Source organism: Medicago sativa, chromosome 6 (genome assembly GCF_051527215.1).
Source record: "Medicago sativa cultivar Bolivia chromosome 6, Bolivia_mono, whole genome shotgun sequence".
In the NCBI taxonomy this organism is placed as follows: Eukaryota; Viridiplantae; Streptophyta; class Magnoliopsida; order Fabales; family Fabaceae; genus Medicago; species Medicago sativa.
Window position 1 is genome coordinate 29,650,600 of NC_140754.1, and position 144,179 is coordinate 29,794,778.

General features: G+C 33.7%; 7 protein-coding genes, 2 long non-coding RNA genes and 1 pseudogene across 20 annotated transcripts; 4 read left to right on the forward strand and 6 right to left on the reverse strand.

Moving 5' to 3' along the window:
* Window positions 1–17,374: 17,374 nt before the first annotated feature.
* LOC146914409 (uncharacterized) lies at window positions 17,375–20,760 on the reverse strand (annotated as a pseudogene). Its single transcript, XR_015014165.1, has one exon. The product of XR_015014165.1 is annotated as an uncharacterized LOC146914409 (transcript).
* A 12,288-nt stretch (window positions 20,761–33,048) lies between these two features.
* Window positions 33,049–40,343, reverse strand: LOC146914410 (uncharacterized). 4 transcript variants are annotated; one of them, XM_085717262.1, is made up of 9 exons: window positions 39,934–40,343; window positions 38,696–38,828; window positions 38,475–38,570; window positions 37,444–37,824; window positions 36,675–37,310; window positions 35,498–36,262; window positions 34,643–35,395; window positions 33,921–34,364; window positions 33,049–33,560 (listed from the first exon to the last, which is right to left on the reverse strand). In XM_085717262.1, exons 1-9 carry the CDS (start codon window positions 40,045–40,047, stop codon window positions 33,385–33,387), a joined length of 3,498 nt encoding a protein of 1,165 aa, XP_085573388.1. In that variant the 5' UTR covers window positions 40,048–40,343; the 3' UTR covers window positions 33,049–33,384. The 4 variants fall into 4 exon arrangements, with proteins under 4 accessions (XP_085573388.1, XP_085573386.1, XP_085573385.1 ...); XM_085717260.1 differs by having other exon boundaries at window positions 34,544–35,395; XM_085717259.1 differs by having other exon boundaries at window positions 34,544–35,395; window positions 35,498–36,271.
* Window positions 40,344–42,459: 2,116 nt separating this feature from the next.
* LOC146914411 (uncharacterized) lies at window positions 42,460–45,944 on the forward strand. Its single transcript, XM_085717264.1, has 2 exons — window positions 42,460–45,073; window positions 45,317–45,944. The coding sequence occupies exons 1-2, from the start codon at window positions 42,801–42,803 to the stop codon at window positions 45,666–45,668; spliced, it is 2,625 nt and encodes an 874-aa protein (XP_085573390.1). The 5' UTR covers window positions 42,460–42,800; the 3' UTR covers window positions 45,669–45,944.
* A 1,420-nt stretch (window positions 45,945–47,364) lies between these two features.
* LOC146914412 (uncharacterized) lies at window positions 47,365–49,111 on the reverse strand. Its single transcript, XM_085717265.1, has 3 exons — window positions 48,499–49,111; window positions 47,977–48,411; window positions 47,365–47,888 (listed from the first exon to the last, which is right to left on the reverse strand). Exons 1-3 carry the CDS (start codon window positions 48,586–48,588, stop codon window positions 47,646–47,648), a joined length of 768 nt encoding a protein of 255 aa, XP_085573391.1. The 5' UTR covers window positions 48,589–49,111; the 3' UTR covers window positions 47,365–47,645.
* Window positions 49,112–58,941: 9,830 nt separating this feature from the next.
* LOC146914413 (uncharacterized) lies at window positions 58,942–74,396 on the reverse strand. The gene is made up of 28 exons (XM_085721062.1): window positions 74,101–74,396; window positions 72,936–73,053; window positions 72,717–72,839; window positions 72,126–72,365; window positions 71,888–72,001; window positions 71,214–71,534; window positions 70,532–70,654; window positions 70,055–70,291; window positions 69,694–69,837; window positions 69,046–69,444; window positions 68,724–68,921; window positions 68,511–68,603; window positions 67,932–68,360; window positions 66,831–67,817; window positions 66,381–66,731; window positions 66,170–66,256; window positions 65,505–65,666; window positions 65,218–65,304; window positions 65,058–65,102; window positions 64,843–64,935; window positions 64,169–64,522; window positions 63,226–64,071; window positions 62,170–62,778; window positions 61,493–61,900; window positions 60,666–61,031; window positions 60,380–60,541; window positions 59,704–59,889; window positions 58,942–59,244 (listed from the first exon to the last, which is right to left on the reverse strand). The coding sequence occupies exons 1-28, from the start codon at window positions 74,212–74,214 to the stop codon at window positions 59,069–59,071; spliced, it is 7,572 nt and encodes a 2,523-aa protein (XP_085577188.1). The 5' UTR covers window positions 74,215–74,396; the 3' UTR covers window positions 58,942–59,068.
* Window positions 74,397–78,368: 3,972 nt separating this feature from the next.
* LOC146914414 (uncharacterized) lies at window positions 78,369–82,421 on the reverse strand. 6 transcript variants are annotated; one of them, XR_015014173.1, is made up of 6 exons: window positions 81,659–82,421; window positions 81,145–81,263; window positions 80,802–80,974; window positions 80,228–80,374; window positions 79,295–79,381; window positions 78,369–78,652 (listed from the first exon to the last, which is right to left on the reverse strand). It is a non-coding gene; the product is annotated as an uncharacterized LOC146914414 (long non-coding RNA). The 6 variants fall into 6 exon arrangements; XR_015014170.1 differs by having other exon boundaries at window positions 80,228–80,355; window positions 81,145–81,349; XR_015014169.1 differs by having other exon boundaries at window positions 80,228–80,370; window positions 81,145–81,349.
* An 835-nt stretch (window positions 82,422–83,256) lies between these two features.
* LOC146914415 (chlorophyll a-b binding protein of LHCII type I, chloroplastic) lies at window positions 83,257–84,257 on the forward strand. The gene has a single exon (XM_085717269.1). It carries the CDS (start codon window positions 83,434–83,436, stop codon window positions 84,127–84,129), a length of 696 nt encoding a protein of 231 aa, XP_085573395.1. The 5' UTR covers window positions 83,257–83,433; the 3' UTR covers window positions 84,130–84,257.
* Window positions 84,258–85,617: 1,360 nt separating this feature from the next.
* Window positions 85,618–89,370, forward strand: LOC146914416 (ATP sulfurylase 2-like). Of its 3 annotated transcripts, none has more exons than XM_085717267.1 (4): window positions 85,618–86,060; window positions 87,240–87,645; window positions 88,107–88,367; window positions 88,792–89,370. In XM_085717267.1, exons 2-4 carry the CDS (start codon window positions 87,517–87,519, stop codon window positions 89,239–89,241), a joined length of 840 nt encoding a protein of 279 aa, XP_085573393.1. In that variant the 5' UTR covers window positions 85,618–86,060; window positions 87,240–87,516; the 3' UTR covers window positions 89,242–89,370. The 3 variants fall into 3 exon arrangements, with proteins under 3 accessions (XP_085573393.1, XP_085573394.1, XP_085573392.1); XM_085717268.1 differs by lacking the exon at window positions 85,618–86,060 and adding an exon at window positions 86,110–86,652; XM_085717266.1 differs by lacking the exon at window positions 85,618–86,060 and having other exon boundaries at window positions 87,058–87,645.
* Window positions 89,371–105,430: 16,060 nt separating this feature from the next.
* LOC146914417 (uncharacterized) lies at window positions 105,431–106,785 on the forward strand. The gene is made up of 3 exons (XR_015013317.1): window positions 105,431–105,551; window positions 105,641–105,722; window positions 106,638–106,785. It is a non-coding gene; the product is annotated as an uncharacterized LOC146914417 (long non-coding RNA).
* A 12,372-nt stretch (window positions 106,786–119,157) lies between these two features.
* On the reverse strand, window positions 119,158–119,595 carry LOC146914418 (uncharacterized). Its single transcript, XM_085721063.1, has one exon. The coding sequence runs from the start codon at window positions 119,593–119,595 to the stop codon at window positions 119,158–119,160; it is 438 nt and encodes a 145-aa protein (XP_085577189.1).
* Window positions 119,596–144,179: the final 24,584 nt, after the last annotated feature.

The window sequence follows — 144,179 nt, forward strand, 5'->3', positions numbered from 1 at the left end:
TACAAAGATTCCAACTTTGCCCACATCGATGCCGCGGTTGGTTCCTTTGCTACTTCTCTCAAAACTTTATCTCCGAGGCACAAGACAATGGCACTCCTGGCCTTGTCCACCATCTCGGTCTTCTCCGCTCGTGTCATGGTGACCGGTAACGAACCTTCACCCTTCAAAGCTTTCTCACACTTTTGCTGTATCAACACCGCTTCCATCTTTACCTTCCATAACCCAAAATCGTTATCTCCGGTAAACTTCTCAATATCCCACTTCGAACCCATGGTACTTGATTATCCTTTGACCTTTGCCCCACGGTGGGCGTCAATTGTTGCGAATTCGATGAGAAAACACACCAATAACAAACTTGATGTGTGGAGCAAGGGATAATTAAGCAACCAATATCAAAGTGAATTGCAATTAAACAAGCAAAAGTAGAAAAACAGCGAGAGAAAAGCAGAGAGAACACAAAAGAATCTGTTTACCCAGTTCGGTCCAAATTGACCTAGTCTGGGGGAGAGAGCAGCCCTCCGTTCCACTATATGATGAGTAACGTTACAAAAGAGATTTCAATGGGTTACAAGAATAAGTCTCCCGCCTAATTCTACCCAAATCCCAGCCTCTTCCCGTAACCAAGAGACTCAATCCTAATAGTGTTTCCCAAGGTGAATCAACCTTCAAACCCTAGTTTGTTGCCAAGAGACAAACTCTATACAAACCCTTGTTTGATTTCTAAACCCTTGTTTCAGCCCCCTCTATCTCTCTAAATAGTCTGATACAAGGCCTATATTTATAGTAAAAGAAACTCCCATAAAATTGTAACAAATCTGGCCCAAAAATACGTTTCTGAAAAATAACAGCACGCGAAATCGGCCACCGATTTTCCAAATCGGCCACCGATTTGTACTTTCAGCAAACATCAATTTTGGCCTCCAAACTCCAATTTTGAGTCACTTTCACAACATGGTTAGATGAGAGCGTGAGAGATGGCGGTGATGGTGGTTAGATATGAGAGTGACAGTGGTAATGGTGGTGAGATTTCGAGGTTGAGGACGGCGGTGGGTTGGGTCGGTGGTGGTGGCTGGTGAGGGAGAAGTAAGAGAGAGAAGAGAGGGTGAGAAAGTTGCAGACTATGTTGGACAAAATTGTCCCCTCATGAACAAAATTGCCCTATTATAATTAAGTAAAAATATCATAGAGATCGTAGAATAGGGATATGTCACGTAAGGGTGTCTGTGTATCACTACTCTTTGCAATTTATGTTAGATTTGTAATTGAAACAACATTTTGTTACTTTTAGTTACAATTTATAAGTTTTTGTGGCTTTTTCCTTCTTTTTTTGTCAAGTAGTCTAATGGCTCAACACATATATTATAAGCATGAAGAAGTAGAGAATCTGAGGTTTAAATCCCGACTCTTGCATTCATTGTTCATGAAACTACCAATTGACCTGCATTCACATGGCGGCTTTTTCCTTTTCAATTGGGACATTGTAAAGGAAAATAAACATGAGAATAATTTTTTCTTTACTACAATAAAACTATTGGATTTACTTGTACCATAAAAAAATATAGAACTATTGGATTTACAAGTCAAAATCACGTGAAGAAGAAACATTATCCCATATAATAGAAGTAGCATTATCCCCACTTTTTAGACATTTCCAGGAAGCTAAAGATGCTTCTCTAAGAAGTGGTTGTTTTGCATCCCCAACTAACAATCCATTAAACTTGGTCAATACATATAGTGATAGTGGACATGTAACAACTTGGTCAATATATAGTGATAGTGGACATGTAACAACTTGGTCAATATGTTTTCTTTGTTTAGGCGAACTTGGTCAATATTTCACTAAATAAACATTTCAAAGTACTCCTTGTTTGGGATATGTATGTATTGCCACATGATGTAGCTTAGTGGTTTGAGATTCACCTGATTGAGGTGAATAAGTAGGATATTCATGGCTCAAACCCTAATCTCTGTATATATTAAGTAATGTCCCTACCATTTGAACTAAACTCACGAGGATAACAAATATTTATTTTATGTTCGTCGAAAAAGTTGGATAGTGTTGAAGAAGAAAAAAAACTCACGAAGTAACTTAGAAGCACTACATGTTTTTCATCTACACTCTTTAGAAACTTGACATTATATATATTATTATATAGACACACACAAAAATGCTACTACAACTCTAAAGTTGGTGTACACAAATTATTTGTTTCATGGCTATTATCCCAAGCAAGAAGGTTGGAAAAATGTCTTACTTATTTTTGTTAGTTTCATTTCTGGCAGTTATCACTCTCACCATGGTAGTGAATATTACTGGTACTGATCCCAGAAAGGAATTGAGATCCATGGTTATTTATGAAGGTCGTCATAAAGAAATTGAGATCCCAGAAATACCACACATACTGCCTCGAAAGATAATCCGGCCGCCTCCAATGACCTAAGATGCTTATTTTTTATTTTTTTGTATTTCTATAGTTTGGTTGTTGTTTTTTTTTTCTTGGGAGCTTTTCTTTTTATTTTGGTGGTCCTGAGTAGTGTTAGTATCCAGCTTTTATATATATATATATATATATATATATATATATATATATATAAAAAAAAGAGGCCAAATTACACCGATGTAATGTTATAACAATGTTACACCGTTCAATATCATTTTACTTAATACTTATTTTTTAAATTTAACTGTTGGATTGTAACTTTATAGCATATAAATCATCCAATTAAAGTTTACACAAATCTAAAATTATTTGATATGTTATTGAAAATACACCAAGATTAACGGTATTCAATAAAAACGTGTAAACCATTAAGCTTTTAAAAATTCGTGTAATTGACGCATATTCTTCAAATGTTATTTGCCTTTTTGACAAGTACAATGTTGGACAGCAGAGGCTTATGAAATGAATTTTGCCCCTAGTAAGCCTTATATTATCCTTTGTGTGGCCTTTGTCTTTAATTGTGATTGCCTACGATGATGTTGCACTACCCAAGGAGCTAACGGATTGAAGGAAAGCTGATAAAATGAAATGCTTAGATGCATGTCGGGCGTTTGCAAAGGAGGCCATGTAAATATATCAATGTTTCCCCTTCATAGCATAGATTAGCTAGAAATTTGCTACGGAATAACTACTGAATCAACAGTATCATGGATTGGGAGATGTAACACCCTAAACCCAATCATGCAAAATAAATAATTATTTTGGAAAGAGTTTAAATGCTACATTTTCGATTAATTCAAACATGCATAACTATGCTTTCAAAAGTTCGCAGCGAAAAATCATCATACAAATTTATCTTAACAACATAAACAATTCTCAATAACCATGCCATAGCTCTTATAATTAAACACCAAAATAAAATTTCAAATCTCAAAATATAAATGAGCAACAAGTCTCAAAATATATAACAAATAACATAAGTTCGACATCCTAATCAGAGACCTAAAACTAGACACCGAGAATAAGAAAAGGAGGTAGCTCCAAAGCTAGTCCTCAAGCAAACGATCATTGAGAGTTAGTTTACATTCCACAAATAATATATAATCAAATAATAAGCATTCAAGGATATAACGTATAACATGCATACATACTCATGTTCCTGGAATACTTACTCCACATGAATATCATCATACCTCTTTCATAGCATATCAAGCATATTCATTCTTTTTCCCTAAAAAAAAAAAAGCATATTCATTCTTTAATCAAAACCATCATCAAAAGCTTATCGCCTTACCAACATCAATCAGTACAAGAATTTCGCACCACATTCTTTATTTAGCTTAATCATCAACTACACCAACTTCATCATAAGAAAATATAAGCATACATGCAATTTCATTCATTTTACATAAAGCACATATTCCACCTAATGCATATAATTCATCTAATTCACATTAATCAAATAGATCACATAAACTCTTGAATAATCAACTCAACAAATACAATTCATCATTCCAAAAATATAGGCAAGGGAATTATCGTCACCAAATAAATCACCAAAATAAATAACAACATCATCATGTACACAACTCCACATACATTCACATTATTCACCAATTACATAAATCACCAAGTGACATAATTCACCAAATCACTGTTGCAGAATTAGGAATCAAATTTGGCTATAAATAATAATCATCGTATAAATAGAAACATCAATTAAATATTAAAGAGAATAAACAAGACGGATAACAATTAAACTTATCTTTCTTGAAATTGCGGTGATTTGACGTCGGTAACATTGATGTAAATAAACAAGAAACTATGAACGACGATGACCTGCAGAATTGTAAACCGTTAAATAACCTGAGGCGTGACGAAGTCTGTAACACCTCGTTTTCCCAACGTAAAAAATTTCATAATTAAAAATCAGAGTATTTCACTTTAAACGGAATTCTACACTTCTTAAAAATTCATAAACTGAATGAATAACAATTTATTCTTCAAAATCATTTAACATAAGTAATTCAAAACTTCGCAGCGGAAATTAATTCAACAATAAAAATAATCTTTGGCACGCAGGCCTCAACATAAAAATCTCATAAGTCTTGTTCAACATTAATTCATAAAAATCCATAAGTAATACGTAAGGAATAGAAATAGAAGACATAATCCCATCCCGTTACGTATCAGAGCACCTAAGACACACTTGTGAGGAGTCCACTCACGACCGTAACTAATCCTGGTTACCTGCAAGTTACCCATACGAAGAGCAACATTTTCAAGCAGAGGGGTGAGATTTCTCAAACAATAATATTAAGCATATAAATCACATAAAGTACATTCAACAACTTAAACATCTTATAATTCATTAACCATATCTAACAACTTAAACTTCCTTAACTAGTGTCATTATCTTCTTATATTGGTCTTAAAACTATCTTAATACTAATCATAAACATCTTCATATATTATCAATTACTAATCTTAACATCATCATATAACATCAAATAATAGTCTCCAACAATCATCACATAGCATCAATATTAATCACAAACGTCACCACATTTCATCAATCATTATTTATAAGCATCAACACCTAATATCAAATATAATCATAAGAATCATCATGTAATTTCACATAAGTATTATTATCAAAACATAGCATTACCGAAAACAACTTTATAATCAAATTCGTAATCAACTTCATATATCAACATAATTATAACTCACGTACATCTTATCATAAATCATTCGTCTTCATTCATCATAGCACTTCATTAATAACTTATCAACTTGGCATCTTAACAACTTGACATCTCAACATCTTAACAACTTCGACTCGACTATGCAACTTCTACTTCTCAAAACATCTTAAATCATCTTAGACATCTTCATTATGCATGTGGTACCACTAGGGCATTAAGCCCTCTTCTCTAAGGTCATAAAGGACCTGTCGGGCATTAAGCCCCCATCTCTAAGGTCATAAAGGACCTGTCAGGCATTGAGCCCCCATCTCTAAGGTCATAAAGGACCTGTCGGGCATTGAGCCCCCATCTCTGACTATGCAACGACACAACTCTAATGCAACGACATAACTTTCGTACAACTTAGACAACTTCATGAACATCTATGGCATCCTAACATCTTGACATCTTGACAACATAACATCTTAACAACTTGATGACTTCATAACGACTCGACGACTTAACAACTCTTATCATCTTAACGTCTAAACATCTTAACATCTTAGCATCTTGACAACATATGGATCACATAAATAATTCATGTCATATCATAATATAACAATATCAAATGATAATAAACAACATCTTAAAACATCATATTCATCAATCATAAACAACTTCATATAACATCGTATTTAAACATCGACAATAATTCATTATGTATCTTTGTAAAAACATAATAAATTATCCACAATATATTTTCATGTCAAACTAAAGGTACTCGAAAGATATCACAAATATCAACAACTTTCATGTTTACAACAAAGATCAATTCAAAACAGAAACATATGAACAAAACACAAAAACATGAAACAGAGAATGTTGTCACCGTACAATTTTGCTAAGACCTCCTTGTAGTATTTTCATCATAACTCAAAGACGAAACATTATTTTCACGTCAAACCAAAGCCACTAAAAAGCTAACAAAATTATATAAAACTTTCATGCTTATGCCTAAGACCAATTCTGTACCGATCAATACCAGTTTTCATTTTAAATTCGGAAAAGTTGTGTTGAAAGTCCATAAAAATTCACTGTGACCTACGTGCAGTAATTTGACCATAACTCAAGTTCTATATATCTTTTTGACGTGAGACCAACGACATTAGAAAGCTAACATCCATACCTACAACTTTTGTGTTTACACCTAAGACCAATTCTGCACCGATCAATACCAGTTTTAATATCAAAATTCGGGCAGAATGCAGATTTTCTTCAAGTTTCACCTAATCTCATGGTGCTAACCTCAAAACTACTTCTAATAATCATCCTATGAATTACCTAAGGTCTGTACACAATTTCTACATCAATTCAACAAGTTTTCATCATCTAATCATCAAATCTCTCTCAAAACCCTAATTCTCAAATTCTCACAAACTCTCCCCAACTTGTTAGATGTAATCTAATGATTTAACAACTTAATATTAATGCAAGATAGTCTCACCCTCACCTTAGATTAATTCCTGAATCAGCAGCAGCGTTCTTCTTTCCTAAGGTATTCTCCTCTTCTCTTGACTTTTCTCTTCTCTTCTCTTCTTTCTTGTTCTCCTCTTTTCCAAAAAGCGGTTTAAGGTAAACTCTTTCCAACCTAAGTTTCTCTATTTATAATACTAAAATATTCTTCCCAAATCTATTTAGGCCCAACAACTTATTCTTCTTTCTATTCTAACCTCCAAATCCACTCACACTAATAATCCTCATATTCTAATAAATAATATTTCTCTACTAAATATATAATAATACACCAAATAACAAATATATATCTATAACAATTAACAAATATATTATGCTAGTAAATACCAACAAATAACATAACAAAATATCACTCAACAAAATATATTAACTAAATTATAAAAAGACATCTAATCTCAACAAATCATATATCCCTCATATACATCATATAAATATATAAATATATCCTAAAACTAATTAAAATAATTAAATAAAAAGGAGGGCGTTACAAAGTCACTGTCCTTAAGGATTTATCCGTCTCATAAGTGAATATCCTCACAGGATACAACAGGTTCTTCTCTGACATGAATCATGTCTGAGGTGACAGAACAGCTTGAATTTGATAATCACAGAAAATGTTACCCAGAAACTCAATAATTGTGAAGAGAGAAAAACACTATTTTTGGGAGGAGAGAAAAATGATTTTAAAGGGGGTTGAAAGGATAGGAGTATGAATAATACGTGATCTAACATGATTCATATAACAAGGCACAAGGTAGCTATCCTTTTTATTTTATTTTTAGAGAAAAATTATGCATGACCAAAATTATTATTGCCACATTCAAGAGGCATAAAGTAAAAGCAGTTACAAAATTTTGGAATTAAAACATAGGTGTATAAGACCAAGTCAAACATTATAATTAATAATATGATAACAATTTTCTATTAAAATATTTTTCTATATTTCTCAATTACAAAAATATGGAACACAAAATATTTGAAACTTTTGAAATATAATCAAAATTTACAACAATCCCCCACATATTTCAAAAGTTAAACTAAACAGGTTAAAAAGAGTTTTCCTGGGTATACATCGTAGATGTAATGCATCGGAACAGTGTAGCAAGCTATGGAACCCGTCCTAGACTAATGAGACTTAACACACAGTGAATTGGTTTAGCAAGCTATGGAACCCAAGACATTTGTTGTATGCAAGAGGTCTCACAATCACATTACACCCCCACAATTCTCGTTGTTACGCGGTTGTGCGCTAATAGGCCGTGCGCGTGCCTGGTATTCATGAGTGCTCTAGAGACCCGCCACGGTCTCATGCAAGCGGCCCCACTTGACACTCATGTAGGTGATTCCATCTAGTGTATGCTACAACCATACACCACCCATAAGGGCTTGTGGTAATCATTAAAAGCTTTTAAAGCTTACCCATCAATTTTATATTATTTAGCACATCTCATCCATTATCATACACTATAGGAAAGAGACAACGTTATTTTAGTGCTAACAGAACTAACAAGTAACTTGTTTTTACCCATTGAACCTTTTTCATGGGATCTCCAATCACAAAGGTTGGGTTCTCATTACTTGTCGTATTCGAGTGGCAAAGTCTCATTTCCCTAAATTTCTTCCCAAGGGGTTTTATATACGGATCCGCTTAATTCACAAATATTGACTAAGACGTCTCTAAGTCAATTAACCTCATATTTCATCAAGGTAATAAAAATAAACTTGGATCACACAATAAATTTACATTTAGATTTATTATACAGGTCTACTTGCAAATGCTTCCATGCGACAACGCCCAATATTGGGTAAATATAAATCCTTGTGTGAATTTTATTCAAGTCTACTTGAATTATTTTTCAAGTGACAACACCCCCACATTGTGAAAAATAAATCCACACATAGATAAATCAAACATCATTGCATTATTTTAATACAATGGATAATCCACAATGTCACCAATATTTTAAGGTGTATCTCAATATATATCTCATGAGTTTATCAAGTGCCACAAAATATTCAGGTCTACTTAGATTATTTCTAAGCGTCAACATCTTTATTGCATTTGTTTCACTCATGCATATCATATATGTATTTCCACTACCAATAATATAATTTAATGATATTTCACAATAAAATAATAATTCTCAAAACATACAAGTTAAGAGCCACAATACATGAAGCTAAAAGGAGTTTGGCAGCACAAAGTCGTTTTAATACTCTTACACAATAACAGTACTGCAGCAAATGCAAAACCAATCGATAAAGCATGCTTAAAATGATATATCCACACAAAGTTATTTCTAAAAAGCATCTCACATTCAACAATAAGCATTTTTCTTAAACAATAATTCATCAAATAGAACATCAAAAGATAACATGCTTTATAGTAGTCCTTAATCACAAAGTTGAAGATACAAAACATACAGAAACATGTAATATCATGAGGACAAACTAAAAACAAAACAACTCCACATAAAACCCCCACATTTTAAGAGTGTAGAAGTTTACTTATTGACCAAAGAACAACCGTTTGTCATTTAAAGAGTAAATAACACAACCAAAATCATATGATGAAACGAGTTTTAGATGTACATAGCTTTATATTCAAAATAAGTTAGCCAAGCATATTTAATAATGAGAAATTGGATGAAATGAAATTGATAGAACCTCACGTGAACTATACAATTTTGGGAAATTCATTTTCCAGCTCTTTGTAAAATCATGTTCCACATAGTACATACATGGATTAAGTAAAATACTAAATACTACTCCCTCCGTTTCAAAATGAGTGTCGTTTTAGGTGTTTACACACATATTAAGAAATGCAATGATTAAAAGAAAGAGAATGATTATTTTACCAAATTATCCTTATTAACTATTGGTTAGTTTTAAAAATAATACTTTGGAAGTAGTGTGTAGAGTATTAATTGGAGGGTACAATTGAAAAGAAAAAGTTATTATTGCATTGGAAACTGAAAGCGACACTCATTTTGAAACAAATTTTTTTGGCTAAAGCGACACTCATTTTGAAACAGAGGGAGTAAATCAAATAAAGTATCAATTTTCAACATGATTAAAAATATCATGAAAAATCAAATAGTCAAGCCTCGCAGCAAACTCATCATCAAAATAAAGCTCAATAATAAGTTTGTAAATTTATAAATAAAGCATAGCATCAAATTTCAATATATCAAGAGTACAATATTTAACTCAGAATAGTCAACTCAAAATCAAGGAAGACAAGGAGACTTACATGGCCCCTTTAGAACTTGGATGATTTTTATATACTATTGGCACTTGCAGTGGCCTCGTACCATCATTTCCTTCGCTGAAGGAACAATAGGACACAGTTCTTTTTCATCCACATTGATCAAACTTTGCCTAGAATGGACCATGTCCATCCAAGAAACGACATCTGCCACCAATCACTACCCGGACACCATAATCGAATCTCACACCATTTAATTTTATGTGCTTTGATCAAAAACTACCGTGGTGGTGGATCTGAGAATTAGGGCACAAACATATTTCATTAGAAAAGATAAATCCTTAAGATTGTTGCAGAATTAGGAATAAAATTTGGCTATAAATAATAAGCATCGTATAAATAGAAACATCAATTAAATATTAAAGAGAATAAACAAGAGGGATAACAATTAAACTTATCTTTCTTGAAATTGCGGTGATTTGACGTCGGTAACATTGAAGTAAATAAACAAGAAACTATGAATGGCGATGACCTGCAGAATTGTAAACCGTTAAATAACTTGAGGCGTGACAAAGTCACTGTCCTTAAGGATTTATCCGCCTCATAAGCGAATATCCTCCCAGGATACAACAGGTTCTTCTCTGACATGAATCATGTCAGAGGTGACAGAAGAACTTGAATTTGATAATCACAGGAAATTTTACCCAGAAACTCAATAATTGTGAAGAGAGAAAAACACTATTTTTGGGAGGAGAGAAAAATGATTTTAAAGGGGGTTGAAAGGATAGGAGTATGAATAATACGTGATCTAACATGATTCATATAACAAGGCACAAGGTAGCTGTCCTTTTTGTTTTATTTTTAGAGAAAAATTATGCATGACCAAAATTACTATTGCTACATTCAAGAGGCATAAAGTAAAACAGTTACAAAATTTTGGAATTAAAACATAGGTATAAGACCAAGTCAAACATTATAATTAATAATATGATAACAATTTTCTATTAAAATATTTTTCTATATTTCTCAATTACAAAACTATGGAATACAAAATATTTGAAACTTTTGAAATATAATCAAAACTTACAACAATTACAACTTCATATAATTCACCAAATGACCAAATTCATATAAATCATCATATTTCACCAATGCACATAATCACCAATTCACATAGTCAAGTATGACACAATTCACCAATCTCAGATGCATGCAAGTTCTAGACACTTCTAGATGCATGTGGTACCAACATTGGATTCCAGAGATAATTTTACCGTATTGAATCTACACACGTAAGAGTACACATCCACTTACGTATTTCACCAAAGCAATGCAAACGTACACCTCCATTTACATTCTTCATAAGACTCAACATGACTCAACATGACTATGAATGCATGAACTTCAAGCAAAGACTCGACAATGCACGAATCATGAAACTTTATTTTACAAATTTCACTATGATATAGAATATTCACCAAAGCAATGTAAAAGTACACCTCCATTTACATTCTTCATAAATTCACCACCATTTGCATTATCAAGTATTTACCTCCACACAATCATTAAGTTATAATTCAACAAGAGTCATCATAAAATCATCAAGTTAAAATCACTAAAGGAATCATCATCATAATCATCATCAACAATTACCACCTCAAAGAAACGATAATGTTTCACAATCACATTTGCATAAAAGACGGACAATTAACCACATCATGACATACATAATATTAAACACCCAACCACAATTGATTAATTCTTATTCTATCCTATTATTAGGAATACAAAGTCATTTGTAAGTTACCATAACTTATCCCGTCGTTTTACCAAAGTTCGTTTCATTTTGGAAAATTACCTATTTCGCAAGTAATTCACCAAAATAAAGTATTCATGCTCAAATTCATCAATAAATCATTTTCATATATCACATAACATCACAGTAGTTTATACATATCCACATCATAGCTCAATTTTGGTTATTTCCAAAAATTCACTAAGTTCGTCTCATTTTCTCATTTTTCAAAAAGAAATTCATTTTTGAAGTAAGATCAAGTCCTAAGCTCACATAGTCCTTAAATAATCATACTAAGCTCGCTGTTACAGAAAACAAATCATAATCCCATCATTTTATTTGAGAAAAACAATTTTCTGAAAATTCTACATTCTTGACCATTTTCAACCAAATTTCACAAAAATCATTTTAATCCAATCCAATTGATGTTCCAGTAGGTTTTTAAGTGAAAACAACAATCAATCACGTCAAAAGAATCATTTAGGGATGTATGGAAACGGCCCCAACTGCCCGGGAAGCCAGAAATCATGGGTTCTATCGTGGGAAACTCGCCAAAGCAAATTAGCTCGCCAGGAACAGAGGACCCAAATTATTGGGTTCCTCTCGGGGAACTCATACAAAATTTTCACAAAAACTCCGATTTTGATCCCCATTGACCCAAAATCGTTACTCAAACTTTGTTATTAGTTAACATACATAAAAAGACAATCGAAACAGTTACAAACATGAATTCACAACATCGTTTCATCACAAATTCAACATCAAACTCATTTTTCTTCAAAAACTCATATTTTCACAATTTCATCCCAACTTCTCAAACAACACCAACAATTCAAACCAAACAACATACAAACATATATAATCATACATCAAGTGAATTTAGATATGTATGAACAATAATCACTTTCAAATTCATGGTTTACACTTAATTAAGCAAAAATCACCAAAACAACTTATTTCAAACATCAACTATGAACTTGAACATATAAACACCTCAATTCTATAAAATTTAACATACGCATAATTACAAATCAATTAAGAGCACAAAAATCAACATCAAAAATCATAAAAATCATAATTTGCACAAAAGCACTTATGACCCATAAGTAGAAAAATGAGATTATAGCTTATTAGATGAAATAGAACTATCCCCCTTACCTCAAACCTTCAAAATTTTCTAACTATGACTTCAATCTCTTCTTCTAACTCCCAATCTCTATCATTCCTCTTCTTCAAGTTCTTCCTCTTCTATTCATCTCTCTACATTCTCTCTAGCCTCTATAACTTTGTTATGAGATTGAAATATTTCTAATCCTAATTTTCCTTCATGAGTTAAGTTTATATATACCACTTTCCAATGGGTTTGGTTTCTAATACTCACAATGGGCCTAAAACTCTTACTAATACTCACTAACTAGCTAAAATATCGAATAATTATCATCTCCAAATAATTACCTCAACTCGCTAGTAACTTAGTAAGAATAAGTATTCTCACTAAAGCACTAAAAATAACCTTTGCAATAAAATTACTAATTTACCCTTACTCATCAAATCACCAAAATACCCTTAACTACTTATTTATTATTATATACTTATTTATTGAATTTCATCCAACTTAACTACTCCACTAACTACAATTAATAAGGGTATATTAGTAAATGATATTAATTTTACCATTGAAATAAACACAATTAATCAGTTTCTTAATAATCGTGCATAAACAACTATATTTTAGAGACGGACGGAGTACGTTCTTTCCACCCTTCAACGACAGTGAGAGGAGGCGGACGACGGAAGATGATGCCTAAAAATTGTTGATGATGGTGGCGGGTTGAATTGTTATTGCATGGAGGAAGAGATGACGAAATAGAAACTCTTTTGTATAATCTTTCTCAATTATTCAACTTTATAGTTTTGTTTCTTTTTAATATGTGCCACTTGTCACAGTTTGATTGGACAATGTTACATAACTTTGGCATCACTATGGTATTGAAGTGCGGTCCAACATTTTGTTAATTTGAGTTACAAATTCTAAAAGTTTTTGTGACTTTTTTTTTTAATTGGGACGTTCTAATATAAAGGTGGCTAAATTGGTCTAATGGTCCCTCAACTAGTTTTCAGTTTTCATTTTGGTCTCATAACTCTTAAAATCAACATTTTGGTTCTTCAATTTTTGCTCTGTTATTCAAAAAGGTGCTGACTGTTAACTTTAACTGTAAATGTATAAAGTGGAACACAAACTGTGTTGGTCCACCATAGATCATATTAATTTTTTAATTTAAGCTGTTTTATCTGTTTTTTATCATCAAGTTTTTTAAATACCCTTATTATCCACTAGTTCTTAGGAGTTTCTTCCTCCTCTTTACAATGTGCAACTATTACTCGTGCTTTTGAAGAGCTTGAGGATATACAACTATATATTCTGTTGGCCTCACCAGGCTTACACTATCACTCGTGCTTTTGAAGAGCTTGAGGATATACAACTATGTATTCTGTTAGCCTCACCAGGCTTACACTATCACTTGTGCTTTTGAAGAGCTTGAGGATATACAATCAACTGTGTATTTTCTTAGCCTCACCAGGCTTACACCACAGATATTATTAGCTTCGGCAAGGTTACACTATCACTCAAGTTTTTACAGGCTTGAGGATATACAATCAAAATGAGATTTGATGTTTGGATCTAATTACAACTTTCAAGCTACTAAGAGAATGAGAGATTGTAGTTTTTAATACTTTTAAGAAGATGATCCAAAAATATGATTGAGAACTAAAGAGTATTTGATATTGAGATTGATTGATGAATTTTTCACTTGTATGTAGGCTTGTGATTGTTTGTAAAATTCATGTTTTCTTTGTTGAGAGAAAGCTTCTATTTATAGCCAACCTTCATCCTTCAATATCTTGCATCTGTTTTTTCTTGTATAGACACCCTTATTGTTGATAGGAATTGCAAAATTGCCATTTTCTCATTCTTTTGTATGTTGAGCTTGAGCTTGTCAACCTCTACCTCAACTTTAACACTAAGAGCTTGAGCGTGTCGTTTCAAAAACTACATGATCAACAGTGAAAAGTATATGAACATTAAAAAGGTCTTTTCTCTTTACCACTTTTTTCTTACTTGTTCTCCAAGATGCATCGTTATCATTGTCCTTGCATTGCTTTGTCTCCAAGACATTTTTATTTAATTATATTTGCATACTTGGTCAACAAGTCATGTTGCTTTATGCTTTTTTGCTTGTTTGCTCATCAAGACTTCAAATTAGGGCATTGTCAGCAATCCTTATATCTAGCAAATGTTTAGCACATGATTGAAAGAAAATCTTTGTACATTTTCCCTTGAATTTGCGCATGCCTTACTTTGTGATGCTTTTTGGATTAAATCAATAACTATCCTTTCTTGATTAAAAATGAATTATCATCATATTATTCTTGAAAGCTTGAGCATAATCATCCAAGGATACATGGCTTTAACATATTGTGAGATTTGGACTTTTCCTATCCTTAATAAAATCCACTCAAGAGCACAAATTAAATAACCAAATAAAATTATAATCTTAATTTTAACACAAGAGTTTGTTTATCATTTAAAAACAATTTTAAAGGGATTTTTGATCCAACAATTACATTGTTAACTGAGTAGTAATATCCATGACCAACCTTGCATCAACCCTGATTATCTGTATTTTCATGATGTTGGCTCTCGAAGAGGATAGCTTTATAGAGGATAAAAAAGATCCGCTTACACTAGGTAATGTTCTTATAATTTTGATATAAGACTTATTATGATTCAATATATAAAACTCTTCTTGCAAATTAAATAGGTATTTGTTATCATTTTACATGACATGTTTAACTAGATCAGATGAAGAAGATTGCTTTTCTTGTTATTTTGAAGAAGTCGAGTTCAACCAATCACTAGAGTGACAAACAGTAGATATGCAATGGTGGTCAGAATATGTATTACCTCCCCACCCCCTAGATGATTGGACCAATAATTCTACAGAAAAGCCATGCAAGATTTATTGTCTTTTTTGTTTTATTATATATAGATTTTAGTGTTTTTCAAGTGGAAAATTCGTATGTTTTTAATATGCGTAATGTTTAAATTAATGTATGTACATTGAGTCGATTTAAACATGTAAGTTGTTCATGAGTTATGATAACTTTGTTGTTAACTACTACTTAATTTCCTAATGTTGATTGTGTAGGTCTTTATTGTGCTTCCTTGTTTGTGTAGATTTAGGTTTATTCTCCGCTCCATCTAAAGCCTAATGAATCAAACACAAGGATTAAACAAAACATAAGTACAAAATCAATTACAAATATTAACAAATTCAGTACAAAATCAAAGCAAAGATGCATAAAGAAAATCAATATTGCATAGTGGAGATGTAGGTATTGGTGCTGAAACCACAGCTTATAGTGTATAGTGGAGATGTCATGTCATCTTTAACATCATTAACTCATAGTCCACTGTCATCGGTTCATGGTTTAGACTCATTATTATTTTGAGGTAATCACTTCTCATTATGCCTAAACATACTTCCTTAAGCTCATTATTGTTTCAATGATGTCTATAGTTCACTGAAGGAATTGTTCTGAAATTTCATGAAAAACGCAACATGACCCAGGTACAGTATTTCGATCATAACTCAAGTTGTAGATGTCCAAATGGGGTCAAATCAAAGGAAAATTAAAGCTAACATCCATATCAACAACTTTCGCGAGGATACCTAAACCCAATTCAGAACAGAAATGGGTGGAAAAGTTGGTTTTCCTAAGCCTGGGAAAGGTGCACGACCGTGCTCCCTGGGAGCACGCCCCCAAAACAACAAATTAGAAGAAAATAGGCAGAAAGCTGAGCACGGGTCGTGCTCCCAAGTGCACAACCCTGCATGGGTGTCAGACATTTGAAATTGTAGTTTTGTTGTGATCTAGCTTAAGGGGGTCTTCCTGAACCCCGATTTTGACCTAAAACTCATTAAACTCGTCCCTAATCATCACCCTAAAGTTACCCTATCATTTTAACACCAATTTACACTCTATCTAACTGTTACACTCTTAATTTCCTCGTGATCAAATTCTCATATTAATTAACCTAACGTTAGCTCCCTCAATTTTAATCTTTTAACAACAACAAGAAACATCATCAACATTATTTCATCACCGTTATTCATCATGAATCATATGGTATCAACATCAACACATCATACAACAATATTCAACCCTAAATTCTAAATAGGATACCCTAAGATGAAAAGATTCTCCTCCTTGCCTTGAATCCTCTTGAAATATGGCTTTTGGCTATCTTCTCCGCATCTAGGGTTATCTTCTTCTCCTCTCTTCTTTTCTCCGGTTTCTACATTCACTAAAAAGTGTTCTTTATGATCCTAACTTTCTATGGCTTCTAAGAAAAATTTACATTATTGATGACTAGGAAATTTTATTGGCATAGCAAAGGAAATTTTAAAACTACATTTCACATTGAAGTGAAGTAAATATTGTACAATCAAAATAAACTTTATAAAGATGGAGATTCAATATGTGACTATATAAAGTATCATAAGAGCATTGAAACAACTTCCATCAATACAATCATGTTTCATTAATCAACAGGGTTTCCTATACATACTCCGGTTTCTACATTCACTAAAAAGTGTTCTTTATGATCCTAACTTTCTATGGCTTCTAAGAAAAATTTACATTATTGATGACTAGGAAATTTTATTGGCATAGCAAAGGAAATTTTAAAACTACATTTCACATTGAAGTGAAGTAAATATTGTACAATCAAAATAAACTTTATAAAGATGGAGATTCAATATGTGACTATATAAAGTATCATAAGAGCATTGAAACAACTTCCATCAATACAATCATGTTTCATTAATCAACAGGGTTTCCTATACATATTTTCTTTAACCTTGCTAACCCTATTCCAAATGTCACATTTATTTTTTGCACAACATCATCAATGTATTTAAAATAAGCACGCCTCCAACCCTTTTTCCACAACAAAACTCCAGTAAAAAGCCAAAATCCTGTAGCAAATCCAAATGCTACCACAAAGTAAAACCACAATTTCTCAACCCTATCATGTTTACCATCATCATCGTCTCCACTTTCAACTCTATCATCAACATGACATTGATTTGACAATGGTGCACCACAAAGGTATTTGTTGCCAACATAAATAGATGGATCATTAAGTGTTAAAAACTGGTTTCCTTGTGGAATTGGTCCTGAAAGATTGTTGTAGGACAAGTTTAGGTGACTTAGAAAAGTTAAACTGGACATGGTGTATGGAATTGACCCTGAAAGTTGACCGTGAGAGAAGTCCAAAGATTCGAGTGACTTCATGTCCCCTATAGTTATTGGAATTTTACCAGACAGATGATTGTGTGACAGATTTAGGCCTTGTAAATATGTAAGAAGAGTTATTCCTCTAGGAATAGGTCCACTCAAATTATTGTTTGAAAAATCCACATTGGCCACCAGTTTCAGATTTCTTGTATAATGATCTTCTCTTCCTTTAATGATCTCGCTGACATCTTGTTCATACCATTCAAAATACCTCTCATCTTCGGAAGCTATAGAAACTGGCGGTTTCTTTCCTTGAATCATTCCTGTAAGGTTCCCAATGCAGCGAGGGATTGAGCCCATTAACATGTTGTTGGAAAGGTCTAAGATTTGCAAAGCAGAGAGTTTGCAAAGTTGTGATGGAATGTTACCTTGGAACTTATTTTGTCTTAACCTGAGAATTTGCATTACTGAGAAAATGTCGCCTATCCAAGAAGGTATAGTTCCTGACATTTGATTCTCTCCAATATCTAAGATTAACAATTGCTTTAAATTCCTCAAGAGTGATGGGAACTCCCCATGAAGACTGTTATTATTCAAATGCAACCATACCAGAGTGGAAAGGTGACCAAACAAGCTCGGAATAACTCCAGATAATTTGTTGGATGATAGGTTTATATCATTCAATCTTTGAGTTAAATTCCAACAATCAGGAATGCTGCCAACTAATTTGTTGCCCGAAAGGTCAAGAGTGTACAAAGAGTTTATTTTGCACAATGAATTTGGAATGGAATCATTTATGAGGTTGTTTCCAAGAAGCAGGTGAGATAGATTGGGCAATTTGTGAGCAATATTTTGGGGAAGTGACCCAGTGATATGGTTATTGGTGAGATTCACATAGGCTAGTAACTTGGGAAATTTTATTTCAGAAAACATGCCTTCCAAATTGTTGAGGGACAAGTCTAAATAGCGCAGGTTCAAAAGTCGACCAAAACTATATGGAAATTTCCCTTGCAAATTATTTTTACTAAGATATAGGGTTTGCAAATTTGAAAGTTGACCAATATTTTGTGGGATTGTACCATTCAGAGAGTTTTTTGACACATCAAAGTTTTCTAGACTAACTAGTTTCACAATAGTCACAGGAATAACACCATAAAAATGATTAGAAGAAATAATCAAGGTATTTAGATTGACAAATTTTCCAATACAATTAGGAAGAGACCCAGTCAAATAAATTATTATTGTTCAGAATCAAATATTTTAGATTGACAAGTGTTGTTATACTACAAGGAAGACCCCCAAACAAGTTGTTATTGGAGATATCCAAGGATATTAGATTTCTCAGTTTTCCCAGAGAGTTTGGAATAGATCCATTCAAGTGATTGTTAGCAAGGATTAAATATTCCAAGTATGTCAATTTTCCCAAAAATTTTGGAATAGGACCATGGAAAAAACTTGAATGAAGTGTGAGGATTACCAGATTTTCAAGTTGCCGCAACCATGTTGGCAGTTGATCATTGAAATTGTTGTTGGTCAAATCCAATTCCTCTAAATCATATCCAATACATCCAGATTGCAAATTACCGACGAGTGCATCTCCTTGAAGTCTATTTCCAGAAAAATCTAGTGACAAAAGATGACACATATTTCCTATAATTGTTGTTAGAGAACCCTCAATATGATTTACATGATTCCATGATAGATTTAGGTACAAAAGACCCTCTAACCCTCCTAACCACAACGGAACAGATTCAAAGGTGTTTTGGGAAAGGTCAAGCCACGTCAAAGAAGTCAAATTTCGAAGTGGTGATGGAAGTGAGCCTTTGAGAGCATTGCTTCCAAGATCAAGATAACCAAGTTTTGCACAATTACCTAACCAAAATGGAACTAAAGTGATACTGTTGTTAGAAATGTCAATAGATTCAATTGAAGTACTTATGTTCCCAAAAGCATTCAGATCTGAACCATCAAGTTGATTATTTGCAAGATTGAGTGACTCGATACTAGAAAAATTTGTGTAACTACCAAGTTGATGATCATCACTATGCATTTTGGTTAAGCTGCAGTTGATCATTTCTATTTCTAACAAAGAAGGATTCATGTTAAGTATCATGAATAAATTTTGTACTTTGCCGAGAAAAACATCGCTCAGGTAAAGGTTTTGAAGCAATGAAAGTTTTGAAACCCAATAGATGTCATCAGAGTGTAAATAAGAATTGAAACTGAGATCAAGAAAGGACAATTTTGTGAGGTTTTCAAGGTTGTTTGGGATCATGCCACCCAAATGTGAATCAGAGATCAAAAGGAATTCTAACTGATTCATAAAATGGATAAACCTTGGTATTGGACTTGAATTGAAATTGTTTCCACTAAGGTCTAAATAACTAAGATATATAAAATATGAAAGAGAAGGATGGATTTCTTGAGCTTCAAGCTTATTTTTGGAAAAGGAACAGTTTAGTTGATAATTTCCTCCTCTTTGTGGGTAGCATGGATTCCTAAGGTCAATTTTGACAACATGTCCTGTAATGTTGCTGCAACTTATACCTTTCCATTGGCAACAATGATTTCCTTCCCAAGAGGAAAGTCTAAATGATGGATCATTAAAGCTTTCTTTGAGTGCTACAAGAGCTTGCCTCTCTTGTTCCATGCAACCAAATGATGAATGGCCACTGGAACATAATAACATCACATATGCACTCAAAAAGGAAAAAATATTAGCAAAATAATTTTTTTGGTTTTTGCCCATATTTGAGGGAAGTGAGAGAGAAGCAAAGCTACAAGTGTGGGTGGGTACAATGGTGACTCCACAAACGCAACTTAAATGGGCATCTCAGGTTACTTATTTTCCATGTTAGTGGTTTTTTATTATTATTATCTTTTTGGAATTTGACATGGTAGTGTTTTCCAAGAAACCACTTTAGCTTTTGACTTGTTGTATATGAACATTGAACCTCATCGGTGGGGGTGGTAGAACCAATTACAAAGCTGAGGTTACACAACTTATATGAACTATTTTTTCATTTTATCCTTTCATGTTTTATTAATTACACGTTCCTATTCACAGGCTTTGCCTATAACATTTAAGGATACTTTTAGCAGCCTACATCATTTAAATAAAAGTGTCTTGATGTGATACTTAAGTCATGAGGTTCTTCCATTTAATGGAGTAGTCTTTTTGGGTTTGATTCTCCTCATGAGCTTAAGTCCTAACAATTGTTGCTTTTATTGAGAGGTGGACCACGGAAAGGGCTACCTATAGGCTGGATTAAGGGGCTCCACCGAATACTGATAGTTGAGTCACACCGTTAAAAAAGAAAGAGTTGCCATCGGGTGAGTGATGGTAGAGTGAAAGTCGTCGTGGACTGATGGTAGAGTGAAAGTCATCGTGAGTTAAGTCACCTTTGGTTGCAGCGTGAGTTAACTCATGCTGAGTTCCAGTATGCAGACTGAACAACATTAAATGTTTCAAACCAAAACATTAATGATCAGTAATCACTACACTCATAATTGATCAAAATTATACTAATTCAACAACATAACTCACTCATAATACTCATCATAACATAATCACTCATAATTGATCCAAATTACACAAATTCGTCATTACATACACAATCGACAATACATTAAATTTCATTAAAAGTGCAACATTACGGGTTTTTTCCTACATATTATACTATTATATGTCAATACATATTACACTTCAATGGAGCAGACACAAAGATGTAACATATTATTTTCAACCATCAACCTAACATGTAATCTACATCGCCATCGTCATGGATAACTTTTGGAAAATAAACGGTCTTCCAACTGTCGGTGGGAGTTAAAAAAAAAAAAAACCTTAATTGTCCTCTTGAAGGCGGCGTATCGGACGTGAGCTTCAACTTCAACTTGTGCCTCTTCAGGCATGTTTCACTTCACAAAATTTTATGGAATAAAAAGTACAAGAATAAAACCAAATTAAAGATAAAATAAAGAGTTGAATAATTGGAGACAAATATTTTAATAAAATGCATTTAATACTGAAAAGAAGCTCTGGATACTAAGAACATAATCTGAAGAAAGGTCTATGAAAAGTCAAAGCTCTGATATGAAGTTGCAAGAAGGCAAGCATATTTTGCATGAAGTCAAAGCTCTGGGAGACTCTGACCAGTTTTGTCTTCTTACAATGGAACAACGCTTTCAGACTCTGATAGTATTGTTTGTCTTCTTTTGACCGCATACAGAAACAAACTAAATTTTTCAAAGGCCAATAGAATGCAACAGATCATTCATAAAGAAGCGAAGGATCCCTCTTGTACCATATTCAACAAAATTATCCATTAGATGCAAAGCTTTCAATTATGATCAAAGCTTCTCCAGGAAGATTAACGTGTTGACACCTCTTCAAACAAAGGTTCTATACTCTTATTCTATTTAAGGACTCTGAACGTTTGAAGAATTAAGGTACTTCACGAAATATTACAAGTGACAAAACTCTGATATATAGTGCATAAACTCGATTTGTGAGGTGAACCTAGATAACTGCTTGTGTTGTTCTCTTCTTTCTTCTCTGGTTGTCATCTCATGTTATGTTCTGTTTTCAACTTTAAGAGAAGATTTTTAGAAAAAGGCAATACAATTCACACCACCACCCCTGTATTTTTCTCACCTTCAGTTTGAGATGAGGAGGACGACAATGGTGAGATCTGAGGTTGGGACGGTGGTGATGTGGGGAAACGAGAGAGTGAGAGATAGCGATAATAGTGGGTAGATCTAAGAGCGGCGGTGGTAGTGGTGGTGAGGTTTCGAGGTTGAGGACGGCGAGTGCCAGTGGTGGGTGGGGTTGGTGGTGGAGGGTGGTAAGGGAGAAGAAAAAGAGAGAAGAGATGGTGTGAAAGTTGCAGATTGTGTTGGACCAAATTGCCCCTTATTACAAAATTACCCTATTATAATAAATAAAAAATGTCACATAGAAGCTGTACCATGGGGATTTGGCTCTTAAGAGCTTTTTTTTTAGCAAAATTGGCCTATTATAACTCTTTGCAGTTTATGTTAGAGTTGTAGTTGAAACAACATTTTGTTACTTTTCGTTACAAACTTTATGGTTTTTTTCTTCTTTCTTTTTTTGTCAAGTTGTTTGATGGCTCGACTCATATGTTATAAGCGTGGAAAAGTGAAGAATTTAGGGTTTGAATCCTAACCCCTGCATTCCATTGTTTATGGAGTTGCATTCACATAATGGTTTTTTTCCTTTTCAATGGGACATTGTAAAGGAAATTAAACATGAGAATTTTTTATTTTTTTTACTAAAATAAAACTATTGGATTTACTAGTACCATAAAAAATAAAGAACTATTTGATTTAAAAATCAAAATCAGGTAAAGAAGAAACATCATCCCATATAATAGAAGTAGCATTATCTATAGTCGCCCAACTTTTTAAAGATGCTTCTCTAAGTGGTTGTTTTGCATCCCCAACTAACAACCCATTAAACTTGGTCAATGTTTTATAATACATATATAGGATTGTGGACATGTAACAACTTGGTGAATAGTATTTCTTTGTTTAGGCGAACTTGGTCAATATTTCTGTAATACTTCTGGTTAATAAACATTGCAAACGTTTAGTATCCTCTTCACTAAATCTAGCATTGAGCTGTTGTAATTATAGAAGTTCAGCATTTTTAAAAAAATTATTAGGATAGGTTGGTGTAACTATAGCCACATCATGCCTTAACGCGGTTCCGCTCAAGCCCATGAAAAAAAGTCTAACAAAGATTTATTTTATTTTTTAATCAAATAGTCCGGTGGGTTAGAGATTCATCATTTTAAGGTAAATAAATAACTTAACTCGATTCCAGTGTATATTATGTAATGTCTCTGTTATTTGAATTAAACTTATAACAAAGATTTATTTTATGTTAGTCAAACAAGTCGGAAAGTGTTGAAGAAGAAAAAAATGCACGAAGCAACTTAAAAGCACTACATGTTTTTCTTCTACACTCTTTAGAAGAAAGATGTCATTATATATATTATATAGATATACACACAAATATACAACTACAACTCTAAAGTTGGAAAAATGTCTTACTTATTTGTGCTAGTTTCATTTCTGGCAATTATCACTCTCACGGTTGCAGCGAATGTCACTGACCCTTATCAGTCTCATTCCCGTTCTTATGATTTTCCTATACCAATTAAAATCCCAGGAATACCACACATACTGCCTCGAAAGATATTCCGACCACCTCCAATGTCCTAAGACGTAAGAATTAGTAACGCCAAGATTTTACACAAATCTTAATTATGATTTTCTCAGGACCCTTTTGTCCTTTTGTAGTTTGGTTGTTACGTTGTTTCTTTTATCGGGAGCTTTGTTTTTTTATTTTGGTGGAGATGATGATCAGCGGTTGCTATTACTGGACTTCTTTCTTTGGTGGTGGTCGGGGTTTAAACACCAGACCTTGCATATTTTATGCATTGTTCCTACCAACTGAATTAAGCACGATGACCACTGGGCTTCTTTCTATATGAGCACTCTTTTCTCTCTTTCATATAAATATAGAATATTTATTTAGAAATTTGTTATAAAATATTATTAAGATCAAAATAAAGTTATTGTGCTCTCAATAAAGAATTATTGTGCAGTTTTATGTAAAACTTATTAAATTTTGTCAAAAAAAAATGTAAAACTTATTAAATCAATAAACTTGTTTTATCAAATCTGTTTTCTCGTGTATGTTTTAGTAATAAGGAAAATGCTAACTCCAAATAATTATATAGATTTGATCAACAAAAAATAATAACCAAAAAAAGATGTGCAAATCTATCAAGGTCATCAAAGGATATGTACAGTTAAATATGAACAATTCTTCAGGAATTTCTATCTTTCTCTCATCATTTTCATTTGTATGTCGTCATCATCGTCTCCAACTGAAAGTAACCATTTGCAAAAAAAAAAAAAAAAAATCATGAAATAAGCCTCATCTTGAGAAATAAGCCTCGACACAATACAGTCTGCCAAAAGAATGGATGAATTGATTGTAGAAAGAGTCCTGCTAACCGGTGCCCTCAGGGCACTGGTTAAGCATACCATAAAAGGGAATTATTACCATAGAAGGAAACTGCTTTTAACTTTGAACCACTGTTCCGTGTCATCCGGTTTTAAAACTCTCTTTGGGGTATGTTCATTTGGTTACTTTAAAAATGTTCTCTACATTTTGTGTGGATTCGATCTTGTGTTTGAGTGATACCATCCGTTTGCGTGGTTGTTTGATCTTAATTTAGGCCAACTTTAACTTTGACTGGACTGACTAATATTAGACTATTTGGATTAAAATATCCTATATTGCTTGTTGCTATTTATGCAATGAGTTATTCGTGAGTCAACTTGTTGGGGTGTTGATAGTGATGTTCATTCGCCAGTCTTCAAGATGTTCTCATTCGTCAATCTTCAAAAGTTTTTTATTTTCACTTTTGATCCTTCATATGATATCTTTGAAGTAGCAATAAACGTCGCAAGAAAGGGCGGGCTTTTGAATTGTGACCCTTTTAAAAATTATTCCTGAAACTTAAACAAGTATATATGCTCAAGAAAGTTTTTGGTTAGTGTTAATTAAGTGATAATAAAATACTTGTATAATTTAGTAAATATTAGGACCAGAGAACTCTGGATAATATACTTAAAATAAAATAAATAAAAGGACCATAAAGTTCTGGAATATATAACTGAAATAAATAAAGCAGTAAAGGACCAAAGAATTCTGGATATATAGCTGAAATAAATAAAGCAGTAAAGGACCAGAAAACTCTGGATATATAACTGAAATAAATAAAGCGATAAAGGACCAGAGAGCTCTGGAAATATTAAGAATAAAAAGTTAATAAATAAATAGGACCATAAAGTTCTGGATAATTATTAAGGATTAGTTTAGTTATTAATTTTAGTTAAGTGACCAGAGCACTCTGGAAAATTAATATAATTAGTTATACGTGAAATTGTGTGTGATGTGTTAAACAAAAATTAAGAGATGAGAAAAGATAGAGAACACAAGAGATTTATCCTGGTTCACCAAAACCGGCTACTTCCAGTCCCCACACTACGTGTGAGATTATCCACTATAGTATCCTACTATCAGAAACTTCTGAATAGCACTATAAGTTGTTGATCACACCAGATCAGTCTGTTTCAGTCTGTATTATTATCCTCGGCAGGCTTCTTGATCACTCAAGAAAGGTTGAACACAACCCTATCTCAAACTATTAAGCCCAATAGACTTGAGACCTAGTTACACTTTTGTATGGTGGTGGGTGTTGGTAAAATCTGGAATAAAAGAGATTTTAAATGGTATCTCAACTTGGAGATTTCAAAACAATATCTCAAAGAGATATTTTAAATAATATCCCAACTTGGAGATATTTTAAATACAAAATTATAGAGATATCTTAAATACAAGAGATGAAAGATATTGAAGTTTGTTTTGTTGTAATTGTTGAAGAGCTTTATGAATATTTCTTTGAATATTCACGTGAGAGAGAGATTGGTTTCTTTGTGTTGTAAGCTCTTGAGAATTGCCTTGCTATGTTGTTGTATTTATAGAGGCTGAAATCTTGAAGCTCACTTGAAATGTACCTGAACATACAGCTATGCTTGTACGTTAAAAAACAACCCATGTGCTCTTGCTTTTATTGCTTGAGGCGCAAGTTTTGCAAAAAATGTGTTATTCCAAGTGAAGCATGTTCTGAAAAACATTATCTTCTTTCCGAGCCTTTTGAGACAACCCACGTGAGGTTGTAATACAGCCTGTGTTTAGTTGTATATGGATGTGATAGAATGACATCATCCTTATCCATTTGTAGTTTCACCATAATGTTCTCAAGAACATTCTTTCTTTTGTAAAACAATTTTTTCTTCTTTCTTTAAGGCATGTGCTTTTCCAATTCCTTTTTAAATGCAAAGGCCTTTATGTAATCATATGATATTCTTTCCATTTATGTCAAAAGTTCAAAGTATATTCTTTTGGTGAGACATAGAGAATATTTTGCTTCTTGAATTTGTTCCAAAAAGTCTAAATATGTCCTTTTGCTTATTTGCTTTGATAAGGACGTTTTTAACTTGTCTTGTGAGCAAAGAACCTTCTTCTTATATTAAGAACATTCTCATGAAGTAGATAACAAGTTAAAAAAACAAGTATAAAATGTTTGTAATCTTTAAAACATCAAATAAGGATTTTGTCCTCAACAATCTTGATTTGTCGATTTACATGATTTCTCACTACAAAACACTCAAAACACCTATGGAGTTGCATGATTTAGGATAAAAGTGAATTACAACGACTCGAATGAAAACAATGCAAAAAGTTACTCAAAACCAATTACAACTACACTAAAAACATAGCTAAAAACATCATATGTTATTCCATCATCAGCAGCCGCAGGGGCAGGGGTCGTCATGCTGGTGAGGAGAAGGTGGAGGTTGAACCCTAGGAGGAGTCACAACCGTATGCGTGTTAGGGGTGGTAGGGGTGTTCGGTACTCCCAATAGGTGTTTGTTGTTGATACCATTCAAAATACTCCCTCCGCCCCAAAATTTAAGCAAAATATGGTCAACAAAAGTTAATGTATTTAGTTCAAAATTTGTATCAAATACATCAACTTATGTTGACTCAATTTTGCTTATATTTTAGGACGGAGGAAGTATCTAAGGTTTTGATGATAATAAAGTATGAAAGAACAGTTAGCTACTCTAATTTGTGTTCAAGTGTGAAGGATCATATAATAAAATTCTAACCTTGAAGTCAACTTTTTGGTTTTGAAATACCAAGATCTGAACACAAAGAAATGCATTTGGTACACAAAAGAAGCTCTGAAGACTAAAAATTTACTCTAAAGAAAGGTCAATGAAAAGTCAAAGCTCTTATATGAAGTTTCATGAAGCCAAGCATATTTTGATGGAAGCACATTCTGATGACACGTCGGCAATCAATATTCTGCGAGACTCTTGGCTTTTTTGTCTTCTTATGATGGAACAACGCTTTTAGACTATGATAGTATTGTTTGTCTTCTTCTAACAACATACAGAAACAAAGTTTTTCAAAGGTCGGGAGAATGCAGTTGATCATTCATAAAGAAGCAAAGGGCCCCTCTAGTACCATTCAACGGAATTATCCATTAAAGGCAAAGCTATCAATTCTGATCAAAACTTCTCAAGGAAGATTAACGCGTTGGCACCTCTTAAAACAAAGGTACTATTCTCTTATTCTATTTAAGAACTCTGAACGTTTAAAGAATTAAAGAACTTCACGAAATTTTACAAGTGACAAAAATCTGATTTATAGCGCACAAACACTTAGAAAAATTCTTATAAATTTTCAATCTTGGAATTTCTTAAGTGTCAGAAGTCAATTAATCTTTAAGTTAATTTATCACTCTATGAGTATAAAAGTGTTAACACAATTGAATTTATTTGTAGACTCTAACTATAGAAAAGAAAACTTAGACTAGACTGTCTAAGTAAATGTAAACTTGTGTGATTATAATGAAAATCTCTTCGAAATACAAGGGGATTAGACTAACCTCGGTTTGTGGAGTGAACCTAGATAATTGTTTGTGTTGTTCTTTTCTTTCTTCCCATACTACGTTTTGTTTTCTACCTTAAGAAAAGATTTTCAGAAAAAGGCAACACAATCCCCCCCCCCCCCCCCCCCCCCCCCCCCCCCCCCCCCCCCGTTTTTCTCACCTTCATTTTGAGGTGAAGGCGACGACAACAGTGGTGAGGTCTGAGGTTGGGACAGTGGTGGTGCGGCCAAACGAGAGTGCGAGAGATGACGATGTGATGGTCGTTAGATCTAAGAGCAGCAATGGTAGTGGTGGTGAGATATCGAGGTTGAGGACGGCTAATGATGAGAATTTTTTTTTTTTTTGCTAAAATAAAACTATTGGATTTACTAGTACAATAAAAAATAAAGAACTATTGGATTTACCAATCAAAATCACGTGAAGAAAACTTTTTAGACATTTCCAGGAAGCTAAAGATGGTGGTTGTTTTGCATCCCCAACTAACAATCCATTAAACTTGGTCAATAGGGACAGTGGACATGTAACAACTTGGTCAATGTTTTTTCTTTGTTTAGGCAAACTTGGTCAATATCTCTGTATATGAACATTTCAAAGTACTTCTTGTTAATAAACATTGTAAAAATTTAGTATCCCCTTCACAATCTGAACATTTATTATGTAATTATAAAACATTTACATAGGGTTTCCGAGGTTCAAACTTTGACCTTTATATATTTATGTATTGTCTCTACCATCTGAATTAAGCTCACGGAAAAACAAAGATTTATTTTATGTTAGTCAAAAAAGTCAAAAACGGTTGAAGAAGAAAAAAATGCACGAAGAAACTTAAAGCACTACATGTTTTTCTTCTACACTCTTTAGAAAGTTAACATTATATATATTATAATATAGACACGCACAAAAATACAACTACAACTCTAAAGTTGGTGTACACAAATTATTTGTTTCATGGCGCTTATCAAAAGCAAGAAGGTTGGAAAAATGTCTTACTTATTTGTGTTAGTTTCATTTCTGGCAGTTATCACTCTCACCATGGCAGTGAATATTACTAAAGGTCAATTTGGGCCTGAAGTTCCAATTAACGTCCCAGGAATACCTCACATACAGCCTCGAAAGAATCGAAAGCCGTTCAGGCCGCCTCCAGAGTTGTAAGATGTAGGATCCGGCAGCTTACTGTCGGATTTAATAAACCTTTTTTAAGGATGAATCTAATAAAATTTATTTAAAGGTTTAGAATTATTGAAAATAAAAGTTTAACGTATATTCTTGTCCCACTCAATCCATGCTCATTTCCTTTTTCGCAGTAAAATACAACTTAGCACTAGTTAACTTGGACATCAAGTTAACTCAGGTTACTGGTTTCTATATCAGTTTGATGCACAATTGTTATGGTGTATAGGCATTAGACTAGTTCAGCTTTATAGAAGTTAGTTATGAGTTAGTTAAGCTTCTAACTTTTATATATAGCAACTTTGTAACAAACTTGAAGCATGAATAACAATAATTCTTTTTTCTCTTAGTTTTCTCTCTATCTTCTCTATAGCTTCTGCGTTTTTCTCTGGTTTTCATCATGAAGATGAAGAACTCTATGAAAGTTTTCACATATTGCTTCTCGTCTTCCTTATTTACTCGTTTGTTATCTGCCCCGAATACTTGCAGACAATTCTAATCTATCCGGAAACAAAATTAGGATGACACGATCTCTAGTCTTTTACAGATGAAGATCCAGTATGTTGGAGGCAGAGCTTCGGTGTGGCGGAGGTTGCTCGTTGGTGGAGGGGAAGGAACCTTGGGCGTGTAATTTATCTAAGTATATGAAAAGATGTGAAAAATTTATCGCACATGGGGCGTGGCTTGAAATCACACTTTTATAGCTGAGTTCGGTGTAACTGGTTCCATGAAATCCGACAGTGGATACAAGAGTTTCTTAGAGATTGCTCCGATGTTCAAGATCTTATCAGACGGTGACCATGTGAAGTATGGTGCACATGTGACCTCCTGTACGACATGGTGCACTTGTTAGGCCGGTATTATGGGCTGAAATCCAGTCTGAAACAAATTATATGACAATTTTGTAACTTCCCATTTTCAGAATTAATTGATTGAACTTTCCATTGAATGCAAAATAAAGGAAATGATAGGTAAGCAATGAACCCACCCTAATGACAAATAAAGGAAATATAGGACATACAAAGTTACCAAAAATGGTTAAAGCAGTCAGCTTGCTCTAAGAGTGCTAATCCGAACTCACGCTTGGCCGTGTTTGATGTCTCATCAGTTATCACCTCTGACCATGATAGTGACAGTCTTCCGAGTACCTATCGTTGAATCGAGATGAATGATATCGGTACGTGTCTTCCGCTAGAATCTCATCCCTGGAGAAAAATGCCTCTCGAGGTTTGAATAATAAAGAGAACTTCTCCCACTACTCCGCTCTGCCATTGAATGCTGATGTTTCTTACACTCAGCCAACTTGAACATCACATCTCAAATGTTATAGCAAAATAAAGAAGAATAAAAAACCTAGTAAGGAATCAATTCCTGACATAGCTTTCAGCGATGGGACAAACAATATATTATCAATGAGGTTCTTTGTCATATGAAAAGCTAGGATTTGTCAAAAGTCATTTTGTTGAAAATCATCTCTTCAACATTGTAAATTTGGATCGAGTCTGACACACCGCAAATACAAGAGAAATGAAGAACAAACAATCAAGAAAAATTATCATTGGGGCCTAATTGTTCATGAATGCAAAGCCATCAATGCGGCACTTGAAACATTAAATTGATGTAAAACAACGGAAACAATGAAAAGAAAAACCGAGACAAGTGAGATTTATAAAAGTCATAATCTTGGTTTCAAGTCTCAAAAAAATGAGACTTGAATTGAATAGTTGGAGCTTAGCTCTCAACCATTGAATATCTATTCACAACAATACAAAATTGATTCTCTTGTTTTATATAATAAGACTATTGCAATCCTAATTTATGTATATACATAATCAAATAAACACATAAAAGGAAAGATGAAAATCTCAACATTATGTTGACTACTTATAACCACTTATTAAATCAACGATTTCGATAATCTTATTAACTAATCATTTGAAGGTTGTATAGAAGCTTATTGTTGTTGACTGTGAGCTCTATGTAATCACAAAGATTCATTAATCAGAGACTGTTGCGTCGTATTCAACAACTGCGGCACCACGCCAAGATTCAGTATGCATTTCTTTCGATTCTGCATGCTTCTTCAGATCCCTGCAAAATCGACACAAATATTCAGGAATAAGTATTTATGTATAGTCTAGCCAAACAATAATTTAGAAAGGTGAATATCTAAATTCTCTCAAACTCATATAGTAACCCCCCTGCAGCATGGTATTCTACATTCCGAGTCTTTGCGATTCCTGGTGTGAGCAGTTGGTATAAACCATATCTTTTTACAATGCTACGCGCCCCTATTTACTCAAATTTTATATCTACTGTCATGAGAGAACATCTTCTTGATTTGAGAACAGTTTGGATAAGAGCACGGTTCAGTATTAGTTGCGCAACATTGAGAAGCATGCTTCAAACCATCCAGCGGTTTCCACATCTGTGAGTAAGTCAGCAAGTATGATCAACAATCTAGAAGTCGCATTCTTCACCATTGCCTTCTCAACCTGCCTCAGTGAATATTTCGGAATCTTCTAATCATTTTCCTGGCATGCGGTCTTGTGTAGACCTTGAATATATAATGCAATATCAACGACAGCAGTTGGATTTTCAAAAGAACACCACTATAAGACATGATGTTAATGAGGTTCCTTAAAGGCTTAGAAACTGGTCAGATATTGGAGGAGGCCTTGAAAGTTGTGATGGAAAACAACAGCTTAAATGAAATTGTCATTGGTTTGAAATCTAGGATGCATACTCTCGACATTGATCTTGTTCCTCTGATGAATAGGATATACAAAGCAGAACCGAATTCGACCATGAGATTAGATTAAATTTCAATAATGGATACTCTCAACAACAATGCTATCCCTACAAATGGAGAAGATATACAAGACAACTGAATTCTGGACAAATGCCAAAATGTAAGTCAATGAGCTAACAGATGATCAAGAGAAGCTAACAAGGTCCTCAATTACAACAGTTAGTGATAAATATTAGGATTTATGATTTGAATTCCGAGACTAAAATGATTCCTTTAAAAGGCTTAGAAGCTAGTCAGATATCAGAGGAGCAACATCTTGAAAGCCATGGTGTCATAGACAGCAGCAAATCAAGGGAAATTGACATTGTCGAATTCCAATATGCATGCTCGCTTAAGCAAGGTTCCATTCCTATCGATGTAAAGAACAAACAAATCGACATAATTGGATTCAACCAGGAGGGGACAGATGCTAAAAAGAAAGTCAGTGAGGCAAAAGCTGATCAAGAGAAGCAAACAAAACCCTCAAATACAATAGTTGATGTTGTTTCCTTGATTGATTGGATGGTAGATGAGCTTTCTAATACAAATATATTCTGCTGCATTCAGTAATTTCACTTTCTCATAATAAATGTCAATATCAATATATAAGTGTGCAGTCAAATATTTGTGTCAATGTTTCATACCAAAATATAACTTTAGTATGCATTACAACTCAACAATATTGTACATTTCACATGCAGAATGTGAAAATCTCAGTCTTACAATAAAAGGAGCTAAGCAATAAGCATTAAAAAGAACTTACACCTAACACCAAGTGTCATCATAAATCATAAAGTTCCAATAGTAAAAAGCATGACCATCAAATAATAGTAACATGATCAATCACCAAATTATAAACAGTAACCAACACTACATATACTGAAAGATTCAATTCTGCTTAAGATCTTGAAGAGGTTGCCTCTTAGCAAATTTATTCCTAGACATCACTGATCCAACTTCATCCTTCTTGTCAAATTTAATGTTCTCTTTATGTATCAATGGTGTAGCCTTTGATGGTGAGTCCAACTTCTTTTGATAAGCATCTTCATATCCAGAAGCAGTTTCTATAAATCAAGGTTTACAAAAATGTCAATTAATTCATATTCCTATATCGAAACAGTCGTTTTTATAAAAAGGTCTGCAACTGCAATATGAACTGCAGTCGCTTACTTCCATGTGTCTGGTTTTCATTATAACTTCAACTAATAAACATAAAAGAAGTTTTCCCATATTTTCCACATAGTTTTCGTTTACAATCTTTGAAAACAGATTTAACACATTTTCAGATATTTTTCAAAATGTCAAAACATTATTTTTAAAAATGCATTCTTCATATCTTGTAGACGAGGCAATAAAATTTCAACCACGGCAGCGACTTAAAACATATATTGAACGCATTTCCTTGCTCAAAATTTATACTTTACCTGAAGCAAAAAGTTGTTTAAGTCTGAAATTGCTCAACTCCATTTCATTAGTTTGAGGCACAGTTGGGACAAGCTCAACTTGCACTTCCTCGTCTGAATTTGCATCATTCCTTTTTCTTTTTCGGCTTACAGTATCAGGTTGAATTTGTTCTTCTGCTCCAACTCCACCAATACCATCATGAACATCAGAGTTCTCAAAAAAGTTCATACCTTCTCCCTGATTGTTTTCCTTCTCCATCGTGTCAATTTGCATGCTTTCATTCATGTTGCAAGTAGTTTCCATAACAACATCTCCAAGTGTATTTGGATCAAAACATGGTTCAACCGCAAAGCCTTTATTAGTTGAAGCTTCAAAGTCATTAGCGGAAAATCCAATGCACTCCTCAGGATCTGCAACCATACATGCCTTTTCTGATGATCTCAGCATCTCTTCTTCACAGGCATCTGCATTGGAAGATAAAGGATTAACAAAGAATGCAATATTTTGCTTCAAAAAAAACAAAGAATGCAATAAAATATTATATCATGGAAACTTATTTATATAAGCTATAAATAACAATATATATATATATATATATATATATATATATATATATATATATATAAACAAAACTGCATAATACCTAATGCTGCCATGGGATAAGTACTACTAGGAATCAATTCACCAGTTGTTACAAATAGATCGTGTGTACCATCTGAATATTGAACACTTGATGAATTACCTTCATATGAAATTTTTTGCATAGATTCATTGTTCTTCACATCAATATTCTTAGCAGCAATGGATTCATCAGGAAAACAAAAGGCATCAACTCCAGATTCACTTTTTCCAGATCCACAACGCATAATTTTATCATTAGACTTTTGAACTTCTCCATCAAAATATGAACTGAAATCCCCTAAAGAATCATGTAGAAGATTAAAATCATTTATGACTGACTCTGGAGAGCTTTTGATGCCACTTGAATTTAGAGCTTCATCTTTACACTTTGCAGTTTCACAGTCATCTTCAAGAAGGTTGAATTCTACTTCCGCCAACTTTTTACCAAATTCTTCGGATAATTTAACACTTGGTGCATGACTCTCATATGGAAGATTTTCCAAAGAAACATTGGTTTTTGCATCAGTATCCTTGGCAGCAATGGATTTATCATGAGAGAACAAAATATCAATTCCAAATCCACAATTTCCGAGATTGAAGTTTCCACTGTGCATAACATTATCATCAGATTTTTGAACTTGTCCTCCAACCAAAGGTGAACTCGATTCCACCGGAGAAACATATAAAAGGTCAGCATTGTTTACATTCGATCCATGAGGGCTATCGATGCTACCTTGGTTTATAGCTTCATTGCTACCGTTGCCAGTTTCAGAAACATCTTCAACAAGATCAAATTTATCATCCACGTCCGCCACTTCTTCCTCCATCAAATCAGTAGCAAGTGCTTCTGAAACAACCTTTACACCGCTTGTATCTGCATTTTTAGGAGCAGTGCGTAAACAATTTGAAAATGTTAAAAATATAACTAATATGTACATTATGACCATAAATTATTTGGCAAAACAAATAAATTTACCTGTGGCAGCCATTTTGTGAACAGCAAGATCATTAGTCTCAACTTCACGTAATGGATCAATTGGCGGAAACTTAACTGATGAATCTGCACAACTAGACGAATCAACTGCATCTAGAATATCTTCAACAGTCAAACTGGTGTTCTCATCAATATTTTTCGCACCGGTTGATGCATCAAGGCAGACTGTAGCAGCTTCCGAAAGAACACAATTATTATCATCCAATTTGTGAAGCTGTTCAACCAAACAGCCACTCGATTCCTTTGGAGAAACATGAGGGCTATTTATGCCACAATTGTTAACGGCTTCATCGCTACTGTTGCCACTTCCACAAACATCTTGAAGATCTATTTCATTATCCCTGTTTGCAACTTGTCCCTCTGTCAAATCATTACCCAATTCTTCTGAAACAGACTGGGTAAGATCGTCATCGTCGTTCATGTCAACTGCACTAGGTTCTGCATTCCAACCTTCACCCGGATCAATGTTCTCTTTATTGGCATTGATCTGCAAACTTTCTTCCGAATCACTTGCTGGTGTCCCTGGATTACTTAACATAGTGGGAGAAACATCCATCATTTTCTCTTGACCATGATCATCTTGCTCCTGATTAACACCAATTTGTATGTTTTCCTCCACATCAAAAACTTCAATATCTCTTGGTGTCATTGAATTACTTAGAAGTTTGGTAGACGAACCAATCAATTTCTCTGATGCGGGGGTTATACTCATCTTTTGTGAAGATTCAAAGTTCACTCCGCTTGTATCTGCATTGCCTGAAATATTAAGGTTAGAGGGATTGATTATAAACTCATTCCTATTATGCCTAAATGCAAGATGATTGTTAATAATAAAACAATTTCACAAATTTATACACTGATAATAATAAAAATACAACGATTTCACAAATTAATGATGATTCAAAAATAACAAATCATTCAAGTGCTCTGATTAAGTAGTTAACTATTTCACATTACACACAGCTAATTAAAACTTCCAACACCAACAAAATGAAATGCAGGGTGATTATGTGATGCAGCAATATAGTAGTTCCATCAAACTCCAAATTTAATGATAATTAAATGAAAAATTGACATTTTTTTAAATCATCTTATATGGGACCTGTCATATTCAATTTACTCTTCACACATAAATATTTGGGGAAACAAATCAATATACCTGTGACATCCAATTCATGAACATCGAGATTACTCGTCTCTACTACATTAGGATCAGTAGGCAGAACTTGAACTGGTGTCCCATCTGAATTTTCAACACTAGATGAATGAACCTCATCTAGAGTGTCTTGAACAGCCACATCAGCGTTCTCATCGGTATTTTCCACACATGTCGATGCATCAAGGCACATTGCAGCAGGTTCGTCCATAGCACCATTATTATCATCCAAATTTTGAACTTGTTCAACCGAACGGCCACTGGATTCCTTGGAAGAAACATCTAAAGAATTCACATTCTCCATGACTGATCCTTGATGGATATTGATCTGATCTAGTTTTTCATCTTCAACTTGTTTAGTTCCACTAGAATCTACATGAACATCAGTTTTATCACTCAGTATGTCAGCTTCTCCCTCAACCATATTTTCATCTTCGCTTGGTGCTGCATGATGCACATCCAGATTGTCTTTATTTTTCTCATCATTGTCACTTATTTGCAATGTTTCCTCCACATACAAGGATCCAATATCATATCCTTCGGGTGGTGATTTCAACTTAGACTCTTCTAGACCTTGACTCATCTTTCGTGAAGACGCTGACTTCACTTCACGGGCATCAGCATTTTCATCAGCGGTGCCTAAAATATAAATGTTTGAGATATTATAAATTAATTAATAAACTAATTACAACAAAATTAACTGTGGCACTTGCCTATATCAAAGTGTACAAGATAACAAACTTTTCGTGAAATTAGAAAAACTTTACTATACCTGAATCAACCTTGTGATCGGACATGATGTCACTTAGTGGAGTAGTTACAATTTGATCTGGTTCCTCATCTAGTTTTTCTGCTTCATCTCCAACTTTTTCAGTTTCACTCATATCTTCATCAACATCAATCTGTTCACTCAACACCTCATGCGCTACATCCACCATATTTGCATCTACATTTGATGATGCAGGTTGCAATTTCTGATTAGCTTCGTTTTTCTCCTTATTGACACTCATTTGCATACTTTCATGTACATTAACGGATCCAATGTCATCTTCTTCAGATGGTGAGTTCAACTTAGACTCCTCTCGACCATGACTCATCTTTTGCGAAGATGCTGACTTCACTTCACAAGCGTCTTCATTCACAACAGCAGACCCTAAAATGTAAAGGATTGAGATAGCTATTATAAATTAACTCCAATAAAATCAACTACACCACTTGTCTATATCAAAATAATGGAGATAACAAGTAACATGATGTGTGGAAAAAAAAATGTTCAAAAAAATCAAGGATTAGAGGAATAAGTATTTTGCAGAATAATTAACATTCACCACATCAAGAAATGATCTAAAAAGTTGATGCGGTGGTATATTAACATTCGACAGACGCAAAATATTAACAATATATAGTACTTATATACTAGGAGAAAGATTAGTACAAACACCAAAAGATGTTAGAACAACAATCGAGAATAAAATTGAAAATCGAACATTGTACACCAAAAATTATAATTGCCTTTATAAATACAGACTGTAGATTGCTACAATTGAGTATGGCTCAATCAAGGTACAGCTAAGGGGTATTGTTGTAATCTAAATCATAGTACTGCATATATATTGTAACACTGAAACCCTAATTTCAATCAAGAAATATATGGAACTTTAGTTGCTCTATAGGTAGGCACCATTGGCCGACTTGCATAAACAAAGATCGTGGGTCAGTCTTGCGATTTTCATTTCTTTTATTCTTTTGTTACTAATTGTTGTTCTAACACGAAATTTGAGTAAAATTTAAAGAGTTCTATACCTGAATCAATCTTGTGATCAGACTTGACTTCACTTAACTGATCTTGTTCATCACTCAAGTTGGTCTTCTCGTTCGAATCATTCCCAGCAACAGTATCTATAGCGATAAAAGTTTGATTATTTTGAAACTAATAGTCTTATAAACCCAAAAAATAGATACAAAACTAACATAGAAATTCATGAAATAGAAATGGTATTGTTCTAACAACAGCTTTGATATACCTAAAGCTTCCATTTGAACATCATCAGCACCACTGTCTGAGTCCAAGTCTATAACTTCAACATTTAATTTGTCTTTACCGGCGCCTTCATCGGCTTGTAACTGGGGTGGTGCAGGATTTTGATTTTCTTTTCCCTGTATGCATAATTAAACAGAATCAACAACTAAAAGACATAATTCAATGTAATCACGTCACGTCATACACCGGGACAGAGGACAGAGATACAGACACAGGAAACAACACTGACACAGACACGTCAACATCAATAAAATTTTGAGAATATTACATAACTCAATGTAATCACAAGCGTCTTTGTCATGTGTCATGTTGGTGTCGGACATGATGTGTCGGACACAGGGACATGTTTTCAATTAGAAGTGTCGGTGCAATAGAGAACTAAATAAACAAGTAATTCAAGAATAAAGAGTATTTTAGTCCCCAGGAAACAATGTGACAACTAATTTATTCTCTTAAAAGAAAAAAAATCTGCAAAAATTCTCAAAATTACCAACTGAGAACACGTGCCATTATAAAAAAACAAATTTAAACAGCTTAAATAGTCCACAATAGTTTAATAAGCCCCTGATTTAGAAATAGTTCAAAATAGTCTAATAAGTCCAAATATGAGGGATTAAATTAAGTTTCACATATTCTTGGAGGGATAAGGTCCTGTTTGTCTCATACAATAAAAAAAAATGTATTTTTTATATAAAAAAATAAAAAAAAAGTTGATTTTTTCATTTTATAATTTGAAGTTTTTTTTATTGATTTCTTAAAGAAAGAAAAACTATTTTAGATTTTTCTTTTCTTTTCAAATTCTCATTTTCAAATTCTCATTTTAGATTCTTTTTTCAAATTCTCATTTTTAAATTATAAAAGAAACCAAAAACAAACAGATCTAGACTTAAAAAGTGATTATCTTAAAAATAAAAAAAAATAAAAAAGATTAGATTTTTAAACAAAAATGGTGATTATTTATAACACAAAACAGTGAAGAAAAACAACGTGATTATAACATTCATAACAAACATGTTCTAAGAAGAAAAAACACTATTTTAACAAACCCTATAAATCAAAACAACTAAACAACAAAGAAAAATTAAAACTTGACAAAAGGGTCAACGAAAAATATATTTTTTATCAAACCCGAAAATTCTATTCACAAAAAAAAAAACTAATAAATAAATGAAAAATTATGAAAAAAAAAGTATAAAAAATAAAATAAAATAAAATAAAAACCTGATAAATCAGAGAAAGTTGTTTGGCCATTTCTATGTTCTTCAAATTCGCAGGAATCCCATGTTTCTTGCAATAACTCTGAAGTTTCTTTCTCTTCATAGCAAAAAAATCCATCTTTTTTTTTCTCTCTGTTTCGTTCCAAACACCAACAACAACAACTACAAATATTTCTGTGTTTCAAATTCGTGGGAACAAGAAGGAATGTTTTTGTCAGAGAATTCGTGGGAAAAAGTTAAGAAGTTTTTGAAGAAGATTTTGAATTGTAAGGTTTGTGGATTTGGTTTTGTTTTGAAATTTGAAACGGTTCTGTTTCCCGCTGTTATATGTTAAATGTGAACAGGAATATTCCTTCTCTTTCTTTTGTTTCAGAGATTAACTTTCTAATCTATACACCGACGGTATAGTATGCCACTTTAATACATCTCCCTACGTATTTACGGATTTGGAGTAAAAGTCAAATACTCCCTCAGTCTTTAGATAAATGATATTTGTACAACCACTTTATTACAACTTTTTGACAACTTTCTCTCTTATACTCACATGATATTTTTATTCCCTCTCTTCCTTTTTCTCTCTCTATTGTTTTGGATCAATGAGAAGAGAGAAAATGAAAGTTGTCATCAAAGTTGTCACAAATGGTCGTACATATATCACTACTCCAGTCTTTATATCTAAACCCGGTTGCTTCTTTCACATTTCTTAAGAAAAGTTAATAGTTTTAATTAGGGGTATGTTTAGGAAAAAATAATAAATGCATCTAGTAATTTGAAAAGGGGTTTACATTAGGGACAAAAATAAAATCAAATGGGTGCTTAGATATAGGGACGGAGGGAGTGCATGTATTAGGTTCAAATTTCTTATTCTTCGTTTATTCACCTTAAAATGAATGAATAAATTCCATTCCTAGTTATAAAACACGAATAACTAGACGATCAGATTTGGAACCAATGAAATGGACGGGCCGGTCTAGAAAGAGGGTTTAAAATGCTATATTTAGAAGCACATTTAGATTTTAGATGTGAAAAAAGAAATGAGTAAATGAGTTGTTTTCTGAACTTTAAAAGGACACGTAGCGAGCAAAACATGATGGGAAAAAGCAATTTTCAAATGATGGGAAAGAGCAATTTTCAAATGTCACAAATGACTTGTCGAACTTGCCACCACACATTTATGGTATGTTTGATTCATAAGAGAAGTTGTGAAGAGAGAAATAGATAAGAGAGAGAGTGTGAAGAGAGAAAGATGTGAGAAATAAAGTAGATTTGATGGAGTGTTTGATATAGAAGAAATATGAAAGAAATAGAGAAGAGCGAAGTTTTGATAATATCGAAAAGTACAAAAACACCCTTGAGATAAAAAATCTCATAAACATCATTCATTCATGAATTGATGGAGTAATTGTAAATCTTTTGTTTCCTTCTTCTCTCATTTAATTCATTCATGAATTGATGACAATAATGAGGTGCATCGAGAGACTAGGAATTGCATGGCCATACATTAAGCATTTGTCAAATTATACAATTATTTTTTACAACTTTTGTGATAATTTTTTTATATTCACATTATTATTTTTCTCACTCTATTGTTTTGGTTTTTGTATCATTATCTAATTTTCTTTGTAATTTATGATTATCACAAAAATAGTTGTTCAAATAACGAATCTCTTTGTCAAAACATTTTAAGCATTTTTTTATTCTTTTAACTTTCAGTTTCTAACTTTATTTTAAGCATTTGCTAGTGCAGTAACTTTTTTTATTGAAAGGTTAGTACAGTAACTTAAAACTAAAAAAAATATAACATTCTTTGGAGTAATTAATTAAAAAATTTAGTATTATACAATATTATATTTTTGTCAAAACGAAATAACAAAAGTCGTTGAAAACTCACACATAAGTGGAGGAGGCGAAATTCGAACCCCGATCAAAACAATTTCAATATTTTTGTCAATTAAGTTAGAACTTAATTGTGTCTTAATATTTCACTTAAAAATTTATTTTTGTGTTTTCTAATTGAAGGGTTATTTTACATTAATTTTCCATTTTTGAAAATTATGTTAAAATGTTATTCAACTGTGAAGTTAAATAAAAATGTTTTCCATTTTTGAAAATTATGTTAAAATATTATTCAACTGTGAAGTTAAATAAAAATGTGTAGTGGTTTTATATAGGATTTTTGTTTCAACAGCCACATTGTCATTGTCGTCAATCGTTGTCACTTCACTATGATCAGCTTGGTAGATGAACCAATCACTATCTCTGAAACTGGACTTACATTCACCTTTTGTGAATATTCAAACTTCACTCGACTTGTATCTGCATTTAGCAGTGCCTGAAATATAAAGGTTAGAGATATTATAAACTCATTCCTAGAAAACCAAGGCTGAAAAAAATTACAACATTATAGCATGTAACATTCAATCAAAAACCAATTATATCAATATACCTGAAGCTTCCGTTTGAACATCATCAACGTGCTCCTTATTAACACCAATCTGCATGCTGTTATGATTTAAAGTAGCATGTGAGGATATACACTTGCCATACTATAATTGGTTGAGGCAAATTGACATGTGGCGAATATCAATGAGGTTTGGATTGTGCATAAATAGGGAAATGATGGTTGGTAATAGGTATGAAGAAAAATGATGAAAGTCTCTCATCTCTCCCTTTGTACTCTCTAGTAGAGTAATTTCTTCTATCTTTTCCTTTCTCCTTTATGTACTAAGAACATCAATTTTATTTGAGTTCTAATCTATCAATTTTACATTTGAATTAATAATCAATTCCAATTATCCATTTTATTTCACTCTCAATTTTGAGAACCATTACATTGGTGCTTTCATTATCGATCTCATAACCTCTCAATCTATGGAGCTATTAGTGTTTGATGGAAATTATGATGCCTATTTTTGGGTGCTTTGTGTTGACAAATACTGCAAGGTGCGAGGCATAACAGAGAAAGAGAAAATGGTGCTTGTTGCAACAGCAATGAGTGGCAGCGCTCTCAAATGGTGGTGTTGGTGGTCTCCTCGTCATCCTGGGGTGAGTTGGAACACGTTCACAATTGCACTTTTATGGCGTTTTAAGCCTGAAGATCGATGCATCTTGCCGATAGTCGACGAGAACGAAGAGGAACCGGATCAAGAACTATCGCCATTGATGGAGCTCGATAGCAGTTTCCAAAAGTCGTTGAACGAGGTTCTTGAGGTTTGGAACACATTTCTTTTATCCGATGAACAGATTGAAGTTCCTCAAGTGCTTGTGCCGGATTTAACGGTGGCAACAGTAATTCCGTCGAGTGATTTCAATGGTGGAATTGTTGCATTACCAGATTCAACAACAACAAAGCTTATCAACACACCAGATTTGTTGGGTTGTAGCGAGGTTGTTATTCAAAGCAACTTTGAACAAGCACCACCCCTGATATTCAATTTGGAGAGTCTCAACCTTCATGATATGGTTGAGAAAAGCAATATTCTAGAATCGTTGAATGCTACTTCGGATGAAATCGGTGTGGCGGATACGAGAGATACGATGATGGATGACGATCTAATTGGTATACCTCTTCTCGGTGATGCGGCTCACTCTTTCACGGCGGAGGCGTCCCTCGGACACACCTATCCATATGATCCGGGACCAACCGACTCACCACCACTAACCACCGTAAGCTATCTCCCTTACTCTTTCCAATTTGAACGTGAGGGATTAACAATTGATCCTCAATTTATTACCATTTGGCTGAAAAATTCAACTCAAGATGCAAGAGGCTTTACTCATGAATTTCATCCCCAAAATTTTGTGTGTCCTATTGTTATTCCCATAGTTAAGGCTGGTGTATTTGCTGGGTATGGAACATGGGATTCAAATGACCACACCACCAACATTGGGTCCTTAAGTGATTCCCACTATCTGTTTGATAAAATGCCCCTCACAGCCAAATTCTCTTATGATAATCTTAAAAGCTTGTTATGTAGGATTAAAATTCATGCATCTTTTGTACATGATGAGATTTCCAGGTCTAGTGCAATGGGGTGTATCATGTTTCTCTTGAATGAAAAATTGGGTGTGGTTACCTTTGATTGTCAGCTAATGGAATTAAGAATGATGTGGCTCATAATCATTGATGTTGCCTCAACTTACGGTGACCTTGTGCTTAGACAGTTTGTTGATGAGTGTAATTGGTTGTTGGGGCGTAGATCCAGGCAGTCTGTGTATTTACATTTTGCTGATGTTGAAACTTTTGTCCCGAATTTTCTTGGTTGGTTCATTGTTTCAGGATCAGATCAAACTCATGGTTACAACTTTTGTACCCCAATGTTGTTGGCTAGTATATTAACTACTTGTAACACTCACCTATTCAGCCACCATGTGTTAGAGGCAGCCACCAATTGTTTCATAAGATGCTGCAAACTTATATGTATCAGCAGAGACATAATAATTGTAAGTTTTTTGGGGGATGGATCTCTTATGGTTGTGCAAAAGTTGAAATGTGTGAATGTGGAAGGTATAATGAAGGTCATTTCTCAAGCTAAGGTCTTACCAACTGTGCCAATCAATAACATTAACAGGGCTCCAACTTATGTTCCTTCCATTTATGGTTGGATAGTGTTCAACTTCTCTAAGAATAGGCTCATGGAATGGGATATTGTCTTAATCTTGCCCATATTCAAGTTATTTAAGGTTATCACTCTACTTGGGTTGTTATGTGATGGTGTGGTGCTAAATCACTTTGACTGGATTAGACAAATTGAAGATATTGAAGTTGAGTTTGAATGGGGAAGCATTTTCGTGCATATTGGTATGGGATCACTAACTAAGACAATACTACTTGATTTTGGATTGTCTCTTGGTGATGCTTTCCACAAAGACCAGCAGGTATCAAAACCTGTGATCTTTAAACGATTTGCTTTTATATGGAAGTATCCTGTTGTAACTTGGCTACCACGGGGGCTTGAAATGTCAATCAAACCATGTGGCACTCTTGGAAGAAGCTTATGCACATCTTTAAATCTTGTTTGTCATACTATATGCAATTTTATCATGTCACATGTGCCTATTATCATTTACTTCGACATCAGAAAGGAGTGTGTAGGAAGCATTTGCTATGATTTTTCAAACAGGGTAAAATCCATGAAACAAAGGTTTGTTCAGGGTACTCTAGAGTTTGGGGATATTGAATTGGTATCTTGTAGCTCTACTCTTTATCAATATTTTGCGAGAAAATTTGAAGTTGACATGCATGTCATCCTCCAGGATGGTATTTACTTGCTTGTTTATGATGGGGTCTTGCCACAACTTACTCCATTGACAAGACATTTAATAGAAGTATTTAGCATGTTTGAAATTTGTTCATGGGCATTAATTGATTCTGCAATTCATAGCAGCAACATAGGATTAAGGATGCTATCAGGAAACTCAATGCTTGAGATAATAGTCGAGAGCATCAACAACACAGTGAGAAATGAATTAGAGACCACTTTTGCAGTAGCAATGATTTACTTGAAGCTTCATTGTGCTTCCCTTCTTCCCACATTAGTGGATATGCTATTTAATACAAGGATTCTTCGTGCAACATGTTATTTTCCTTGTATGAAATGCTTCTTACACTTTAAACAATGGGATCCAGGTGGCTATACAACCAAGTTTGACACACCAAGAGGTCATCAAAATTCAAATATTGTTTTAACTTCAACCTTGAGGACAAGGTTGATTTTAATGGGGGGAGTAATGTTATGATTTAAAGTAGCATGTGAGGATATACACTTGCCATACTCTAATTGGTTGAGGCAAATTGACATGTGGCGAATATCAATGAGGTTTGGATTGTGCATAAATAGGGAAATGATGGTTAGTAATAGGTATGAAGAAAAATGATGAAAGTCTCTCCTCTCTCCCTTTGGTACTCTCTAGTAGAGTAATTTCTTCTATCTTTTCCTTTCTCCTTTATGTACTAAGAACATCAATTTTATTTGAGTTCTAATCTATCAATTTTACATTTGAATTAATAATCAATTCCAATTATCCATTTTATTTCACTCTCAATTTTGAGAACCATTACACATGCTTCCATCCACATCACAAAATCTAATATTTCTTGGTGTTACTGAATTAACTAGAACGCCGATGACCCGTGCGCCGCACGGGTCTTATAAGCTAAAAATTATAATATATAATTTCAATAATAACATTAAAACGGTACACCAAAAGAGTCGAATGTATGGATAATATTGTGTAACTAATACGAAAGTTTTGAGATAGTGAAAACAACATTGATTACAACGGAATCATACCCTTACATTTCGAAAAACTTCTTCATAGATAACATTAGACGTCTCATCCGTAAATTCACCTTCGTCGTTAGTTATTAGTATCTTTAGTCCTTCTCTAGACGTAACTCTGAAAACAACGACATAAAAAGTGAATTTTTGCTTATACTTGTGACCGGAGGGTGTATATAGCAGTGTGAAAAAACAAATAATAATCAACACTAAGTTATTTCCCAATACACGATGTGCATTAATAGTTGGTCACCAATAACCAAAAAAACTAAAAGGAGCTTGGCATAACAGTCGTTCAATGAATCCATGAGAATGTTTAAAGTCTTTTTTTTTTTTTTTTTTGACACAGAAATGTTTAAAGTCATATAAAAGGCCTTGGAAACTAAACGACCGTTTCAACAAAAATACATTGAAATAATATATTTCATTGTAAAATGAATATAAGCAAACGTAATTAAATATGCTCAATACGTCAATCACAATCCCCTAATAATTAGCCTTGTTTTTTTGAACCTAATCCTCTAATAATTAGCTAGCAGTTGAAATCATCCCCGGATGTTTAGATTACAGATAACCAGCTTCCTTATTATTAATTGTTATCCATAAATAAATAAGTAAATTTCCTGCCATTCTTATGAAATATTTATTTATTTTTTTAACACATCACTAACGACGTCCTAACATGATGGCATCTGAGTAGTGCCAATTCTGATCCTTAATGAAAAATACCTATTACTATTAGACTGCAGTTGCCAGCTTGCCGAATTTTTTAAAGTTTTTATATAAGTTAAACGCATGTAAAAATCTCAATATAACAATGGCAAAAATATTAAGTTAACACAACATAATTTCATATAAACGTAGAAACTGGTGCAAATAAAGTGGAACAATAATGCCTTTTCAATGATTCATGTCAGCAAGTCATTTTTTATAAAAACCATTTATATTGACCATTATGATGTTTTGATTGTTACTACAAATAAAAAGCTGTGAAAAATGTCTGCCAATTTTGATTTTTGATATGAAAGAATCGCTGTTAAGACTTTTTAGTTTTCAGCTTCAATTAATGGATCAACTATCAAATCTTATGATCTAGCATTTACTGGAAAAATTACATTTCAGATCACTTGCATTCACAGTTGCAAGATACAAAATTATAAGCTAAAACAGAACCATATGATAAAGATATAAAAGTGCTCAGTTGAATTATATATAACATAAAACAAAACTCATTCCATTGCCAAAGTATCTCAATGGATGATTAATCTTAGACAGGACATGGACGGAAAATAAAACATGATACTTCATTACATTGATAGTTGCCAAAATTGAAGCATCAAAACTTGAATTAAAACTAAAATAACAAAAAAGGAAATAACAATTCTGAGATGACAGCAGAAGACATAAAGGAACAAAATCTCTCAACAGAACAACTTCAACAGCAATGAGACGACACAAAATGCAATCTTAGTTGGTGCGCCAATCCTAACCCTTGCACCTTCATAGAGCCTGCGAGCTTCAACAAACCGCTTCCACTCCCCCCTATCTTGCAATGCTCATAAGGAGTCGAGCCAAACATCAACACGCAGTCCCAACAGTTTCCACAATCATCCACCATCTTCATAGTTGTTGCATCGTTGTCCAAAATCTGAGCACATCTTCCTTCATACCTAAGCATCTGAAAGGAAAAAAATTAAATCATTAGATTACGTTTTTTACTGTTTTTAATTTAAACAAAAACAGTAAATTTAAATTTATTTATATACCAAAAACCCTTTGCTAACATCATGATCAGTCAGTCTTTTCACAAAATCAATATGTTGGTTGTTGACAGAGTGACGATAAGATAGAGAAGATGGAAATGGTGGGAGGTCATTGTTGAATTGTGGCTGTACATTAGATTTGTCAATGACAAATCGCATGCTTGGACCAAAAATTGGACACCTTACATTCTTTCCAAACCTATCTTTCACAGCCATTGCATACTGACCAGCTCCAACAAACACCAAGGTAACCCATGCTCCTAAACCTATACCGTAAAAATCACGGAGGGCCTTCCATCCTTTGGAGAGAAAAAAGGATCCATTAATCCTCTCAACCAACACTTCGAATTGATTGTTCTTAGGATCAATGAGAGTCACGAAACGATTGATCTTGTCACCGAAATCATTGGCAAACATAGCTGGTAACATCACAGCACCCTACAAAAGATAAGCAATAATATTATGAACACGGATGCAACAATAAGCCAGGAACAACGTTGGAAACAAAATACGACTGGTACACACCTGCTCGATGTCATACTCAACTATGTACGTCCGGTACTTCAGTTTTAGCTTGTTCACAGCCTTGTCCAGCTCAAAAACAGGATCGTTCATCAAATCCCCCAAGGAAAAACGAACAGAAACGTAAACAGAAGAAGGAAAAAGAATTGAATCTAATGAATGGTAACTTATCCATACCAGTCAAGCAGTGGAAAGCCATTAAGAGAACAACGGTGTGTCCAACCATTGGAAAATCGAAATGGAAAAGGAAAGAGGAGTTTTGGATGAGGATATGCATGTTCTGTACTCAAGTGTATATATAGCTCATAACTGAATGTATAAGGGATGTGTTGGAAACAGAAACAACATGGAGAAGTGGGTAGCTGATTTATTTTGCATGGGATATGGGAAAGGTCCTATTTAATAGCACACAAATGACCAGATAAAGCTCACGTTTTCTATTTTCAAGCAAGAAAATCAGGGAACACAACAATACACATTTGAATTTCAAATAAGGCATAATAGTGGAGGGAAAAATTGGAGGGCTAAATGACTAAAAACAATTAATGCAGGATTATGAGAGGGAAAAATAAGGTTTAGTTGTAGCATCACCTAATAAGCATTTAGAGTAAGGGATTAGCAGCTTGGTAGATGAACCAATTATTTCCCATGAAACTGGACTTATACACATCAAAAATTCGATTCTCCGGTGAGGAGAACTTGATGAATTGGATTAGTCACCAAGTTTTCCAAACTCCATTCGACCTCAAATGGGTCGTTACTTTCATGATGATAGCAACTCTCGCGGTCACTTCAACTCCGTCGATTTTAGTGGGATGTCAGCTTGAACAAACCTTGAGTTAGATGTCGTGTATATCTCCCGTGTTTAATCTCATTATTTGTCGAATCGGAGATTCCGGCTCCTCCCCAGCAGAACCCAACCGCCGACACACTAGGGAGGAACCGGAATTCCCTATCCGACCTGTGATAAGATTGAATACGGGGATCAACGTCATCCAACTCGGAGGTCCTCGGCTGACCATCGCAAGTAGAATTAACAGAGTTGAAGTGACCGCGGGATTTTAAAATAAGGAAAACTTTGTAAAAACCCTTTAAAACGAAGAAAAAAAATGGTCTTTGAAGCCAATTTTTAGGTTTGGGAGTTGATTATGCGCAAGGAAAGTATTAGACCCTGCGACATCCGTTTAAAAAACGATCACCTCTAATTAATTGTGCCCTAAAATATTTATTTCTTCTTACTATTAAATGCAAATTAAAATAAGACCGTGATCTCACAATTTAAACCTTTTAAATAGAGAGGAAAAGATGTTTTGTTTTTATTGTGCTCAATAAGAGTTTGATTTTGCTTCTACGTATCTCCTGGTGCGATGGAGAATTCAAAGCTACGAAATTCTAGGATAGAAAATGTTTGTATGTTGGTTGCTTTTAATGAAAAGACTTTTTCGCGATAAATACGATTAAAAAAGATATTGTTGATTTGATTAAGTAAAAAAAAATGAGTGTGAGAAGTTGATTGTGGTGAGTTTGTTGATTTGTTTCTACAAGTGGGCTTAAGAACGATCAAGTTGTACAACTTGTGTTCTGAGAGCTCATGGATTAAAGAGATGTACATCCAATAATCCTCTTAAAATGATATATTTTTGAAAATGAGTATGAGAACGATCAAGTTGTACAACTTATGTTTTAACAACTCGAGGATTAAAGAGATGTACATCCAATTAATCAGTTAAAAAAGCTATTTTATTAAAAAATATTCTAAAATATGAGGTTTTTAAAACGGCGAAGATGTAAAGACTCAATGATTAAAGAATCTCATCCAATTAATTCCCTTTTAGAATTTAAAATATCTAAAAATGAGCTTTTAAAACGATCAAACCGACTCAAAGATTAAAAAGATTGATGTACATCCAATTAATCCCTTAATTTTAATTTTTTTACTCAAATGTTGTAAATCAAAAGATAAAGCAAAAACTTAATTGCATGAAATATTGTTAGATAGGGTGTTTCAATAGAAAACAGTTTGATTAACATGGTTTAACTTTAGTACAAATAAAAATTCTAGGAATGACCCAACATATTCAAAATCCCCTTTATGAAAACAAGTTAAACGAAAAAATATATGATGAAGAAGATGAAAGTGGTGCTGTTTTCCTTTCTACATTTTGTGATGATTTTTGTCTCTCATTTATAGTCAAGAATTAGGGTTAGCAGAACTGTTGAGATTGTGACATGTGACCAAGATTTGTTTTTGAATGCTCAAAATGAAAGGATTGAAAAGCAAAGAGGAAAAGAAGGCTTGTATCATACTGGAAGTGGAAGGATTCAGTTGCTGTTGCTCTGCCATACATACTGTCCTACTGCTCACTTTTTTATTTTAATTTATAGTTATATTTAGTTAGTATATCATTTATTGTTTCATGCAATCAAATGTAATTGGACTCCTATGTAAATGGCATACATATGAACTTAAGAAAAGGAAAATTGTTGTTCCCACTTCAATTTTTGCTTGAAAACAAATGAAAATTACACATTTAATAACCCAACAGTAGTTAACTACTGTTTGACTTCTTTCGTTTTCTTTGTTCCGGAACGGTAGTTTAGCTACCGTTGGGGTTAAATGTGACATTTTCATGTGTTTTTAAGCAGAAACTGAAGTGGGAACATCAATAATCTAACAAAAGAGCTCTTACTCTTATGTATTTTTAGATTTTATGAGAAAATTAACGAAAAATATTTGGGTGTCTTTGGACTTTGGTGCCTTTAGTTCATTTTAGATGAGAGAACATGATGAATAAATGATTAAAATAAACAAAATTAACAATGATTGAAAAACAAGATAAAAACTAAACTTATCACTTATTTTTGGAATTTTTAAAATTTCTCGGACAAAATTAGGGTACTACAACTATCATCGTGGAAGTAACCGACCCATTTGAAATCGAATCGAGTTTGGAAAACTTGGTGACTAATCCACCTAATCAAGTTCTCTTAGTCAAGAATTAGATTCTCCAATACCACAATAAAACAAATATTTTTATAGGAATATGCATGATATAAATCTGAAGTTAATTTTAAGATATTTTCAAAAGAAAGTTTGTATTAGCTTCTTTCAGATTTTAACTTAAGATGAGAAGCTTAAATGATTGTAGAGGGCATAAAGTTTAGCAAGTGATAAATTAAAAGGAAAAAAAAAGGCTAAAACTTGAGATGAAAAAATTAAATGATGCTAGAACTTAATATGTCAATAATATTGTACATTAGAATGCCGGCCCTAGATTTTTATTGAGAGAAACTCCATCTTCTCTTTAAGTTTTCTTTCTCCTTCATTCATCGAGGAGGGGTGGTTTTGTGTCATTTTTCACACATATCAAGTTTTTTATTGTGTTTTTTGTGATTTCGTCGTCTGAATGTGGCGTTGTGTTTCGTTGTCTTGTGCGGCATTTGATTTCGTTTCTTGTTGCAGTGTTTGCTCAATTCCTATTGAAAGAGGTCAACTTCAGTCAATTACAAATTCAATCAATGATTTGGGCGTTGTAACACCCCGTTTTCCCAATATAAATAAATATAAAGAGTATCAGAGTTTTCTCATCAGAAAACGGAGCATCACATTCATCTTACAACATTATCCACAATTATAATAATAGAAAATACTATTTGTTAAAATAACCAGCGTTTATAAAAAATCCAATAATCATATGCAGCAGAATAGTTTTACATCATCTTATAAAATCCTTGGTCTAAAAGGCCACAACTTAACATCTTAAAATAGTTTTCGTGAAATTAGTCCAACAATAATAAAAGAAATACGTAACAAGGAAAACAATGCATCAAACAAATTCCCATCCCGTTGCGTATCAGAGCATCCTAGACAACACGACGGAGATCACTCACAACTGCACTATTCTTCGTTACCTACAAGTTACTCATACGAAGAGCAACATTTTCAAGCAGAAGGGGTGAGATACATAATCAAAAATAATAAGCATGTAATTCATCAATGGAATTTAACAACGTAACTACAACATTTAGCAACTTATTACTTCACATAACTCTTCATTAATAACTCATTGATAGCAATCAATTTAACAACAACAGCAAAAACAACAACTTAGACATCGACGACACCAACTCGACTATACAACATCATCAACTTAACATCATTTAATAAGGATAAAACAACCAACAACATCTTAAACATCAACAATATATATATATATATATATATATATATATATATATATATATATATATATATATTCATCATTATATAACATTAACTAATATCATCCATTACGGTCAGAACAGTAACAACATCATCAAGGGCAGCAACAACATCTTAAGCAATCATCATTTATTTCATGTTATGACGACTCTACAATGCAACAACCACTCCTCATCTTAAACAGCAACATCTTAGACAACTTCAATATGCATGTGGTACCATCAGGGCATTAAGCCCCCATCTCTAAGGTCATAAAAGGACCTGTCGGACATTAAGCCCCCATCTCTAAGGTCATAAAAGGACCTGTCAGGCATTAAGCCCCCATCTCTGACTATGCTATGCAACAACTCAACTCAATGCAACGACAACGACTTAATACAACGACAACAATCAACAACTTCACATCGTAATTATATAATTCTTCAACATGTATAAGTTCATACAAACATCATATTCAACAACATAACTTTAATCATACATCTTCGTAAATTCTCATTAAATCACCCACAAGGTATTTTTACATCAAACCAAGACCACTGGAGGGATAACATAATTATCAACATATATATTCATATAAATATTAACTCATGAATGGCATCTTATAGCAACATATTCATCAACATACACATTCATATAAATATCAAATCACGAACACTCCATATAGCATCATATTCATTAACATATACATTCACATCAAACCAAGTTAGATTCATTAAAACATAGGTTAAATACTCATGAACACCTTAATTAAACTCATAGTACACCAGCATGAAGTTTAGAGACAATCCATAAGTTTTAGGTTAACTTTCATAAAATTTCACTAAGACCTCCCTGGAGTATTTTCATCATATCTCAAAAACTAAAACACATTTTCATGTCAAACCAAAGCCACTGGAAGACTAACTCAATTATCTACAAATTTCATGTTTACGCCGAAAGCTAATTCAAAACAGAAACGGGTGAAAAAGACGCAAGAACGCGAAACAGGGGATGCTGTCAAATCGGAGTACGATTTGGAAAATCGGAGCACGATTTTCTGGGTCAAAATTAGCATTTTCATTCGTAAATAATCGGAGCACGATTTGACAAAATCGGAGCAAGATTTGGCACAGGCTGTTACGATTTTTACACCATTTTTTACCCCAAAAACCCAATTTTCAATCACCCAAACCCCAAATTTGGTAGAGAACATTGCCTATGATCATTCTAAGACCTGAACATCAATTCAACACAGCAATTCATGGGAAATTCATGCACTTTCAACAATTAAATTCATAATTCAAAGACCTAACTTCTCAAACAACAAAACTATGAACAACAACAAAGATTAACCCTAATCCCCAAAACTCACAACCTACAACTTTTGCCAAACTCAATTTCAGAAAAACATACTTAAGATTAGAGAATATGAATCCCACCCTTACCTTAGATTATTTTTCTGAATTCTAACGGCTGCGTTCTTCGTTCTTAGGGTTCTCTCCGAGCCCTCCTCTTTTCTCCTCTTTTCTCCAATTGTACGTGTTGTTCTCTTCTTTCTCTATAACTGACTCTTAACCCTTTCTCTAATTGCTCTTCTCCCTAAAAACTACTCTCTTCCCTAATAATTATTTATTTCTAATAATAATACTCCTCCCCCCACATAATAATGATATTGATACTTATAATATCAACTATTAATATATATTCCATCAAAATATATATAATAAATCATAAAATATTCTACTAAAATGCAATAAATCAATTAAATAATAAATATTAAGAGTAGGGCGTTACAGGCGTCGACGTTGCAGATCCGGAAGCATTAATATTTCAGTGACTTACAATTTATCATATTATTTGTAGACATTTTGTCGTTGTATGTTATTAACTTGAGTGTAGTGAGTTTGTATTCAACCTTTAAGATTTTAGTGATGTTGAACATGTTATTGTATCTGATGTACTCTCAATTTGAATGAATAATATCGTTTCAATGCGACACATTTCATGTGTAAATTTCGATCTTATAATAAAAGGCACTAACCAAAAATCATTAAAAAGAGCTTGCACTTGGTCATCATAAATCATAATGTTCCCATAATTATATAGTATGACCATCAAATTCATTCCGATTATAAAAGGCACTAAACAATAAGCATTAAAAAGAACTTGCACTTAACACCAATAATAGCAACATAAATTATAATGTTAGCATACTAAAGAAGCATGACCAACAAATAATAGTGAGATGATCATTCACCAAAATACTATCAGTCACCAAAACACACTACACAGACTGTTAAGTTCAATTCTGATGAAGATCTTGAAGTGCTTGTCTCTTCGCACATCTATACTTTGATATCGTCGAGCCAACTTCCTCCTTCTTTTCAGTTTTAAAGTTCTCTTTCATATCAAAAGTACAAATGCTATCTCTTGCGTGTTTTAGAGGCAATAAACCTGCGAGTCTGCGACAACCATTTTGCGAACATCAAGATCACTAGTCATTTGATGGATCAGTTGGCAGAACATGAACTGGTGTCTCATCCGAATCTTCAAAACTGGACGAATGAACCTCATTTGGAATATCCTCAACAGTCAGTCACGGTGTTCTCGTCAATCTTTTTCACTTCACTACTCACTAGGATCAAATTGCTCCTCATCGACACCAATCGGCATGTTTTCCTCCCCATCACAAAACTCAATATCTCTCGGTGTCACTGAATTATTTAGCAGCTGTTAGATGAACCACTCAATTTCTCTGAAGCTGGAGTTGTATTCATCTTTTGTAAAGATTCAAACTTCACTCGACTTGTATATGCAATTTTAGCAGCAGTCCCTAAAATATCCAAGGTTAGAATGATTATAAATTTGTTTCTACAAAACAATGTTAAAAGGTTAAGAAATCTTGCGAATGTGTACACTATTGACCATATAAATAATTTGGTGAAACAAATCAATACCTGTGACAACCTTTTCGTAAGCATCAAGATCATTAGTCTCTGCTTTAGTTGATTGATCAGTTGGCAAAAACTGAGTTGGTGACCCATCTGAATCTTCAAAATTAGAAAAACGAGCTGGTGTCCCATCTAGAATATCTTCAAAAGCCACATTGGTGTTCTCATCGGTATTTTTCGCACCTGTTGATGCATCAAAGCACATTGCAGAAGCTTCGTCCATAACACAATTATTAACATCCAATTTGTGAATTTCTTCAACTGAACAGCCACTGGATTCCTTCGGAGAAACATGTGAAGGTTTCACATCTTTCATGATTGATCCTTCATGGTTACTGATTTGATCTAGATTTTCAGTATGACCTTCAACAGTAATATTGGTGTTCTCATCAATCTTTTTCACTTGACTGTGATCAACTTCCTCCTCATCGATGCCAATCCGCATGTTTTCCTCCCCGTCAGAAATTCCAATATCCATTGGAGTCACTGAAATGTTTAGCAGATAGGTAGATGAACCAATCATTTCCACTGAAGCTGGACTTACACTCATCTTTTGTGAAGATTCAGACTTTGCTCCACTTGTATATGCATTTTTCGTAGTAGCAATGCTTAATACATCCAAGGGTAGAAAGATTATAAACTTATTTGTAGAAAACAATATTAATAGGTTAAAAAATATTTCTAATAAACTAATTTGTATAAAACAAATCAATTTACCTTTGATAACCATTTTATGAGCATCAAGATCACTAGTTTCAACTTCACTTAATGGATCAGTTGGAAGAACTAGAACTGGTGTCCTATCTGAATCTTCAAAACTAGAGGAATGAACGTCATTTAGAATATCTCCAACAGTCACATTGGCGTCGTCATCAATCTTTCTATCTTCACTATGATCAACATGCTCCTCATCGACACCAAATAGCATATTTTCCTCCATATAAAAAAAATCCAATTTGCATATTTTCAGCAGTCACATTGGCATTGTCATCAATCTTTTTCAATTCACTATGATAACTCATCGCCACCAACTTGCATATTTTCGTCCACATAAAAAAATCCAATTTGCATATTTTCAACAGTCACTTTTGACGATGTCGTCAATCTTTTTCACTTCATTATGATCACCTTCCTCCTCATCGACACCAATTTGCATATTTTTCTCCGCATCAATAAATCCGATTTCCTTCGACGTTACTGTATTATTTGTCAGCTTGGTAGATGAACCAATCACTTTACAAGAGACCTGCCTTGCCCAGTGTTCACCCCATGAATACTCGTGCGAAATCCGGCATCACATGCCCAAGACTTCATTCCACTTTGTTGCTTACTCTTGCTGAACTTAAAACCACCAAGCAAGCCTTAGAAAATCCAACCTGGCTTGCTGCAATGCAATCTGAGTATGATGCTTTGCAGAAAAACAATACATGGAGTCTAGTCTCTGTTCCATCTAACAGGGTCCCTATTGTTTGCAAGTGGATTTTCAGAATTAAAGAAAATCATGATGGTACAGTTAACAAATACAAGGCCAGGCTTGTGGCCAAAGGGTTCCATCAAAGATATGGTGATGACTATAGTGAAACCTTTAGTCCAGTTATAAACCTGTTACTGTTCACACTATTTTGTCTCTGGCTTTATCTAAAAAGTGGTATCTTCACCAGCTGGATGTGAATAATGCTTTTCTTGATGGTAATCTTGAAGAAACAGTTTATATGACACAGCTTCCTGGCTTTGAAAACACAAATAAGTCTCTTGTATGCAAGCTTAACAAGGGTCTCTATGGCCTCAAGCAGGCCCCTAGAGCTTGGTTTGACAAGCTTCAGACTACATTGCTCCAATTTGGATTTCATGCTGGCAAATGTGACCCATCTCTATTCATCTACTCTAAGAATATTCAAGAGGCTAAGCAAGTATCTAAGCAAGTATCTGAGAGACCTTCTTGCTAAAACTAATATGCAAGAGGCTAAGCCCCTCCCCTCACCTATGATATCTGGTTTAAAACTATCTAAAGATGGGTCAACTCCTTTCTCTGACCCTACTCTATATAGGACCATTGTTGGGGCTCTTCAATATATGCAGTCATCACTAGGCCAGAGATATGTTTCTCAGTCAACAAAGTTTGTCAGTTCATGTCCAATCCCCTTGAATCTCATTGGCACTCTCAGTTGGAGTCTCCTTATCAGACCCATTCATGCTTCTCCTCTTTCCCTTCTAGCATACTGTGATGCAGACTGGGGATCAGACCCTGATGATCGCAGGTCTACGTCTGGCGCTTGTGTGTTTCTCGGGCCCAACCTAATCTCATCGTGGGCAAAGAAGCAGCCAATTATTGTCCGGTCCAGCACAGAAGCTGAATACCACAGCTTGGCATTAGCAACCAGTGAACTGTTGTGGATGCAATCTCTCATCTCTGAACTGGGTGTATCCTTCGCTACTCCTGAGGTTCTTTGTGACAATATGAGCACTGTAGCTCTTGCTCACAACCCAGTCTTACATGCAAGATCTAAACATATGGAACTAGATCTGTTCTTTGTTAGAGAAAAGGTGATACAGAAGCAACTCTTAGGCTCTCATATTCCTGGTCAGATTTAGGTTGCTGACATTATGACTAAAGCCCTGCCTCTACAAGGTTCGAAGACTTGAGAGCCAAGCTAACTGTGTACTACAACCCCACACATTAGCTTGCGGGGGAGTATTAAAGGATATTGATAACTAGTGATTAGGAAGATCACTATAGCTTAGCTACACTAGATTACTATCTTTCTAACAGTATTACTGACAACAGCCAGTCTCTTAGGAAATGCTGACTGACACGTGTCAGTCAGTTAGAGGTCTTTACATTTTGTCTATATATAGACTCTTCCTCTTCCTGTAACAATAATCAATCAGAAAAGAAATTGAATAAAAACATTGTTGCACCGAGAAGCTAGAAGCTCTCTGAATTCTCCAATATACAGTTTTCTAATAGGATCCGAGGATTGTCTAAAGCGATGAAGGACTACTTCGGCTGGCTAGGGTGTTGTGGCGATGCTTGTTTTTTATGTAGTATTTGTGCTTCAAAATCTAATCTAACCAAGCAATGAACAAAAACGAAACATTTTGTCCTAGTGCTGCATTGTGTTACTCCATTTCTCATATCATTACCGTTGTCGAAATGACAATATCAGTGTCAAGTCTAATATATATCAGCAACAATGTTTCATACCAAACTATAAACTTTAAAATATATCAGTGAAAATCTCAATCTTATAATAAAAGGAGCTAAGCAATAAGCATTAAAAAAAGAACGTCCACTTAACACCAAGAGTCATCTTAAATCATAAAGTTCCAATACTAAAAAGCATGACCATCAAATAATAGTAACATGATCATTCACCAAAATAAAAACAGTAAGTAACCAACACTACATGTACTGAAAAGTTCAATTCTGCTTAAGATCTTGAAGAGGTTGCCTCTTAGCAAATTTATTCCTAGACATCACTGACCCAACTTCTTCCTTCTTGTCAAATCTAATGTTCTCTTTATGTATCATTGGTGTAGCCTTTGATGGTGAGTCCAACCTCTTAGGATAAGCATCTACATCTCCAGAAGCAGTTTCTATAAAGCAAGGTTTACAAAAATATAGATTAATTCCTACCGAAACAGTTGCTTATGCAATGTTTAAAAAGGTCTGCAACCGCAATCTGAACTGCATCAAACGTATTTAACTACATCATAAGGGTCTGTTTATTCTCATGTGTTTCGTTTACATTTTCACTTCAACTAATGAACATTGAGGAAATGCATTTTGCTCGTAATTTTCTTTTGCAATTTTTGAAAACAGATTGAACTCATTTTCAGAAATTTTGAAAATGTCAAAACATTGTTTTCATTGATTTTGAAAATGTATTCTTCATAGTTTCTTCGCAATTTAAAATGAATATAAATGTAATAAAATGAAAATTAAATATTTTCATAAAGTAACCGGGGCAATGCAGTTGCAACCACGACTTCGATTTAAAACACTTGTTGAATAAAAATTCAAATGCATTTCCTTACTCAAAATTTAAACTTTACCTGAAGCAAAAAGTTGATGAAGGCTGAAGTTGCTTGATTCCATTTCACTAGTTGGAACAAGCTCATCTTTCACTTCCTCGTCTCCTTCAGGTTGTGATTTAAACTTAAACACCTCTTGACCATGACTCGTCTTTTGCAAAGATGCTGAGCTCACTTCACAAGCATCTGCATTCCCAACAACGGACCCTAAAATGTAAAGGATTGAGATATTATAAATTAGGCAAATGCTAACTTGTGCCCTCAAGGGCACATGTTAAGGAATTCATTATAGAAATATACGTATCAAAAGTCGTGCATTCAACTTCTTAAAATTTAAACTACTGTGTTTTTCAATGCAAAATTGCTCTTTTTGGGTTTCTTAACATGTGCTCTTAAGGCACAAATTAGCATGACCCTTATAACAAGAATAATAATCAAGGATAAATTGAAAATCAAACATTGCATTTATAAATAATAGTTATAGATTGTAGATTACAGTTGATATGGCTCAATCAAGGTACAGCTCAGGGGTATTGTTGTAATATAAATCGTAGTGCTGTATATATAAGCACCATTGCCGAAGTGCGTAAACAAAGATCGTGTCTCATTGTCTTGCGATTTTCGTTTCTTTTATTCTTTTATTACTGGTTCCTGTTCTAACACAAACTTTGAGTGAAATTTAAATAAAGTTCTATACCTGATTCAACCTTGTGATCAGACTTGGCCTCACTTAACTGATCTGGTTCCTCCTCCGGTTTATTTTCATCACTCAAGTTGGTCTTCTCGTTTGAACCATTCCCAGCAACAGTATCTACATTCAAGTTGGTCTTTACGTTCAAATCATTCCCAGCAACAGTATCTATAAAGATAAAAGTTGGAAAATTTTGAAACTAATATTCTTATAAAAACGAAAATAGATACAAAACTAACATAGAAATTCATGAAATAGAAATGGTATTGTTCTAGCAACAGATTTGCTATACCTAAAGCTTCCATTTGAACATCATCAACACCACTGTTTGAGTTCAAGTCTATAACTTCAACATTCAATTTGTCTTTATCGGCGCCTTCATCGGCTTCAACATTAAGATCACTTGGTGTTGCTTGAGACAAGTCTTGATTGTCTTCAATTTGGAAATTATCAAACTTGTGATCAGACTTGACACCATCTAGTTCAGCACTCACACTGGTCTTCTCATTCGAATCCTTCTCAGCAACAACACCTATAGACATCACTGACTCAACTTCCTCCTTGTCAAATTTAATATTCTCTTTATGTATCATTGGTGTAGCTTTTGATGGTGAGTCCAACTTCTTATGATAAGCATCTTCATCTCCAGAAGCAGTTTCTATAAATCAAGGTTTACAAAAACGTCGATTAAGTCCTATATCGAAACAGCCGCTTATACATTTTATAAAAAGGCCTGCAGCCGCAATCTGAACTGCATCAAACGTATTTAACTAAAGCATAAGGGTCTGTTTATTCTCATGTGTCACATTTTCATTTTCACTTCAAATAATGAACATTGAAGAAATGCATTTTGCTCGTAATTTTCTTTTGCAATTTTTAAAAACAGATTCACCTCATTTTCATAAATTTTGAAATTGTCAAAACATTGTTTTCATTTATTTTGAAAATGCATTCTTCATAGTTTGCTCCCAATTTAAAATGACCATAAATGTAATAAAATGAAAATTAAATATTTTCATAAAGTAACCGGGGCAATGCAATTACGACCATGACTTCGATATAAAACATTTGTTGAATAAAATGTAAAATGCATTTCCTTACTCAAAATTTAAACTTTACCTGAAGCAAAAAGTTGATGAAGGCTGAAGTTGCTTGGATCCATTTCACTAGTTGGAACAAACTCATCTTTTACTTCCTCGTCTGAATTTGCATCACTCCTCTTCTTTTTCCGGCTTTCATCTTCTGCTCCAACTCCACCAACATCATCATGAACATCACAGTTCTCAAAAAAGTGCCGACCTTCTCCCTGATTGATTTCCCTCTCTATCACGTCGTCAATTTGCATGCTTTCATTCATGTTACAAGTTTCCACGTCTCCAAGTTTATTTGGATCAAAAAATGGTTCAACCTCAAAGCCTTTATTAGTTGAACCTTCAAAGTCATTAGGGGAAAATGCAATGCACTCCACAGGATCTGCAACCATACATGTTTTTTCTGATGATCTCAGCATCTCTTCTTCACAAGCATCTGCATGGGAAGATAAAGGATTAAGAAAGATTGCAATAAAATATTATATCATCAAAACTTATTTATATAAGCTATGAATAGCAATATATTTAAAAACAAAACTGCATTATACCTAATGCTGCCATGGGATAAGTACTACTAGAAATCAATTCTCCAGTTGTCATAAATAGATTGTGTGTACCATCTGAATATTAAACTAAGAATGCGAAACAAAGTACTTCACCTAAAACTAGTTTCACCGTAAATTATTTGGTGAAACATATCATTACCTGCAGAAACAATTTCCTGAGCATCAAGATCATTAGTCTCCATTTTAGTTGATTGATCAGTTGGCAAAAACTGAGCTGGTGTCCCATCCGAATCTTCAAAACTAGATAAACGAACCTCATCTAGAATATCATCAAAAGCCACTTCGGTGTTCTCATAAGTATTTTTCGCACTTGTTGATGCCTCAAAGCACATCGCAGAAGCTACGTCCATAACACAATTATTATTATCATCAGATTTGTGAACTTGTTCATCCGACATTACAGCAACTGCGTCCAAAACACAATTATTATCATCCAATTTGTGAACTTCTTCAACTGAACATCCACTGGATTCCTTCGGAGAAACATGTAAAGGATTCACATCTTTCACGATTGATCCTTCATGGTTACTGATTTGATCTAGATTTTCAGTATCACCTTCAACAGTCATATTGGTGTTCTCAACAATTTTTTTCACTTGACTGTGATCAACTTCCTCCTCATCGACACCAGTCCCATCTGAAAATCTAATATCGTTTGGTGAACCAGTCATCTCCCCTGAAGCTCGACTTGTCTTCTGCGAATATGCTGACTTCACTTCACAGGCATCTACATGTCCAGCAGCAATGCCTAAAATATAAGTGTTTCAGATGTTATAAATTAATTCCAATAAAATCAACTATAGCATTGTTTATGTTCAAAAAAAATAAAGGATTAAAGGATTAAGAAATCCAAGTTATATACTAGACGAGACACCAATGATTTTTATTGCATTCATAAATACTCCCTCCGTTTCAAAATGAGTGTCGTTTTAGGTGTTACACACATATTAAGAAATGCAATGATTAAAAGAAAGAGAATGGTTATTTTACTAAATTATCCTTATTAACTATTGGTTAGTTTTAAAAGTAATACTTTGAAAGTAGTGTGCAGAGTATTAATTGGAGGGTACAATTGAAAAGAAAAAGTTATTATTGCATTGGAAACTGAAAGCGACACTCATTTTGAAACAATTTTTTTTTGCTAAAGCGACACTCATTTTGAAACGGAGGGAGTAGTTTTGAAACTTCGATATACCTGAATACGGAAGGGACCGACATTTTCTCAAAGAAATATCAATAGCCATGGGATGAACATCAAGATCACTAGTCTCAGCTTCACTTAACGGATCGGTAGGAAGAACTTGAACTGGTGTCCTATCTGAATCTCCAAAACTAGAGGAATGAACATCATTTAGAATATCTTCAACAATCACATTGTCGTTATCATCAATCTTTTTCACTTCACTATGATCAACATGCTCCTCATCGACACCAATTTGCATATCTTCAACAGTAACAATGGTGTTCTCTTCAGTCTTTTTCACTTCACTATGATCAATTTGCTCCTCAGCAACACCAATTTGCATATTTTCAACAGCCACATTTACGTTGTCATCAATCTTTTCCACTTCCCTATGATCAACTTGCTCCTCATCGACACCAATTTCCATATTTTCCTCCACATAAAAAAATCCAATTTGCATATTTTCAACAGACACTTTGACGTTGTCATCAATCTTTTTCACTTCATTATGATGAACATGCTCCTCATCAACACCAATTTGCATATTTTCAACATTCACAATGATCTTGTCTTCAATCCTTTTCACTTTACTATGATTAACTTGCTCCTCATCGACACCAATTTCCATATTTTCAACAGCCACATTGTCATTGTCGTCAATCATTTTCACTACACTATGATCAACATGTCCCTCGTCGATACCAATTTCCATATTTTCCCCCACATCAAAAAAACCAATTTGTATATTTTCAACAGTCACATTGGTGTTGTCGTCAATCTTTTTCACCTCACTATGATCAACATGCTCCGCAGGAATTGTTTGTTCCTTTATACAAATTAAACTCCTCTGTGTTGAAGCTATATTTTTATGTGAACAATAAAATAATGATTTAAACTCGTCTATGTTGAAGCTAATATATGATCATAAATTATTTGGGAAAACAAATCGATATACCTGTGACAACCATTTCATGAACATCGAGTTCACTAGTTTCTACTTCATTTGATGGATCAGTTGGCAGAACTTGAACTGGTGTCCCGTTTGAATCTTCGAAACTAGATGAGTGAAACTCATCTAGAATGTCTTCAACTATCTCTACTTCTCCGTCCACTACTTTTTCATCCTCACTTGGTGCCGCAGGATGCAATTCCTGATTGTCTTCATTTTTCTCCTTATTGCCACTCTTTTGCATGTTTTCTTCCTCATAAAAGCTTCCAGCGTCAACTTTTTCATGTGCCAATTTCATTTCAGAGTCTTCACGACCTCGACTAATCTTTTGCAAAGATGCTGATTTCACATCACAGACATCTGCATTTTGAGCAACAGTACGTGAAATTTAAAGGTTTAAGATATTAAAAGTTAATTCCAATAAAATCAACCATAACACTTGTTTACAACAGTGTAAAAGAAAACAAGAAGATTGATGTGTGGAAGTGATAATCTTCAAAAAAACAAAAAGAAACAAGGGTTTGAGGATTAAGAAATCCTACGGATATACTAGCCGAAAGATTAGTACACCAAAAGTTGTTATAAAAACAGTCTGATAAAATTCCTGAATATAACTAGAAGGTAGCTATAGATTGTAGATTACAAACTTCGAGTAAAATTCCAAAAAAATAAATAAATACCTGAATCAACCTTGTGATCAGACTTGTCTTCACTTTGTGGAGTAGTTAGAAATTGATGTGGTTCCTCGTCTGTTAAATCGTCAGCAACAGTATCTATAAATATAAACGTACACAAATTTATAAACTAATTAATATTGTTATTAAAACAAAAATGAAATACAAAACTACCATAGAAATGGCATTTTAATAGTCATAAGCCCATATCTTTGTAATACCTGAAGCTTCCATTTGAACATCACCAACTTGCTCCTTATTAATACCTGAAGTTTTTGTAGGAACAGTCAAAGATAAAAATTGAATAGTTATAGGTTGAATAGATTACAAATGTTTGTAACATTAAAAAAGGATGAATATTAAGATCAGACTTGACTCCACCTAGTTGACAAGTAGCTTGAAATTGATCTGGTTCCTCGGCTGGTAAATTTTCAGCTCCCAAATTGGTCTTCTCATTAGAATCATTCCCTGCAACAATATCTAGAAAATTAAAAGTTTGAAATTTATTAACTCAAATTCGTTAAATAGTAATAGCAGAAAGACACAAACGATAGTGTTTGTTCGTCTACATTTTTTCAAATTTTCTCGACATTTATGACACCAATTATTGTTTGTATAAGTATCAATTATCAAAAACTATGAGTAAACTTCAAAACACTTCCCTATACCTAAATCAACGATGTGACGAACATCAAGATCACTTGGTGTTGCTGGAGACAAGTCTTGATTGTCTTCAATTTGGAAATTGTCAAACTTGTGATCAGACTTGACACCATCTAGTTCAGCACTCACACTGGTCTTCTCGTTAGAATCCTTCTCAGCAACAGTATCTAGAAATATAAAAGTTTGAAAATTTATAAATTATTCATAATCCTATATAAACAAAAATAAATGAGAAATTGCTCAAAAGAATTGAATTTGATCTTACAGTTAAATTCAATTATTTGGTTAGGAATATGATAGTGTTCCGATATTTAGACCAACACTGAACCCATTTCTAGTAATTGTTTGTTTGGATTCTCCTTGATTTATACATAAATACATGACATAAACCTTGATCTGTCATAGCATTTTTGAAGCAATCACATTCACAGATTGCAATCAAATTCACACCAGCCATGTTCCACCAGTAAATGAATGCATCAAAATTTTTAGGCTAAATCCAACTTATATACCAGCAGAAAGTTGGGTACACCAAAGTTTACTATAAGATTAGTCATTGGTCATGGATAAATTGAAAATAAAAAATTCAACAACATAGAAAATAAAAGTTGTTTCGATTATAGATTATCGACTACAAACTTTGAGTAAAATTCGAAAAACTTCTCTATACCTGAATCAACAGTCATGGTGTTCTCGTCAATCTTTTTCCCTTCACTAGGATTAACTCCACTTGTATATGCAATTTTATTAGCAGTGCCTAAAATATCCAAGGTTAGAATAATTATAAACTCATTTCTATAAAACAATGTTAAAAGGTTAAGAAATCTTGCTAATGTGTACACTATTGACCATAAATTATTTAGTGAAACAAATCAATATACCTGTTACAACCATTTCTTGAACATCAAGATCACTAGTCCTCACTTCAGTTGGCAAAAACTGAGCTGGTGTCCCATCTGATTCTTCATCTAGTATATCTTCAAAAGCCACCTTGGTGTTCTCATCGGTATTTTTCACTTGACTGTGATCAACTTCCTCCTCATTGACACCAATCCGCATGTTTTCCTCCCCATCAGAAAATCCAATATCTTTTGGTGTCACTGAAATGTTTAGCAGATTGGTAGGTGAACCAATCATTTCCCCTGAAGCTGGACTTACACTCATCTTTTGTGAAGATTCAGACTTTGCTCCACTTGTACATGCATTTTTAGTAGTAGCAATGCCTAATACATCTAAGGGTAGAAATATTATAAGCTTATTTGTAGAAAACAATATTAATAGGTTAAGAAATCTACCTAATAAACTCATTTTTATATAGCAAATCAATTTACCTTTGACAACCATTTTGTGAGCATCTAGATCAGCAGTCTCGACTTCACTTGTTGGATCAGTAACTTGAACTGGTCTCCTATCTGAATCCCTAAAACTAGAGGAATGAACGTCATTTATAATATCTTCAATAGACACATTGGCGTTGTCATCAATCTTTTTCACTTCATTTTGATCAACATGCTCCTCATCGACACCAATTTGCATATTTTCAACCGTTACAATGGCGTTGTCATCAACCTTCTTCACTTCACTGTGATCAACTTGCTCCTCATCGACACCAATTTGCATATTTTCAACCGTCACAATGGCGTTGTCTTCAATCTTTTTCACTTCACTATGATCAACATTCTCCTCATCGACACCAACTTGCATATTTTCAACAGTCACAAGGGCATTGTCTTCAATCTTTTTCACTTCACTATGATCAACTTGCTCCTCATCGACACCAATTTGCATATTTTCAACAGCCACATTGTCATTGTCGTCAATCGTTTTCACTTCACTATGATCAATTTGCCCCTCATCGACACATATTTCCATATTTTCCCCCACATCATAAAAACCAATTTGTCTATTTTCAACAGTCACATTGGTGTTGTTGTCGTTCTTTTTCACTTCACTATGATAAACTTGCTCCTCATCGACACCAATTTGCATATTTTCAACGGTCACAATGGCGTTGTCTTCAATCTTTTTCACTTCACTATGATCAACTTGCTCCTCATTGACACCAATTTGCATATTTTCAACCGTCACAATGGCCTTTTCATCAACCTTTTTCACTTCGCTACGATCAGCTTGCTCCTCATCGACACCAGTTTGCATATTTTTCTCCTCATAAATAAATCCGATTTCCTTCGGCGTCACTGTATTATTTGTCAGCTTGGTAGATGAACCAATCACTTTCTCCGAAACTGGACTGACATTCACCTTCTGTGAACATTCAAACTTCACTCCACTTGTATCTGCATTTGTAGTAGCAGTGCCTGAAATATTAAGGTTAGGGATATTATAAACTCATTCCTAGAAAACGAAGGCTGAAAAAAATTACAACATTATAGCATGTAACTTTCAATAAAAAACCAATTATATCAATATACCTGTGACAACCATTTCGTGGTAACCGAGATCACTGGTCTCTACTTCTTTGGTTGGATCAGTAGGCAGAACTTGAAGTGGTGTGCCATCTGAATCTTCAAAACCAGACGAACAAACCTCATCTAGATTATTTTCAACAGGCACATCGGTGTTCTCATAAGTATTTTTTGCACATGTGGACGCATCAAAGCACATTGCAGCAGCTTCAACTTGAACACAATTATTATAATCCAAATCGGGAACGTGTTCAACCAAACGGGGACTTGTACCTTCATCATTCACATTCTCCATAGTTTTTCCTTGATGATTACTGATCTGATCTATTTTTGCAGCTTCAACTTTTTTAGTTTCACTTGTATCTTCCTGAACATTAGTTTTTTCACTTAATACCTCAACTTCTCTCCCAACCAAATTTTCATCCTCGCTTGGTGCTGCAGGAAAGATGCGTACGCCGAAAGTTGTTATAAAAACCGTTAATGATAAAATTGAAAAAAAAAAAAAAAACTACCTGAATATACCTAGAAGGTAGCTATAGATTGTAGATTACAAACTTCATGTAAAATTCCAAAAAAAAAATATACCTGAATCAACCTCGTGATCAGACTTGACTTCACTTGGTGAAGAAGTTAGAAACTGATCTGGTTCCTCATCTTGTAAATGGTCAGCAACAGTAACTATAAATATAAATGTACAAAAATTTATAAACTACTATTGTTATTAAAACAAAAATCAAATACAAAACTAGAAATGGCATTTCTATAGTCATAACTTATAAGCCCATAGCTTTGTTATACCTGAAGCTTCCATTTGAACATCATCAACTTGCTCCTTATTACCACCAATCTGCCCCTCCACATCACAAAATCCAATATTTCTTGGTGTTACTGAATTAATTAGCAGCTTGGTAGATGAACCAATTATTTCCCCTGAGGCTGGACTTATACGCATCTTTCGTGAAGACTCAAACTTCGCTCCACTTATAGTAGCAGTGCCTAAAATATCCAAGGTTTGAAAAGATTATAAACTCATTTGTATAAAACAACTTTAACAGGTTGAGAAATCATTCTGATATGTACAATATGACCGTAAATTATTTGGCGAAACAAACCAACTTACCTGTAAAAACCATTTCATGAGCATCAAGATCACTTGTCTCAACTTCACTTAATGAACCTTCCGCACCCGAAGATGTATCAAGACATGTTGTAGCATTTCCACCCGAAGATATAACACAATTATTATCAATTGATTTGTGAACTTGATCAACTGAATAGTCGCTGTATTCCATTGGAGAAACATATAAAAGATTCACGTTCTCTGTGATTGATCTCTGATGGACATCAGTATATTCACTCGACATCTCAAATTCTCCCATCATCATATAGTTGCCAAATTGTTCAAAAACATTTCCACCTTCACTTGGTGGCGATTTCATTTGAGACTCTTCACCTCGACCCGTCTTTTGTGATGATGCCGACTTTACTTCACAGGCATCTACATGTCCAACAGCAGTGCCTAAAATATAAAGGTTTGAGATAACATCATAAACTAATAAACCAATTGGAACAACATCAACTATAGCATTGTTTATGTCAAGGTGCAAAAGATAACAAGTAAAGTGATGTGTGGAAGAAATGTTAAAAAAAAAAAGGGTAGAATTGAAAACAGAAAGATTAGTACAGCAAAAGTTTTTGTAGGAACAGTCGAACATAAATAGATTGTAGATTACAAACTTTGGTAACATCCGCAAATACATTCATATACCTAAATCAACCATGAGATGGATATTAAGATCAGACTTGGCTTCACTTAGTGGACAAGTAGCTTGAAATTGATCTGGTTCCTCAGCTGGTAAATTTTCAGCGCCTAAATCGGTCTTCTCGTTAAAATCATTCCCAGCAACAGTATCTAGAAAATCAAAAGTTTGAAATTTAGAAACTCAAATTCATTAAATAGTAATAGCAGAAAGACACACACAATAGTATTTGTTTGTCTACATTTTTTTTTTTATGTTCTCAACATTTATGACACCAATTTTTATTACCTTAATAAATAGTTAGAGATTGTAAATTATACATATCAACTATCAAAAACTATGAGAGAACTTCAAAAAACTTCCCCATACCTGAAGCGATGTGATGAACATTAAGATCGCTTGGTGTTAATGGATACAATTCTTGATTTTCTTCGATTTGCTCCTTATTAACACTCATTGCCATATTTTCCTCTACATAAAAGGACCCAACATTCTCATCGCTTCTTTCACAAGGCAATTTTGTCTTAGACTCTTCTTGCGCTCGACTCATCTTTTGTGAAGATGCTGACTTCAGTTCACATTCATCTGCATCTCCACCAGTAATGCCTAAAGGATAAAGGGTTGAGATATTAAAAATTAATTCCAACAAAATCAACCATAACACTTTTTTGAGAAACTGTAAAAGGTAAAAAGTAAATTAATGTATCAAAAGTTGTTATAAGACCAATCAAAAATTGATTATAAAAAATAGTACTATGGACAAAATCTTCAAAAATTGTTATTGCCATTATAAATATAATAGTAAGATTATAAACTTTGAGTAGAATTCAAAAAACTTTTCCATACCTGAATCAACAGCTTGATGAATAATAAGATCAGACTGGACTACACATTGATCTGGTACCTCATCTAGTAAATGTTCAGCTCTCACATTGTTCTTCTCATTCGAATCCTTCTCAGCAACAACACCTATAAATATAAAGTTTCAAAATTTATAAATAAACTACAAACTAATTCCTATAAAAGCAAAAATCAAATACAAAACTAACTTAGAACTTGATATTATAATTTCACAGGCATTAGCATTCCCATCATCATTGCCTAAAATATAAATGTTTGAGATATTATAAATTAATTAATAAACTAATTACAACAAAATCAACTATGGCACTTGCTTCTATCAAGGTGTAAAAGATAACAAGTTGATGTGTCAAAGAGTGTTCAACAAAATCAAGAATTAGGGGATGAAGAAACCCGACTTGTATACTAGCAGAAAGATTAGTACACCAAAAAAGTTTTTATTAGAACTGTAACGAATATCGAGACCTAACTCATCCTTACAAAACCGGCTTGTATAGTGAGGAGTGCCTCCTCTTTATAAACTTTTTTCAAGAATCCTATCTATCTGATGTGGGACTACATCCCCTCGAGTGTTGGCCGCTAACAAGAACAATTGTAATTTCCTTTATAAATAGTTTTAGATTGTTGATTACAAACTTTGAGTAAAATTTGAAAAACTTTTCTATACCTGAATCAAACTTGTGATCGGACTTGACTTCACTTAGTGGAGTAGTTAACATTTGATTTGGTTCCTCATCTAGTTTTTCTGCTTCATCACCAACTTTTTCAGTTTCACCCGTATCTTCATCAACATTAGTTTGCTCACTCAACATCTCATGCTCTACATCCACCATGCTTGATGATGCAGGATGCAATTCCTGATCGTCTTCATTTTTCTCCTTATTGATACTCATTTGCATACTTTCCTGTATGTTAACGGATCCAATGTCATCTCCTTCAGAAGATGCTGAGTTCACTTCACAAGCGTCTGCGTTCCCAACAGCGGACCCTAAAATGTTCAAAAAAATCAAGGATTAGAGGATTAAGTATTTGGCAGAATAATTACGTTTCATCACATAAAGAAATGATCAAAAAAGTTGATGCGATGATATATTAGCATTCAACAGATGCAAAATATTAATATATAGCACTTATATACTAGCAGTAAGATTAGCACACAAAAAGTTGTTACAAGAATAATAATCAAGAAAAATACAAAACTTTAGTTGCTCGATAGATAGGCACCATTGCCAAACTGTGTAAACAAAGATCGTGATTCATTGTCTTGCGAGTTTCATTTCTTTTATTACTAGTTGCTGTTCTAACACAAACATTGAGTGAAATTTAAATGAAGTTCTATACCTGAATCAACCTTGTGATCAGACGTGACTTCACTTAACTGATCTGGTTCCTCCTCTAGTTTATGTTCATCACTCAAATTGGTCTTCTCGTTCGAATCATTCCCAGCAACGGTATCTACAAAGATAAAAGTTTGAAAATCATGAAACTAATATTCTTATAAAAACGAAAATAGATACAAAACTAACATAGAAATTCATGAAATAGAAATGGTATTGTTCTAGCGACAGCTTTGATATACCTAAAGCTTCCATTTGAACATGAAGAGCACCACTGTCAGAGTCCAAATCAATAACTTCAACATTTAATTTGTCTTTATCGGCGCCTTCATCGGCTTCAACATTAAGATCACTTGGTGTTGCTGGAGACAAGTCTTGATTGTCTTCAATTTGGTCATTATCAAACTTGTGATCAGACTTGACACCATCTAGTTCAGCACTCACACTGGTCTTCTCATTAGAATCCTTCTCAACAACAGTATCTAGAAATATAAAAGTTTGAAAATTGATAAATTATTCATAATCCTATATAAACAAAAATATATGAGGAATTGCTCAAAAGAATGAATTTGATATTATAGTTAAATTCAATTATTTGGTTAGGAATATGGTAGTGTTCCGATTTTTAGACCAACGGTGAACCCATTTCTAGCAATTGTTTGTTTGGATTATTTATTTATGCATATATACATGACATAAATGTTGATTTGTCATAGCATTTTTGAAGCAATAACATTCACAGATTGCAATCAAACTTTGATTATAGAAAAGCTGTTTCGATTATAGATTATCGATTACAAACTTTGAGTAAAATTCAAAAAACTTCTCTATACCTGAATCAACATCTTGATGAATGATAAGATCAGACAGGACGACACATTGATCTGCTACCTCGTCTAGTAAATGTTCAGCTCTCACATTGTTCTTCTCAATAGAATCCTTCTCAGCAGCAACACCTATAGATAGAAAGTTTCAAAATTTATAAATAAACTATAAACTAATTCCTATAAAAGAAAAAATCAAACACAAAACAAACATAGAATTTGATATACCTGAAACTTCGATTTGAATATCAGTATCACTATCAGAGTCTAATATTATAATTTCGACAGGTTTTTTTGTTTTATCGGATCGTAACTTGCGTGACACATGATTTGTATTCTCTTCTCCCTGTATACATAAGAAAACCAAACAAACCAATAACTAAATAAATGAATAACTCAAGAGTAAAGATCACTTGGTCCCCAAGAAATAGTGTGAATTGTTTTTTGCAAATAGTCCTCAAAATTAACAACTCATAACACATTAGCCCCTAACAAAATTTAAACAACAAAAATAACCTAATTATAAAGTCTAATATGTCCTTATTTAGTAATTAGTACTAACCAGTATCTTTCATGTATTATGAAGAGTTAAATAGTTATGTTTTGTTGGTGTAAATTAGTTTTACACTCACGTCCAATAAGAATCAACTATTTTGCCACCTCTACCATTAAAGTGGAGTGCATATTGGGAAAAACCCAAGTCTCACATCTGATAGATGAGACTCTTGATAAGAGTTTATAAAGAGGAGACACTTCTCATTTTACAAGCCGGTTTTGTGAGGATGAGTTAGGCCCCAAATTTCAACTGGATGACATCATAACAATTATTAATTATTTTACGTTAGAATATACTATTTGGCAGAATATAGTATTGTTATGATCATTAAACGTAACATTTTGACACCCTAAAACTTTTAAAATGTAGCGTTTTGATCCAAGTCAATAACTTAACAGCTACATCAGCATCAGTTAATTATTAAATGACAACAAGGGTAACGGTAAAATAGTTTATCCACTAAAAGAACCTATTTAAAACTTTTGAAACTTAAAAATAAACTTGAGAATTCTGCCAAACTAAAAGAATCAAACGTTGTATTTGGCCTTGAGAAAACTATAACCAGCTCAAGAAAACTTATAAAAGTGATTATTTAAAAAAAAATGATTTTTTTTATGGGTTTAGCCATAAAAACTATTCCCAAGCATTCTTAACAAACAAGCATATTATATGATGAAAAACATGACTTTTGCAACGATCAAAAGAACAAAAAACAAAAGAAAAAAAATTAAAGCTTGAGAAAAAGGGTCTCAGAAAAAGAACCTTATAAATCAAATAAAAATATGATTTTCAACAATTCTAATTACCAAAAAATGAAAAGTTGAGAAAAATAAGAACCTTATAAATCAAAGAAAGTTGTCTAGCCATTTCAACATTCTTCAAATTTGCAGGAATCCCATGTTTCTTACAAAAGCTCTGAAGTTTTTTTCTCTTCATTGCATAAAAATCCATCTTTTTTTTTCCCTCTGTTTTTGAAGTTTTAACGGTTCAGTTTCCCGCTATGGTTTTGAAAATGAATCAAGTGTAATGGATATTGGTTTTAGGTACGAATTTATAGGCACTTGAATGGTGGTGCAGAAAAAGAAGCTTCTGTGAATCGACATCTTATGAGCTTCTGACTGTGTGACCGTGACTGTTGAGTTTTTCTTTCTCGAGGAAGCGTGATTGTTGAGTTTCGTCGTTCTAAAATAACCGAGTCATTTATAACAAAATTATCTCTAAGTAATTGATTTATTTCATTTTTTAATCTAATATTAACTATATTTTTTTCAAGGGTCATGTTAACTTGTGCCCTAAGGGCACATGTTAAGGAATCCAAAACAAGTAACTTTACATTGGAAAACATCATATTTTAACTTTTTAGAAGTTGACTACACGACTTTTGATGCGTACATTTCTATAATGAGTTCCTTAACATGTGCCCTTGAGGGCACAAGTTAACATTTGCCTTTTTTTCAATTACAATTCTAGTTAATAATTTCTTTGTCTCAAAATATAAGTAAAAATGTCATCGTGAACTTATCTCAGTTGTTAGGGACAATGTATAAAATATGCAAGGTTCGGGATTCGAACCCCAGCCACCACAAAAAAAAAAATATAAGTAAAAATTGATCAATAAAAATTAATGTATTTGGTTCAAAATTTGTACCAAATACATCATCTTATGTTGACACATTTTTGTTTATTTTTTGGGACTATACTCTCTATTTAATATATTTTATTTTCCATTTATCAATCATAGCTTATAGTTGATAAATTAGCTTATAGTTGATGGCTGGTGACCGATAACTTATAGCTAATAAGCTAATTGAAGTTTTTAATAAAATTAACGATTCAACTAGTTTATAAATATAAAATGACATTCCCTAATAAATAACATAAAAGAACATTCTTAATTTATACTAAAAAATTTATCAATTAATATATAAATATTTAGAATTTATTAATTTAATATATCTTGTATATATTATTAGCAAATTAGTTTTTATTCGCTAAAAAATTATTTTATATTTATTTTCATATATACTACTTTATAAAAAAAAATGTAACAATAAAATAGTATACTCAACTCATAATAGTGATTTTTGACATATAGTTTTAAAAAATAAATTATTGTGAACTTTTTTTAATACGAAAATATTCTAAAATTTGTTAACACATCGTTTATTAATTTTTTTGAATGGAAAATATTTTGTTTTATTGAAGGAGTCAAAAGAAATATCAAAATCGTACTGATAATTCAATGCAATGGTTCGTCTACTATTGTGTAGAGTGGCTGTATATGCAATGTTTCATTGTTTCCAAAATATTAATTATAAAAGATAAACTTGGATTTTGCATTAAATAATAAGGGTAAATGGGTAGAGTGGCTGCTTATGCAATGTTTCACTATTTCCAAAATATTAGTAATTAATTATAAATGGTAAACTTGGATTTTGTATTAAACAATAAGGGTAAATAAGGGAATAAAAAATATTATGTATAAGTTATAAGCTCAAACGTTAATTGAACTAGCGGCTAAAAATAGCGGATAAGCTAGTGAAATAAGCTCATGATGAAAGGTTGTTGCCAAATGAGTCTTTTGTTTTCCTTATCTGCTTAAGCTATAAGTTAGCTTATATTAGTAATTGTCGATTTTGCTATGTCATGAAGTAAATGTCCTAAACATTTTAGGAAATAATATACTCCCTCCGTCCCATAATATAAGTAAAAAAAACTCATTTTCTTTGTCCCAAAATATAAGCAAAAAAGACACACTTTTATCCTATTTAATCTTGTTTTTCTAAAAAAAAATCTCTTTTCCAATAAATACTTTTGTTTATTCTCATAAAATAAAATTCAAATTACATTCAATTTTCTCTCTCTTTCATTTTTTCCATAACCAATAGCCAATGAAAATTGATTTTATATCTTCCTATGAAACTTTTTCTAAAGAAAACACAAAAAACTATACTCCAAATTCTTATGTTTTAGTTTTCTTAATAAGTATGATTTTTTTTTTTTTGCTTATAATTTGGGACGGAGGAAGTATATCTTACCAAATAGACCATGAATGAATGCAAGCGTATAGCAAAGCTACAACTCATGCCTCAACAAAGAAGAAAGTGGCAGGTCTTTATAAGTGTTTGAAGCTACAACTTTCAGTGCATAGCTAGCCCAACTAACTCACTATGTAAAGAAACATGCAACCAAATATGCTTCGTCGGACGATGAAGATATAGAGTCAAACAATATTCAACATTCAACATAATTTTCAATTGAAGCTTGCATTGCCTTTTTCTCAAAGGTTAGTGAAAGCTTCTATGGTGAAGTAGTATAAAACGTTTCTTGAAATCTTAAAGCAATTACATATCAATATTCCTTTAATAGAAGTCTTACCAGAATGTCAAATTACGTTCACAATCTTCTAGGAGTAAAATATATTATTTCCTAAAATGTTTAGGACATTTACTTCATGACATAGCAAAATCGACAATTACAAGTTTCTAGAAACACACACCTCTTGGATCACAAGTTATGTGAATAAAATCTTCAATCATATCTTCAAGGATTTCACACAAAAATATAATCTTCTAAGAATGCGAAACAAAATACTTCACCTTAAGCTAATATGTCGTACTTACATGTTCAGGACATCTGGTACAACATCCTTCTAGAATTTGTTGTTTTAACTAAATGCAGCCAACATATAATCAAAACCCCAACAATATGTATATATGGACTACAAGAAGCTCAACAAATTTATAAGGAAGGATAATTTTCCTTTGCCTTTCATAAACCACATGCTGGATAGATTGGCTGAGCAAGAATTCTATTGCTTTCTAGATGGCTACTCTGGCTGCAATCGGATAGTTATATCTCATAAAGACCAACAGAAGACAACTTTTACATGTACTTATGACACCTTTGTTTTCAGAAGGATCCCATTTGGACTATGCACTACTTCAACGACTTTTCAATGGTGCATGATGACTTTCCAAAATAACTGATCTTCTTTATGCTGCAAAAAAATAATCTCGTTCATTTGAAAACTAGGCTCATTTTTCTTGGATGAACCTAAATTGCATTGTTTTTTTGACTTATTATTGATTATTTAAAATATGTTACAACTTTTATAACATGTGTTGTTATATTTCAAAAAAAAAAATAGTATGTCTTGTCAAGTTTTCGTGCCTCAATGTGTTATTTTAATAAACTTTTTTTTTATGTATAAATAATATATTGTAAAATAAAAATTATATTCACTAACGAAAAGAATTTCCGCTCTTTTTATTGCGCTAAAATTTGAAAATTATGAACTATGTTTTTTTATGAAATTTTGATTTTGATTAAAACTAAAAATATAAATGTTTGTTGTTTTCTAATTATAACAAACCAAATTAAAGATGATTATTTATTTCAATAGCACCAACAACAATCTTTATTATAGAAAAGCACCAACAACAATCTTTATTATAGAAAAAGTTGTTTAAGGGTATAATTGGGATAATAAAAAAATTAAGTATAAATATACTCATTTAGTTTGTTACACTTTTTAAATGATAAAGAAAAAATAGACATATATATATATATATATATATATATATATATATATATATATATATATATATATATATATATATATATCGTGTTTGTTACATTTTTTTAATATTTAAATTTATTCTTATCTCACTACAAGAATTTTCCTTATTACTGGTGGAAATAATCCCCCAGTAATGCAAAAAATCCCTCAGTAATACGCATTACTGGCGGATTCGAGTCCCTCAGTAATATGAGCGTCAGAAATGTTACTGGCGGAATTTTCCCTCAGTAATGGGGAGTTAGTTTTGACAAAGCATTACTGAGGGATTATTCCGCCAGTAATTACTGGCGGATTGCAATCCGTCAGTAATTACTGGCGGAATAATCCCTCAGTAATGCTTTGTCAAAACTACCTCTCCATTACTGAGGGAAAATTCCGCCAGTAATGTTTATACAGATTTGCATTAGTGACGAAAAATTCCGCCAGTAATGTAATGGACCTTTTTTTTGTGATCCCTTCCTACTTTTTAATTCTAATTAAAGAAATAAAATTAATTCAACACAAATAAATAAAAGAAATAAAATTTTAATTTAATAAGACACAAATTAATTAATCAATATATCATAATATTTGTACAATCCTTAAATAGTTTTCGTAAAAAATCATAAATATTTAAATAATATTCATACAATTTATAAAACTAACATAATAAGCTAATGATCATAATATTCAAACAAATTTGTTCCTAGTCTCCCTCCTGGTAATTTGCTGCTCGTATTTCCTCCGGTGGCATCGGAACAAAGGATGAATGATGGATTGTGAGTTTAGGTCCTCTTCTAGTACAAAACCTGTTACAATGCCTGTTACCTAAGATAAAGTAACAAACTGAATAAGTCAGTTAACAAATTCTAACATAATAAGGAAACTAGATGAAATTACATCAGAGTACAAGTTAAAGCAAAGACGATCAGAATAAAAGCTAAAATGCGCGATCAAGCCGAATAAAGGAATGAAAAAGAATGAATGATGAAGATTGGCTAAAAATGATTCATTAATAGATAGAGCTGACATAATTAATCTTTTCCAACTAAGAACCTTGCCACATTATGCATGTCAGCATTTAAGGAACCAAGTCTGTTAGCAGTTGCTACTGTGAATAAAATGCTTATTATAACAACTTCTCACAAGTGATGCTCATTCTTAAAAGAATGTATGAGTTAGTATAAGCTCTAAATGTGTACATCAAGTTCTATTTATCAACTTAATTTTGGAAGGAAGACGGAAAATCATGAAGGTGGCATGCTGAACTATCAAGGTAAATGACTAATATCTAATTATTAAACAGATCCGAATTGCTAAGAACTTGAACTGGTCAGTCCCTAGCTTGTTTCCTGCTTTGATTTAACACAATAAGCATCATTTGCGGCAGTACCACAAATGTTCATGTAACCATAAATCAATGGGTAGACTACATAATTTGCACACAGATGGACTTATAAATTCACAAACCTTTATATAAGCGTAATAGTGACCAGATTCAGGGGAGTATCCTGAATGTACAATAGTACCAAAGAGCTTATATTCTGGTTGCGGATCCTACACACACACAAAAATAAATAAAAAATAATTGTTAGAAAGAAGTGAAGTATAACATATGAATAGATCTATAATCAAATAAATATCACCACAAAGTATCTAGTAGTTGATAATTGTGTAATATTGGAGAGTGTAAAAATCATAAACATGAGCCATATGACTTCCCCTCAATTTGCTTTCAAAAGAAATAGGGGCATCAGGACCAATTAGCATAGCAATAGCAGCAGCTCCTCCGGTAGGTCGAGCAGGACCTTCAGCTCCTCCTAACTAAGTTATTTTTCTACTAAACCAATGTCACTTTAATGATTAGAATTGAAACCATATAAAATGTCTCTAGCCATGACCCTTTCAATTGATTCATGCTTATATAAATGCACATCTTAAATTAACTTAACTCCGACAAGCATGAAGCCTAAAATCCGTCATGCCATGACTATAGGCAAACCATCATCAACTTAACAAGGTGGGCTTCTAATACTTTAAAACATCAATTAGATCAAAACAAACTTATGAACACCGTTCTTTAAAGTGAAGGTAATACTTCAATTAAAATAGAAGGCCAAATTAGACCTTGCAATATCCATTGGATTTGTACCGACCATCTTTTGGAGCTAGAGAACAAGAAACATAAATATGGATGGTTACACATAAATTCAAATGCCCTTACAAGAACAAGAAACACATTTATACAAATCAGTTGACACAACAAAGTCTTGCTTTATTACACATATAATCATGATCAGGCAAACAACCCAGATCAGCCATTTCTATTGAAAGTTCAAATCCACTCATAAATACCAAAATTAATTCCAAAAAACAATATAATCAAACATCGTTAATACTAACATCAGAAGAGAGAAGAGGTTTCCAAAAGCTGCGTCGGGCATCTCTGCAAAGCGCCACAAGTGTGACTTCCACAGAAACAGAACCACCTCACCATGAAACAACTCTTCACCCAATGTTTGATTCAATTGCTGAAAACATCATCACTGCCTTGTTACCAAAGAAGAAGAAGAAGAAAATGAAGGGGTTAACATTGCTTTGTTATTTAAAAAGAAGAAGAAGAAAAAGAAGAGGTTAATATATGTGTTGTTAAATAGCAGCTATAGTGGCGCTGTAGCACTATAACGGAGAGATATTTGAACAAACCACTATTATTCTGAGATATGCTATTCAGTACAAAATATCAGCTATAGTGGCGCTATAGCACTATTGCATAGCAGAAGTAATAGAATGTATATGTTGAAGTTGTTTGTAAATTTCATTGAGACGGATCATCGGCAACCACAACAACACAGAAAAGCAACAACACTTAAACCAACCTTATTTCTCCGAGTGTGGATGAGCTTCACACTTAAACTAACAACTAATGAGTTAAAAAAACCTTAATTCTGGGTTTCAAAGGAAGGAGCAGAATCACCTTTTCTCAAACAATAGGCATACAAAAAGAATCTCAACATGGTTGCATACTTAAAAACCTTGCCAATACCAAGACTCTTCAACATATTGTCTGATCTAAAAACTGAAAGCAACATCACTGCCCCATTGTGTCTTCTATCAAGAAACTAATTTCATACAAACCGTGAAATTCATCTGCATTTTGTGAACAAAGAAAAGAATGCAGTTAGCAAAACAAAAGAACAAAATGAAAAGTATGTGAAGATATAAAATACTGACCACCATTTGCGATTCGATATGGTAGAGCACCAAATAATTATATCAATAATCAACAAATTAAACAAAACAGAGAGAAAAAAACATACCTAGAAGTATCATTATCAGGATTATGACTGATAACAATAGCATAATCACCAGAAGCTCTACAAAAACACCACAGGTCCTTGATAGCTACAACTCGGCAATAAAGGAACACACCCAGCAGCTGACCGAAACAAACTCCCACACCCCACCAACAGCAGGCCGCAACAGAATTCCCACATCAAACCAAAAACACAAAACAGAAAACAACTGAAAATTGTCAGAGTTAGCAGTTATGTGATTGTAATTCGCTATTCAACTCTTTCTTCAAAAAAAAATTCGCTATTCAACTCAGCTAATTACAGGACCATAGCTAAAAAATGACCCCTTTATTTACAAAACAATCAAAAGTCAAATTGTTAATAGAAAAAAACATTCTTAGTTATGAATTAAACATTAACCTTCTAATAAATCTCTAATTAGGGATCCAAATCCCAATCTGAAGTTCTATATCGAAGCAAAAGCAACAAACTCATAAAGAAAAAGCACAATAAGATACGAAAAATAGAAGTAACTCACTGGTTTTGGACCCAGCTGGATGATTTCGAAAAGCTTAAAGCTTTGAAGCCTTCATGAAATGGATCCTTCTTCTCTCTGATTGTTGAAAGCGTTGGATTTGAGTTCAGATTATTCTTTCCTCCTTCACTCGGATCTCATGAATGGTTTTGAAAATTAGGGTTTGAAATTCAACACGAAGTCCGCTTCGAAGGAAGAACGGTGAGAGAGAGAGAGAGAGAGAGAGAGAGAGAGAGAGAGAGAGAGAGGACCTTCTGATTTGGATGAGGTAGCGGAAGAGGGAAATTGAAATTGGAGGAAAGTGAAAATGAGTTCTAAAATTGGGTTTTAGGGTTTGGTTTCAATACTGGCGGATTTGGTTTCAATACTGGCGGATTGTTGCTTTAATTACTGGCGGACCGTATGCGTTACTGACGGATTCGTAAATAACAACATTACTGGCGGATCTTTTGAATTACTGGCGGATTATATAATTCCGTTATACCATTACTGACGGATTATCTCCCTCAGTAAAGCAAAGACATATGTGTTTACATTATTGGCGGATTATATCCCTCAGTAATAATTCGTAGGTTCTTTATTGAAAATACTGACGGATTTATCCGTCAGTAATGTAACTCACTAAATTATTGTGGGATTTTTCCGTCAGTAACTTTATTGAGGGTTTTTTGGATGTTACTGAAGGTTTATTCCGCCAGTAATTACTGAGGGCCTAAATCCCTCAGTAATGCAATTTTGTATTGGTTAGTAGATTGGGGAATTCTTGTAGTGTCTATTTGTTACATGTGTTATTTGTATTGAAAATTGAGGGTATTTTTGGAAAGAAAAATTCAGCTTAAAAGTGCTGAAAGAGATAGTTTTCTTTATATATAGTATAGATAATTAGACATGCAGAATCTTTTCAAAGAATGGTCATTTATTTCAAATTTACCATTTTTTGATATTTTAATAAAATCTCCAATTTAAAGTATAGGTTCTGATATTCCTGCCTCATAACTACTAATTACACCCCTAAAAAAAACTATCTAATTATATGTATCTTTTGGTTTAATTTGTGTCGTAATTGCATGCCATTTTTCATTATTATATATATGGTTAAAATTTCTAGTGATTATTGCATAAAGAATAACATTTATTTGATAGAAGTAGGACCATTGCACTATTGTTCCCCAATCTTTGTATGTACATCTTTTTTTTTTTAAGTAGTCTAGTGGCTAGATTCACACACGTGGAGAAGTGGGGAATTCGGGGTTCGAACCCCGACCTACACAAATTATCTCTAATAGCTACCAATTGAGCTACACTTACGGGACGTATGTACATCTATTTGTTACCCTATAAAAAAATATAATCTATCCAAAATCATACATGGCCATTTCGTATTGGATGAAATAAATATTTTATGATATTAGGGTGGATCTTATATGTATTGTACGTACTAGTAAGGGAAATAAATGAACTGATAAATGGTATGGTATAAGAAGCAAGAGGACAAAAGCAATGCTCCAAACCAATAAAAATTTAGATAAATATCTTCGAAAGATAGGAACCCTTACCCTCTATTTTGGCATATATAATGCCCAATTGACCCGATTACAAGCATCAACACTAACCATTCTCTTCACTTTCATTTATAGTTTTCATTTGGTTTAAGTTCAATTGCCACTAAATTTCTACAATGGCTGCCTCAACAATGTCTCTCTCTTCTTCATCATTGGTTGGAAAGGCAAATCAAGCTTAACCCTTCTACCCAAGACCTTGGTATTGGAAGGGTCACCATGAGAAAAACAACCACAAAGAAAGTTTCTTCTGGAAGTCCATGGTACGGTCCAGACCGTGTCAAGTATTTGGGTCCATTCTCCAGTGAGGCTCCAACCTACTTGACAGGTGAATTCCCTGGTGATTATGGTTGGGATACTGCTGGACTTTCTGTTGATCCAGAGACATTTGCAAAAAACCATGAACTTGAGGTTATCCACTCCAGATGGGCCATGTTGGGAGCCCTAGGTTGTGTGTTCCCTGAGTTGTTGGCGCGTAATGGCGTTAAATTCGGCGAAGCTGTGTGGTTCAAGGCTGGATCCCAAATCTTTAGTGAGGGTGGTCTTGACTATTTGGGCAACCCAAGTCTTGTCCATGCACAAAGCATCCTTGCCATCTGGGCCTGCCAAGTTATCTTGATGGGTGCCGTTGAGGGTTACCGTATTGCTGGTGGACCTCTTGGTGAGGTGATTGACCCACTCTACCCAGGTGGCAGCTTCGACCCATTGGGACTCGCCGATGACCCAAAGGCTTTTGCAGAGTTGAAAGTGAAAGAGATTAAGAATGGTAGGTTAGCCATGTTCTCTATGTTCGGATTCTTCGGTCAGGCCATTGTGACCGGAAAGGGACCATTGGAAAACCTTGCTAACCACCTCGCAGACCCAGTCAACAACAATGCTTGGGCTTTTGCTACAAACTTTGTCCCCGGAAAGTGAGAAAAAAAAAAATAACAAAAACCAAAAATTATATGTGAATTTGAGTGTTAAATTGATATTGTTTTTGTGAAATATCTATTGGAATATTGAAAGAATGTGAATTACATATTATATGGTTTGTCCGTTTAGATCTTTTGTTCAAACTCCTATTGTTTAAGCACTTCTCTGATCAAAGTAATTAACATTGTGATAAATGAAAAATCATAAGCACTTGGAAACTCTAAATTCTTGTCTATATACCATAGGAATTTTTGTTATTATGCGATTCCAATAACTTCTATCATAAGCTTTATACACTTCTTTAAGTGAACTTTCACATTTCAACGTTTTAGACTTTAAGAATCACAAAATTGTAGAAGAGGCAAGCTTACAACCACCGTAAATTATTTCCTCCAAAATTTAGAGGCTAATGCGAAAGATGCAGCACCACTATTTGATTCACTAAGACTTGAAAGTGGAACAACTGCTGCTTCTCTTGCTTATCGGATTGCTTTTCGAATTGCTCTTTCAGTTTTATTGATGTCGGAGTAAAATAACAAGGTACCTGAATCTGCACCACACATAAAACAACAAACAAGGGATTTAAGAAGGCTTTACGATAGAGAATTAGACAAAATAAAAAAGAGCAGTGCTAGCGACAATCGCTTACACACTCTCCTAGTGACACTCGCCCATCATTTAAGACACGTCATCTGTTTTGTTAAATCATGCACATGCACCGGGTAACTGGTTTAGGCAGTTTCTAAAATTTGATGACTTTATTCTCAAAAACCCAAAACCAACGCCAATCTGCTGTTTGCAAATGTCATTTCTTCTTCTAACACCACTTCAGTATCCGAGTTCAACCGTTGTGGTGTTGTGATGTTTATGTTCCAAAAAGACTCAATTAAAGCTTCAAATCAAAAACGTTTTGATGGGGTTATACAATGAAGGAAAAAGGGATTATGACAGGTTCACGGAATTGTGATGGTGAAGAGTGTTTTTTTTTCCTTCTCTTTTATCAATCTGGTCAAAATTAAGATTCTTTTTTTTTTATTTTTATTTTTTTTAATTACCATGGATTATAAGAAGTTCTGAAACTAGGAAACATATAAAATCATCTCTTCGATGATGTCAAAAAAAAAAAAAAAAAACTTCTCTTGATAAAAAAAATGAAAAAGACCGACTTTCATCAAGTATACCATTATGCAAGGAAAGATGTGTGGTTGGTGGGTTTGGCCTTTGGGACGGCTGATACATAGCGGTGGCCGATGGTTTTCAGTTGAGAGAGAGAGAGAGAGAGAGAGAGAGAGAGAGAGAGAGAGAGAGAGAGAGAGAGAGAGAGAGAATGAGATGAAAATATGGTGGCATCTATTAAAAAAAGGAAAAAAGAAGAAAAAGAAAAGGAAGAGCCGGTTGCCAATTACAGGTCTAAAGAATAGGGTTACGTGGGCGTATCATTGAGAGAGTGGTTAAGATAGAGTGGCTAAGCGGTTGACGCTAGCGGCAAAAGTTATGGTGCATAAGCCATAACTTATGGACCATGCATAAGTTAATCACAGCCATCAGATAATTGGACACTTGTAATGATCCTATGGTTCTCACCTCAGACCCCACAATCAGTCCCCACAATCTTCTCCTACCTCATACGACTCAACCTTGCTCGCGCGCCACTGTAACTTCGACGTCATTTTCCGGTTGATTCACGGCGGGATTGCGCCGATTTCATCGGCGAACGTTCCTTCACCTTTGCGCCACCCTAACCCACAATCTGATTGCAGAAACCGCATTCTTTCTCCATTTTCGCGACTCCAATTTCACCGGCTACGTCACGGCGTGATTGCGCCGATTTCACCGGCGAACCTTGCTTCACGGTTGCTCGCTGCTCTGACCTCGTTTTACTTACTTCTCTTCCTGCTTGCGATTTGCGATTATGGGTTCTCTTTGTTCAGGTTTGCGATTTCAGTTTGTTCCTGCTTGCCGTTTGCGATTTGCATCTAAGTTGCACGAATTTCACCCTTTCTTGCCGGTCCGACGTAGTTTTCCGGCAATACAGTGCAGTAGCAATTACAGTGATTCAAATTACAGTGGCTTAATCATATTCAACTATGTATTTCGAATTTGTTGTTAGTATAGTATCAATTTAGTGATTCAAATTTAGTGATTCAGTTGTAGCAATTAGCTTCATTTTTCTATTTGTATAAGAATCAATTTTGCTTCAGTTGTAGTTTCAAATCAACAATCTGAAACCATTTCCACAGCAAAATGGTTTCAGAGTAAAACTTGAAAAAACCATTTACACAGCATATTGGTTTTGGCATATTGATTCAAATATCGGATTTGTTCTTAGTATCAATTTAGTTATTCAAACTTAGTGATTTGGTTGTAGCAATTAGCTTCAAGTTTGTTTCAGTTGTAGGTTCAATTTATGATATCTAATGGTTGTTTGTTCTTAACAGTGTTTGTTGCTGTTTTCAATGGATTTGATATCAACTCCATCTAAGAGTGGACATTTGAGTGTTGAAACTTCATCACTGATTCATGGTGAGAGTAGACAATTGAGTGTTGAAAGTTCTTCAATGATTCATGCTGACAGTTCTCAATGTTACTCCCCGTTGAAATCAGGGTGGGACACCATGATTTTGCCTAACTTATCGTCAATCCAAACATACAATGAGTTGAAGATATAGTGAGAGTTTCAATAAACTACAACGACTCATCATATATTATATGATTTATTTTTTCACACATCTCACTTGCTTGTTTACATGCCTACGATTTTCAATCTTATATGTTGCTTTAACTTGAACTCATTAAATCATTGTTTTTTAAATTAGATTTTGCAATGTTTTAGAAATCGAACCGGACATCAAACTGACAAGACCTATGAGTCATAGTTCAATTTCTTTAAACTACTCAAACTGGGATGAAACGGTAGTTGAACCTCCCAAATAACTGAACCGGAGACAATCTCAGTTCATGGTTTAATTGGTTGAACCATCTTGTTCATTTTTTAACATGCTGGATTTTTGAATTACAATGGCTATGGCTATTTAAGTAAACTCCTGTCATGGTGTCTTTGAGTTTTCACTTTTCATTAACCAATGACCATTAATTTCACTTCTTTGCAGCATTGAAATCTACAAGCATAACAAAGAAGAAAGAATAGCTAGAACCTGGGGAACAACTGCTCCAGGATTGCCTTACGTTGAGGAGGTCATTGCTCCAGCTGGAAATTGGCTTATTGGAGGAGATTTGGAAGTGCTAAAACCTATCAAATACAATGATGGTCTTGATAACTACAGGCTCTCTCCCAAACAACTTCGTGAAGAATTCGTTAGGCGTAAAGCCGATGCAGTTTTCGCCTTTCAGTTAAGAAATCCGGTCCATAATGGTCATGCCTTGTTAATGAACGATACTCGTCAACGTATATTAGACATGGGTTACAAAAATCCAATTTTATTGCTTCATCCTCTTGGAGGTTTCACAAAGGTTGACGATGTTCCGTTAGATGTCAGGATGGAGCAATATAGCAAGGTAATTTCCATCATTTTTTTCTCATATAGCGTCGAGTAAGAATCAATTTTGTTTAATACCGGTGATATAGAGTAGCGGTTTTTGAACACATCGCTATTGCTCTGAGATTCTCTATTTAATTCAAAATGTTGTCAAATAGTAGCTTTAGCGGCGCTGTAGAATTGTTACTGGTTTAAATAATGTGCATGTGCCTAATGTTTAAAAAATTGACCTTGGAAGTGGTTGAACTGCAATTCAATTTCAGTTATCCGTTCATTTGTAATTCTTTTATCTAGTGAGTTTCGACATGTTGAATCGTGACCAAGAACTGTTTACTGATTATACGAGAAGTTAGATTGCGATTTTGACCTGGTATAAAGCAGTTTAACCATGATCTATAGATCTTTCTTGTTTGCTGTACGGTTAATTTTTTAAAGCATTGGTTTTATCTCTAATTGTGAAATTCTTTTTCTTGTTCATAGGTCCTAGAAGATGGAGTTCTTGATCCAGAGACAACCATTGTTTCTATATTTCCATCGCCTATGCATTATGGAGAGCCAACTGAAGTACAATGGCATGCAAAGGCACGGATAAATGCAGGCGCCAACTTCTATATTGTTGGTCGTGATCCCGCTGGTATGGGTCATCCAACTGAGAAACGGGACTTGTATGACCCTGATCATGGAAAAAAGGTGCTTAGCATGGCTCTTGGTCTCGAGAAGCTTAACATTTTGCCATTCAGGGTATGTAGTATTGCTTTTGCACATGAAGCTTAACATATGTTCTTTCAATGATACTTTATTTAGTAAAAACCGTATAAACAGATCCAAGTCAAACAGCACTTCAACGAATCAGATTTTTTTTTAGAAAGCAATCCGAACCAAATCACATGCTATTATAATCTTCGGATCAGATGAATTGCTACCTCAAAATCGATAAAAGCTGAACTGTGAACACCCCCTCACAATGCTGTCCATTTTTTTGTACAAAATTTCATTGAATACACCATATATCTTATTGTTGGGGATGGCAAATGGCATAATTTCCTTGTTCTTTAGTATACAAAGTTACTTTTTTTAAGTTCAATATGCTTGCTACTTAAAATTTTGCTGATAGGTTGGCAGTTTTATTTTAATGACTTACCTTGTTTGCCATTTTATGTTACAGGTGGCAGCTTATGACACTAAGGTAAACAAGATGGCATTTTTCGACCCTAGCTGTGCTAAAGCTTTCTACACGTTTTTGTGCAGATCCGGAGGCATAGATCCGGAGGCACCTGAAGTTTTTCTACACGGTGTTCTTGAAGCTGGGAAAACAGCAGAGGAGTTGCTTCTTTCTAAATGTGTACGTAAAGACCCATCTTCCGTGACACCGTCTAAGTCTTCAAAAGTAGCTACTGTCGGTGAACCATCTGCTGGTGTGAAGTCCTCTGCACCAAAGTTCAAAGAAAGACCAAATCCAATTAAGTCAAAGAAGCGACTTAAAAGTGATTATGAAAAAGATAGAGAAAGGCAGAAATTCCTTATAAATCGGAAGAAACAAAAGAGAGATGATGAAGCTTTAAAAAAAAAAAAGTGGTCACTAATTGATTGTTTTTATGTTATAAGTTTGTATTAGATTTTATTGTTATGTATTGATGATTATAGGTTGTTACAAAACCATTAGACAATTAGTTTGGTTTCGTGTAGAACAATATCAAAACCATTAAACCATACTTATGGTTTCATTAATAGTTTTTATTTAAAACCATTTGTTAATAATAATTTTCACTATTCTTTTATTTTATTTAGCATTTGGTTTTTGTGCCTCATTTTATTAGGTATGGTTTCATTAATAGTTTTTATTTAAAACCATTTGTCAATAATATTTTTCACTATTCTTTTATTTAAAATAAACCTTATTTCCATATCGGACTAACGAATACATGAATAATATACAATAAAATCTATAAAAATCGACAGTCCTTCAAAATAGACAGTTTCGAAGGTAACTTCTACTGGTAGAAAAGAAGTAAACAAAATGCTGATAGCAAAACAGACAGTTTTAAAGGTATATCTACTGGTGGAAAAGAAGTCATAAACGTTACGTCTGCAATTTTGGGTGCACCATGGTAATTTCTCGATATTTGTTATACATGTGGATTGCGCATAATTCTAGTTAAACTTAATTTTAATGTTTGAACCATTGTGCCAAACAACTCATCACAGATTTGATTAAAAAATAAAAAACAATTCAAATGAACAGAGTGATTACATACATGATGGGAACAGTTGTGGAGATCTCTGGCCAGAAGAATTGTTGGGTTCTTACTCTCCACAAACATAGTGAGGGGCGAGTAAGAACCCAACAATTCTAATTAAGAAAATAGTGGAGTTGCATTTGTAAAATAGTGGTCATACGGACCATATAATTAAAATGCGATTATATTACTATAATTAAGTGCTTAAAGGAAAATAATAATTTTCACATACAAGTGGTCAATAATAATTTTCACTATTCTTTTATTTTATTTAGCATTTGAAAATTATTTTTCTTTCACATACAAGTCTATTAAAACCATTAAAGCGCAATTATATTTAGACAAAGCCAGAAATTCGTTTTACAACGTAAGAAATAAAAGAGAGATGATGAGACTTTACAAAAAAAGTGGTTATCACAATTTTTTTTATTACAAAACCATTAGACAATTAGTTTGGTTTCACATTGAAAACTATCAAAACCATTAAACCATAGGTATGGTTTAATAAATCGGAAAATGGTTTCAGTGCATAACATCTTAATCATTATTTAAAACCATGTACCAATAATAATTTCATTTAAAACCATTACACAATTATGGTTTTAGTATCAAAACCATTAAACCATACTTATGGTTTTAATATTCCATACCCCTAAGTTTAATAAAATTAAATTAAATTGAACATTCTTGGGCCAAAAATAAAATAAAATGAACATTATACTATGAAAGATACTATAAAAAGACACAACTAACTATCAAACCATTAAACCATACTTATGGTTTCAGTATTCCATACCCCTAAGTTTGTTTCAATTCATCAAAATTCATAAACATCTTTATACTTACTCAATAAAAAAAAACATTAACACCCTATAAAAAAACATTAACACTAATCATGTCCGTTATCGGAGGTTATATATCATGTTGCTAGCTTTTGAAGCAATTCTTCATAGTATGAAGTTGCTTCCTTCTCCACATAGTTTCTGTTGCAATTGCTGGAGTCGCTTACTATTGTTGAACAGATTCCAATTCTCAAATCCATAGTTTTTGCAACCTTGCCATTCTTCCCATGCTTTCTCGTTTTGGACCAATCTTTGAAAGATTCCATTTCGGTATTGCCACCCTCTCATTCAGCAAGAAACTTCATGCAAAAGACCATTGAAATAAAACAACCATTGATTTTGGTCAGAGCACATATATAGCTAGCAGAGATGGACCAATAGAGCCGTTTCAAATCACAAACACAATGCAGGAAAATATTGTCTCAGCTGATATTTTAAGACCATAAGGACGGAGCAAGTAAGTGAAATGATCTCAATCCATACTGCCATTTAAGCGAAATAAATCAAAAGAAACAAAATCATTGATTTATACAGCACAACACATAACACAAGCAAGATGAAGATTTCAATCCATACTGCCATTTTACAAAATTGCAACATGTTGTAAAACAAATGATCTCCAAACACTATGACAGTGTGGCAGATTGCATTATAGCTACTGCCTACTGCTCGCGCGCGCGCACACACAAATGATCTCCAAACTTTTGAATTTGGGTTCTAATCCTGCTGAAGATTACCTTCTTCCACTTACAAATTGGAAATTACCCTCTAACATGCTTTTACAAATCAATCAAGAAATATACACTATTATCATACTTGAAGAAATTTTTTTCCCCTAATTAGAAGAGCATTTTTAAAAGAATGACTGATGTTTGGTTTATGTAATGGATGACAGTGAGCCACATCCCATCTATATGAGCTAGTTGGACAATTATTTGTTTGTAGTTGGTTTTCGGTTTTTAAACATGTTAACACTGCATTCATTTTAAGTGTTTGTTTTGTATGACGTTTGATGAAAATTACGGCAAAAATGCATATGAAAACATGCTAACATGCTTTTGTATGTTGCCAACGTGACGTGAAGCCAACACAAGCTTATTTCAATATCTCTGGTATACCGTACAATGTGGTAAGAAACAAAACTAATATTATGCACTTACTAAGATTGATGTTCTACCATATCTTTTTGGTAAGTAAACGTTGCCAAAGGACCTAAGAAACAAAACTAAAAGGCTCTTATTTAGGAAACTATACCCTAGATGCACACATTGAAAATCAAGAATGCAATAACAAAAATCTGAAGTGAAATTAAGAGAAAGGCAAGACTAACACATCTACTTACACATGTTAAAACTGGTTGCCACAAAGGCACACATAGGAATTTTTTTCCCCAATATGATAAAATGTTACTAATAAATAATTAAACAATAACTGTGAGGACTATAATAGAGACACAAATAGATGGGTAAAAGTTTAAGCATGCACATCCATGAAGAGTTACATTTTTTTTTGTTTCTTAAAATCAAAACTTTCATCAACTCTTGACTCACAATTAACAAAAAAAACAAAATGCACCAACTTAACTTAAACTAATAATGCTCTAGTCTTCTAGCAACACTTTTTTTGTTCTTTTCAAAATGCACTAACTTAAACAAAATGCACTAACTTAACTTAAACTAATAATGCTCTAGTCTTCTAACTTAACTTAAACTAATAATGCTCTAGTCTTCTAGCAACACTTTTTTGTTCTTGAGAACATCCTCAACCTATCTCTTGAAATCTTCAGTCCCATTTTTCAAGAGATACGATCTGAAACCATTTCCACAGCAAAATGGTTTCAGAGTAAAACTTCCAAAAACCATTTACACAGCATATTAGTTTTGGCATAAATTTTAAACAAAATACTATAATAAGCACATTTAAACACTCTGAAACCATTTATTTGACTAGATTTTCCCCAATTCGAAATTAAAATGCCAATTTAGGGTTACACAGATGCAATTACTTTCCAAATTAAACAAAAACCATTTCTAACTCACAGAAACACTTTCAAAACTCATTGTAATTACTTGATTTTCCCCAATTCGAAATTAAAAGCAAAAGATAAGTTCAAACCTGTTTTGTTTTCATCATTTTTCTTTTTTGTTGAAGATGATGAAGATGCGGTTATGGTGGAAGATGCTTGCAGCGGTGGAAGATGCTTGCGGCGGCGGAAGATGAAGATGATGCTGATGAAAATGCGGTGGTGATGATGTTGATTTCGAATTTGCGGCGATGATGATGAAGATTATGATTATGATCTCGCAAAAATGCGGTTGTGACAAAGATGGTGGTGAACGACGGTGTTGTTGAGTACGACGGTGACGGAAGACGGCGACGGAAGTTTGTTTCCGATGGTAGATGTTTGTTACCGGTGGTGGAAGTTGGGAATGGATGATGATGAAAATGATCGTGATGTTTTGTTTTGTTTTGTTTGCTTTCTTCATCAGTTGTTCTTTGGGGTGTAAGAAGTAATTCTGTTGGGCTAAGTGCATAATGGGCTAGACTTATGCAGGGTGCATAAGGAATCCTTATGCATGATAACCACACCCGACGCTAGCATTCCTCAATAAAAAAAAGGAAATAAAAATTATATATATTTTTTTGGTTTACGTGTTTTTTTTTTAGAATAAATTGACTAAAAATCAAAAACAAAATAAAACTAACCTAGATACTAACCTAAAATAAAGCATACTTAAATATTTTTGAAATAAGATAAAATAAAAACTAATCTAATCTAAATTAATATAAACTAACCTAATCCTGAAAGATAAGCCTAGTCCAGAAAGTAGGAACTAACCCTAATTTCTATAATCTAACCTAAAACTAAAAACAGAAAACTAAACTAAACTAACCCTAAAAAAATTAAAATTAAAATAAAACAATAAATAAAAATTGAACAATAAAAACATAAAATAAAAATTATCTAACCTAACCTAATTATTCACTAAATAAAATCTACCAATTACCTTGTCGAAGTATCACAATCCCCGACAACGACGCAAAAAACTTGATGGTGTATAAGTAGGCAAGTGCACCCAATCGTACACAACTAATAACGTAGTAATTTATCGTATCCACAAGGATTGTCCTCAACTCAATAATTAGCGGAATTTACTTGAAAATCAAATAAAACAAAAGATTGAGAGTGGTTGGAGGGTTTTAATTGTCTTGTTCAATGCGAAATTAGGTTTTGTGATTCAGAAGTATAATGAAAATTAGGGAATCATTGAATCCCCCTTCGTCTTTGTTGGAAATGAACTCGGTTAATTATTAGCTTATGATTTGCTTTATGTGTGGATTTAAGAAATTTAAACATAACCTCGTGATTAATCAGTTGAAGTTTATTTTAATATCCCTGCAATTCAACCATTTACAATAGAGGGGTTCCTATCAGATGAGATATAGCCTTAAATTCATACTAAGATTCAATTAATTTAGAAACTAAGCAATTCATTATTGTCTGGTTCTATTGGAATTCGGGTTGTCAATCGTACTTAGCTCCACGTAGAGATATGGTATAAAAACGGACATATACGAATTAAATCAGACATCAGATCATAAACTGAATAATAACTTCATTAATGAAATCCAACAAATAAGAAGGGGTTAATTTTGGAACCATAATCAAAGAGGTTTAGTTGCACATGACAATAGACATCATTACAAAACAATATAAAAAATATACCATAGAGAGAACAAGAGGAGGATAAAGATCCTCTGCCTTGATGCTTCTGATTCTTGACCCTTGCCATATACCGGTAGCTTTTCTGAATGAATGAAAGAGTGTGGAAGGATCTCTATTTATAATGCATCGCTATTTGGGGGTTAACGAGGGTAGAAATAGAATTTTTCCACAAAAAATAGTCGGGAAACACAAGCAAACAACATTTACTGGTTGCAACCAGGAGCGAGGCACATGGATTGGTGCGCAGAAGTGCCCAAAGCTGCCTCATGGGCAGGGACACATGAGTTTGTGCACAGGGGCACTTATGGCAGCCCCTTGTGCGCGAATTCTATAATTTTTGACCTTTTTTCAAGCGTTCTTTGGTCTTGCAATGCCTTGGAACATCAAATGAATTTTCTTCACTTTATATTGTCTTTAAATGCCTTCTAAGAACCATTTATCTTCAATCTTCATATCCTCGATCCTTCACTTGATGTCTTACTTGGCCGATTTACATGATTTCTCATTAAAAAGACTCAAAACATATATGAAGTTGCATGATTTAGGATAAAACTGAATTACAATAACTCATATGAAAACAATAAAAAATGTTCCTCAAACCATTGACAACTACTCTAATTTACTTCTAATTTGCCTTCAATTGCAAACAAAATAACTGAAAACATAGCTAAAAACATCATATGTTATTCCATGATCAAGTACCTAGAGAGATTTTGTAGAAAGCCCCAAAGAAGAAAGGGGTTATGATTTCTTATATTAGAGATATCAAATATATGTATGAGGGATATTCGACTAGTGTGAGGATGCAAGATATGGCTATCGATGATTTTCACATAATAGGATTGCACCAAGGGTCAACCCTTAGCCCTTGTTTTTTTTACTTTAGTTTTGGATGTACTTACGAAACACATTCAAGAATTATTGCAAATATGTATGCTTTCTACAGACGATGTAGATATGCTTGGAGAGTCGAGGAAGAAATTAAATAAGAGGTTAACGAATTAGAGAGAAGCCTTAGAAGCTTATGGCTTCCACCTGAGTGAAAACAAGATGGAGTATATAGAATGTAACTTTAACAAATGGTGAAGTAGTTATATGTTAGAGGTGAAGTGTGAGGATCATATCATACAAGAAGTTACACAGTTTAAATATCTTGGATCCATAGTAAGAATTGGCGGAGAAATAGAAGCGGATGTAAATCGTCTTATTTAAGATGGGTTGTTGAAATTGAGGAGAAACTTTAATGTTTTATGTGATATTAAAGTACCACTCAAGTTGAAGAGAAAAATTATATCCGACAACTATCAGACTGATGATGTTGTATGGTACAGGGTCTTGAGCGATTAAGAACACGTGAATAAAGTAAGCATAGTGGATATGAGTAAGTTGCATTAGATATGTGGTAAGACTAGCTTATATATGATTAGAAATTAAACCATTAGATAGAGAGTTGAGATAACACCTATAATAGAAAAGATGGTAGAAAATAGGTTTAGGTGGTTTGACCATGTAGTGAGAAGACTTGTAAATTTTGTAATATGAAGAGGTAGTTAGAACAAAAGAGGTAAAGGAAGACCTAAAAAATAATAGAAAAGATGGTAGAAAATAGGTTTAGGTGGTTTGGCCATGTAGTGAGAAGGCCTGTAAATTTTGTAATATGCAGAGGTAGTTAGAACAAAAGAGGTAAAGGAAGACCTAAAAACGAGAAAATAATAGGAAATATTTCGCGATTAATGAGTTGGATCTAAATATACTTTATGATAGAACATTACTGCATATTTTGATCCATGTAACTTCCCCACTTAATAGTATAAAGCTTGATTGTTATTGCTTTATTGCAAAGGTCTCAAATTCAAATTTTTTTACTCAATTAAAATAATTTAATTTAATAGTCAAATAATTTTCATTAAATTTATATATGTTACTCCATCCTACTACAATAATTTTACTATTTGTTTTTTTTAAGGATAATTTTACTATTTGTGAATTTCAAAATATAACGAACAAATCATGTTTATCTTTTTCAATGACACCAATGATATAGCAAATATAATATAAATTTTTAATCTTTCTTAATGACATAAACAACATAATATTATTATAGAACAATTTATTTAAATATATAATTAAAATAACAATAAAGCCAACCCAGAGTTCTATACCTTTTAAATATAATATAGATTATTGTTATTTCGTCCCGTTCACACAGACGCTCATATCACAAATATTAAAATATGACTATAAGTAGAAGAAAGAGAATAATACCTTTTCCAAATTATCTTTATTTAGTATTTGTGTATCTTCCACCGTTATAAATGCAAATATGCTTTTGGTCTAATTTCTATATTATTTTTTGACCAAGTTCTCATTTTTGTATAGTATTAATTAAATTCTTTCAAAAAAAATAAGAATTGTATAAAGTAAAAGGTACTCTCTCAAGTCATTATTATAAGCAAAACTTCACTTTTTAGATACATTGAATAACTAATGTATCTAGTATTTATTATAGACTAGATACGTTAATTATTTAATGTATCTAAAAAAATTAAAGTTTAGCTTATAATAGTTACCAAACGGAGAACAATATTATGCAGCGGCTCGTTCGAACTTCGAACTCCCCACATTTAAAATGTGAGAGCCGCAACCATTATGCTACTTGACAAAAAATAGTACAATTGAAAAAATAATAACCAATATTGCATTGAAACTACAAAAAGACATTTTTTTTTACAAAAAAAAAAGACATATTTGTTCTAAGTGACGTTTAATGTATAATAGGGAGAGTATTTTAATTTATTATTATTAATAAAAATTAATATTATTTTAGTTTGTGGACAAAAGGAAAATCGAGTGAACTGCAATTTAGACAACAAAACTTCAAGATCAAGTGATCAACTAGTTCAAATTCGGATGAAGATCTTCAACATAACAATTATCATATTAGCCATGTTTCATTTAAAACCATTAATTTTTATTCATGTCAAAACTCAAAATAATAAATGGTTTTAAATATGTCGTACCTTTTGTCAAGAAAAATGTACCTTACCAATAAAAATATAAAAAAATGGCTTTTAATCCCTCATTGACACTAATAAAAATATAAAAAGATACCATTAAATATTTATTTATAAATATGAAATCATTTTCGTCACAAAAAAAAAGAAGCTAAATATGATAATTGTTTTTTTTATGTCAAAATAATTAAATTGTTTACCCCCATAGATGAAACTTTTTTCCCTTGGTCTTAAGGTAATTATGTTTGAGTTGTGTAAGATATTAAATTGGTACCTTCCCTAACATAAATTATAATTTCAAATATCTATATCATGAAAGTTTAACCCTTTCTATTTGTGCCACTCAATCGATCTTACATGTATTAAAATCTACAGCACAAACTTGACATATTTTAAACTCTGTATAGAAGGTCAACAACATCTGATGTTAGGAAGTTAAAAGTGTGTAATGTAAATGATACAAGACCATTTCTTTAGGGAAGAAATTCATTGCTTTTCATTAGCTATCAATTGTCTAATACATAACGATACACCATCATAAGCATGGGAGCTAGCATGAGACGGGGCTATCTATGCTAATTCAGGAGAGACCTCATTAGCTTGCCTCCTATTGAACTCGACATGAGAGTTCTGAAAATTACAAGCAAACAATTGTCTACAAGCATGTATAATGCAACCTAGATCACTACTATGTTCTAGGTTTGAGTTAACGCAGTCTACAACAGTCTTGGAATCCAAAGCAAAATCAACATTATCATAGTGAAGAGCAACCAACCACTGAAACGCTGTATGAAGACTAACATCCTCTCTGACATCAACTTCACAGAGAGGAGAGAAACAATCTGTCTTAACTATGACAAAATCACCCTGATCATCAAGAAGACATATGTCAATACCTACCATATTCAAGGAATAGGAGAACGAAGCATCAAGATTACATTTATACCTGCCATATGTCAGTTTCGTCCACATGACCACTGCTAGAACCGCTCAGATGAGTATAGGAGTCAGTTGCTCTATGTGATCTCACACCTTGAGCTGCTCGCCAATCATCTAGGAGGTTCCTAGCATGCTCAACAACCTGCAGACTTGTTTCATTTTGCTTCTGCCACAATTTTAAGTTCCTACGCTTCCACGGGCTCCACATTATCGCCACAAACATTTCTTTTTATGCCTATGTCAGCTGGTCAAGAAGGGAAAATATTAGAGCATCCATTCTATAATTATTACGGAGAGTTCCATCAATCGTGTCCCATAATTGGACCTCACGCCATGCTTGCGTTACACCTTCGTAATTACTTCCTCACAAGAAATATCTATAGGACAATGTACTCAACGACTACTTAGGCGTGCACATGTAGGTAAACAACCCCGACACACATGCCATACAAAATTTTGACTCTTGGGAAGTACCTTGAGTTTTCAAATCAAATTCCACTTACTCGGAATATGCAAATGGGAATTATCTGCAATTTCATTGACACAAACACGATATGCGCTAAGTACAAAACAAAAGCCTTTTTTTTCAGACTTCTAAATAAATTTATCTTCGTGAACAAGAGGATGGAGAGGAGTATTTAATATAAGTTGGGTAGTGTTATGATCAAACATATTAGAAATTAAATTAGTATTCTAAACCTTTGTCCATGGGTCTACGATATCTTGGACTTTGATATGATATAGGGATGCATATATAGGGCTTTGCGTTGCAAGAGAACGTCCGCCTTTAAGCCATGTAGCACCTAACAAAGGAGTATTAGCAACAGAACCAATTCTCCATCTAGCACATTGTTTGACCCGCCTTTAAGCCATGTAGCACCTAACAAAGGAGTATTAGCAACAGAACCAATTCTCCATCTAGCATTGTTTGACCACCATTTTAGCACTAAAAATACTTCGCCATACATAACTGAGATTAGCTCCAAGCCTAGAGCTAAAAAAAAATCACCCTAAAGGAAAATAGTTCGTTAAACAAACGCGTCACAAGACTAGTATTATCTATTTGAAATTTTCATCCCTGTTTTCCAAGCATAGCCACATTAAAAGATGTGAGGTCCTTAAACCCTACTCCACCATAATTATTATGAGCAAATAGTCTTTCCCAAGATATCCAATGCATACCTCTTATAGTGGAGCCACCATGTCCCCACCAAAAAGCATTAATCATTATTTCTATAGCATCAACTAATTAATTTAGTAAGGGATATATACTAATAACATAAGAAGGAATGGATTGGAGTACCGATTTGATCATCTCTTCTCTTCCGACTTTAGATAGACATTTGCTGCTACAGGAATTAACTTTGTGCCAAATTTGATCCTTGATAAATCCAAAAGTAGCTTCTTTACTTCGGCCGATCATAGATGGCAACCCCAAATACTTTTCGGTGCCCATGGCAACATGAACGCCAAGAGTGGAGGTAATAGAATCCTGAACGGGGCCAGACACACTGTGGCTATAAAAAACCTTGGATTTAGGAAAAGTGATTTATTGGCCAGAAGCTTTCTCATAAGTTTCAAGAATATGTTTCATGACATTCGCTTCTATTTCCTCCGCACTGAAATACAAAAAATAGTCATCTGCAAACAACAATGATAAATAATCAGAGCATTAGTACATATAGATATGCCATGAATATCCCCTCTCCGGTCAAATTTGTGGATAAGAGCTGCAAGACCTTCTGCACACAAGATAAAAAAAATAAGGAGAAAGAAGGTCACCCTGTATGAGTCCCCTACCAGAGAATATAGGTCTCACCGACTCATTATTAACAATCATAGAATAGTCGACAGTCTCTACACACATCATGATCCACCTAATCCAGCAACTTTCAAATCCGATTTTTATCATGAACTCTTTAAGATATAACCAATCAATGCCATCATATGCCTTACTAATATCATGCTTTAACGCCACATTCTTGTCTATCATATGCTTGTTAATTTTCATGTGATGAATTACCTTAATAGAAATCATAGCGTTATCCAAGATTGAGCGTCCAAGAACAAAAACCGGCTGGTTGTCTGACATACATTTATGGAGGACACTTTTAAGCATATTAGCCTTAACTTCAGATACAAGTTTGTACAACATATTACATAAAGCTATAGGTCTCTAGTCCTTCATAGTATTCTATTCAGTTCCTTTTGGAATTAAGGCAACATTAGTAGAGTTAAAAGAAGGTGGAAACTGATTATTGTTAAGCCAAGAACAACACTCACTAAAAATATCAGAATTACATACTGACCAAAATTGCTGAAAAAACCTTGATTAAAACCATCCGGTCCAGGCCATTTATCCGGGTGCATATAATACATGGCTTCTTTAAATTCTTGTACCTGAAAAGTGGCGGTTGAACAAACATTATCCTCTTCTGACACTACATTATCAATAGCCTCTAACACTGGTGCACAATCACTATTACTTTCAAGGAAAAGTTCCTCAAAATAACCTTTTGCAAGCTGACATATGCCCTGTCCATCAGTTACACGAACCCTGGCATCATTTTCTAAGGAGAGAATACAATTTACCTTTTTACACAAGAGGTGGCTGACGCATAAAAAAAAATTCGTGTTTAAATTACCATCATGATACCAATGAGTTTTCGCTCGTTGTCGTCAATATTTATCCTCTTGTATCATTAATTGAGTTATCTTCTTTCTCAAAGAAAACAAGCGGTTAGGATCAGTTGCTGCTCCCTGATCTCGACACATGCTTAACTCCTTACGACACTCAACAATATCTTCTTTCAATCCATTTCGAGTGATCAAATGCACAATGAGCAAATCTCTCAGTTATCGGCATACCTAAACTAGACAACCAGATATTAGAAACAACATCATGAATACTCGGTTATACACACCAAGCATTCTGAAATTTAAAGCTTCTTTTTGGCACCCAGGCACGTGTAACAAGCTCCCAGTTTAGGAGAATCTGACAATGATCATAAGTTAGGGCTACTAAATTCTCCACCTTTGTGTTTTTATAAAATAATTGAAGCCAGGATGTATTAGCAATTGCACAATCCAACCGTTCCTCAACTGCTCTTGGAGTACCTAAACTTTTAAACCATGTGAAGGGGTAACCTTCCATAAAAATATCAACCAGACCCGCATTAGAAACAACTTGTCTAAAACCATTAATTAACCACCGAGCACGAACTGAACCCCCTATTTTTTCTTTGGCATCCAAAATATCATTGAAATCACCTAATATACACCAGGGTAAAAAAGTATTATTAGATAGACTTCTAAAAAAATTCCAAGAATTTCGTCTTCTACTACCTTCTTGAAATCCATAAAAACCTGTAAATTGCCATTCCCCACGACTAAAGTCATTGCCTCAACATTTATATGATTATCAGAATAGTTAAACACAATGCAATTAAAATAATTTTTCCAGAATAGTGCAAAACCACCACTCCGATCATTACTACTCACATCAAAACAATTATCAAAACTAAACATATAATGGAAATCGTTTTTTTTATTAGAGTGGACTAAAGTCTCACTGAGAAATAAGGCATTCAACTTATAATAGCGGACTAGGTATTTTAATTTAGGAACTACACTCAGGTTCCATAGGCCTCAAAAGTTCCATCCTATGAGACTCATTTTTCTATGCGGGCCTAAAGTTCAGGTCCCGCCGTTAAAATATCTTCCACAAAGACTGGATTCTCCTTATCAAATAGGATTTCACAAGTACGGTCAGTATGGCCAAGAACTACACACACATAACAAAAAGTTCCAAGCCTTTCATATTTGAACAAAATCGGAACCCACTATCCACCACGAGAACGAACCTGCCAATCTTTTTTAAGTGGTTGTGTTACATTGATTCGAACCTTCAGCTTCATGAACAACCTGTGAATAGAGTTCTTACTGTCAAACTCCACTAGTTCTCCTAGGTGCTTACCAATGGCTTCACCTACCTTTTGTTGTATAAACCCAAAAGACAGGTTATGCACTTGCACACAAATGTTCATAAAATCAAGATAAACATTCTTAGGAACCATTCCCAGAGCAATAGTTTGAATGACCAGATTACAGCTGTCATACGTCCTTGGTCCATCCTTCATCACGTTTTCAGTGTCATTCTTGTGAGTGAATTGAAACAGGTATTTGTTTCCAGTTGTAGGTATAACGATGAAACCCTTCACCGGCCTCGAGGCAGTGCCCATCCGTTCCTTGAAGTAATCCAATCACATCTACTTATCGGATAGTGCGTAATCGATTAGACAGTGATCCAAGGTGACCGAGGTTTGGACACATGCGTTAAGGTTCAAAGTCATACCCTCGTCCTCCAAGGTCAAACCATTAAGATTGATATCCACGGTAGAGATAAGAAGTAAGGATAGGAAAACATTTAGGGTTTGGCTAAGTGATAGAGATGAGATTGTGAAGGAATTTGGGAGAATGAATTTTAGGGTTACTATTGCTAAAAAAGTGATTTGTGAAAAATACAAGGGAACACAAGGCCATATATACGCATCATGAATCATCTAGGTTAAGGAAAACCCTAACTAGAAGCGAACAAATCCCACACTAGGTGGCAGCTACGGCCCAAAGCTGGCGACGACCCAAGAGAACCAACAAATCATAGTTTTCGCTACAAACCATAGCATGTTGATTGTGAAGTTATGTTTTCTTATGTTTGGCCACTTTGCTTGTCACAACTTTGATGGTTGAATCTCCCATTTGTAAAAACCTCGGTCCCCAATATCACAAGTGGTGAACCCCAGTCAAATCTACACATGTATATTATACACCTATCCCTTCGTACACCATAATATATGTTGGCCTAAGTTTCCTGATTGCCTTTCAAGGGTCCAGTATAGCAATATTATGCATAGAGTTCAAAGGGTCATTGATAGCAATATTATGTCTCCTAGGTCTATGAATGTTGTGTTTACGAGGATTGATTTCGCCAACCAACAAGATTTAGCGGTGCAACTTGTTTCCCGCCTGCCTTCCACGTACTCATGTGTAATTTTTTGTATGTGTGTAAAATTATTCATACATCAATACATCACACAAGTACTTGTCAAATGGAATTTGAGGCATATATACATTTTTCTTTGTGTGAAATTGTTCAATAGATCACTCATTGTGGGATAAAGAGAGTAAAGCAATTTATTTTTACAAGAATGGTATATATTATGAGACAGAGGAACCATTGATTAAGTGCATGAATACTTTATTCAAAAAGTCATTATATTGTTCCTTTTCAATATATATGGTATACACATTAAAATGAAATACATGGTAAAAAATAACTTTGCATATATACACATACACATGGACCCGGATCCTCTACAGTCGTGTAGCGTAGACACGTGTAGTATACGCATGTATATAAATATCATAGTGATCACTGGTACTAAGGGAGTGAAATTCAAGCTTTTCTAATGGAAAAAGGTTAGTAATTTTTTTTTCTTTTTCCTATTAAGTTTGTGTGAATTTGAGTCTCTTATTTCAACTTATTGAGATGATGCATGTTTTCCATTTCTTGTTTATCAGAAAAAATGAAGGGCATCCCAAAGAGAATGACTGGTACAAACATGTTGCACACAGAAGAGGGACCTGGGCCTAAGAAATCAAACATGGTTAGACCTTCCTCATATGGATCGTCATCAACATTTCGATCATGGCAACCCTCTTGGAAGAGCATTGACCTCGGTAAACAAGAGGCGAGTAGCAGTGGAGTCAAAGCAACTCCACAAGACAAAAAAACTAATAACATTAGTGTACCAAAATCAAATCTTGGTCATGCTGAGAAGAACCACATCAGTGGCGGTAGTGCATCTGCATGTGTTGGTGTTGGTGATCAAGCAACACAAAAACTGGATCCAAAGAGGCTCAAACGGTATACTTGTGTTACTTATTGTTGTTATGAGCAACACAAAAATCAGTTGGCAAATTAAAAATATGGAAGATTGAAATTTTTTATTCATAACACTAAAAGTTTGATGGGAATAGTATTTGGTTTTTATTACATTTTTTTGTGAAAGCTGAAAAAAAAATTAATAATGGGAGGTTGTTTTATTTAGGCTTGTCATGGTCAACTGTGATTTTAATAATAATAAATTTAATAAATTTTGTAATTGTTTTCATCTTATTTTTTAAAAAAATTAAAATAAATCTATATGTTGGTTTAAGTTTCATGGTATTTAGATTAGATTTATCATCTATTAATGTGATACCCAGGCTAATATAGTTGATTTGATTGATTTTATTCTAATCAAATCTAAATCAGTGAAAAAATTGAAACAAAATATCTCGGTTGTTTATTTCCTACACATAATCGATATAATATATTTTTATTTTCATCTTTTGTCTTCTGTTGATCTTAGGATCCTAGCAAATCGAATTTCTGCACAAAAATCGAGATTGAAAAAGCTCGATTATATTGCTGATTTGGAGCGGATGGAAAAATATTTGCAGGTTAACATCATTATCTATCGTATCTCAAAGATTGTAATTTCTGAATTTTTTGTCTTATTAATATATGTTCACGTGTCTCGAAGAGAACTAGATTATCCCCGATCGTGAAAGCCTATGTTCTTTTGATGAGAATGAAACAACGCAAATTCTAATTTCACCAAATTGAAATTGAAAAAAATCATATAATTTGTGTTGTTTGATCTTCATCAATTGCTCTACATGTAGAGCCGCTGGTTACCACTTCAAAGAATTTCAATTTGTCGATTATTTGTATTAATTTGGTGTAGACAAATACACAACGATCTTGTTGATTTGAACCATTCAATCATAATCGATCTATTCATGTATCAACTTGTAATTTGGAATTCAATTGTAAATTTGACATGCGACTCATTTGATCTTGATCTGATTATTTGAATGGCATAACTCAACAAATTGTTTGATCCAAAACAACAAGGGATCCATATTCCCACCATATCTACCCAAACAAAAACTTGTGAAGAGTTGATTTTGAGATTTTTTTTTGTATATGCAGGCTGAGTTATCTTTCCTTCGCCCACAAGTTGAAGTCTACAAAAATCAGCAGTGGTTGTTGACCATGGAACACCACCAATTAAGACTTGAAATAGTTGTACGAGAAAAAGAAAGGATACTTCAAGAAGGTGATAACACTCATTAGTCTTTATTTATATCTCTAGCATTTATTCTCATGTCTCTACCATTTATTTCACATTAGTATGTTTATTTCCAGTGGAGATTGAGAATAAGAGAGCTGAGGTGAATAGGCTGAGGGAGCTTCAGAAGAAACTTGTTGCTGAAGCACAAAACAAGAGGTATATTGAAATGCTTACTAGTATTTTTAACAATATTTTTGTACTAATAAAATGACTCATATGTCTAAATTGTTTTTTCAAAATTTATAATTAGGGTTTGGATATTAAAAATAATATATCATACTCATACATGATAAAAATATGGTACTCCTTTGTGTTTGCGTGTATTTTCATGATCTGTGCATGTTGTATAAGATAAAAAGTGAGAGTATAGATAGAAGGATACAATGTTACACTTACATAGATGTCTTAAAATTTGTATTTAAAAAATACAACTCAAATATAATTATATGTGTGCTCGCGGATGTGTGTGTATATACATGTATAATCTTTGTTGATATCCTTAAAACAAAAAACGAATTTGTTGATAGTATACTGATATATGTTGCGGTTGTGGCATGTGGGTAGGGGTTTGTAGCCCCTGCTTTTTGGATCTGAATTTCCTATTGTTAGAACAGGACGTTGTAACAGATCAAAACCTTCAGATCTTAAATGTGTGGCCGATATTGTTTACAATGATTTTATAACTCCCTTAATTTGAACCGTTTGATCTATAATAAACAACCAGGACGCAAAACAACTTGAAAATTATGTGATTTATTCCAGCGGGCAATCTTGGTTCTTGTTTCCCTCTTCCTTAGTGATTTTCTCCCCCATACCTACTTACATATTCATATTGACATTCAATTAACATAGTGGGCAGCCATAACATATTTTTCTATATTATACATATCATGTTTGTCCGTATCTGCTTCACTACTTCTATCATGTTTTTTTAGGGATTGTATCATGTTTATCTGCATATATATATATATATATATATATATATATATATATATATATATATATATATATATATATATATATATAATACACACATATTTTTAACTATATTTTGCTAATTTCTTTAACCAGCTGAAATTGGAGAGGAAGCGTCAAGGATGATGCAAACTGTTACTACTATGCCAATCAGACCAAATGAGCATAATATGGAGAAATAAATGGAATAATAGACAACTTTCAAATTCCTATTTGAAATTTATGAAGTCCGAGTCAAACAGAATATGAATAAGTGAATGTTATAAACTTATATTTTAATTTCCTGCAAATTATCGCATGTCGCTACATCGTGACGCTAAAGGACGATTTTATTACAAATTTAGCTAACAAAACTCAAAGTTAGCTTTTATATGTTTGGAATATACATTTGTGCATCTTATATTTATCGAGTCGAACAAAAATAATATGGTTAGACAAATAAAAATATTTTTAGGTACCAGACTCGTCAAAATCTCTTTTCAAGGAGGATTATAGTTGACTCGTGGGTATTTCTTGTGTTTTTTTGTAATGAACATGTAGAGTGGGCTTGTCATTTTTTTGTTAGATGTCCATTTTTAGGTCAGGTGTGTTATCATGTGTTTAGGTAGTTAGGATGAAAGTTTATTTTACCTTTATATTTAACAAGTTTTCTTAGTATTCTGTTAGATTTAGGTGAGGGAAAAATGAGAGGTTAAATTTCTTATCCATCTGACAAACTGTTATGTGATCCTTGTGGAGATCTCGTAATACTCGCATCTTTTTAGGTCAGGATATGTATGTCCTCCATTTGGTGGATATGGTAAAATTCTCCTATTGAAAGTGAGTTTTTGAAGAAAAAAAAACATTAGGGTGGTCATACTTGTTCTTTATTTGAGTGCGATCATGAATCCATTTTACGTTGACTAATAGTGCTATGTGGTGGATTTGTCAACAAATTGATTGATTGTGGGATTCTGTATCTAATCTTCCTCATGTTCGGTTGACGTTGGATGATCCTGATAAAACGTTAGTTTGTTGTATGTTGTTTTATTTTTTGCTCTTGCGTTTGTACGGGAGCGATCCTTTTGGATTGTTATTTCTTGACTAGAGTATATTTTGTACTCATTATTTGTATCTCTTTATACTCTTTAAAGAGATATTTCACCTTTATATATATATATATTTGCCATTCAACAAAAATAAATATTTTTAGGATCATTATATCAAAATAATTTTACAATAATTATAAATTTTCTTAGAATATCATCCAAAAGGTTGAATATGTAAGGATAGACTATCTAATAAATTTCAAAGACTATAAATATCTGTTTGATGATCAAGATAAGAAAGTATATGATATTTCTATCATATCCTACTCATATCGTTCGTTTAATGCAACAATTGGGGAGATGATACCTTAATCCTATCTTGACATGTCTTTTTATTTTATATCTTGAGTATAAGCCGGATTAGAAATATCTTATCTAGTGTTTTAAATTTTTTTGACTGGCCATCAACTAGCAAGGTCATGGGTTCAAAGGTTCATTGGTTGAACGACGGGGTCATTTGTTGAACCACGTGACCAAATTGGATAAAATCGGATTACTAGGTCACATAACTCAATATCCATAAAAAAATTAGATAGGGATCAAACTTGGTACCCCAATCTCTAAAAAAATTCCAAAAATAAAATTAAATCATGACACAAAAAATGTCGAAATTATTGGACAAATTATCATAATTTAACATGTTCATTTTTGAAATTATAAATATATTCAACACATTTTAAAATAGTACATCTCCAATAAGTTTTGAATGGAGTCTAATTGCAACTTAAACTGAAATAACTAACTTACTACAATGTCGAATATATTTAATTTCAAGGAGTTCTTTTTAAGAAGTTAAATTAATCTACCTAAATTGATACCGAGAAAAATTGAACTTGAGACTCTGAGGAGGAACACACTTTCAGGTCCCAAGTCAATACCACTAGGACAACCCAAATGGGTTAAGTTGTTTCAATGTTTGAGCACTCTTTCATCCAAGAAATCAACATCTGCTGCAAAACCTTCCCCATCAAAGACATTAGTATGTTGGTCCATGTTTTCTCCAGCTAAAACATCATCCTCCAAATTTAATTGTTCTACAATAACATCGATTTAGAGATATTATTCACAATTAACTTATATATATATACAAATGAAATGAAATAATGAAATTTTAATCACATACCATTCCCATTTGAAATAGGTTGGATTGTCGTAGTGGAAAGATCGTTGCATAATGCTTCCAGCTCCTCATTATAGTTAAGAATGGTGGTGAATCCTCCTAACACCCAATCAAAAACATCATCTTTAAGCATTTCAAAGTTGACAGGGTCATAATTTTGTTTCTCATTCCCATAAATCATTATAAAATACTGAGCATTTGCTTATAAATATTAGTATTAAAAACAAAAAAGAATGAACATTCTAATTGTAATACCTATTTTTGTAGCCTTAAGTTGTAACGAACATGTAACACCCATACTAGACGTATCTAGAAAGTCTAGCATGTGTATTAGTTTAGTACTGGATACATTAAAATATGCAACAATAAAATTTCGAATGAATATTATTTACAACAACATGCGTTCGTACAAAATATACTACACATCTTTTCTAAAGTATAATAAAATACATCCTCAAAATCCATAACATCTTGCTGCGGGTACGAACGATCACTTGTTGAAACGTCCATTCGGCTACTAGCTTGCCATCCAACCTGTTTATCTGAAACAAATAAGGATTGGGATGAGACATAATGTCTCAGTGAGTTCCACCTAACCCTAGGCTATAGGCATCCATGGGGGAAACCTATGGTCACCACATGTCTACAATACAACCTGCCGGTTGATTATACGTGTGTGGGGACTTGCTTTCTTAGACGGCGGTGCTTGCTAGGGCCGTCTTTATATTCTTAACTTGTTATAGGCTTCTCTTCTATACGTGCCATGGCGGTTAAGGGAAAACTAAAACCGCAATGCTAAGAATACACTCTATGCATCTAGGCTTAAGCTTGCCATAATCATGACACGATTCTAAACCGGACGATTAGGGGAAACCTAAGATCGTCACCGGCATATCTTTCTTTACTTGCTTCTACTTGCTTAATATGTTGTATCTACAACATATCATCTCTTATCACCTAAGTGATTCTTGCTATATTATTACTTCTTGACGAACTACGCCAAGTCTCTACTTGTTCTTGACGATCTACGTCAAGGCTCTATGACATAACATATACATGAATAATAAATATGCATAGTCAGCTTCATTGATTATGTTAGCGTGTAACAAACATCTTATCTGAGTTCATTTTACGGATTAGTTCCGAGTGGAGGAACCCCGGAAGTTCATCCCTTACTACCGGTGAAAATGCTTTGCAATAGCGCACCGGACTCCCTTAGTGAACGTGCGGGTCCCTTACGGCTTACCCCATTCCCCTAGGAGAACCTTTTATATCCAACCTTGGAAGGTATATAAAAGACACGACACTTTAACTTAGTGAAATGCGGCTCCCTTTCGGCTTAACCATTCCCCTTGGGGAACCCCTTGAACCCAACCTTGGAAGGAATTCAAGAGACATGACACTCTTATTATAATCTTGATCTTATGCATGTATGAAGGTTAGACCTAATCATACTATCTCTTTTACCTCGGATCCTTGAACGATCCCACTAGAGGTAAACTAAAGGCTTGCTTAACTTACTTTGTGAATGGATATGAAATCGATTCACGTCTGGCCATACTCGTATGGCACTTGCTTCTTCAAGAAGATACTACTCTTAAAATATATATGCGAAGGGCTTAACTTCACGTCTTATCATTCTAAGGATTCTTGCTAACTAGCTAGTTCTCGACGACTATGTCGAGGCTCTAGTTTTCCCTTGCTTACGAATAATTTGCTACCCGATTCATGACTTGAGTCTCTCGTGTACCATGCCTTACTAACATGCATAATACTTGCCTCTTTAACATAAGAATCTTGCTTTCCTTGATCTTCATTTAGGACCTTGGTTTGAGGGGTTTTCATTCGTAAAAAGTCACCACGGAGAAAACCGCGTCGCGAATCCCCATGCCTGCCTGAAGCGAGAAAAACAATGAGATTCCTCACTGTCTTACTCGCCTAGGCGAGTAGATTTGCTGGGGAGGAGAGTGGTAGCTCGCCGTGGCGAGTTGGGGGCGAGCAGGACCCCCCTTTCGGAGTTCTAGCTCGCCGTGGCGAGTTAGGACAGTCCAGAACACTTAAAAATGGTATTTTTGACCCAAAAACCCCAAACCAAGTGTCTCTATGTGTTATAGAACATATTTGATGATTGGAAACTTATAAAACATTCATATGGCAAGAATTAACACGTATAGCATGCATGGCATAAAAAGGGGGCAACTAGTCTAACACTTGAACCCTAGAATTTCATATTACTCATAATATACATACATGGCATAATCACAATCCCAAAGGGTGGGAAGTCTATCTATGGAACTCACCTAAACCAAGTTCTTGAAGCATCACCATGTGCCAAGCCCAATCATGCCAAAACCCTAGCCTTGCTCCACTTGCTTCCTTTGTCCAAAACTTTCTATCTTGATGCTTTTCTTGCAATCTAAGACATCATGATACTTGATTGATCATGAAGAAACCATACTTGAACTTACTCACCAACAAACCCTAATTCTTGCTTCTTAGCTCATAGTTGTTTCTTGCTTGTTTCACCAACCCCATGAAGCATAATCAACATAAGTTCCCAAACCAACAATCTAAAGCCTCAACTTCTTGATCAAGATCAAACCCTAGATTTTAGATCTCTTCTTGAAAGGAGGAAAGGAAAAATAAAAGAAGACCAAGCTTCCCCAAGTTAGAGGATCATGAAGGAACAAGAAAATATGCTTGGTATAGAAGGAGAATTAGAGAAGAATTGAAGAAAGAAAGAGAGAAGGGCGTGGGAGAAGAGAAGGAGAGAGAGAGAAACTCTTGCCAACATAGAAAGAGAGAGAAAAGGATAAGGGTTATGAGATATTTTCCCCCCCAAAACAATATAAATATCCTTTCCACATGAATTTACCATTTTGCCCTTGCCTTGGACGTGTTTAAAACAACTCTGATATTTTTCCCGTATTATGCTGACATGTCATAAATTATTAACCATAAACTTACTTCCCATGAATTAATTCCTCTGGCACGATCACGGGTAATATTTCCATTAGCTGACGAGCGGGATGTTACAGAACATTTGACAAGATTATTAAGCTTTTGATACTCCAACCTATAACATTTTTTTAAATGAATGTGTTCAAACACACTCCAATTTTGTTCATAACCAGATGCACTTATAGTTTTAAAAATCAGTATGGTCATCGACTCGACAAGGTCAATGAGTCATTGGACAACCATTAAGTCGTTGGTTAAACCACATAACTCAACCAGATTAAACCGAATGACTTCATATAATTCAGTTTCTGCAAAAATTATATAGTTATTAAACCGTACTAAACATATATCTCGGTTTATAAAAAAATTCTAAAAAAACTCATGACATTGATAAAAATATGAAATTGACATAATTTCTCAAACTCATTTTTCAAATATAAAATCATTTACAATAACATAACTAGCTATAATATTTACACAAAAGTGTATTTTTTTTTGTCAAGTAACATAATAGCTAGAAATTCACCTCTTAAAATGAATAATCAAGGAATTTATGATTCTAACTCCAACCTTGCATACTGCAACCCCTGTCAATTGAGGCGACAAATGTATCTTTTTTATATTTTTTTTAATAACTAGATTTTATCCATAATCAATAAAGTAATAATTTTATAAAATAATATCTCCCATTACTATAATATAGACCATATATCAATTATTCAATTAATCTGAAATATAATTTTTGTTTATATCAATGACAAAATGGAGTATAGTGTATAGTTGTAAAATATATAATTTTTAAAATATCTATTTAAAATCCAGACAAAAAAAATTAAAATAAATTACGTGTTCACTTAATCCTCCATTTTGTAAAAAGACAAAATGCATAACCCTACTTTTCTTGTTACACTTGTTGCAGCGTCACATCTTTTCCATTGGTTATTTGTTCATTTTTTATTCTCTCACTAAAACCTCCATCTCACTGAGTTTCTAAGCATGCAGATTTGTAATCGGAAAACACATACTAGATCTAAATTATTTTTTTCATAATCCATCATAAAGTTACCACTATTTTGCTTTCCCATCTTACCATCGTAGTCAGGTCAACCAATCCTATCATCTTCTTCTCAATTTTTCTGAATTTTCTTCTTCTCAAAAACATTGTCTTGACCCGGTCTGGTTCACCAAACCGGCTGAGTCATTGGTTTTCACTGAGTCACGCACATGTTCATTTACATGATTGAACCAAAAAGTAGTTCGAATCGGTCATGGCTCTTGTTCTCGATTTAACCGATCCGAGACAGTTTTTAAAAGTATGCATGTAACATCAAATTGAAACAATGTCTCAAATATTTTGAAGGTTACAACAAAATCAAAAGCATTCAAACACAAATTCAAAAAACATAAATTATTCATATGGTACAACACAGTAATAAAACTACTAGGTAGCCCTAGCACCCCTACAACGCCTACGACTTTAGAGAATCCCTCCCTAGGCCTCCTGCAGAATCGCATGCAAACTAATTCATGCCAGACTTCCCTCCACCACCTCACCACTGCCAATGATAGAAAGAGCATGGTCTATGACGTGTGCTAAGCGTGACTTGAAGTCTATTGATAACTGGCAAAATAGTAGGTTGTCAAATTGCATTTATCCCCATAATGATTGAGAAATTGAGTGAATGCATGACCTAAAGCATCCTATGAGTGCCTATTTAGGATTTTATGTTTGTAATTTTAGTGTTATTTGATCTTTTTGAAAAAGTAATGCTTGTTTTGGATATTTGATGGAACAAGGTGAATAATGGCATTGGAGAACTGGCAAGCTACGTCGTGGAATGGATAATGCATCACTGAAGATATGGAAGGATGTAGCGCTTTGGATTGTCAGCTGAGTCTTGTGATATAGCAAGTTATAGCTCCCTGTCCATGTGGGATCAATATTTTTTTATACTATAACTTGGACAATACATACTAGAACTCAGTCTCTTCGCACCTCTAATACTCATAGTATTTCGGGAGACACCATCTAGCCAATGATCTCCATGCTCCTCAACAACATCCTCATCAATGGCCTATTGCTCAGGTGGCCTTGGGATATAAGCATCCTCTTGTTGACGTACAATGTATGGATATGAGTTGGCATAATACCATCTTATGAACCCAACTGCCACCTCTAGACCAATCAGAGCAGGCAAACCCAAATCCTGCTCAGACAACACACAATCAAGATATTGCATGTAGTGTTGGCTAATCATTTGATTGGTCATCTGGGGATTTTCACACGTATGTGGATTCCTAGGGATGGTTTGAACGTAACTAAATTGGCGCAACACCCGCTCCGGCAGATATCAGACCCTACGAGGTCCGTATTTAAGGCATCCAAAATAAGGGCTAACTCCCTCAAATAGACACACCTGGTAGAGGGGCTCATACAGGTTCATGATAATAGACCCAATATCTAGTTGATCCAAATGCGATCTTGTGAGATCTGTCACAAATTAACCATTTCAAAGGAATAAACATCATGGCTCGTATATGCTGATCCTCCGTATATCCACCTCAATAATCTTTGAACTCGATTCCATTATAGTGCAGAAAAATGACAGCCTGCAAAGTCAACATATAAGTATTAGTATAAAAAACATGAACTGACATGTAAATAAATAAACAATGGGTCTTGTTAACGAGTGCCCCCGGGGCACTCTTTAAGCATCCCAAATTTAGAAATTATTTTTAAAAAATTCAAATGTCACAAATTTCAATGCATTAATTACACTGATTTTCATAAAAACTTACTTTTATAGGTGCTTAAAGAGTGCCCCGGGGGCATTCGTTAACATTTCCCATAAACAATTCATTATTATTTACACCTAACAAGGTCATGTATCCAACAATTTGTTTTAACATATAATGGACTCCATTGTTATGCTCCATGTATAGGTGAGCAAGGGTAGCTTTTCCCCCATGAAAAATCAGAGACTAGCTCCAGGTCCTTGAAGTACTTCAGGTATTGCTCATCCACATAGTTTGCACTCTTGTTAGTGAATATCGTGAAACCCACCAAGTAAAGTAGATAGACGCAGAGAGGTTGACCCCACTTCATCTGCATCTCTTCCACATCACCCTCTCCCTTAGCAGTAGATGCTTCTTAAAATCTCCCTCAACCAGCCGAAACGAGCATGAGTACCCTTTGATTTCCTCACCTGGTATGCAGCCTCCCCAGGTTCAGACCTCAACAAATCCACCATCATATCAACCGCCTCAGACATGGTAAGAGAAATATGGTGGTCCAACAGGCGAACCTAGATGGGGAGATGCATCTGTTAGGACAAATGTCACTGTCATCTTCCGAATCAAAGATGAAAGCTAGCGGTCTCCTCATGCACTCAACAAAAACAGAAAACAAGATATGATCAAGGATGAATAATTGGCATGTTGTAACCATTGAAGTCCACTGACTTTCATGACATCTCTGAACCATCACACTTGCATCCTATCCAAATTTGGTTCTTGTATAACCAGTAGCTTTTCGCTGTTGTTTATGAACTTTAAGTTGGCACGCCGCTGCAAAAAAAAAATAATATAATGTGATATGCCTTTAGTTTGCATAAAAAAAACATATCTTATCAATACACCCTCCCTATGCACCCTCGCTTCTGCTGCATCCCACTCTATTCGATCTCGCATTGCTGAAGCAGTCATGAAAGGTTTGTTGTCCCTAAGGCGGTCCAAGCATTTATATTTGAAATATGCAATATCCCACATACATACAATTAACAAAAAACCATGAACTGTTACGGTTCGAATTATATTTACCGAATATGGAACGATTCAGTTCGGTAAATATAATTCAAACAAGTTCAGTGACAAAAAAAAATATGACCCAAACATTGAGAAATCAAGGGAATGAGATCTTACCTTGAGTTTGTTGTTTGAAATGCTTGAAATATGATGCCTTTGAGCAAAAAACCTACAAGAATAACACAATTCTAGGTTTTAAGATTTTGGAGTGTGAGAGAGAAATTTTATGGCAATAATAGAAACGGTTGAAGTGATGAGAGTTTTTTATTTTGTCTTGTATACATGACGTGTTCGTAAAATATAATTCTAACCGTGGTTCCAATTTTATTTATCGAGCAAAGGATAATATGGAAAAAAAAAATAGGGCTCGAGTAACGAATAGAGTGAGAAAAGTTATAGCCTATTTATTATAGTGGCAAATACATGAATACTTTTTTTTAGTAGAAATACATGAATATTTTATAAGGTAATCTAATAAAAATATTATTTCTTCCAATTTATTTATATCAAATTTGTGTAAAATTTTCAAATAGGTCGATTATTGTTTGGAAAAATAATAATATATAAAAGAAATAAGTCAAAGTTTATCATTAATTTTTTTTTTAGACATGTTGAATGGTTGTGAATAATCACTACTAAAAAAGCAAAATATAGTGAGGGAAATTTTGAGAGGGAAAACATGAAATCCCTCTCTAATTCCGTCACTAAATTTTCCGACCAAAGAATTTGTGAGGAATTTTATTTTTTCCGTCAATAATTTCCCTCTCTAATTTTGCTTTTTCTAGTAGTGAATTATTTATTTCTAATATCTCTACGTTTATTTTTTTCATATGAAAAAACTTTTTCCTCACAAAGTTATATTCAAAACCATTTTTTTAAGGAAAAGTTACATTCAACACTTGAATTTTATTTTATTAAACGTTTAAAAAAAATCATTAATTTTTATTCATATCAACATAATTGATAATTTTTAATGTGACATTCCATTTGTCAATAAATATGTACCTTACCAATAAAAAAATATTTTTAAATACTAGTTTTTTTACAAGTACAATTAAATATTCATTGATATGTATGCATGTATATATAGACACACACATACACGTGGACCGGATCATCTACAACCATGTGGCAAAGACACGTGTATGTCTATATTTGTGTATATGCATTTAAATAAACTGCAAATTGATCATGATAGCGAGGGTATGAAATTCAAGTTTTTCTAATGGAGAAAGGTTATATAACATTTCTCTTTTAATTTACTATTGAATTTATTATGAATTTGAGACTGTTATTTTAACTCAATGAGATGATGCATATTTGTAATTTCTTGATTATCAGAAACAATTCGGACATCACAAAGAGAACGGTTGGTAGAGACATGTTTCAACTAGAAGAGCAACCAAGGCCTAAGAACTCCAACAAAGTTGTTAGACCTTTTTCACATGGTCCTTCGTCAGCATTTCGACCATGGCAACCCTCTTGGAAGAATGACAATGGTAAACAAGAGGCAACCAACAGTGAAGTTAAAGCAACTCCACAGGGCAACAATAACTTAAATATAGAAAACTCAAATCTTGGTTATATTGAGAAGAACCACATGAATGGTGGTAGAGCAACTGCAAGTGTTTTTTTTTTTATTATAAATTTTTGGGTGAATTTGAGTCTCTTAATTTTATTTATTGAAATGCTCATTTTTCATTTGTTGTTTATCAGAAGAGCAATCGAGGCATACAAAATCAAACATAGTTGTTAGGCCCTTTTCACATAGTGCTTCATCAGCATTTCGACCACGGAAACCCTCTTGGAATAATTGCTTTGCCAAACAAGAGGCAAGCAACAATGGAGTTATATCACCTACACAAGGCTACAATAATAAATTAAATATAGAAAAATCAAATCTTGATAATATTGAGAAGAACCAATTCAGTGGTGGTTGTCCAATTGCAGGTGAGTTGTTTTTTCTATTACAAATTATTGGGTGTATTTGAGTCTCTTAATTTAATTCATCGAGACATACAATTTTAATTTCTTGTTAATCAGGAAAAACTCAAGACCTCACAAAAAGATCGATTAGTAGAGACATAGTTGAAATACCCTTTTCACATGGTGCTTTATTAGCATTTCGACCTTGGCAACCATCTTAGAAGAGTGTTGGCCTTTTATTTTATATTTTATTTTTATTTTTTTAAGCCTTTGCTAAACAAGAGGCAAGCATCAGTGGAGTAAAAAAATTTCCACAAGACGAGGACACCAACAACAACAATAACAGGAATATAGAAAAATCAAATATTGGTCATGTTAAGAAGAACCACATAAATGGTGGTAGTGTAACTACAAGTGACAATGTTGGTGTGATCAAACAACAAAAAAAATGGATCCTAAGACGCTCAAATTGTATACTTATGTTATTTATAGTTGTGAGCAACATAACAATATGTTGGCAAGTTAAAAAGCATAGAGAATCACAAAAGAAAACTAATCTAACGAGAATACATTATACATGCCTTTGGACAAGAAGTTGTCATATCTTTTGGCACATCAACAAGAATTAGATCTTGGATGATGAATTTGATGAAAAGGTTAGTGTTGATACAAATCTTCCTTAATCTTCGTTAGGGTAAGTACACTTCATATAGAGATCTTGAGGGATTTGTTGTTGTTGCTTCTCCTTGTGGTTGTCACTAAGCTTACTTCATTAGTTTGTTTTATTAATTTTTAGTGATGGTCAGGGTTTGAACCCTGTATCTTTCATATATTATGCATTGTTCCTACCAAGCTCACGATAACCATTAGTTTTATTAATTAATCCACTAAGAATAACTCTATAATATTGTAATTTTTTAGTCTATGTCATAACTTTATAATAATTTACTTTTGTTTAATTCGATGGTGCAACCTCTTGTCCTTGTTAAAATTCAATAATAAAATAATGTTAGCAAATTTTATTCATTTTCCATATTTATCTCATACATAGGAGAAATATATTTCTTTAAGTATTTACCATTAATCAAAAAATATTTCATCGACTCAGAATGACCTTTTTCATTTGGGAAACCATTTCCCATATATTTGACAAGCTTTATATTAGGATAGAATGTTTTTTCACACTAAGTCTCATTCTTGAAATGATATAAACTTAAGTCAACTATTATAAAATCCTTTATTCTTTCACCTTTATTCATTTTGTGGAACCAAATGTACCAATGCCATGATTCTTTCACCTTTATTCATTCCACTCTTTGAACATAATATACCAATACTTCTTAGTTGATAAGTTTTATTTTTTATTTTTTTATGCATTTTAAGTTAACTTTGATAGACAACACAATGTCATTCCCATACACTAATAATTAATTCACGCCTGGAATTCTAAAAAATAAAATTAAAAACAGATTTTTTTAATGATAAATAAAAAATGATTAATTTTAATAGATTCCCAGTACCACAACACACCCACAGAGAAAGTCTTACATAGATACAAACACAAATAAAATTATTTCGGCACACACATTACAATAAAAAAAATTAAATGATAAATAAATTAGTCACATTTTTTTTTATAAGATGTTGATGCCAAGAGCATCAACTATATATTAAAGAGAAAATAAACAAAGAAAGGGGGACATAAAGCCAAAACCTTTCAAACATTTACAAATCTGAAATTAGGTAAGCCTAATCTATTCCTTATATGATCTGCACTAACTAGAGCATGAATCTGAGACATCCATAAAAAAGTACTAGAGGATAAACCAATATTTGCTAATTTATCAGCGCAACAATTTCCTTCCCTGAAGATGTGAGTCACCATGAAGTTCATTTGTCTTGTTAACGCAAGGCAGTTCTCCCATCTCGTTCTAATTCTCCAAGGGACTAAGGTGACTGACTTAAAAGCTAAAAGAACTAACATAGAGTCAGTTTCTAACCATAGGTTCAGCCAACCTTTTCTATGAGCAATCTCAATAGCTTGCATAGCTCCTGATAACTCAGCAAATAAAGATGATCCTTGACCCAGATTCTGAGCAAAACAACCTAAACATTCAGCTTCGTTGTTTCTGAATATACCACCACAAGCAGCCATTGTAGGAGTGCCTGCAGCTGCACCATCAGTATTACATCATTCAACATCACATCATTCAACATCATTCAACATCATTAAACCAATTTATCTTTTTTTTTTAAAAAAAACATTTGCGTGAGTGTGCCAAAACTTTTTACATTTGGGTTTGTCCCTAAGTAAGTATTTCTCCACACACACATCACACATTTACAGTTGAAGGTTTGTTTTCCTTTTATAGTTAAGTCATTTCTTATTCTTGTGTCCTTTGATCGTTTAACATGTGATGGCCTTTTACTAAACCATTAAACATAATATTCCTTATCCCTTTGGTATACTATTTAATTATTTGAGACACCATTATCTTCCTCTCCAAGCTTAATATGTTCTGAACCCATTTTAGTGCATATTTATTAGACCAATTCTGATACTTCTAAACGCTAGAACTTTCTGAAACGTCGTAACACTGCAACTTCCTACAGCTTTCGCCTTCAGCGCTGACCAAGTCTGATATGTCGTAACGCTACAACCTTGCCTTCAGCGCTGCTTCTTTGAACATCTTCACATAACATTTCATTCAAACCAAAACTAGCAAGCATGAATTATTCCTAAAACTTATATAAAATCATTATATCAGAAATAAAGGTTTCTAAAACAATAAAAGATTAATTAAGCTTAATTAAGTATAAAATAGGTTTTGCTTGGACTCAAGGTAGGTCATAACTAACGTTAAACCAAGTTAATTCCAACAACCAAGTTAATTCCAACAACTTAATCTCGCATTGTGTAAGACAATTTCAAACTTGCAAACCTAAACCATAAATTCTTTTAATTGCATTTCAAATCATATAAGTTTCGTTAATTGCTTTGTTTAATGACAATCTTTGTGGAGACGATAACTTGCTACTTTACCACTTGTTTCGATTTTTTGCTTTTGTAAATTCGTCCATCAATATATATATATATATATATATATATATATATATATATATATACATATATACATGGTTTAATTGATAAGTCGGTCCCTTAACTTAATTCTTTGTCTCCAAATGGTCTCTTAACTAAGAATTGTCTCAAACTGGTCCCTTGTGTATTCTTTCGTTATCTATTTCGATCATCTCTGTTAGTTTTTTAATGTCTACTATTTTTGATATGATTTCAACCGTTTGATTGCAGGTCCATTGTATGTAACAGTGACCCACCAACACCTGGTTTATTTTCCTTTTCTTCTTCTCATTCCCTCTTCTTCTTCTTCTTCTTCTTCTTCTTCTTCTTCTTCTTCTTCTTCTTCTTCTAGATCTTCATCATCTCAAATATTATGTTCATATAAATTAAACCCATAAAAACTTGAACAAACAAGCCCAGAAAAAGCAAGAATTGATTGAATCCTACACCATTCACTAAAATCTCAAATTAATTGGATCCAACTATTAATAACGAACTATGGAATTGAAACACATCAATTCATAAAGGTAGAACTTGGACCCCTTATTCATTTCTTCCTTCATTACATTAATCTTAGATACTTGATTATCAAATTTAAAACCTAGATCCATAATTAATCTTGGATTCTCACGATTGATGTAACACTCAAGGCTGACGAGGACGGGGAGTGGTAGCCGGTACACAAGGCACGACAATGAGAGGCTCCCGACAGCTTCTAGACAATTTGAATCACACCGGAATGAGAGGGATCATAAGGTCATGTAGGTATGGGACTGCATGGTTGAAGGAAGGCTTATAAGAATTGTTTGGTACTACCTATATCAACAAGATGCACCTTCTTTTTGGTAGCTCATTCCATAAGAACGCCACAGTTAAGGGTGCTTGACTTGGAGTAGTCTTTGGATGGGTGACCTACTAGAAGTTTGCCGGTAAGCATGTGAGTGAGGACAAAACACGCTGAAAAGACTCGTGTTGGTTTGTAGGGTCAGGTGACAATGCTTAAAGTTGTCTGAGATGTTACAAATGGTATCAGAGTAGAACTCTCCTAGTACAGTGTGGTTCGGGAATGAACAAAGCGGAAGCTGGTGGGCATGTAACACGCAAGGCTGACGAGGGTGGGAAGTGATCGCCGGTGCACAAGGTACGACAATGAGTGGCTCCTGACAGCTTCTAGACAATCCGAATCACACCGGAATGAGAGGGATCCTGAGGCCGTGCAGATATGGGACTGCATGGTTGAAGGAAGACTTATAAGAATTGTTTGGTACTACATATATCAACAAAATGCATCTTCTTTTTGGTAGCCCATTCCATAAGAACTCCACAGTTAAGCGTGCTTGACTTGGAGTAGTCTTTGGATGGGTGACCCACTGGGAAGTTTCCCGGTAAGCGTGCGAGTGAGGAGAAAACACGCTGAAAAGACTCGTGTTAGTTTGTAGGGTCAGTCGGCAATGCTTAAAGTCGTATGGGGTGTTACAAATGGTATCAGAGCATACCTATCCTAGTACGGTGTGGTTCGGGGATGAACCAAGTGGAAGCTGGTGGGCATGTAACACCCATACTAAACTGTCTAGAGTATTTAGCATGCGTGTCAAACTTGATACTTGATACATTAAAATTACAACTAAAAATGTTCGAATGATTACATACATCATTACAAGTTCGTACATCTCATAAAATAACATTTGTCAAATACATATATCTAATACATATTTGAATACATAAGGTAATATCTACGATCGGTACGAAACGTGTATATGATGCTAAATCTTTCAGCTTCATGTCTGTCACTTCTCGCCACGTTCAACCTGCTTATCTAAAAGAAAATAAAAGGGATTGGGATGAGACGGGATGTCTCAGTGAGTTCCACCTATCCTAGGCTGTAGGTAACCTCGGGGAACCTAAGATCGCCATATGTCTGTACATGCATCTAATTTCAGGATTTATTGTTCTGTTCTGCATAACTTAGCGATCGGGGGGGGGGGGGGGGGGGGGGAGGGATCTAGGATCGCTAATTGTACATTATCTTAATTTCTGTCATAAACACATTCATATCATATTCATAATTAAGTTAGAAGGTTAGCGTTGAACAAACAATTATTATCAGAGTTCATTTTACATAATGGATCCGAGTGGAGTAACCTCGAATACATTCGCTCTGATAATCGGTTAAAATACCTATCTGAGGCTAAGAGTCGGGCTCCTCTTGTCGTCATGAAGGTTCTCTTTCGAGCTTTTATGAGCCACAACTTAACTGAGTATATGTGTGTGTGTGTGTGTACAGATTATTTGTCTGAGTCTGAGTTCATAAGCGTGTGGATTTCCAACTTGGGAGAATTCCATCCATCATAATCTGGAGCCTGTAAGGGACACGACGTATCTGAAATATTATCTATTTTCTAAGTCATAACTAATCATAAACTTGTCATAAGGTAACCCGATGGTTAGTGATATTTCCCACTATACAGGAATACAAATCATTGTTTTGCTCACTTTTGTGTTATCGTAATGCCGTTAAGTTTACCCTATCATTGTATGGTCCGGAACAATCGATTACGCAAGAAAACGCAAGCTTTTATCAGTTTTTAGGTGTGACTACCGGTTGCACATTAGATTGAAATCGGTTGCACAACTTGAGATAGTGAAACCAGTTGCATAGGCTAGTGCAACCGGCTCCACAAGTTCAAAATCAGTTTTCACTCAGCCGTACTTTGCGTAACCGATTGCCAGGCTTACAGAATCATTCATACAATTCAAGAACAATATTAATAACAATACTAACACATTATAGGGCAGCTAATCATGCATTATTTATTCCTAATTAAATTATTATCTCAAAGGTGGGAACTGTTCTAAAGGAACTCACCATGACTTATTTGACCACTTTCACCAGCTTACTCCAACTTTTGCTTAAGCCACCGTCAATGCTCTTGCTTCTGTCTTCTCCTGTCCTCTAAATCCAATTACTACTGGTTCTTGACAGCCTAATATACATAAACATCACAGAGACCTTGCATGCACTAGCATATCTCCAACCTTTAAGTCTCAAGCTCCTACAATCTTGCTTCAACTTATGTTTATTCCTCAAATTTTTTTCCAAGCTTCCTACTTCAAACCAAATCTTAAAATTCAGTTTCTTTAAACGCTTCTAAGCCTCCAAGGAATTAGAGCGACATGAAAAGAAGACCCTCATGTTTCGAACATCTCACTTACCGGTTCATATGGCTCACATATGTCAAACTTGTATGGTCCACTCTGCAAATTCCAACATCAGTACCTTAACTTTCATAATTTAATTAAAATATCAAACTATATTCGTTTTGAGCAAACGACCACTCGTTGGAAAGCTTAGGGTGTGAAGATTACATATATAATTTTTTTAAGGTTTAACCATCCAATTGGTACAGTTTAACAAAAGAGTGGGTATTGGTACAAAACATGACTGAAACTTTTCTCAAACTTGTAGGTAGCTTTTCTCCTACTATACTTAATAGAGTTTAACAATTCTTGGGTTTAAACTGTAGGAAATTTTGTCATCTTTCCAGTGGTTAAAAATCATCAGCATATGACCTATATTCGAAGAGTTATGTTAAATTTACCGCAGGTGTGTCTACACGAGTTTCACATAAATACTTCTTCTTTTATATGAACTTACAAACCAAACATATACAGTCCATTAATAACCAAAAACAGTCCATTTAACTCATGATTTCCTTAAGTTCATCTTAATTCCATTAACATTATCATGAAACCCATAAACCTTAATTCAATTCAAATTCAATCTTAATAAGAGAAATCGCCTTATTAAGAAGTTACAACTTGATGCATAAAAGCTCCAATCTAGCTCCTAACTCCTTCCAACACTTCTTTGTTTATCGATTTCTTTTAAAAGTCAGCCACAACAGTCCAAATTCGAGTTCTTGAATGAAAACTACATATATGTAATTTCCCAAACAACCTAAATAAAATTAACTCAATTAAGCCCCAATTTAGGATTAGGGTTCAGTCAAGGAATAGATAGAAGGAGAATTTGACTTAACTTTATCCAACTATTGCTTCTAAACACCAGCCCAAATCATCCAGGCTCACTAGACCAAGCATGCAATAACATCTCTTTGATGAATTGATTGAAATACTCAATTCAAGAGAGGGGGATGAAGTTTCGGCTTAATGGAGAAAAAGGAAAGAAAACAAGCTTGTTTGAAGTTAAAAGCTTTAAGTATCAGGCTTAAAGATTTGCATGTTGTTTCTTGGAGAATTAAAGATGATGTTAGGTGATTATTAGTGAAGAGGGAGAGAGCCATGAGGGAAGAAGAAAGATGAGGGAAATGTGAGGTTATGTGCATGAAAAGAAAAGGAGAAAATAAGATGAGAATCAAGGTTTTTGGCTTAAATACTCTTTTGTGGAAAAGACACAATTACCTCTCTTTACTTGTAATTCCAATAATTCTCGTACATTCTTCATTTTCTCGGTTAATTTACACTGTGTCTGCTAAAATATTATGCGGGATATTACAATTGAATTCAAATTTGAAACAACAATAACCCATAAAATTGAATTAAATCTTTAAAAACTCACACTGCAAACAAAATCAAAACTTACACATACAAATCCCCAAAATCTCAAAACCTAAAACATACCAAATTCACATCAAAGCAGCTGATGAAATCCCAAAATATTTTGGCATAATTTTTGGAAAATAAAATCTCTTTGGATGCCTATGACTTGTTGGAGGCATCAATATTATATCACCAAAAAGAGAATCCAACCTTCTTTCCAAATTCCAACAATAGAGTATTCTAATGATGGAAACATAGGTTTGAATATTGTGAGAGAAACCATGTTGGCCTTTGAGTTTTACGAGAGTGCAAGAGAAGAGTTGTTTCGATAAAGGTGAAGTTTTAGGAGGATTTTGGAGGTGTTAGGGTCAATAGACGAGGAATTTGAAGGTTTTGTGAAATGGGTTTCTGAGGAAGAAAAGAGTGCAAGTGATATGGAAGATAAAAACCTGAGCTTATTGTGATTAATGATTTCGGTTTTGAAGAGAGGGAGAAGAATACAAGATTCTGGGTATGATGATTTTAGGTGTTGTTAATGGTAGTGTTTTAGTGATGAGAAAATGATGTTGATGATGATGAGAATTTTTTATGCTCAATTTATGTTTTTTTCTGGTTTTTTTTTATGAAGGTTAGTTTGAAGATGAAGAAGTGGGAGGAAGAAGATGAAGAAAGAGGAGGGGTGATTTTAGGTCATTTTTCGAGAGAAACTCCAACTTCTTTCTAAGTTTTCTTTCTCTTTTACTCGTCAAGGAGGGGTGGTTTTAGATCATTTTTTTACCTAGAATCACTCATCTGCATCCTTTTTCTCTTTTCTTTCAATCTAAATAAGTGATTTCCACATATATCAAGTGTTTTTCTTTTGTGTGTTTTTCGTGATTTCGTCGTCTGAGTTGCGGCGTTGTGTTGTTCGTCGTCTTGTGCGGCGTTGTTTGATTTTGCGTCTTGTTGCAGTGTTCGTTTGGTTCATATTGAAAATCAGCTTCAGTCAATCACAGATTCAATCGATGATTTGGACGCCAACGTTGCAGATCCGGAAGCATGAGTATTCTGGTAATTTAGATTTCATCATAGTTTTTGTAGGCATTTTGCTGTTATATGCTATTAACTTGGGTGTTGTGAGTTTGTTCGCAGATTCATCCTTTACGTTTTTAGCGATGTTGATTCTGATGTATTTTATCAATTTGAATGAATGAATATCGTTTTGTTTTTGTCAAAAAAATGAAGAATAAGAAAACAAAATTAGTTGTAGGTAGTTTACAACAAGATACAATAGACATGCACGATTCAACGATCCTCTTTTTAAATAAAAGATCAAAAGGTTTCAATTAAAAAATTTAATTGGGTCTATGGTGGACCACCTGTTGGGTTTTTTATTGTTGTGTTGACTTTATTTTGTTAAAACAATAAGTTCTGGAAAGATGTTGTACCAGATGTCCTAAACATGTAGTACGACACAATACTTAAGGCGTTGTGCATTTTTTCGCATTCTTTGGAGTGATGTATTTTCGCGTATGATCTAAGAAGATTTAGTTTATGTTACTTGTGCTCCAAGATGTGTGTGGCTCTATAAGCTTTCCTTTGTTGGTTTAAGTTGTCGTGTGTTTGAAGTTATTTCCAAGAATGATTTGCTTCAAATATATCGTCTGCTTCCAGAAGATTTGAAGAAAATATATTTTTGTACCTTATGTTTCTATAAGGAAGACTTGATGCAAATATATTTCTTTAAGGAAGATTTAAAGTAAATATATTTTTGTGTATCTAGAAGGCTGGTGCCGAAAATATAATAGATCTGGTTAAAATATATTGTGTTTATAGAAGATTGTTGATGAAAATATAATTATGGGCAGCTGAATTGTTTAGCTCATCGAAGTAAAAGCACATGGAGAACAATGACTATATAAGAAGGACTCTACTTTCTTCAAAAAAAAAAAAAAAAAGAAGGACTCTACCTTAATAAGATCATAAAAGTCGTCATTGAAGAATTGAGTTTTAGGGTTTCGTTGTTTTGAGTCTTTGCGTTTTATTTTATATCAGACTAGTGTTGCTACTGATTATCAAAAACTTAGAGTTGGTTTGTTTTAGTTGAGTTGTATTTTGTTCTTTGTATACTACTCTAGTGCTTCTAGCAAGAGTTGGTTTGTATATTGGAGTTGTTCTATTATTTTATTGTAATCGTGATTGAGTCAATCACTAAGGATAGTGTAACATCCCGCTCATCAACTAAAGGAAAATCTATCTGTTAAATGTATCAGAGGACTAAGGTTCATGGAAAACGGTTATGATGAAGAAAGTTATGTACGATGGAAGATATTTATAGGTAATATCAGTTAAGCATGAGTTATGTATCAGTGTCAAGTAAACACGACTGAGACGAAGGGCATTTAAGTAATCTCGCACAAGGGAGTATATAAGTGATTTTGAGGGTGGAAACCTCATAATTCCTTCCTCTTTCTCTCTCTAGGTTTTGAGAGAAAGAGTTCTCTCCTCCTTCTCTCTACCATGCGCCCTCCCTCTCTTCTCTAATCAACCAAACTTCTTCCAAATCATGATCAAGCATGATTAAGCATGGCTTAGCAAGCAAGAAACAAGTGAAGGAAAGGATTAAAGCTTGGTTTGGTGAGAAAAGCTAAGGATCAAGATTGAAGCAAAAGATAGGGTTTGATGCTTGGAGCTTGGTTTTTGCAAGAAACATGTTTAGGTGAGTTCCATAGATAGATTACCTACCTTTGGGTTTGATTAATCTTGTGAAGAAATTATGATTTATGTTAGTATATGTTTTAGGGTTTTAGTACCCCTTTGTACCATTTATGATCAAAACATGTTAATTGATGCCATGCACAAGATATAAGTTGTTTTTATGATGTTTTGGATGATTATAATGAATTAGAACACTTGAATTGAGGTTTTTATGCAAAATCACGTTTTCTGCACAATTCTGGATTGCTACAGTTCGCCTGGCGGAATTTAGCTCGCCATGGCGAGCTGGGAATCAGGGCTCTCTGGAGTAGCTCGCCATTGAGCTCGCCATGGCGAAAAATTTCGCCATGGCGGAGAGAATTTGGCCAGGCGAAATTGACTGCACAGCATGTGTTGTCAATTTGTTTTGCGACCAACAAGGGCTATCCGAGGCTCGATCTTGCAGTATCTTTTTAAACTATGAAACCCCTCAATTCCAAGTGTCTAAAGTACAATTCCAAACAAGATTTTATACAAAGTAAAGGCATGGCAAATTGTTAACAATGTTTGTTAATAAATGATACGCAAGAGTGTTATGTTATGCAATACGTCTGGGTAGTGACAAATTAAGAAAGGGCATGAATGTAGAGCCTCGACATAGTGTTGAGAACTAGAAAGATAGCATGAATGATAAGTAAGACAAGTATAGGATATGATTCCCTGGAATGATAAGACGCGAAGTGTAATCTCTTCGCATATGAGCAAGTATGACCTAGCAAGTAAGTAAGTCGTGGATTGACTAGTTAATCTCTCCACCATGATAATATGTTTATGAACAAGTATAAGTTACCGTTAATCGGATCGATTAAGGTTCCGAGGTAAATATGTATGTATGATTATGTTTAACTTATATGCACGACAAGACCATGATTAATATGTGTAGGTGACATGTCTCTTGTTATCCACATCAGGGGGATACAAGGGGTTCTCATTATGAGAACGATTCAAGCCGTAAGGGACCCGCATGTCACTGAGTAACAAGACGTAGGTGCTCGTGTCTCTTGTTATCCACGCCAGGGGGATACGGGAGGTTCTCGACCTAAAGGGAACGGTTCAAGCCGCAAGGGACCCGCACGACACCGAGGGAGTCCGATGTACGTACATCGGTCATGTATGGGATTGATCTCGGGGTTACTCCACCCGGGACTATCCGTAAAATGAATCAAGATAATAATTGTTTGTTCAACGCTAACCCATGAATGAACTTAGATACGTTATGCACGATATGACTATGGTTAAGTTTCATGATTATGCAAGAATGAACTTATGCACATTTATGTTTAAGAACAAGAGCACTAGATGCTACATGATAAGTATAAGGCATGGATTAGAGCAAGTAAAGAATATGATACCGGTGACGATCTTAGGTTTCCCTAATCGTCCGGTTTAGAATCATGTCATGATATGCTATGTTAATTTATGTTTAGGCCTTGTTACGTAAAGTGTACACTTGGCAATGCGGTTTAGGTTCCCTTCGACCGCCATGACATGTATAGATGAGAAGCCTGTAACAAGTAAGATATGATTATGACGGCTCTAGTATGCACTACCGTCTAAGTATGCAAGTCCCCACACACGTATAATCAACCGTCAGGTTGTAAAGTAGACACGTGGTGACCGTAGGTTTCCCCTTGAGGTTGCCTATAGCCTAGGTTTTAGGGGAACTCACTGAGACATTATGTCTCATCCCAATCCTTATTTGTTTCAGATAAGCAGGATGATTATGCATGTTCATAGCTGGATGGATATTACTTCAAGGGTTCGTTCGTACTGCTTCAGGACATTGGACATTAAGGATATATTTTTATGTATGGATGAATGTATTGTATTATTATTTATACGAACGGGACTTGATGTAAATATTATTCATTCGGGAAAAAATTTTATGTTGTATATTTTAATGTATCCAGTACTAATATTAACGCACGTGCCAGACTTTCTAGATACGTCTGGTATGGGTGTTACAATTGGTATCAGAGCAGGTCGATTCAGACCGTGCCTTGGGTCATTAAATTACAACTAAGGTAGTGGGACCGTTGGGTTCCGGGTAAAAGTTCTAATTGTTGTTGTTAGTTGAGCCTGATCAACTCAATTTATCATTCGACGATTGGAATGGATGCCTGAGAGCTGAATAGGACCCAGGAGGAACGAAGTATGTGATGGAGGTGCACTGGAAAGTGTGAACTCATAAGTAAGAACTCGGATAAGTATTAGTAAGAGTTTGATCGTGCCAAAAATGTGGCCGGTGAACTAATCAAGCATAAGTGTGAATCCTCCAGGGATGTAAGGTATGTTAAGAAAGAACGTTCCGACAAATTCGAGTATGATGTTAGTGATACTTCATGTATCCGTAGTGAAGAAGTTGGATATATATATATATATTTTAGAATGTAAGTACAAGATTAAAAGTTAAGGAGAAGTCGACACATGTTGATGGAATTAGTAAGCTCTCAGGGATTGAGATAGGAGAACGAAGATAAAGATTTATATGTTTAGTGAGAATAAGGTTCTAACAATGAATGAGTTGGCAGAGAAATAAGTTAAGTCGTTCTTAGCGGACGAAGTCAAGGTTTTATGTGGAAGTTTATGTTATGTGTTATGATGAACAAGATATTAGTTTTGATGTGCCGGGATTTGAATTGAATTGATTGGTGTTAATGCTTGCCATGCAAAAGTTACAGAATTGTTTTTAAGACGAACGAAAGGAATGATATGCATTGGGATACTTGAGGAAATAAGATTTTAGGTAAAATATGATTTTTTGGAAAAACTGTGTTGAAGGAAGCACGCCAATAGCAAAACTGGGGCGAAAATTTTCAGTTTTTCCAAAAACTGTTATTTCGTCTCTATGGCCTTAGTAGCTATTGGGGGTTGTTTTCACAATCTTTTATGCAATGAAAACTCTCTATAACATCAAGTATAGAATGCATATTACCCCTTATGATTTCTAAGGAAGAAAATGCATGGACAAGTATTAACAGAATCAATCCGGGTTAAGGTAACATTAGAAGTTAATGTGGCAAGAGCTGACAAAGAGCTTGGGTCAGAAGTTTAAGGTTCCGGCATATGAATGGATAAAGTGGATGCTCATGCATGAGATGAAAGGTAAGTGGTAAAGAATTATGCAAAGTCATGAGATTTTCAGGTTTTATAAAGTCATGAGTACCCCCGGATCTATGTTTTGCTTAATTGAATTGCTAAGGCTCGTTATTATGATGAATTTTACAGTTTGCCAAAATTTTGAAAATGAATACATGCATATGGGTGATTGGAGATGGCGTTCATAGATTTTAAAATAGAATTTTTGTAGGTACCGGTTGTTACGACTCACGTAGAGTGGGCTAAACTCACCGGAACTATGGTTGGATGACACAGTTGTGTTGTCAACTTATTCCGTGATTTTAGAGCAACGACCAGGGCCAAATTTATTACGTTTTTATATAAGAGAAATCGTCAACGCCAATGACCCGTGTGTTATATTATAATGTTTTCTTAAAGAAAGAAATTAATGAGCAAGCATCAGTTGATTATGCAAAACATAGTATACGAGAATACAAGGATGCAATGAAGTATGATCAAGGAAAGTATGTATGAATTATGATAAGTCTACTATGGGAATTCAAGATTTCTCATAAACAAGTTTATGTATGATAAGTGTATGTCATGAGGTGAACTCAACCAGTGAGAATATAGGGTCTATTCCCAAGTAAAGTATTATGCTAATGTGACGAGTCTACCGTGAGATTCAATCTTGCAAGGTATTGTGAGGTGCATGATTACGGCAATGGTTGCCACAGGAAAGGTTTTGAGAAAGGCTCAAGAAGATGATGTTTATATGGGAAGAAGAGGATGTGAAGTTTCGGTCATTTCAATGGATTAGAATTTGGTTAAATCCAACTGGTGGGAATCAGAGTGGCGCAATGAAATGTTAATAGACGAAGTTTTGACAGGAACCATGGAACTTGATAGTAAGAGTCTTCTTAAGAAGCATTATGGAACAAGCGAGGAGTTCTCGAAATATGGAATAAGTAATGAGACCGATACGGTCAGTGAAGGATATGACAAAGGTATATGAACGTGACTTTATCTAAGTATGACAAGAAAGCTTAGAGATACAACAAATGAAAAAAATATGTGCTATGATAAGAGAAATACATGTAAAAGTCGAGAGGTTTCTTCTTGTGACTCAGAGTAATGATTGAATTAACAAGTGTGGAACCGGTATTAAAAGAAGAAGTGTTATGCAGGATAAGGTAACAATATGTGATCGTAACCGGATGTGATGTTTTGAAGATTCAAGTTTATTGTTTTTAGAACGAGGAAATGAGAAAATGTTATGAGGGTCAAGGATCCTATATGATTTATGTTATGAAATTATGTGAGTCTCTAAGATATGTATGTAAGTCAAGAAAGACTAAGAAAGAAGTTACTTTTGAAGTTCAAGAATTTCATTATGGATGGAGATATAAACCATGAGTTATGCACGATTAAGTGCATACTCTCTTATGCCAGACTTGTTAAACGATCACGATACTTGCTATGAAGATTTCGAACTATGTTTTAAAAACTCTTAACTTTATAATGGGTATTGAGAGACTTGGAAACGAAATTATTTAAACATGACAATTTTTCACAAAATTCTTTTAAAAGATTGTGTCTCTATTCGTTCCAAAGATCCAAATACTCATGTTTAGAAAACTTTTTTTTAGAGTAATATGTTAGAACGAGTATCGTTATTATTTAACAAGAAGCGACATTTGGAAGTATGCGATTGTTATGGAGAGTAAGATGTGTTGATGTAATCAACAAAGTTGTTCGAAAAGTCTTATGAGACGCACAAGTATATGTCAAGAGCATTCAAATGCAAGAGGTCTAAGTCGGAAGTTTTAAGGGCATGTAAGTTACAAGATGGGTTGATGAATGTTATATGTATAGGCTTAATTAATTTCATCTCTCTACGACAAGTTATATGAGTCATCCATGAAATTTGGGTGCAATAAAATTGGTAATGAGATCGAAAGATTTCTTAAGGCTCTGAAAAGAGACAAGAGATTCGTAGAACCGTCAAGATAAGTAATGTCGGAGTGAGGCAAATGTTTCAAGGTACAATAAGTAACTGATGTATGAATTATATGTTACCCGATAAGATTATGTATGCATGAAAAGATGTTTTAAAGTTACAAGTAAGCACTGCAGGGCAAACCTGGGTTCTGGTAGAATTCCAGTTGAAAGGCAAATCCTGAGTGTTCATGTTTATGACAAGATACCATTAGGAATGGTTTATGTTAAACGGATTAAATCCGAGTCTAAGACAATAAGTTATGTGTAGTAAAGTAAGTTCGGAATCATAATATGCTAAGAAAACTCTAAGTGAGTGAAATTAAGATCAAGAAGGCTATGTTTAGTTATTTGTGGATTAAGAAACAAGATGAGGACATGAAGCGATAAACCCTTCGGATATGTATGAATGGAAAAGTGTTTGGCTCAGACCATAGATGGTAAGTTTTGTCATGATGATTGGTAGTTGATCTCTAAATTTCGAGGACGAAATTTTTTAAGGGGGGTAGAATGTAACATCCCGCTCATCAACTAAAGGAAAATCTATCTGTTAAATGTATCAGAGGACTAAGGTTCATGGAAAACGGTTATGATGAAGAAAGTTATGTACGATGGAAGATATTTATAGGTAATATCAGTTAAGCATGAGTTATGTATCAGTGTCAAGTAAACACGACTGAGACGAAGGGCATTTAAGTAATCTCGCACAAGGGAGTATATAAGTGATTTTGAGGGTGGAAACCTCATAATTCCTTCCTCTTTCTCTCTCTAGGTTTTGAGAGAAAGAGTTCTCTCCTCCTTCTCTCTACCATGCACCCTCCCTCTCTTCTCTAATCAACCAAACTTCTTCCAAATCATGATCAAGCATGATTAAGCATGGCTTAGCAAGCAAGAAACAAGTGAAGGAAAGGATTAAAGCTTGGTTTGGTGAGAAAAGCTAAGGATCAAGATTGAAGCAAAAGATAGGGTTTGATGCTTGGAGCTTGGTTTTTGCAAGAAACATGTTTAGGTGAGTTCCATAGATAGATTACCTACCTTTGGGTTTGATTAATCTTGTGAAGAAATTATGATTTATGTTAGTATATGTTTTAGGGTTTTAGTACCCCTTTGTACCATTTATGATCAAAACATGTTAATTGATGCCATGCACAAGATATAAGTTGTTTTTATGATGTTTTGGATGATTATAATGAATTAGAACACTTGAATTGAGGTTTTTATGCAAAATCACGTTTTCTGCACAATTCTGGATTGCTACAGTTCGCCTGGCAGAATTTAGCTCGCCATGGCGAGCTGGGAATCAGGGCTCTCTGGAGTAGCTCGCCATGGCGAAAAATTTCGCCATGGCGGAGAGAATTTGGCCAGGCGAAATTGACTGCACAGCATGTGTTGTCAATTTGTTTTGCGACCAACAAGGGCTATCCGAGGCTCGATCTTGCAGTATCTTTTTAAACTATGAAACCCCTCAATTCCAAGTGTCTAAAGTACAATTCCAAACAAGATTTTATACAAAGTAAAGGCATGGCAAATTGTTAACAATGTTTGTTAATAAATGATACGCAAGAGTGTTATGTTATGCAATACGTCTGGGTAGTGACAAATTAAGAAAGGGCATGAATGTAGAGCCTCGACATAGTGTTGAGAACTAGAAAGATAGCATGAATGATAAGTAAGACAAGTATAGGATATGATTCCCTGGAATGATAAGACGCGAAGTGTAATCTCTTCGCATATGAGCAAGTATGACCTAGCAAGTAAGTAAGTCGTGGATTGACTAGTTAATCTCTCCACCATGATAATATGTTTATGAACAAGTATAAGTTACCGTTAATCGGATCGATTAAGGTTCCGAGGTAAATATGTATGTATGATTATGTTTAACTTATATGCACGACAAGACCATGATTAATATGTGTAGGTGACATGTCTCTTGTTATCCACATCAGGGGGATACAAGGGGTTCTCATTATGAGAACGATTCAAGCCGTAAGGGACCCGCATGTCACTGAGTAACAAGACGTAGGTGCTCGTGTCTCTTGTTATCCACGCCAGGGGGATACGGGAGGTTCTCGACCTAAGGGGAACGGTTCAAGCCGCAAGGGACCCGCACGACACCGAGGGAGTCCGATGTACGTACATCGGTCATGTATGGGATTGATCTCGGGGTTACTCCACCCGGGACTATCCGTAAAATGAATCAAGATAATAATTGTTTGTTCAACGCTAACCCATGAATGAACTTAGATACGTTATGCACGATATGACTATGGTTAAGTTTCATGATTATGCAAGAATGAACTTATGCACATTTATGTTTAAGAACAAGAGCACTAGATGCTACATGATAAGTATAAGGCATGGATTAGAGCAAGTAAAGAATATGATACCGGTGACGATCTTAGGTTTCCCTAATCGTCCGGTTTAGAATCATGTCATGATATGCTATGTTAATTTATGTTTAGGCCTTGTTACGTAAAGTGTACACTTGGCAATGCGGTTTAGGTTCCCTTCGACCGCCATGACATGTATAGATGAGAAGCCTGTAACAAGTAAGATATGATTATGACGGCTCTAGTATGCACTACCGTCTAAGTATGCAAGTCCCCACACACGTATAATCAACCGTCAGGTTGTAAAGTAGACACGTGGTGACCGTAGGTTTCCCCTTGAGGTTGCCTATAGCCTAGGTTTTAGGGGAACTCACTGAGACATTATGTCTCATCCCAATCCTTATTTGTTTCAGATAAGCAGGATGATTATGCATGTTCATAGCTGGATGGATATTACTTCAAGGGTTCGTTCGTACTGCTTCAGGACATTGGACATTAAGGATATATTTTTATGTATGGATGAATGTATTGTATTATTATTTATACGAACGGGACTTGATGTAAATATTATTCATTCGGGAAAAAATTTTATGTTGTATATTTTAATGTATCCAGTACTAATATTAACGCACGTGCCAGACTTTCTAGATACGTCTGGTATGGGTGTTACAGATAGTTATTGAGAGAAAGGATAGAGGTTTCTCATATTTAAGGGGAGTCCTAGATATAAATACATGAGTAGTATTAGGTAAAGAGGCAATGAACAATGTTTGTTCACATATGATTAGGAACTAATACTATTGAGAGTGAATTTCCTTTCTTGGGTGGATGCCCCCCAGATGTAGGTGACGTTGCACCGAACTGGGTTACCAAATCTCTTGTGTTCTTCTTTATCGCATTTTACTTTATTTATGTCTGTTGATTATTGTGCTATATTGGTGTACTCATTGTCTAGGACATTAGGAAAAACATATGTCCTATGAGAACTAGAATTTCACCACCTACAATTTTGATCCACCGTAGACATTTATGGTTAAAAACGGACGGAAGGGACCAAAACCTACAACGACAAAAATATTTAAGGGATCGCTTTGAGATGTTTTTTTAGTTATATGACCATTTTTCAAAAATCAATTAAGTTAAGGGACCGGATGATCAATTAAACACACACACAGATATATATATATATATATATATATATATATATATATATATATATATATATATATATATATATATATAACACCAACCAGTCACTATTATAAGCAAATATCTAGATTTTAGATTCATTCAATTAATGATGTATATGATCTTTATTATAGTCCACATACATCATTTAATCAATGAATCTAAAATATTGGTTTTTGCTTATAATAGTAGTAATCGGAGGGTATATATAGATTGAAATTCTTTTACTATTCTTTTTTTTAGTTTCTACAATAGGAATAAAAGTCACAATATAGTAACAGTTATGATTGTAGCCAAAATATTAGAATTCTTATATATATTATAGATTCTAAACATATAAAGAATATAAATTACGAAATTAAGATACAATGTATTAGAAAGTGACACTATTTTTCATAAAAGTAAGCCGAAATTGTTAAATTGTACACCTCCACTCGATTTTTAATCTAAGACTACACAATTGTGTTAATGAGTTTCAATGTTTACAACTTCGTCTACGGCATAAAAAAAACAATGTAAGAGTTCTAGCTAATTTATTGAATTCTATTAAAAAAATATAAAAAATGGATTTCTTTTAACATGAAATAAAAAAGGATTAAGTTATATAATATATATATATATATAATAAAAAAGGATTAAGTTATATAATATATATATATATATATATATATATATATATATATAGTATATATTATTGAAATTCTTTTGCTATTATCTTTTTATTAACGTCTTAATATGTATACAAGTCACAATATGGTAACGGTTATGATTGTAACTAAAATATTAGAACTCTTATGGTTATGTATAATTATCATTTAATTTATATATAATAATTTACTTTTTATTTTTTTTATAGATTCTAAATATGTAAAGAATATAAATTACGAAATAAAGATTCAACGTATTATTTACTTTTTATTTTTCTTATAGATTCTAAATATGTAAAGAATATAAATTACGAAATAAAGATTCAATGTATTAGAAAGTGTGGGACTATTTTTCTTAAAAGTAAGCTGAAATAGTTAAATTGCACACCATCACTCAATTTTGAACCTAGGACCGCAAAGTTGTGTTTTTGAGTTTCAATGTTTACAACTTTGTCTTCTGAAAACATAAAAAATAAATAATAAGGTAAAAGCTCTAGGTATTGGTTCAAACCAAAGAAATAGTGACTTCTACAACTTTGAGGTCATAGGTTTCAAAATTAAGTGAAGGTGTGTGCGATCTAACAATTTTGGCTTACTTTTCATAAAAATGGTGTCACACTTTCTAATACATTGAATCTTTATTCAAAAATACATTGAATCTTAATTTGTAAGTTAGATTCTTTACATATTTAGAATATATTAAAAAAGGAATAAAACTAAATTATTATATATAAATGAAATGATATATTAAAACTAATTTATTGTACAAAAATTATTGTATATTAAAACTAATTTTTAATACATAAATAACATTTATGTATCCAGGTGAGTAGTATAAATAAATTGTCGCCTATTCCATTTTCATCATTCAGTAATCCCTCTTCATCATGAATTTCCTGCCTCTTCACTCTTTTATTTCTCTTACTCTTTGTTTATTCTAAAGTTTTGAGTTTGAAGGTCTTTGTCTTGACGGTGAATTTGATGATGAATTTGATGAAAAGGGTAGTGTTGGTACAAATCTTCCTGAATTTCATTAGGGTTAGGACATTTCACATGGAGACCTTGAGGGATTTGTTGTTGCTGGTGTTGCTTCTCCTCATGGTTGTCACTAAGCTCACTTCTTTAGCTTTATTAATCCACAAAGAATATCTCTACAATATTGTAATTTTTTAGTCTATGTCGTAACTTTGGAGTAGTTTACTTTTGTAGTTTGTTTAATTCGACGGTGCAACCTCTTGTACTTTTTAACATTCAATAATAAAATAATGTTAACAATTTTAATTCATTTTCAATATTTATCTCATACATAGAAGAAATATATTTTTTTAAGTATTGATATGACTAATGAATTTTCACTTTCAAAGAATTGATTTTGAGATTTTTTTTGTATATGCAGGCTGAGTTCCTTCGCCCACAAGTTGAAGTCTACAAAAATCAGCAGTGGTTGTTGACCATGGAACACCACCAATTAAGACTTGAAATAGCTGTACGAGAAAAAGAAAGGATACTTCAAGAAGGTGATAACACTCATTAGTCTTTATTTATATCTCTAGCATTTATTCTCATGTCTCTACCATTTATTTCACATGAGTATGTTTATTTTCAGTGGAGATTGAGAATAAGAGAGCTGAGGTGAATAGGCTGAGGGAGCTTCAGAAGACACTTGTTGCTGAAGCACAAAACAAGAGGTATATTGAAATGCTTACTAGTATTTTTAACAATATTTTTGTACTAATAAAATGACTCATATGTCTAAATTGTTTTTTCAAAATTTATAATTAGGGTTTGCATATTAAAAATAATATATCATACTCATACATGATAAAAATATGGTGCTCCTTTGTGTTTGTGTGTATTTTCATGATCTGTGCATGTTGTATAAGATAAAAAGTGAGAGTATCGATAGAAGGATACAATGTTACACTTTCATAGATGTCTTAAAATTTGTATTTAAAAAATACAACTCAAATATAATTATATGTGTGCTCGCGGATGTGTGTGTATATACATGTATAATCTTTGTTGATATCCTTAAAACAAAAAACAAATTTGTTGATAGTATACCAATATATGTTGCGGTTGTAGCATGTGGGTAGGGGTTTGTAGCCCCTGCTTTTTGGATCTGAATTTCCTATTGTTAGAACAGGACGCTGTAACAGATCAAAACCTTCAGATCTTAAATGTGTGGCCGATATTGTTTACAATGATTTTATAACTGCCTTAATTTGAACCGTTTGATCTATAATAAACAACCAAGACGCAAAACAACTTGAAAATTATGTGATTTATTACAGCGGGCAATCTTGGTTCTTGTTTCCCTCTTCCTTAGTGATTTTCTCCCCCATACCTACTTACATATTCATATTGACATTCAATTAACATAGTGGGCAGCCATAACATATTTTTCTATATTATACATATCATGTTTGTCCGTATCTGCTTCACTACTTCTATAAATTTTTTTTAGGGATTGTATCATGTTTATCTGCATATATATATATATATATATATATATATATATATAATACACACATATTTTTAACTATATTTTGCTAATTTCTTTAACCAGCTGAAATTGGAGAGGAAGCGTCAAGGATGATGCAAACTGATACTACTATGCCGATCAGAGCAAATGAGCATAATATGGAGAAATAAATGGAATAATAGACAACTTTCAAATTCCTATTTGAAATTTATGAAGTCCGATTCAAACAGAATATGAATAAGTGAATGTTATAAACTTATATTTTAATTTCCTGCAAATTATCGCATGTCGCTACATAGTGACGCCAAAGGACGGTTTTATTACAAATTTAGCTAACAAAACTCAAAGTTAGCTTTTATATGTTTGGAATATACATTTGTGCATCTTATATTTATCGAGTCGAACAAAAATAATATGGTTAGACAAATAAAAATATTTTTAGGTACCAGACTCGTCAAAATCTCTTTTCAAGGAGGATTATAGTTGACTCGTGGGTATTTCTTGTGTTTTTTTGTAATGAACATGTAGAGTGGGCTTGTCATCTTTTTGTTAGATGTCCTTTTTTAGGTCAGGTGTGTTATCATGTGTTTAGTGTAACACCCCATTTTCCCAACATAAAAATTTCATCATAAATCAGAGTATTTTAAATCATAACAGAGTGTCACATACTTCTTGAAAAATCATAAAATGGATAATAATAATTATCTCTCAATTCAACATCAAATTCTAAAACCATGCAGCGGAAAATAATTCAGCATACTAAGTCTTGGCACGCAGGCCTTATCAAAAATCTCATAAAATAGTTCAATACTCAATCATAAAAAGGGTTCATAAAGGACACGTAAGGAATAGATATGAAAGCAAGTCCCATCCTGTTACGTATCAGAGCACCTAGACACAAGTGAGGAGTCCACTCACGAACAACTCTAGTCTTTATTACCTGTAAGTTACCCATACGAAGGGCAACATTTTCAAGCAGAAGGGGTGAGATTTCACAGTCAATAAATTAAGCATATAATTCATCAAAATGCATTTAACAACATAAAACATTATTAACATATTAAACATTTATCATTTAGCATTATATCAATTCATAATTAATTATCATCATCAAATATCATCATTAGTTCGTAAACAGATATCATCTTTAATTCATAAGCGAAAATCATCTTTAAATCATCATCAAGTATCATCATATATTTAACAACTTAAGGCATCATAACATCAGCATTAATAATCATTTATCATCATTTTATTATCATCATCAATCATAAACAAACATCATCATCAAAACATCATCATCAAATCATAACAAACATCATCAACAGAGCATCATAAACATCAACAACAATAATCATTTATCATCTTATAATCATCATAAGACATCAGGTTCGACTTAACACATGACTCAACAACACGACTCAACTTTGACAATGCAACTCTTAACAACTTAACAACTTAAACCATCGTGAAACTTCTTGATATGAAAATGCATGTGGTACCATTCAACAACATATATGAGCATAGTTAGGCTCTTCATCAAGTGAGCATAAAGCTGCCGGGCTTAAAGCCCCCAACGTAGTTTGAGCACAAAGGCTGCCGGGCCTAAAGCCCCCAACTTTAATGAGCACAAAGGTTGTCGGGCCTAAAGCCCCCAACTTTAATGAGTATGCAATGGAATCAATCTTACAACAACTTAGTCAACAATGTGAACATCTTATACAACTCATAATCATGGACAACTTCTTAAATTCTGACGACTTAGACCGACTCATGCAACTTCAAGACATTAACAGTCAACAGCAGAAAACAGCAGCAAGATACAACATATAATAATACTTGAATGCATTAACACCATCTAAGGAATGAATTACATCAGCATAAATATCATAAAACATCATAATATCACTCATGCATCATCACTACTAATCTCAGTCACCTGAACAGACTTCTGGAACTTCTGGAAGTATCCTAAACAACCCTCTTTCTTACTTCTAAGGTCAACTCACCACTACACGTGTGAAAGGATCGCATCGGGACAATTTTGGGCAACTAACAGCCTAACTCGCAGTGGCGAGTAACTTTGCTCGCAATGGCGAGCAAAGCGTGCACTCTGGGATTCCTAAAGTCCTTGCTCGCAATGGCGAGCTATGCTGCTCGCAATGGCGAGCTTACAGGTCACTAGTAGTTGCGAGTTGTGTTGCTCGCAGTGGCGAGCTCTAGTCCCTAGCTCGCAGTTGCGAGTGTTCTTACTCGCAGTTGAGAGCGATGAATGTCAGTACGGCCAGAAACCTAAAAATTACAACTTTTCACCTATCTTCATGATTCTTTCATCCAAATAGCCTCTAATTATCATCTTAGGCAATATCTAAGGTCTGTACACTAATTTGGCATCAATCTAACATCTTTTCATGGTTCAATCATCAAAATCGGTCTTAAACCTAATTCCCAATTCTCACCAAAACTCAACCTAATCATGCTAAACTCATTCTACAGAATTATATCCTTAATAATATTGAAAGTTAGTCTCAACCTTACTTGGTAATTGAAGAAAATCGACAGCCTCCTCTTGTTCTTCTCTCTTTCTGACTTTTTCTCCCTTTTCTCCAAAAACGTACGTTCTGCCTAAAAACTTTTCTCAACCTAACTCCATCTATTTATAACCACACTCTAATTTCTCTTTACACCTCTAAATATGCTCTTTTCACATCACAACCCAAATTCTAATATTTTTATTTTATTTTCATATCTTATTTTATTTAATAATAAAATAAGTCATAACAACATAACAACTTCACAACATCATATGCCCCACATAATTTATTTATAAATCATATAAACCACTCAACTTCATGAATCATAAAATTCACACATATCAATCATGAAAATCACTTAAATCATATATATAAATATATTTCTAAATAATCAAATAATTAAGACGGGCGTTACATTTAGGTAGTTAGGATGAAAGTTTATTTTACCTTTATATTTAACAAGTTTTCTTAGTATTCTGTTAGATTTAGGTGAGGGAAAAATGAGAGATTAAATTTCTTATCCATCTGACAAACTGTTATGTGATCCTTGTGGAGATCTCGTAATGCTCACATCTTTTTAGGTCAGGATATGTATGTCCTCCATTTGGTGGATAGGGTAAAATTCACCTCTTGAAAGTGAGTTATTAAAAAAAACATTAGGGTCATACCTGTTCTTTATTTGAGTGTGATCATGAACCCATTTTACGTTGACTAATAGTGCTATGTGTTGGATTTGTCAACAAATTGATTGATTGTGGGATTCTGTATCTAATCTTCCTCATGTTCGGCTGACATTGGGTGATCCTGATAGAACGTTAGTTGGTTGTATGTTGTTTTAATTTTTGCTCTTGCGTTTGTATAGGAGGGATCCTTTTGGATTGTTATTTCTTGACTAGAGTATATTTTGTACTCATTATTTGTATCTCTTTATACTCTTTAAAGAGATATTTCACCTTTATATATATATATATATATATATATATATATATATATATTTGCCATTCAACAAAAATAAATATTTTTAGGATCATTATATTAAAATAATTTTACAATAATTATAAATTTTCTTAGAATATCATCCAAAAGGTTGAATATGTAGGGATAGACTGTCTAATAAATTTCAAAGACTATAAATATCTGTGTGATGATCAAGATAAGAAAGTATATGATATTTCTATCATATCCTACTCATATTGTTCGTTTAATGCAACAATTGGAGATGATACCTTAATCCTATGTTGACATGTCTTTGTATTTTATATCTTGAGTATAAGCCGGATTAGAAATATCTTATCTAGTGTTTTAAAAATCTGACTGGCCATCAGCTAGCAAGGTCATGGGTTCAAAGGTTCATTGGTTGAATGATGGGGTCATTTGTTGAACCACGTGACCAAATTGGATAAAATCGGATTACTAGGTCACATAACTCAATCTCCATAAAAAAATTAGATAGGGATCAAACTTGGTACCCCAATCTCTAAAAAAATTCCAAAAATAAAATTAAATCATGACACAAAAAATGTCGAAATTATTGGACAAATTATCATAATTTAACATGTTCATTTTTGAAATTATAAATATATTCAACACATTTTAAAATAGTACATCTCCAAATAAGTTTTGAATGGAGTCTAATTGCAACTTAAACTGAAATAACTAACTTACTACAATGTCGAATATATTTAATTTCAAGGAGTTCTTTTTAAGAAGTTAAATTAATCCACCTAAATTGATACCGAGAAAAATTGAACTTGAGACTCTGAGAAGGAACACACTTTCAGGTCTCAAGTCAATAGCACTAGGACAACCCAAATGGGTTAAGTTGTTTCAATGTTTGAGCACTCAATTATCCAAGAAATCAACATCTGCTGCAAAACCTTCCCCATCAAAGACATTAGTATGTTGGTCCATGTTTTCTCCAACTAAAACATCATCCTCCAAATTTAATTGTTCTACAATAACATCGATTTAGAGATATTATTCACAATTAACTTATATATATATATATATATATATATATATATATATATATATATATATATAGACACACACACACAAATGAAATGAAATAATGAAATTTTAATTACATACCATTCCCATTTGAAATAGGTTGGATTGTCTT

Excerpts from the sequence above, each read along its gene's own strand:
- LOC146914415 (XM_085717269.1), top strand. The coding sequence starts at position 83,434 with ATGAGAAAAACAACCACAAAGAAAGTTTCTTCTGGAAGTCCATGGTAC.
- LOC146914412 (XM_085717265.1), bottom strand. The coding sequence starts at position 48,588 with ATGAACGATCCTGTTTTTGAGCTGGACAAGGCTGTGAACAAGCTAAAA. Across the intron at positions 48,412-48,498 it reads TTGAGTATGACATCGAGCAG|GGTGCTGTGATGTTACCAGC; the intron begins GTGTGTACCAGT and ends TATCTTTTGTAG. Across the intron at positions 47,889-47,976 it reads ATGTTAGCAAAGGGTTTTTG|ATGCTTAGGTATGAAGGAAG; the intron begins GTATATAAATAA and ends TTTTCCTTTCAG.
- LOC146914411 (XM_085717264.1), top strand. The coding sequence starts at position 42,801 with ATGGAGCTATTAGTGTTTGATGGAAATTATGATGCCTATTTTTGGGTG. Across the intron at positions 45,074-45,316 it reads GTAAAATCCATGAAACAAAG|CAACATAGGATTAAGGATGC; the intron begins GTTTGTTCAGGG and ends AATTCATAGCAG.
- LOC146914418 (XM_085721063.1), bottom strand. The coding sequence starts at position 119,595 with ATGGCTGCTTGTGGTGGTATATTCAGAAACAACGAAGCTGAATGTTTA.
- LOC146914410 (XM_085717259.1), bottom strand. The coding sequence starts at position 40,047 with ATGGATTTTTTTGCTATGAAGAGAAAGAAACTTCAGAGTTATTGCAAG. Across the intron at positions 38,571-38,695 it reads TGTTCAAATGGAAGCTTTAG|ATACTGTTGCTGGGAATGAT; the intron begins GTATATCAAAGC and ends TTATCGCTATAG. Across the intron at positions 36,272-36,674 it reads TCATGAATTGGATGTCACAG|GCAATGCAGATACAAGCGGA; the intron begins GTATATTGATTT and ends TTAATATTTCAG.
- LOC146914413 (XM_085721062.1), bottom strand. The coding sequence starts at position 74,214 with ATGGATTTTTATGCAATGAAGAGAAAAAAACTTCAGAGCTTTTGTAAG. Across the intron at positions 66,732-66,830 it reads TCACAAAATGGTTGTCAAAG|ATGTATTAGGCATTGCTACT; the intron begins GTAAATTGATTT and ends TTCTACCCTTAG. Across the intron at positions 65,305-65,504 it reads TCGTCACATCGTTGATTTAG|GGAATGATTCTAATGAGAAG; the intron begins GTATAGGGAAGT and ends ATATTGTTGCAG.
- LOC146914416 (XM_085717267.1), top strand. The coding sequence starts at position 87,517 with ATGAACGATACTCGTCAACGTATATTAGACATGGGTTACAAAAATCCA. Across the intron at positions 87,646-88,106 it reads GGATGGAGCAATATAGCAAG|GTCCTAGAAGATGGAGTTCT; the intron begins GTAATTTCCATC and ends TCTTGTTCATAG. Across the intron at positions 88,368-88,791 it reads TTAACATTTTGCCATTCAGG|GTGGCAGCTTATGACACTAA; the intron begins GTATGTAGTATT and ends TTTATGTTACAG.